This window comes from Callithrix jacchus, chromosome 2, assembly GCF_049354715.1.
Source record: "Callithrix jacchus isolate 240 chromosome 2, calJac240_pri, whole genome shotgun sequence".
Lineage (NCBI taxonomy): Eukaryota > Metazoa > Chordata > Mammalia > Primates > Cebidae > Callithrix > Callithrix jacchus.
In genome coordinates, this window is record NC_133503.1 from 62,444,865 (window position 1) to 62,561,634 (window position 116,770).

Genomic DNA, 116,770 nt, shown 5'->3' on the forward strand with positions numbered 1-116,770 from the left:
AAATGGTCTCCACTGACGGTTTCCCAGTTCTCCTTTACTCTGAACTCTGAATACAGAGACAGGTGACTTGGAATTAGCCTTGTTCCTACTTCTCCATCTCCTTGTTCTGGCCATAGTCCCCGAGTCTGCCCTTGCAGTCAGGTGCTGTGGCAGTGAAAAACTCCAACCTGGGAGTCAGGAGCACTGCGTAAGTAACAGTTCTGGCTTTGTGGCCAGCCACCTGTCACCTGGGCAGGTCAGATCACCTCTCTAGACCTCCATCTGCTCTTCAGTAAAAAGAAGGAGTTAAATTAGATGGCTAAGTTATGGATGTCTTGACATTCTTAAATTCCTCTTTAGTAAATATTAAACTATTGCCTCTTATTACTGGCCACAAAGAACTCAAGTATCTCTGAATTATCTTTACAGACTGTGCTAGTCCAGGGCCTATTACAGTGAAAAGGACCTGGTATTCTGGCCCCAACTTGGCCATTTCCTAACTGAGGAAATGTGTGAAGGCATCCGCCGCTGAGCCCATTTCTCCATCTTGAAATGTGGCCCAATGTCCCTATCATAGAGCTTTTGAGAATGACAATATTTGTAAAGCATCTAACACACAGTAGGTGCCCAGGGATCTTCTGTTGAATAGGCCCAAGTAGAGGTAGTTGTAACTAAACTACTGGCTTCCAAAATGAAATGCTGTTCCTGCTCCGCCAATGACTTGGGACATATTTATCCCCATTAAAACTCCAGTTCCCAGCAAAGGACATGCTTCGTCGCACCAGCCAGCACACCTGGAAATAAGGAGTTCTATTAGTTTCCCTAATGGGCTTGTAAATAGCTACAGATTTAAGCCTATGGATGCAAAACACTGGCTTGATCTGAAAACTGGGGGCTGACTGCCTTCACCCACGAAGAGAACTTTCAGAGCAGCCAGTTGTTCTAAAAAAAGATCACCCCAATTTTTCTAATTCCAGACAGGCCCCTTCTCTGTTGCTCCACAACCTAGAATCCCCAAGAGGGTCCAGGATGGAAGGCAGCTTAGAGAGCTCTAGTTCAACCCCTCACCTGACAGGGACAGAAACTGAAGGTCCAGGAGAGAATGAGCCATGTCCCTGGTAACACAGGCAGTTAATCCAGGTGGGGGTGAAATTAAGTGATCAAATAGACCATCAGTGTACCACACTGTATTTCCTACTCTGCACAGCACCTTCACACACATGTGCCCCCTTAATGATCCTGTGAAGTAGATATTGGTGTGTACATTTGACAAAGAAGGAAATAAAAGTTCACAATGCTGAAGGGACTTCCCCATGATCAACTCCACATCACCTGGACTCCCCCACATCATGTGGCTGATCCAGAACTTCTTTCTGTGGCTGTTGGAAGCATCAGAATGTCTCTGAAGGGAGGCAGATGTGCTGGGGCTTGCTGGGCCCAGAGGTTTAACTTGTAGGACTTGGAGGGAAGGGCTGCTGTGTGTGTCATAGTGACTGTTGAGTGTGGGGACAAAGTCATTCCCATACTCCGGGTCAGAGAAGGTGGACCATGTCACCCCCAAAGGTCAGCTATATGTCAGACTCATAACAAATGTCAGAGTATCAAGAAATGTGGCCCCTGCCCTCACGAGGCTGATGGCTTACCTGCAGAGACAGAGGTAACCCCCGTGAGCCACTCAGAAAATAGTATCATTCAGCAATAAATAAGAGCAGACTACTGATGCACACAGCGCAGATGACGCTCAAAACTCCATGTCGAGTGATAGAAGCCAGGCACAAAAGAATGCCTACTTTATGATTCCATTCATACAGCGCTGCAGAAAAGACATCTCCAGGGACAGAAAGCAGATCCATGGTTGCTTGAGGGTGGGGACAACTGAAAAGAGGCACTGTGAAGCCTCTTCAGGTGATAGAAATGTTCAGTATTTGATTGTGGTAGTGGCAGTTACACCAATATATACATTTTTAATAAAGTTCTAAAAATTCATTGATAAGTACACTTAACATGGGTGTGTTTATTATACATAAATTTGACCACAATCAAGCTGATTATTTTTTCGAGACAGAGTCTTGCTGTGTTACTCAGGCTGGAGTGCAGTGGGGCAATCTCAGCTCACTGAAACCCCCACCTCCTGGGTTCAAGCAATTCTCCTGTCTCAGCCTCCCAAATAGCTGGAACCTGCCACCTGCTACCACACCTGGCTAATTTTTGTATTTTTAGTTTAGATGGGGTTTTATCTAGTTGGTCAGGCTGGTCTTCAACTCCTGACCTCAGGTCATCCACCCACCTCAGCCTCCCAAAGTGCTAGGATTACAGGCATGAGTCACCACTGCACCCAGCCTAAAGCTGGTTTTTAGAAAGCACACAGTCCTGGCTCTCATGGACTCTCAGTCCGGTGGAGAATAGAGACATTAATACAGTCATTGTGTAAAGAAGTACAAACTAATTTTAACTGGGATGAGAGCTATGAAGAACATCTTGTGGAGTTTGAGAGTGTATAATAAGGACTTGGTCAGTTCAGACTGATTGGTAACACTCTCCCAAGGGGTAGCTTTAATCTGAAGTAGGCATGAACCAGGAAAGATGACTTGGGCCTCGGGAGCAGCATTTGCTAAGGGCCTGTGGCTGAAGGGGATCCTATCAGGACCATTGGAAGAAGGGGCAATGAGGATGGAGCAGAAGGAGGGGAGGAGGGTGGAAGGCAATGCCTCTCCAGAGGTGAGCAGGGGTATCCCATATGGAGATTTCTTAGGCCCAGATGAGAGTTTGCATTTTTCTTGAGAGATGAAAGTCCACTGAAGTGTTTGAAGGGGTGGTGGAAAGGGAAGTGACTAGCAAAGTTGTTGGGATAACACTGTGGAGTTAGTACTCACCTCTCCCTCCTTCTGGCTGTAAGGTTCCAGAGATTAAAATCAAGCCTTGCTAATCTATGTAGCCCCCAAAGAAATTTCAGCAGCACTGCATATGAAGTGATTGCACAAGAACTGTTCTGAATGAGCAAATGAATGGATGAATTCTCTTAGGTTCCAAATATGTGCTTATCCAAAGTCTTCTGGTAAATGATAAATTTAGACTAATTTAATTATCTCCAAACTGAAGATGTGATAACATGTTGGGCAATATGGAGGTATGGGCCTGTTATCCTCTGTTATCCATGAGCTGCTGAGCACAAAGGGCACCCACTGCCAGGGAGCCAATCAGAGTCCATCTCTTCCCCTGGCCCTTACCCTTATAGCATGTCCCTCAGCTTGTCAGCCAAGACCCTCTGGGGACCATCCTACCTGCACAGTGGCCTTATTGTCCCAAGTCTCCTCTACACGCAGTTGGGATCCAGATGTCGCAACCCACCAAGCTCACTGAAAACACAGTGTGCATTCTCAGGGCTCACTGCAGGCTCTTTCCTCTCCCTAAAGGTCACCTTTGTTTCTCAGATCCACTGGGAAACCACTCACCATAGCCTTGAAGACCCAACGCAAGTACCTGCTTCTTTGGAAGCCTTTTCTGCCCACTTCACTCTGTTAGCTACACCGCATACCTGTCTCAGGTACTGTACTTGTGACCCGATCCATTTACCTGTGTTCCTTCTAATTCAAACACACCCTTCCAGCACTCTTATCTGTACTGTTTTCCTATCTGCACTCCTATTTTCTAGTTTGAGGCAGGATGAGATGGGATGTGATGGGTTATAGTTGAGTTTAGGTAGATCCCTTAAAAAGACGACCAGAGGGATTGGGGGAAACACTTTTGCACTGCCGGTGGGAATGTAAATTAGCACAGCCACTATGGGAAACAGTGCGGAGATTTCTTAAAGAACTAAAAGTCAAATTACCATTTGATCCAGCAGTCCCGCTACCAGGTATTCACTCAGAGGAAAATATATCATTATACAAAAACGATACTTGTACACATATATTTATAGCAACACAATTCACAATTGCTAAAGTATGGAACCAGGCCATATGCCCATCAATCAGCGAGTGGATAAAGAAATTGCTATACACACACACACACACACACACACACACACACACACACACACCATGGAATACAACTCTGCCATAAAAAGGAATATAATAATGGCATTCTCAGCAACCTGGATGGCATTGGAGACCATTCTTCTAAGTGGGAGGCAGGTGAAAGGTAAAAGACTACTACAGTGTACACTGCTCGGCTGATGAGTGCACTAGAATCTCAGAAATCACCGCTAAAGAACTTATTCATGTAACCAAGCACCACCTGTTCCCCAAACACCTACTGAAATTTTTATGAAAGAAAAAACATACTAACTCTTTTCAAGGAGGTACATTTCTGAATGATATGGAAGCCTATAAACAGAATTTTCCCTGTGCTTTTGGGCCTTCATTGGTTTTGAACCAGTTTCCCCAGACTTGTAGCCCAAATAATGTGCAAGTTGGTGCACACCTCTTGGTTTTCATACTGAGATCCTTGGGGCTCTTCCCCAAACGCTGCCCCTTCTCTGCACTTTGTTTTCTGTTCATGACTTTCTACCCTCCAGCCAGGACACACCAGCACCCTTTGGTTAAGGAGGCAAATCCTCTCACATTCACAGTGCAGAAATCTTCTGCAGCAAAAGGTATGTGTTGGCTTGACTTCTCATTCCAGCCTGAGGAAGCCTAATTGTAAAGGTGTTTGTTCAGTTGTTTTAAATTGAACGTTGAATGTGGAAACTATAGGATTTTTACTTTTACACGCTGTAGAAGTATGGACAAAGTTGCAAAATCCTTCATGAAGGGATATTTCCTTCTTCCTCTTATGTCCTTAAAAACAGATTCATTTCTCCTTTGATCTTTTAATGAAAAATTAGCTTTTCTTTCTGGCAAGATCTTAGGGTGAGGTTTAGAACAAATTTCAATTAGGCATAGAAAGTAAATGCAGTGTCTGGTTGGGGTAGAATCATTGGTTTTGGAATTAGATCAATGCGGGTTCAAATCCCAGCTCTGCCATATTTGTGAAAGCATGACTTGCAGATAGGTGACCACAAACACCACAGCCATAATCAGCCATAATGATGGTAATGTCTCTCATGCTGAGGTAGGACTATTTCCAAAGCACCTAGCTCAGCCCCTTTATGCTCAAGCTTCATTTAATCTTCACGAAAGGTACCCCAAGAGGCAGTTTACATTGATAGAAGAGGTAACTGAGGCTCGGGCCCCATATGGTTAAGAAATTGAGATGAGTTTAAGAATGAAGATGAAGTGGTTTGAAGCTGGAACTCCTAGACACTCTGACATATTGTTGGGTAATTATTGCTATTACTCTTGACAGACTAACCTCTTGGATAAGACCTTGTAATTTATATAATGCAGAATCTTATCTTCCTAACTGGACTGTGATTTCTTTGATTAAAGTGTTTGCAATCTCCTTCATCTCTGTATTTCTCACCCCCCCAGTGGAAAGTGATTTGCACATTAGAGGTTCATGAACTATCAATTGAACTGACATAAGGGTGCTTTGGAAAACCTGCAGCTTTGGTTTTGCAACAGCAGACCCCTCTTTCCCTGTCTACTTGTCTTTTAGACAAATCATCTTAAATATGATGGATGCTTTATAAAGGTAAACATATCAAATGCAGAAAATTCAGAAACTTAAAGAAGAAGAAAATGATTTATAATTCTACTACCCAAAGGTATGGTTTTGTCTGATTTCCTTCCAGTCTGCCTATGCAGAGATTTATGTTATTGCTCTTTACAAATGTGTATATTTGCACATCAGGAGTGGAAAAAAACCTGAAAAATAATATAAGTTACTCAGAAATTACTCAGAACATCACAACCAACAGTTAGCTGTTGTTAATGTTCTGACACACGTTGACTTGACTTCACGTTTCAACCTGAGGAAGCCTAATTGTGAAGGTGTTTGTTCAGTTATTTTAAAATCTGACGTTGAATATGGGAAGTGTAGGACTTTTGATTTATTCTTAATGGCTGCATGATATTCCACTGTGTGGCCGAATCAAAAATCATTTAACCAGTTCCAAGCTGCTGGGCATGCAGGTTGTTTTCAGTCAGTTACTTTATACATACCAGTGAAATAAACATCCCTGCTGCCCCTGCTAAAGGATACTCTGGTCACTGACCAGGGGTAGAGGTAACTGGGGCAGCCCCACGTGGCTCTCAGACTTCAAAATCTGGGTTTCTTCGGTCTTCCACTATTGTTCTTTTCGGTAGAGGTCTGTACCCCCTGTGCCTCTGAGCCCATCCAATGCACTGGATTCATCTGGAGGAGCAGGTTTCTGGCATGGAGTTAACTTTGTGGGTTCCCCTAGGAATCTCCTGCAACTTTTCTAGTGTGTTGGCTTCTTATTTCTCTTGTAGGTGGACACACAAGAATAGAGTGCAAAAAATAGAAAAAAGAGATTTTTTAAAACTAATTTATGCACATAAAAAACATCCCAACAGTTTAGAGAGAGCAAAAAAGAAAAAAGTCATCTCTCTCTCTCTCTCTCTCTCTCTCTCTCTCTCTCTCTCTCTCTCTCTCTCTCTCTTCCCCAGATGCCTTATTTCCTTCCTAGAGGCAGCTGTTGTCCACAGTTTCTCCTGTTTTCTTCCAGAATTGTCTGCAGTCACCTCTCTATCTATCCACACAATCATCTCTATCCACCAATTCATTTGCTCAGCTCTTTTTTTCTTTTTATGTATATAACTAGCTATTGATCCACCCAGCCATCTATCTGTAGAAAAATCAGGAATGTTTAAATGAATGGTTATCACGAATACAGCAGTTCAGAGGAGGTTTTAGGAGTCAGGAACCTGGTCCCCAGCCCAGTCACCAACCCACTTTGTAATTTTGGCCAAGAGGCTCTGCTGCTCTCAGCCTGGTTCCCTCTGTGTACAATGAGGCTGACCACACTCCCAGGGGGCGGCGAATGTGCCCTGGAAAGTGAAGACATGGAGCTGATGGAAAGTCCCATGCAAGGTCTGCTCTCCACTCAGGCCTGCAGTGAGGGAAGACCCACCGTAGTTTTCTACCAAAATGAGGGGAACAGAAGAGGGCAAAGAGAAGCAAAGAAGGTAAGGGAGTATACTCCGGCACCCCCACTACCTGGTGGAAGGGATAGGGTGATCTTTCATAAACATTAGCTCATATGTTTTCAGGGAGATAAGGTGTTTAGTAAACGTTGTTGGAGGAGGACCTGGCCAGGAGAGCCACCCGCATGACCACCACCAGGACACACGGCTGCCTGCTCGGACTGGCTTCGGGGGCCTCTAGCTCGGCTTGCCCAAAATACAGGAACCAGCAAGTGGAGCTGACTCTATTTAGTGTAAATAGAGGCAAATGCTCTTGTGCTGAAGGACAAAGAGGTTGTGCAGGGAGAGGGACGGCAGCCTCCTCAGGTCAGGAGTCAGGGTCTGTGAGTACTGGGGCCCAGTATTTCCATGTGGGGTTCAGCTCTCTGGAGCTGGGCTTGCCTCAGGGGCTCTGTGTAGCACAACTCCACAGGGAGACATTGACATAAAATACCATGAAATGGTGCCCCCCGGAGTTGTGTGGCAGGGTACCTGGTGCAGGCACAAGGAAGTGGTCACCACTTGCTTACAGAGCTGACCCTCTGGGATCCTAGGAAACTTGAGTTGGCCACCAGGTCCCCTACCCTCCACCATTTACCCTCCCTTCAGCCACAGGAGGGCCCTGGGTGGCATCAGGTTGGCACTGGGCAGTAATCGTGTACTCTTCCTTATCATAGCAAGACTTCCCTTCATTCCCACACAGCCAGGTCAAGGGTGGCAGTGGCACCATATGCCTTCCCTGAGCCAGCCCTCTCTGGACCCTTGCCAGGGAGCAGAAATGTCACAAACGTACAAATCTGGGCTCAACGAGGAATGTCTTTGCTAACTCTCAGGGGCTTTAGGCATGGACAATGGACCAGATCTCATCCCATTTTCTTTTCCAATTAATGTTCTTGACTTGTTAACCAATGAGGAAATTCTACCATGGATTTGAAAAAATCATGATTGAAATTGAAATTGAAATTTTTGCATTTAACAAATTAACACAACACATACTCACCCAAACACTGACTTGGCAATGGTATTGAGTCTGAACTGGAAGGCCTTCATGAATGTTAGTTCCAGGATAAATTTCTCTCTGGCACTATTCTGTCAAAGAAAGTGAGAAGTTAGTGGTGATGTACTCCTCACTGGAGGCATATAAGCAGAATGGATACCACTGAGGGGAATCACTGCATAGGCCTCAGGCCGTCTGGGAAATGTGAACTGCAGGACATCTCTAGCACCAAGGCATATTTGGTTCTAAATCTAGTTGTAGAGAGGTTCTGGCTGGGTGCGATGGCTCACGCCTATAATCCCAGCTCTTTGGGAGGCAGAGACGGGTGGATCACCTGAGGTCAGGAGTTCAAGACCAGCTTGGCCAACATGGCGAAACCCTGTCCCTACTAAAAATACAGAAAATTAGCTGAGCATGGCAGTGCACACCTGTAATTCCAGCTGCTCAGGAGGCTGAGACAAGAGAATTGCTTAAACCCAGGAGGCAGCATTTGCAGTGAGCCGAGATCACACCACTGCACTCCAGCAGCCTGGACGATGAGAGCAAGACTCTATCTCAAAAACAAACAAACAAAAAAAGAAAGGTCCTTTTTGCTGACTTAGGTGTGAGCAGAGGCAGAGTCTGGGAGGTACCCCAGTCTGAGCAGCTTTTCTGGAACTGCATGGTGTTTGATGACATGGATTGAAAATCCAATTTCCAGCCCAGTGCCAATTTGAGGTTAAAGGATATATTTTACATTTGTCAATGAGTTTTGCTTTTCTGAGCCTCGGTTTCCTCATCTGTAAAATGGGAGAAACATTTCCTGATTTGTGAGGCTGTGGTAAAAACTAAATAAGATAGTGTATGTCCAGGCAAACTCAGATTCAGGCACACAGGTAGCACTCATATGTGTGGCTGAGAGGTGTGAACTGAACTAAAACACTACATCAAAACAGATACAGAGCTGGGCACGGTGGTGCATGCCTGCAATTGCAGCTACTCAGGAGAATGAGGCGAGAGGATCCCTTGAGCCCAGGAGCTTGAGTTCAGCCTGGCCAACATAGAGAGACTCCATCTTTAAAATAAAATAATTAATTAAAGAAAAACAGATGTGGGGAGAAGCTCTCTCTGGCTTTCCCTCTGGGCTCCAATTCCACACTAGAATCCATACCTGGCAGCCCTTTTTGCTCTGAACTCAAATGCCTCGCCTTACTCTGGCAGTATTAGAACCCAGGCTTGGGTTCTGGGAGATGACGACAGGTAAGTGACCTCCCCTGGGGCTTTGCTGTAGCTTCCAAACACATACAGATAGACAGACAGTATCCTCATAATAATAACTACAATTTGTATGGCTCTTATTATTTGCTACTTACTTTCTGTGTGCCCATAGGCAAGATACTTAACCTCTCTGAGCCTCAGATTCCTTATCTAGAAACCAGAGAAAATAATAATGCTTATTCAGAAAGTGATTGTGAAAATAAAATTAGCTCATACATATAAAACAGAACAGTGCTTGATGCGCAGTAAATTCAAAATGTAAATATAATCAACACCATAAATACATGGAAACAGTATAAAATTAGTTGTTATTTGCCAGGCACTGTGCTATAAGCATATGCATGATTCTCAGAACAACCTTCAAGGTATCTACTATGATTATAATTCTCATACAACAGTTGAATAAACTGAAAAGTGAAGTAAATGTTGCCCTCGACCACTTGGCCAATAATTGGCACATCCGAAATTCGAAATCGATTGTCTTATTCCAAAACCAAGCTCTTAACTTTTATGTGCTCATCAGTGTGGAAGCAAGAGATTAGCAAATATTACTTATACCCCCTCCTTCATTAGTTAAAAAATAAACAACCACCACTGCAATGATGCCAGCAACTACTGATCTCAACTCCATAGGAACCCTCTCAAGCTACAAGCAGATGGCATCGATCCTGACTTTGCTGCTCTGAAATCCCTCAAGAGAGCCCCACATCAGGGGTCCTGAGTTTGCAGACAGTCATTAGAGACATCCTCGTTTGGGAAACAGCTGCCCGCCACCCTGATTTCACAGCTGGGGAAACAGGGCCTGGAGAGGAGATTCATTCATCTGGTCCCTCCGTTTTATGCCACTCCTTCCTCCTGCCCGTAACACCGCACCACGGAGCTTTGTCTCTCGGGGTCTGTTCATCTCAAATCCTTTTTCTGATTAGCTTGCTGTGCTGACTGCCACCGAGGTTCTCATCAGAGCCCTCACAGGGCCTTGGTTGTTTAAAAATTCTGTTAATTCAAGAAGTCCCTGCCACTGCTCCTGCCAGCACCAGGCTCACCCCTCTTTGGCTTTTGCATTCTTTGCTTCCTAATCCCATTTCTGGGGCTTAATTATGATTACACAGCTTTATTATGTAGAATTGATTTTAAGTAATGGCCCTAATTAAGAGTGAATTTTAATTAAGCTTAATTCAGAGCCTGCCTCCGATTGCCAAAGATTTGCAGCCTGAGAAGAGGAAAGGCTCTGCCAGTACACAAAACTCACACGCAACTTTGATCTTCACGCTGCTGGGCTGCAGAAACCAGATGGGTTTATACTATTTTCTGGCCTCAGGGTGCATTTCTTCACCAGGATGCAGTGCGTATGAGTTCTAGTCCACCTTCTCCTTCCACCCAGAGGCAAACTTGGAGCCCTGGCAATAAAAAAACAGAAGTAGGGAGCCTGCACCTTTGGGGTGAATATCATCCACACCACTCACCCTATTTTAGAAAATGAAGCTAGTCTACTTTCCTCCAACTGCTCATGAACCCATTCCACAGATGAGAAAACCAAAGAAGGCCAAGATACACACATGCAGTGAGGGCAGTGGAAAGACTGGAAATCAGCTCTGTTCCCCATGCCTCCACCCACTCTGTTCCAACACAGCCTTCCAGTAAGTGGCAATCATCTCTGATTTTGGCAGAAATCAACCTCCTTGAATTTCCTGCCTGACTACCTAAGCTACTGCTTCCCCGACTTCAGTGGCTCATATGCTGTGAAGGTGGGTCATCTGCATAAAAATGAAAAACATCTCCAACCAACTTGTTTTCAAATGAAAATTTTATCTTACCTTTAAAACTGCTATAAAGCAAAAGTTATCATAAAAATGTTAAAAAGGAAAAAAACAATGTTATTAAATCCAAATCAGAAACTATTGCCTTCTAAAGCCCTAAGAGTAAGGCTTGATCTGTCTTTAAAAAACAGAGATGAGGAGATAGTTCGACACAACAGCACCAAACTGAGACTTTGTCCCTAAGATAATTGGAAAGACTGAAAAAGAGTTGGAAAGACAATCATTGTGTCACTATGTGATACAGTGTTATTTGAAGTCGTGTCCAGGTGCCACCTAAAATCGACTCTCCTTTGTTCAACACTTTCAGGGACATGAATCTAAACCAGTTTAGCACAGGGTTCCAGGTCTTTTTGCCTCTGAGTAATAACAGCCCTCAACTGCCCCACAGATGACAAGATTCTGGGCAGAAATTCAGCTCTCCTAACCCCAGCCCTGGCCCAAGGACAAGGTATGGGCATTCCATCAGTGTTTCAAATAAAAACACAGTGAAATCAACATGTTCTCCAAGACTGCTGGTGGAGGCTATTCATCTGCCGAGAAGGTTCGTGGCCGTCCAGGTCCTGAATGCCATTGCCACACTAGAATGTCTTATGATTCTGAAGTTCCTACCCTAGAAAATCACCCACTAAGAAGCCAAGCTCTGAAAACGTTTTGACTTTTCTAGAGGGAAATGGAAAGTGAAAACTGGAATTCAATTACCTTGAAAATAAAAGAGGCAATTTCACTCACAAATGTTATACTTAAAAGCTCGATATGAAACAGGCATTCAAATAAGTCTCAGGCTAAGTTAAAAGAAAAAGGGGAAAAAGAGAAAATCATGTATTAATCCTCTTCCCTCTACCCCTTCTGACTGAGTGAGTCTTCCTTAGACTCAAAAAAGATAAATGGACTTGAAACACGATTAAATAAGCATTTTGTGACTTTAATAATCCAAGCCACAGAAGTTATCTATTAAAAGTTGGGTATTTAGAAGACCCATTTGGTTAACCTAACCAGTCTAGTGACACAGAAACCAGCGCGCGTGTGGTGTTCTTCTGAGCAGAGCTGAAGCAGGGACTCCCTATTTTTCTCCCAAGGATTTTGGGGTAAAGTTATCACCAGACCCTTCAGTTAGCCAAAAACTCTGAGACACCCAATATACTCCCACTTTCTACATATAGGAAACGTCACTAAAAGAGAGGAAAAGATGATAGCCTTGACTGAAATAGAAAGGCGTTACAGACACTGACCCCAAACAACTCATCAGACATCATCATCCCATTGTAACCACAACACACTCATTCTTTCTTTAAATGTTCATTCCTGCTACGTCAAGGCAAGCCGTAGAAGTGGTTTTGTGACCACCATGATGGTTTCCCAAGGCAAATTTAGACAGCCTATTTTCTTCTCCCACAAAAAACGACACCCAGACTCTCCAGTGGTTGAATTCCTATTCCACAAGTTACCAGCTGTGAAACTTGTGCCCCAGTTTCCCCATCTGTAAAATGGAGATAACAGTAGCACCTACCTCACAGGACTGTTGTGAATATTAAATGAGATGGTGCTTAGCACAATGCATGGCACATAGCAAGCACTTGGTGGCCAATCAATGGTAAACATTAACCCTGGCTCGAGCTTACTGCTACGGTTTATCTTAGCAGCTCCTGACTTGTCTTTTAAGAAAAAATGTTCCTATGCTCAGAAGTATTCAGAAAACCTACAGCAAGGTGGTGAGAGACTTGACTCTTCAAGCCTCCGAGGTGTTTTTCTGTCCTCCTTCTAGTTTTCTGCCCATCACATTGGCCAAAGAGCTCTAGCCAGAGCTGAAGCAAGTGCTGATCACTTTCCTGAAAACCTGGCTGGCGGAGATGAGACCATCTCCACCAGCACAGGGAAGAGGTGTGTATTCACACAGCTTCCTCTTGGAAATCCATTTTGACTGTAGATCCAAAGAAAATCCTCGAGGCTCCTTGTGCACATGCCAAAATCTGCACACATGTATGCATTTCCTCCTCTCTATGCATCTCTCCTGCACATCTGGCCAAAATCAATCCCTGGAGGTAGCATCTTGCACATGTAGCTGTCCGGCCCTATGATAAAATGTGTTGTTTCTCTCTGAGTGAAGCTTAATACACCTCGGCCTGGGGATTTATACTAAGCAATAAAATCCACAGAATAGAGAAATGCAAATAGATTGTAGAATATAATATTATCATTGTCAACATAAAAGACTTGTTTACTGCCCCCCAAAAGAAAATACACCATAGTGTCATTTGTTTCATGGAATGCAAAAAGGGTTTCAACAACTAACAGGGCATGTTTCTGAGCAAAATATGCCCCGTATATGATGTTGGAATACATATTGTCAGTGGCCACTCATGTGTCTGTGTTCTTGCAAACAAACCTGTGGAACTGAGTCACGGAAGGTCACTTCCAGCCACCTCTCTGAGCCACATGGCACCTACTGAGCCCTGTTAACAAACAAACCAGACAATATAGGCTTAATAGAAGGGGAGGCCCTCTGAGGCAGATCATACTCCATCAGCACATCTTGGGATGAGGTGTTCGAGCAGTTGCTGACTTGGCTTCTTGAGAAACTAAAGAGAGTTGTGGTGGAGGCTGAATAAATGGATGGTCCATGTTGCTTTGGGCAAAGGGAAAACTTAAATAGAAGATGCAGCAGAGCATGTGGAAGGTGACAACTCCATCTTTTCTCTTGGAGATATCCCTCAACTCCCCCAAATGCTCAATATATCCTGTTGTTTTGTGTAGGGATTTGGGTATGAATCAGACCCAGTCACAGCAATTGTTTCATTTCTGTCTAGGAGGGCAAAATCTAAGTTTATAAAGCTTTAAACAGCCATAATTACCTGAATGACATTTTATGTGAAAAATATATTCTAACTAGTTCTCCCAATAGCCCTAGGAAATATACCCTGGGTATTATTATAGCCCATTTACAAGTGAGAAAACCGAGGCTTGAGAGGGGTGAAGTGCATTATCCATGGTCGCCTAGCCACCTGGAGGGTGGTTCCAGAGGCCTCGGTCCTGAGCCCCATCCTGTCCTGCTTAAGCTTACATCAGGGAAGCCCTTATGTGACCCATGCTGGGTGCTCTGTCATGGGGACATCTTGACAGTTTGATAGGTTTTATCACTTCTACTTTACAGATGAGGAAACTGATCCTTAAAAGAGGAAAAGCATCTGCCCAAGTCACACAGATGTATATGGCTTGACTGGATTCGAACACCTGACTCCCGGGGTACAAAGGAGAGCTTGAGGGTATCATGGTTATCCCCTTTACAGACAACCACACTGCCTATCACTGGGTGAGTTTTATAGATTTCAGCAACTACATTAGTAATCTCATTTTGCATCCACAAATTTCTATTTTTTTTTCCCTGCAGCTCGATTGGATAGGGAATGTCCTGTATGTTTGAAAAGATAGTTCAGAAAGGAGCCTTTGGCAATCCCCAGGGTTTCTGTACCCAGGATGGATTGGATCATGACAACCAGCTGCAATCAAAGAAGGAAAAAGGAAACCCTATCTTAGAGTGGAAGCTGTTTTCTTGCTTCAGGGATCAAATGTCATGACCCCTGTAACTCAGTCCTAACGCATCCTTCCCAGACACTCTTGAGCTCTCACAATGCATGCTCCAAGTCATGATAGGGCTCAAGGCCTTCACTGGGCTTCATTATCACAGGGTGAAGAGGACGCATTTATTGAAGCAACGGATATTGGTGACCAATGAAATTGATGATCACCATGACCTAGGCTGTGGGTTCAGTGGAGAGTAACACAGGCATCTTCCCTAATCTAACTGAGGCTTACAGATAGTGAAGGAAACAGAAAAGAATCAGATAAACAGATAGGCCAGGCCAGAGAGTGCTAAGAAGACATTAAAACAGAGAGGTCGACATTAGATGCAGAGCCCAGGGAAGGCTTCCTTGGAGAGGTGACACTGAGCAGAGGCCTGCCTGGCCCTGGAAAGACCTTGGGACACATTCCAGGCAGGAGGGTGCTGAGCCCTGGAGAGCTCTGTTTTGGGTAGTCACTCTCATCAGAGTTTCCATGATGACACAAAGGTCACGTGGATGCCAGAGTCTAATTTCAATCAACAATGAATCACGGCCATGCTAGGCACACCAACACCCAACTCCCCAAACCTCCACCGCACCCACCACACCTACAAGGGCAGTTTGTTTGACCAACAGAGAAAAGATTATTCCAAAATGCACTTGGTAAAAACATCTACAGGGAGGGCGAAGTTCCCAGTTTTCTCTTTAAAGAGCTATCATCTTTGGATGGGCAGAACTTCTCAAAGGATAGCACCTCTTGTAAGGATTTTGCTCCTGGAGTTAATGTCCACAAAGTGCATATTTCCCTTTTGAAGATTCTATATGAAAGGGACACTGATAAGGGAAATGGAGGCCTTATTGCTGAGAAGCTAGTCAGTATTTGCAAGAGGAAATGAAACGAGCATTGACTGCACAATTCCATGCGCCAGCATTGAGCTGGATGCCTTACCTAGGTTACCTCCTTCAACCCCAGGAAGAAGGTATTAAAAGCCCACTTACACAACTGAGGACATTGGGTCTCTGAGAGGCAAAGCAACTTTCACAAGGTTATACAGCAAGTAAGTGACAGAACCAGAACGAATTACATTTGTTACATGAATCAAATGTGGTGATTACTTACTAGGTTCCAGGCACCTTGTTTGGTGCCTTTGGACTCTGAGAAGTCATTGACTTCTCACTGCATTTCGTTATATTCCTATTCCCATCTAGCAGATGGGAAGACTGAGGTTCAGGGAGGTGAAGTAGCTTGCCTGTGGTTGTTCAGCTCTGAGGTCATAAAGCCAGGATTGAAACCACATATGTCTGATGCCCTCTTTTTTCAGAGAGGCTGATGTCAAGAGTGGGAATGATGGAAATGTTCCATACTAGAGGAGATTAATGAGACATGACTACTAAATGCAAAGCCTGATCACAGACTGGAAACTGTACAAAAGGAGAAAATGCTGTAAAGCATGTTTCGCAGTCAACTGACAAAATTGGAATGTAAATCGTAGATCAGATAAAAGGAGTTGCATCAATTTTGAATTTAGGCTGTTGATAACCCTACTGTGATTATGTGAGAGAATATCTTTATCCCCAGGAAACTCATAGTATTTGGGGATGAAAGACTACGATGTATGCGACTTCTTTATATGTCTCAGAGAAATAAGTTGTGTGTGTGCACGTGTGTGTGCCAAGAGAGAAAGAACAGACGGGATAAAATGTTAACAATAGATTAAGCATATGCTTACTTTTCTGTAAGTTTGAAATTATTTGCAAATAAAAATGTTTAAAAGAGAAGGAGAAAGAGAGAGAGAATTGCCAGCTGTTGAATAATGAGCTTGTGAGTACTTCCTGAGTACTACTTCAAGGTTGGTTCACCTCTGCGTCCCAATTCTTCCCCTCTGTCTGAAATTTCACCATCACAAATCCACTCTTTCAGATTCGCCTGTCTTTAAATGCATATGCCATTATTTGTCATGCACATCTTAATAGATGGAGCTTGAAGTGTTTTTATTAATTGCTAACTGAGATGCTATTCCCGAGTAAATCTGCTTAATGAGGAGAGAAGAGTATTTGTGGTATGAAGTGATGCCAAGTGCAGGGCATCCCTGAGAGAGCTGCGCTCAGCAGCCATGGCACAGCATGGAAAGTCACTGGGTACTAAAAGATGCCAATACTAGAGCTGTGGAGAGGAGGAAGGGGGAAACAGAAAAAAGAGCAGACTATTATGGACAACCTTCACCTGTCAAGCCACGAAGGGCTCATCCAAACATCCCTGTCACGGGCAGGAGTTCACATCTTTTTTTTGTTTGTTTGTTTGTTTAATCTCCTCTGACAAGATATCATTTCTCTGAAATATGAACATATAGCCTTAAAAAATGAATAGCAAATGTTGCTTCAATGGTTACTAAGCCCATTATCACCCTGTATTTGTCTATTGGGTTAATCTTGCCAGTTATAGAAAAAAAAATAAACATAGATAAGAAATAACAGTATACCTATATAGTAGCAAAAATTAAAAATAAGGATAATATTTAATATTGATGAAGATGTTTTTACTTGTTAAGAAGCAGACTGAAAAGTTTTGATTTTACTCATTGTGGAGGAAATGGAATAAAATGAGTGATGATTGGGCCCGATGGCTCACGCCTGTAATCCCAGCACTTTGGGAGGCTGAGGCAGGCAGATCACCTGATATCAGGAGTTTGAGATCAGCCTGGCCAACATGGTGAAACCCCATCTCTACTAAAAATACAAAAATTAGCTGGGCATGATGACAGGTGCCTGTAATCCCAGCTACTCGGCAGTCTGAGGCAGAAGAATCACTTGAGCCTGGGAGGCAGAGGTTGCAGTGAGCTGAGATCATGCCACTGCACTCCAGCCTGGGCAACAGAGCGAGACTCCATCTCAATAAACAAATAAATAAATAAAATGAGTAATAATTTTCGGTAAATGAACTAACAAAAAGTAAAGGTAATGATAACCTGTGGCATTATGGAGGTGCATTCTTTCAATGCCATGCAGGTGAATAAATAAGAGCTTCTGGGACGGCAAGTGATGATATGTCTTAGGAACTGTAAAAATGTTCACATTAGTCAGCATGATAGAATTAGCCAAAGTCATTGAAATGAAAAAAGCAAACAGTTAAATACATGAAAATGTGCATTCTAGCATTATGTTCTTTAAAAATCTGGAAAATAACCTAAATGTCCAAAAATAGGACAAAAGTAAATTATGACAGACAGTTGATGGGGTATTAAAATAACAACTACAGTGAATATGCTTGTTATAGAGTGATTTATGTACCCCAAAATTCACATGTGGAAGTCTTAACTCTCATTGTGACTATATTTGGAGTAGGGAAGTAATTAAGCTTACATGAGTCCATGGAGTGGAGCCTTGATTCCATAAGATTCGTGATCTTATAAGAAGAGACACTGGACAGCTTGTACTCTCTTTTTCTCTCTCCATGTAAGGACACAGCAGACAGGCAGCCATCTGAAAGCCAGGAAGAGCTTTCACATGGCCTGCCTCACCAGAAATTGGATTTTGGTCTTTCCAGTCTCCAGAACTGTGAAAAAATACATCTCTGTTTTTTAAGCCACCCAGCCTGTGATACATTGCTATGGCAGCAGATTAATAGAATGTTCTTATACTGAAATGTTAAGTGAAAAATAAAAAATCTTAACACAAAATGGTATCTGTGATATGCTTACAACAATAGAAGGAAATGGAAATTCAGGTTTCCTGAATTGCTCTTTCCATGATATGAATATCAGGTATAGTAACTGCCTAAAGAGTAATGGAAGTTCTCAGGCTCACCATCACTGACTAAGTGTCAAGTGCCAGGCATCGTGGTAAGTATTTTATGCACATTCTCTCACTTAATGAACCCAAACACCCTAAGGGACAGGTATGTCCCCATTTTAGACCCTCTGAACCCTGGACACAGAGAGGGTTGTCACTGGCCCTGAGTTCCTCAGTAAATAGATAATGAAGCCCAGGTTGGAATTAGGACTTGTCTGAGTCCAAAGCCCAAAATCTTCAATTCTATAAAAGCACAATATTTCCAACAAGTAAACAGTTTGTCTTCACAGCAGAAAAATAAGCCTGATAGAAATGGCTATTACAGTTTGCATTTTTCCCAAGATACCCACCCAATTTCCTCATCTTTACTCAATGTCCCAGGCACTGTTCTTATGTGGGAGGGCAGTAACCTTATTTTCTGGTGAAGTGTCTTTAGAAAGGCATTGCTGATAGTTCTCTGCCTTGGGACATCAGCTGCCTTTTGAGCAACCTAAGGAAATTTAGAAGTCATTTTCAATATAGCAGGTACTATCACTACCATCATCAAGCATTCTGACTTTCTCAGGGTGACCTCCTTAACAAATGGCCTGTCCCACCATCAGACCATAGCTTCTCATAAGCGGGTTGGAAAAGGCTGACATCTGTAGCTGATAGCTCTCAAGAGCTTCCCCCACCCACCAGAAATCCAGTGTTGTATAAACTCTCCCATTGCATATAAAGCCCCAGAATAATCTAGTCTTTAATTCTCTAGCTTCAGCTGTGGCTGCTCCTACCCCATCTCAAATCCAGATTGGACTACATTTCTTATATTTCCCTGTGTTTCATAGTAATCTCATTTTGGGGGTAAGTAATTTTCCTGTTCCCAGAATGTCCCTTGTCCTAACTCCAGTTTTTCCCACTAAGCTCTGGTGTGTCCCTTTTTGTCCCAACCTAAATGCCACATCCTCCAGGAAGCCTTCCCTGAATTTTAAGCCACTTCCTCCAGGAAGCCCTCCCTGAATTTTAAGCCACTTCCTCCAGGAAGCTTTCACCGAATCCTAAGCTAAGCTAGAGAGCCAGTGGGCTCTCCAGTCAGTCACCAATGTGTTAGCTTTGTCTGGGTTTTTCTTAATCTCCTTATAACGGCACATTTCTCTCCCTTGATAAGCTCTTTGTACTCCACAAGCAGGAACAATATCTTCTTCCCCCACTTTTTTCATGAGTGAATAAAGGAAAGAGCACCAAGGAATCATCTTAAGCTGAATTTCTGTCCTGGCTTCTGCAACCACATACACTGAAATTAAACTGAATTTCCACGTGAAAGCCCAACGAATGAGAATTTTGAGTCTGTAATGTGACAGGCAGTTTAGAAAACTAATTCAGATCTGAGTCAAACAGACCTAGTTTCAAACCCAAGAACTGCAACTCTCCGTGACTTTAAGCAAGTGACTTGGCTTCTCTATGCTTCAGTTTCCACTTCTGCAAAATACAGCTAAGCTTTATTTATTTATTACACTAAGCTGTCTCATAGTGCTATTTTGAGGATAAAGCAACATTAGACCCATGGAAATCTTAGCACTGTCACTGACCCTAGTAAACACTGGATAAATGTTTACCATAATGATTAGGATTTGCTATGCTATTATAATTATTAAAGCCATATTTTAAAAAGCTAAAGAATCAAGCACAGATGTTCAGAGGGCTGCTGCCATAGAAACCTGGCTGAACACATGAAGAGTAATTGACTCTTCAGCCAGATGTTGCATGTAACACAGCATCTGAGGGTCCTCATAAAGAATTTACCTCTACAAATAAAATTTTCGTTTCCTTTGTCAAGATCAAACTTGGTGAGGGAAAAAGTAAAGAATATCATTTCAAATTCCTGGTTCCCTAGCATTCAAAATATGACAGGTATGTTTTGCTAAATCTGGTCGGAAACATTGAATGAGGCAAGTTTATTCTTGGGTTTTGAAATTACCTTTTGAAAAAAAAAATCTGTGTGCCTGCCCACTATGCCACATTACCTCTGCATCCCTGGAAGAGGCCCAGGGATGAAGAAGTAAGGTGGCATAGTGGGCAGGCACACAGATTTCAGACCCCAGAGCCACAACTAGCTAGCCGCACCACCTTGGCAAATTACTTTACCTCTATTTGCCTCAGTTTCATCATCTGTAAAATGGGACTAATAAGAGCATCTACCTGAGAGGTTTTATAAGATAATTAAATGAGTTAGCATTTGTAAAATGAGCAGAAGAGAAAAGCATGTTAAGTGTTTGTGAAATAAAGTAAATAATGGAAGTGTGAGGCCAAGTCAAGCAAGAGAGAAAATTGTAGATCGCCACTTCAGAGCCTTGGGGATCATCCATGCATGTATTTATTTCTGTATTTTTGTTTCAAAAGTGTATGTTCAGAAGGGCAAGAAGGAAGCAGAAAGAAAATCCTTTTTATTCTGCTTGTGTCATCGGCAATTCCTGCGGGGAAGAAATCAATGAGAATTTGATAAACAGTTTGCAACCCTCTCTGACAAATCTCAAAAATTGATTCCACTAAGATTCCTTGACTTTCAAGTCCTCTATAAAAAAGACAAAAATAAATCTGGGTTTTTCTCTAAGGTAGAAGGTGAAATTGTATTATTTCTAGCAACAATGATACTTTTTAAAAAGGTAGAGCGGTTACATTTGTGCCAAAGCTACTTGATTTTATGAGAAGTTGTTCAAATGTAGACTATGGTAGCAGTACTCAAAATAATAAACAGCAGCAAGTACCGCACATTTACATGATGCTTTAAAGATTTCAAAACCTATGTGTATTTCCTAGTTGCCTCCCACATATGTGTCATCCCCCTGTTTTGTAGAATAAAAAGAAAGTGGCCTAGAGTTAGGTAACTTACATCATTCTATTCATAAGCAAGTGATTTCATGTTTCTGTGCCTCAGTTTCCCTGCCTATAGAATAGACAAGGTAGGAGTAATATTCCCCTAGTTCTGGTGTATTGTAAGTATTCAGTGAGCTAACCATGTAAAGCCCCTCGCATGGTGAGTGGCACATATTTTTAGTATTATTGCTTCACATAATAGATTCTAAAGATTAGATTATGAGACTAGAGTGTGAAAACCAAGTTACATGAAAGTGCTTTGAAATATCACATTGAAGAAATTTACTTTAAACGGGATACATATATTAAGGAATGTTTGTTCAATTTTTACATAGGATGATGATACTAAGGTTCTCTTTTTAAAACAGGCCCTTTCAGATTGCAGCCTTTAAATGCCATTAACCACTAAAATGAACCAGACAGCAAAGGAACCACCAAGGCCACCAGGTCTGTGACAAAAGGACTCAGAAGACAGCCTGGAGAGACTCCTATTGTCCAAAAATAGGACAACATGAGCCTCCGTAAAGATGGTAACTACAAAGAATTGAAAAATAACAACTGGGCTCAGATCCATGAGTTTACAAATGATGCTAAAAGATGAATCTTTTGGAAGATTCTAGAGACCCAGCTCATTATTTTCAAATCTATTATCCTTTTAAAGAGGGAAGAAGCAAGCATTTATTCTGCTCTTTCCATGTAAACTGTCCCTCTGCATAATCAAACAGTTAAATAGGAGATGCTGCTTTGTATGGGAGGATCCCAGCTAATAAAAGCAGAGGGAATGGTAGAATATCACCATTTTGTACACAGCTAATGAATGAATGGATCTAGTCAATGATCATCCATGTCTGTTCATGTCATCGTAGAGAGACAGTTGGTGCTTAGGAAGTAGAATTTCTCTTCAAAAGAACAAAATGCAGACTCTTGTCAAGCTTCCATATCTAATTGTCAAATTACAGAAAATGCAAGAAATAAAGGATTATGTCAAACAACACCACACAGATACAGGGAAAAAAATTAAAAGACTCTATGGTCAGGCATGGTGGCACATACCTGTAGACCCAGTTACTCAGGAAGCTGAGGCAGGAGGATGGTTTGAACCCAGGAATTTGAGGCTGCAATGACCATGATTGAGCCACTGCAGTCCAGCTTGGGCAGCAGAGTGAGACCCTGTCTCAAAAAAAAAAAATAATAATCTAAAAGACATTTGTCCAATGCAAGACATTTGACTCAGTTTCTTCTATTTAAAAAAATTGGAAAAGAAAAAGCAAGGAAGATATTTTTGTAGGTTAAGAGAGACAAATGTATACACACACACACACACACACACACACACACACACACATCAACCATTCAGAATATATGCATCTTATTTGGATACCAGTTAAAGCAATCTGGTTTTTTGTTTTCTTTTTTTAAGAAAAAAGGCAGGGAAATTTGAATACTCACTGGATATTTAATATAAAAGAAGTTACTCTTAATTTTTTAGATGTGAAAATTGTATTGGCTTTTTAAATTTTAATTGAGGTGAAATTCACAAAACATAAACTTAGCCATTTAAAAATAAACAATTCTGTGGCATATAGTACATTCAGAATGATATGCAACCACCACCTCTATCTAGTTTTAAAACATTTTCATCACCTTAAAAGGAAGCCTTAAGGTGCAATGTACACTATTTGAGTAACAGGTGCACTAAAATCTCAGAATTTACCACTATATAATTCATCCATGTAGCAACAACAACAACAACAACAACAACAACAAAAACACTTGTATCCTCAAAGCTATTGAAATCTTTTTATAAGACAGTCCCATATCCCTTAAGCAGTTGATCCCTATTCCCCTCCCTACTTCTGCTGCCAAGCACCAATCTGCATTCTGTCTCTATTTTGAATATTTCATCTGAGTGGATCATATAACATACAACCTTTATTCCTGGATCCTTTCAATTAGCACATTTTTGAGATTTATCTGTGTTGTAGCATGTCTCAGTACTTCACTTTTCTTCATGACTGAATACTCCACTGTATGTGCATGCCACAATTCGCTTATTCATTCATTCGTTTATGAACATATGGGTTGCTCCCATCTTTTAGCTATTGTGAATAATACTATTGTGAATATGAATATGTGTGTATATGTACTTGAGTACCTGTTTTCCATTGTTTTGGATATAAGCCTGGATGTAGAGTTGCTCCATAATTCTACATTTAACTTTCTAAGGAATCACCAAACTGCTTTCCTCAGCAGCTGTTCCATTTCCATTCCCATTAGCAGTGTACAAATATTTCCATTTTTCTTATTGTAACCATCCTAGTGTGTAAGAAGTGGTATCTCAGTGTGGTTTTGATTTCCATTTCTCTAATGACTAATAACATTGAGCATCTTTTCATGTGTTTGTTGGCCATTTAACATTGAGCATCTTTTCATGTGTTTGTTGGCCATTCTTGTATCTTTGGATAAATGTTGATTTAAGTTCTTTGCCCATTCTTAAAATTGGGTTGTTTGTCTTTTTATTATTGAGTTTAAGCGTTCTTTATATATTCTATGTGCAAGACTCTTATTATATATAGAATTTGCAAATATTATCTCCCATTCTGTAAGTTGTCTTTTCACTTTCTTGACGATATCTGATGCACAAACATTTTTAATTCATCAATGTATCTACTTTTTTTCTTTTTGGCTCATACTTTTGATGTCATATCTATAAGTCATTGCCAAAGCCAAGGTCATGGAGATTTACCCCTATGTTTTCTTCCATTTAATAGTATTAGCTTTTACTTTTATGTCGTTAATCCATTTTGAGTTAATTTTTGTATGTGGTGTGAGGTAGGGGTTCAATTTTATTATTTTACATGTGAATTATTTAATTTTCAGGGTCCTTATCTTCTGGGAGACATAAAGATATTTACAGATGAAGTGTCTAGAATTTATTTCAAAATAATCTATAAAAGAGAAGAATGTAACATAGGTAAAATAAAATTTCCTATAAAGTGATGATTGTTTAAGTCAGATAATAAGTAGATGGAGGTTCATTTCAGTAGTCTATATACTTTGGTATAAAATTTAAAATTTTCCTGCAACAAAATAAGAACTTCATATTTTAGAGAGATGTATTGAAATATTTACAGATAAAAATATATGATATCTGAAATTTGTTTCAAAATAATTTTGATGAGGGAGTTGGGGAAGATATAAATGAAACAAGATTGGTCATGAGTTGATAATTATTGAAGCTGTGGATTCATCATACTGATCTTTCTAATTTTTAGTATATGAAAGTTTTTCATAATAAAACTTTTTAAATGTAATACATAATTCACTGCCTAAGATTTTACTTGGTAAGAGGAAGAATCTTTCTTACTCTTATGAAATAAAGAGGAGACAGGCTGCAGAACAGTATTGGCAACTGGCATTTATTATTCTCAAGAACCAGCCAACATCATCACTGGATAAAAGGAATATGGGAGGTGAGCATTTGAATAATTCTTCTGGAAGAGAAAGGCAGGCAATATTTGAATGGGCCTTGAAGGATGAGCATACATTTTTGTCAAGATAGTAGAGGAATAGTGGTCTAGTTACAGGTTCTGGAGAGGTGAAAAGCTTAGAATGCTTGAGAAGAATGAGAAGCTGGGTGTAACAGGAGTCCAGGGAATTAGGCAATGAACAATTAGAGATAATCTTTGATTCTCATGCTAAGGATGGATTTTCAAGTAAGCCAGAGTTACAAGAAAATTGGTGGTCCATGGGCTAATGTAGTAGCCTTTGGCCTATTAGTGTGTGTGTTTTAATTGACCCAACACTAAAATTAAAAAAAAATTTCAGGAGACTTTAATATCTGAATGTCTAAATTTTTCGAAAAATTGGAAAATACAGCAACATAGAGCCTGAATCTCCCATGCAAACACTGACCCAAGCTGAAGGGTGGTGGCCATCTTTAGATGGACTGGGCCTCCTTTAGTTCATCCAGCTCTCCCAGCCTCTATCCCATGCCCCACAGCATGCCCAGTTATGGGTCTATTAATCACCATTGTTTAGCTGGAGGGTTTTTTTTTTTCAGAATAAAGGAACGTTTACCTGTAACTCTATCAATAGTAAGAAAATGAAATGTAGACACAGAAGTCTGAGTGTCTCAATAAAATATTTGAGAGAACACATTTCTCTGTGGCAGTAAAGACAGTTCTATTTCCATCTGTTTAATATACAGAGTGTAACAGTGTGAGACAAATACAACTTACTGAAGATGCCAGAGTAACAACAAAAACAGCAACAATAATAATAACACCAACACTAACACCTACTGAGCAGCCTCAGCACTCCTCCTCCTCTCCCACCTCCCACCCCCCACTGTAGTCTGGTGAGAGAAGTGGAATTCAAATTCAGTCGAAGGGTCCCTTGAGGTATTAGGGTTCTATTTCTCTACTTCTCACCTTTATCCATAAACATGAACGACTTCCCTTTATGCCAGTAATGCAAGAGAGGACAACTGACTAGCCCACACTCCAAAAGCCAGCCAAAGACAAAAAGAATACTCAGGGTTTCAAACTTTGGAGTATTAGTCAATAGATTTCTGTTCGTACTTGCACAATTCCTGCCACAAGAAACTTACTGCCCTTCAAACTTCCAAGTGAACTGAGCTCTCAAATGCAAGTAGGCTGTCTCCTTATTAAGGAAACAGCGTCCCCTGCTGTCACTCCTGACTACAGAGTGACATCCAGCAAATCCAGACAATCCAGATTTGTTTTATGTATTATCTGAGCTGTATCAATATTGGATTTACACCCCTTCGCTACACCTCTGGAAAGAAGTCCACCTGGGTCACTGTTCATTGATTTTGTTCATTCAATTTATTTCAAATGAACGTGGTGTTGAGAATTTGGGGATACCATCTGCTGTATTATTATTACTAATAATAACAACAATTAGCAATTAGAAAACCAGGTATTGTGCCAAGCACTTATATGCATTGTTTTATTTAAATATCTCAACAATAAAATTATTATATCTATTTTATGGATTAAGAAACTAGAAACATTGATCCCTTGACACAATTACTTTTATTGAATAATGTGATATTTATTCACACAACACACTTGTATTGCGCCCCTGCTGCATATCAGGTTTAGAGGCACAAGGATGAATGAGGCATTGCCTTTGCCTTCGTAAAGTTATAACCGAGGAAGGAGGGAGAACAAGAGGAGAAAAAACTAACTTTGATTGAACATCTGGTCTGTGCCACTATGCCTGGTGTTTATAATTGGGCAATTTCATCTCATTCTCTGACAATCCTCAGAGGTAGGTTTTTATGTATTCATTTTACAGATGAGAAAAACTGAGGCTCAGAGGGTTCAAATGACTTGCCTAAGGTTACACAGCTGTTGGTAGAGCAACTGGAATTTAAATTCATCGATTTTTGATAGCAAAGCCACATTTTTTAAGAGAATATATTGGAAGAAATTCTATTTTTTTAAAAAAAGAGGTTTATTGAGGCCCCAGAGGGAGTCAAGAAAATGAAATAAGCAACTCTACATAGGGGCAGTCAGGTAATTCACTAAAAAATTTGCTGTTTTTGAGTTTTGTCATTCACTCATTTTCTCAGTCATCAAAGAAGCCTAAAACCTGTTTATTGAGCACCTACTATAAGTTAGATACGGAAACCAGGGAGACGGAAATGACCAAGCTGGTATAGTGACACCTGTCTTCATGAAGCTTATAATCAGGAGGAAAAGGGGGTCCAGCATTCAACGACGGAACTCCCAGCAACCTCTCAGATTGGGCTTAAGTGCTGAAAAGAAAGGTATAGCAGGGTACTGCAGGAGTGCAAGGAATGCCTTAAAATCAGACGAGGGCGTGTTTGGAGGACCTGGCCAAGCAAGTTGCATTCGATCCCCCAGTCCAAAAACCAGCCTAAGACAAAACGAGTATTCAAGATTCCAAACTTTGGAGTGAAACAGTCAATAGATTTCTGTTCAGTACTTACCCAGTTCCTACCACAAGAAACTAGAAGACTGGAGAGCACTTTCTCTCTAAACAGGGAAAGGATGCAGAGGTGCCCAGCAGAAGGAGTAGCAGGCATGAAGTTTCTAGTCAGGGAGCCATCGGGAGCAGGGATGCTGTGCAAAGGAGAGACAGGGAGGAAAGTGAAGCTGGGCAGTGGTCATCAAGCAGAGCTAAGAATTTGAAGAATTTGGAACTATAGTCTTGGAGCAGTATTTCCTAAACCAGCTGTGGGGAAGCACAAACTCTGCTTTTTAAAAATGGATGCATAATATTTGTACATATTGACACAGGACATGTGATATTTTGTTACATGCATAGAACGTGCAGTGATCAAGCTAAAGTATTTAGGATATCTGTCACCACAAGAATTTATCATTTCTATGTGTTGGGAACAATCCAAGTCCTCTTATCCAGATACTTTGAAGTGTGCGATACATTACTGTTAACGACAGTCACCCTACTCTACTCAAATATTGTAACTTACCCCATCTATCTAACTGTATGTTTCTACCCAGTACTAACCTCTGTTCATCCCCCCACTTATGCCCAAATCTTTCTCAGGACAGCTCTCTGGTAACTGTTTTTTTATTCTGTACCTCTGAGATCAACTTTTTTTTTTTTTTTTTTCTGAGACAGAGTCTCTGGCATGATCTCGGCTCACTACAACCTCCGCCTCCCGGGTTCCAGCAATTCTCCTGTCTCAGCCTCCCAAGTAGCTGGGACTACAGGCCCGTGCCACCATGCCCAGCTAATTTTTTTGTATTTTTAGTAGAGAAGCGGTTTCACCATGTTGGCCAGGATGGTCTTGATCTCCTGACCTCATGATCCTCCTGCCTCAGCCTCCCAAAGTGCTGGGATTACAGGCGTGAGCCACCTCGTCCGACCAGAGATCAACTTTTTAAGCTATTATATACAAGTAAGAACATGCAATATTTGTCTTTTTGTGCCTGGCTTATTTCACTTAACATAATGACCTCCAGTCCCATCCATATTGCTGCAAATTACATGATTTCATTCTTTTTTATGGCCAAATAGTATTCCATTAGAAAAATATACCACATTTTCTTTATCCAGTCATCTGTTGATTAATATGTGATTTCATGTCTTTGAATAAGTACTACAATAAGCAGGGGGGTGCAGTATCCCTTTGATATACTGATTTTTGTATAACTATAACATACCAAATTTTTAATTTTGTTTCTCTGTCCCCACACATACCAGCTGTTTTGTAAAATAAATGAAATGTGAATTCGTATAAAAATAAAATGAATAAAACAGAACATAGAAAATAATAGCCCAAACTTATGATTACTAGATTCCACAGTCATAAAACTCACTATCAAATTGCTATTACTTTACTTCTTTCATTGTGGAGAGAGTTTGCAAACTGGCACCTGCTAAGGACCACACTTTGAGAGTCAAGTGCTTGAGACCCTCAGTGAGCCACTGACTGTATCTGTGTCTGGAAGAATAAGTGACATTCAGCCAGGAGACAAGGGGAAAAGAGCAGGCAAGGAGGGCATTGAAGGGCAAAGCAGAGCCACGTGAGGCACGCTGATGTGTTTGGGGACCAGCAGATGGTGGGCTGGGTAGGCTGGAGAGGTGCGAGAGAGAGGCTGGCAAACAGGCTGTCATGGAGGGCTTTTTCAGCCATGATGAAGAGCTGAGCAATAAGAACTGTACCAGGCAGGCCCTAAATGTCAAAAGCACCTGCCAGGATCATTGTTCTCTTGTGAGTGTTATAAGAGCAGCCAGGCGCTGTTCCACCTGCAAAAATTGCTCTATTTTGCCCAACTGATTGTCAACCTCAGCACACCTATTCCAAACAAGAAAAGAAAAAAAAAAAAAAAAAAAAAAAACAAGAAAGAGGGAGAGAGAGAAAAAAAAGAAGGAAAGGGAAGAGGAGAAAAGGGAGGGAGATGGTAGAGAAGGGTGAACAAAATAAATGGAGCCCATAGCTCCTCATGAATAGCCTTTAACAAATTATTTGGATGAACCCATGGGTGGGTTTTTGTTGCTTTTATCAGGCAAATGGAAATTTCACTCAATTCCTCAAAAAGTGCCCAGGCAGGTAGAAAGCATCCATCTGAGATGGGTTCCCCTTCCTGAAAGGCCACAGCACCATCCAGCCCACACACTAGGTGGATGCAAGTTCTTGACTGAAATGAATGTGAGCTCAGCAAGATGATCACTGTGGTCCTGACCATCAACCTGTTGCAGTGGAAATTATCCAGGAAAACCCCAGAAAAAGAAAAAGCATCCAGGGCCCAAGGAAGCAGAGCTAAAATACAACCTTTGCTCTCACCCGGAAAAGCAACTTGGAAGGAACTGTTCCGGTTAGGCAGCCACCAGCCTTCCATTCAGATGTAATGAGTCATTTCACAGGCTTTGCAGCAAATTGTCACAGCTGAGCTGTGAATGTGGCCATGAGGACTCTCGAGGAAGATGTTTAATAGTCAACCCGTGAGCTTCCAGATCCTCTTCATGCTCACATTCTGGAGAACAGAAAGGCAATAAAAAGCAAATATATAATAAATTGTACACTTCCTGATTGTGGTAGGTATTGGGAAGAAAATAAATGGGGTGACGAATCAGGGAATACTGGAGGAGTGACTTGGTCAGAGTCCCAGCAGGAAAGAGAGCGCACACTCATGTTGGGTAATTCATTAAAGAGACAATTTACAATGGTGTGGGCAAGACTGGATAAAGGAGAAAGTTATGAGGAAGTCCCACAACCCCAAGGCTAAAAACAGTAGGGCACCATTGCTGTCCCTAGGCCTGAAATGGGAACAGGGAGGAAGCAATTCCCAGAAGCTGTAACAAGAGGACACTGGAGCCACAGCCATCAGCAGGGAGGTAGCAGGAGTAATAAATGGAAACCAAACAATAGAGATGTGGTTCTTCCCCCCAGGCTATCCACCAGATGCTATACTTCCAGTGTGGATTTCTCTACATACACAGCTTGACAAAACCAGGTTAGGGAGATGAGATGGCCGGGTTCACAGCAGAAGTGGCTGAAGATTCCACTGTCATCTCACATTAAACAGACACTCTTCAAGTGCAGTTGCTTTTGCAGACACCCCTGGGACTTGGCTGAATGAAAAGGAGCCATTTGCGTACCAGAACCACTTAGCACAAATGAACTCTCTTCCATCTTCCTTGTCAGGCTGCAGGGAGGCATGCTCTAGCCCTTGACAGATGACCTTGGGCAAGCCATTTAATATTTTCAGGCCTCAGTTTCCTCATGTCAGAGGCCTAATTTCAGGCCTCATTTTCTCGTTAAGTAATACATTTGTAAAAAGAGAGCATTAGGCTTAGTGATTTCCAGGTACCAAACTATGCTGTGTAGAGGAAGAAGCACTTAGAAGCAGGGGAGGTGAGCTCAAATCCTTTATGACACAGCTGGCTGGCCAACCTGGGGCACACCACATCGCTGGGTCTCAGCTCCCCTACCTGCCAAGGTAGGTTGATAACGTCTATCCAGACCCATCACAGCATTCAGACAATGCGTGTTAAATCCCTTGTATTTTGTGCAAAGAATCAGAGCTCCACACACATCTATGCATTTCCTGCAAGGCAATGTAACATAAAGGTCAAGAGAACAGACTGAGTGAAGTACACGGCACAGGCTTGAAACAAACTGGCTCTACCACTTTCTGTCAGCGACCTTGGGCAAATCACTTAATCTCTCTAAGCCCCCACTTCTTCATCTATAAAACCAAGGGAAAATGCTGCCTGAACCCATAAGGTTGTTGGCAGAATCAAATTAAATAATACGTATTGAGCACTTAGAGAACATCTTCCTTCAGCTCCCGTTTTCTGCAGCTGTCATATAACATTACAAAGAGCTTTCCCAGAATGTTCTCTGATTTTTTTAATGCTTTTAATTCAACAAAGTTACATGGGGTTGGTTAAATATGGTGTTGCCAGAATTTTCACTATAATGGCATTGCACCCAGAAGCCCCTAGCCTAATCTTGCTTTGCCCTGGGTGGCCGGCATGCAAGATGGCAGACTGTGAGAGCTGCAGAGAAAGGGCACCAGAAGGAAAGATCTGTCCAACCGAAGGCGTGCTGACCCCAACTCTCCGCATCCCAATTTATTGCCCTAACTACTTTTTTAGCCCCTTAGTGTGACTGGGTGTGAAGCACAAGCAATTCAAGTGATTAAGAAAGGAGTTGCTAATTTAAATGAATAGCTTTGGCAAAATGAGCTCCCCTGAAGAGCTCTGAGGGAGATAATGGTGCCTTGTATTTGGAGGCTAGAGTCAGGATGGTTGTTTATGGCGCTCTAGGGCCAAGCATTGCTATAGCAATAAATGACTTAGCAACCGTATTGAACAGACAGTTTCTTTGAAAGAGTTTACATAATAGGGATTACTAGAGTTCTTCCTGGGAAGGATAACTTAAGGACGTTTTTCTCCCCTTTTCTTAAACCTAAGAACATTTGGAGAAAAAAAAAATCCTTTTTCAAAAGCTGTACAGAAAAAGGGGAAAAATGACTGAAGGTCTTGAACTAAAATGTTAGCAGTTACATTCCTTGAGTGGAGAGATTACAGGTGATGTTTTTGTTTTGCTTTTTGAGTGCTTTTCTGAGTCTTCCATGATGGTTTTGGGTTTGTCACTAGGAGAAATTTCCATTAAAAGTAACAAATTGACCAGTCTGGGTAACATGGGAAGATCTCATGTCTATAAAAATTTAAAAACTAAAAAAATTAGCTGGGCATGGTGGTGGGCACCTGTGGTCCCAGTTACTTGGGAGGCTGGGGCAGGAGGATCACTTGAACCCAGGAGGTTGAGACTGCAGTGGGCCATGATGGCACCACTCCACTCCAGCCTGGGTGACAGAGTGAAACCTTATCTCTAAAATATATAATAATAATACTAAATTGACTACGATAAAATATAAACCTGGAAATGTGAAGAGGGTGCTTGTGACCCAACAAGGATTGGGCCTGGCCTTGGTGGAAGAAATCCCATGGGGGATTTGCAACATTGTGGCAGGAATCCCCATGGGGGAATTTGCAACATTGTGGCAGGCTCCCTGCATTTACCTAGCCTTGGTGGAAGAAATCCCATGGGGGATTTGCAGCATTGCAGGCTCCAGGCATTTACTGGCTTTGTGCTGGCTTTGACTACAGGAAAGCACCCCAAGGTTAATGAGTGGCATGGCCAGTTGGCACCTGGCTGATGGGAGAATTTGCATCCTACTGCCCTTGGGATGGAGGAAGGGAGGGAGTAATACCACTGCCCAGTCTTCCATTTCACCACCACTTGGCCCTGCAGCACCTATGGGGCAACTAGGGAAATCATCCTATTAGCTTGTGACAAGTGGGCCAAGGATAATGGAAAAGAACAGGCAGCAGTTAATGCATGATGTCAGAGTTTGGTCAGGGAGCTCATGACTTGGAAGAAAATAAGATTTGGGTCAGGCACAATGGCTCACACCTATAATCCCAGCACTTTGGGAGGCCGAGGTGGGCGGATCACCTGAGGTCAGGAGGTTGAGACCAGCCTGACCAACATAGAGAAACCCCATCTCTACTTAAAAAAAAAAAAAAAAATCAAAAATTAGTTGGGCGTGGTGGTGCATGCCTGTAATCCCAGCTGCTTGGGAGGCTGAGGCAGGAAAATGGCTTGAACCCAGGAGGCGGAGGTTGCAGTCACCCAAGACTGTGCCACTGCACTCTTGCCTGGGCAACGAGAGTGAAACTCAATCTAAATAAATAAATAAATAAATAAATAAAAGATTGGAGAGATAGCCAGGATTTTTTTTTTTTTTTTTTTTTTTTGAGACAGAGTCTCACTCCATCACCAGGTGCCCGGCTGGAGTGCAGTGGCTCGACCTCGGCTCACTGCAACCTCTGCCTCCCAGGTTCAAGCAATTCTCCTGCCTCAGCCTCCCCAGTAGCTGGGACTACAGGCATGTACCACCATGCCCAGATAGCTACGATATTTATCTTTACATTGTGAATTTGGTGATTCATGAAGATCTTAAGATGTATTTCTCTAATATGCTTTTCCCAGTGATCAATATAATTGTTTTGTGGGTGGGAATTAAGGGAGCAAGGGAATAGCAGTGGGAAAATAATCTAAGCAAAACTTTCAGCATGTATTTCTTGAGTTCCTTCTGAATAGAATGCATTCATTTCAAGGAATTAATTCACAGTTGTGCAATCATAATATGACAAACGATGTTCATAAACAATATAATCCATATAATGGTTAAAAACCACAGGCTTAGGATCAGACTTGCATCTGAATCCAGTTCTGCAAATAACCAGCTGTATGAGCTTCACTACTTGCTCAAGTTTATAGAAATAGGCAGTGCAGCTGGGATTTGAACCCATGCATATATTATTCCAGAGGCCTGGATACATAAATCAAACAGTTTTGGAATGGAAGGATTTGTGGCTTTCTGGGGTGTCCTCAGACTCCTCTGCTCCATCTACATGATCTGTCCTGAACCAGCTGCAGTTCTGGCCGTGGAGTGTTCTGCCTGCAGCCTCGTGCACCTGAGAATCTAGGCTTAGGGACACTGTGTGTTTAGGCTTTCCCACCTGCCTTCATTTCTAATTTTGTCAGAGCCAAGAATTAAGCTGGAAACAGATCCAATTTATTAGTTCCATTCCTGCTCCATGATTGTGCCCAGAGGCTTGTAGACACACACTGTAAATCACAAAGAATAATAATAATAATAATAAAGAGCTCTCTGTTGAAAGCTGCCTAAGGGGACATCTGTCAGCTTGTTGAGGATCCCCCCAGAGAGCCAACTTCCTCTTCCCTCATTCCAGAATAAACCACAAGAAGAGAAGTCAGTAAGTGAGGGGAATTTTAAGGCCAAGTGGAGACAAATTCCCAGCCCTGTCCACTTTCTTGGCTAGCCATAAACATTCTTATCCTTCTTTTCTGCAAAAACAGGGAATTTATATATTAATGTGCCCTTTGCACAGCTCAAATGCAATCTTCCCAACAGCCCTATTAGGTAAATACAGCTACTCAAATTATCCTCATTTTATGCATGAGGACACTGAAGAGTTACAGAAAATAAGTAACTCTAGGATGCACAGCTCATTAATTGAGGAGCTAGGATTTAAATCCAAAGCCTCATGATTTTAAAGCCTGAGCTCTTTCTTAGCCAGGCTAGGCTTCTAGAAATTTCCAGTTCCTTCTTAAAAGTCCTTTTTGAGCATTCCAACCAAAATCAAACTGTGGTCAAGAGAGAATTAGACTAGTGAGGAAAATTTAAACACACCTTGCCCTCTAACTGTCTGTCTTCTGTAGGGACTTGTGAAAATTTCTCAAGCACTCAGCAAATGATCTCTGGCTCACTGTGAGCCAGGCACCGAACTAAGCATTTGCAGAACAGAGGCAAACAATACCTAACTACAGACCTCAACAAGCTCAATTAGTGGGAGAGACGGATTGGAAAACAAATATGGTGAACCTTTAGGGGTGTTCTCAAGAATGGAGGGGATGGATGAAAAGATGTAGGGAGAAGAGTTTCTAAACAAATGTCCTAATGCAACCACAGGAACAATATGGAGGAGAAGAAGGCTGTGAAAGGAAAATAAGATCTCGGGACCCCAAATTCACTGTGCCAAAGGGAAAGAGATCCTGGAAGCTGTGTCATGAACAACAACGATAAAAAGAACTCTGCCGCCTTTGCTTTTGTTCCTAAACTGATAGCTACAGATAAAAGGTTGCGTATCTCCACAGGAGGCCTTCCTCACCCTGACAATATTAATTAATGGCTTATCTTCATGAGTTTGGGTCAAGAAAAGAATAGAAATTGTCCCCACTTCCCCCCAAGACAAATGTGCATTTGACTGCTTCCTCTACTCCATGTTTACTTTATCTTATGTAAAGTGAAGATTTACTGAGCATGAGACAACCATATAATTGACTATTCCCTCTACCCCCTCATTTTCACTGCAACATGTGGATCCACAAGAATGTGACTATAGCCTCCCTCTATTTTTTCTTTCCTCTTTCTCATCCTACCCACTTTCCCCTTTAAATATCAAAGCCCTCAAAATTCTCTTTGGAAAAAATAGCGCCACAGATCCAACTGTGGCTTGTGTCTCTTTTTCCCAGTTGCATCCTCAACCTTGGCAAAATAAACCTCTGAACTGATTGAGATCTGTCTCAGATACTTTTTGTTTTATAAGGCATAATAAGGCCCAGCCATTTCCCAGCTGGATAATCTGGAGTCCAACCCGAGCCTCTCTGAGTGTCAATTTCCTCAGGCTTACAATGGCAATAAGAATTGTTTCCAAGGCCCTAACAATTAAATGAGATCATATAGGCCATGCTTAGCATCCCATTCTTCCATTCTTCCATCACCAGGTTTCAATTCTCATAGAGTCCATGCTGATTCTACTTCTAAACATTCCTCTAATGTCATTTCTATCTCTTTTGTCAACATGGTAAACAAGGCCCAATTATCTTCCCCATGGACGACTTCAGTACACTCCCAACTGGACTTCTTGTGTATATTCTTCTCCCCTTCCAATCTGTTCTCCATTGTGAAACAAGGGTCACCTTTTTAAACCCTAAATATGAGCATATCACCCAATACCATTCCCATTTGTCACCTGCTTTAACATACTTTGGTGGCTTCCTGCGGGTGACAGGAGAGAGAATATAATCCTCTACACATCCCCTGGGGTTGTGCTGCTGCTCCCTCTCCAGCCTCATCTCGCCCTGGGTTCCCTCTTGCTCCCTGCATCCCAGACTTGCTGACATTCTTGCAAGCTCTCCCATCTGCCAGGATGCCTCCTGACACAAGGGCCTGAAACATGCTCTTCCCTCAGCCTGGCAAGCTCTTCTCTCCTTCTCATCTCAGCCTGAATGTCCCCTTTCCAGGGACGCTCTCCCTGAAAGCTGCCTCAGCCGTGTCACCTTCCCCACTGGGACGTCCTTCCTTCCTTGATAATGTCTACTTGAATTGTCACTTAATATGCATTTATGTGATGTGTGGATTCCAGTCTGTCCCCTTCACCAGACCATGAGCCCCGTGGCTCACCGCTGTATGCCTCAAACTTAGCATAGTGTCTAATAAACAAGAGCTGCTCAAGAAAGGTTTGTTGTATGAATAGTAAACACATGGCACTAGGGAAATTTATAAAATTGAAATTTCCTTTTCCCTTGTCTGGAGCTTCTTATACATGAAAGTTCAAAAAATATGTTTTTGTTTGGTGGTTGTTTTAATGAAACAGATGATTTGTCAAAGTCTCCAACAGTCCAGACCCCTAAGATTTCCCTTTCTGCAGAAGATGGTCGGCAGAGGGCCCCACAGGAGCAGTTATTGAAGTCAGGTCAGCAAAAACAGCAGCTGCTGAAAGATAACGGATCCTGTGCCCAAATCTCTGTCAGTCTTTGAGCCACTTAGAGAGAACATCACTACCATGGAACCCTGGTCCACTATGCCCAAAAACCATTTGATCTGGCCTCAAGAAACAGGATTTCATAAGGCAGGAGATTACAGCCCTGCGTAGATTATTTGAATGTAAATCCCTGCTTGCTCCTTGCGTTGTCAGTTTCATGCTTAAGAATTTGTAGTCAAGAGTTCGCACAGTTGGGCAGAATCATGCATGAGTGTTAGGGGAGATTTGCTTTCTTTGGGGGCCACTTTTCGTTTTCCAGTCAGTAGTTTTATTTCCATTTTAATTTTCCGAGCATCTGCCCCCCAGCAACAGCCTGTGGTTTGGAATTCATGGCTCTGTTGTGTGTTTATGCACTACGCTTGCTTGTAATTGACAAATTTAAATTCTGGTCATATTTCATTTATTATCCAGACCCAGGGAAAAATCCTAGGCGAAAACCTAATTACAGCAAAAGTGCCACAAGGTAATTGCTGTGAAAGAACTCCTGCAGCAGCAGGGCTGAATATTTCATCCACCCATAAAATGATTATGCTGACAAGATTCTGAAAAATAATAAAATCTGTTTAATAAAAAAGAAGCAAAATATCAGTGTTTTTACACACAAAGTATTAAAACATCCTTCATTTTGGACAGATCCTAAGTCATTTGATTTTTATTTAAATGATGATCCACAGCTAAGATAGTTCTTTCATCAGAGACTAGGGTTTGGTAATCCCTCCCACATGAGGCTGTGTGGAAGCTTCCTGGCCTGCAGTGGCCTTCTGAGTCAGCTTGCCTCTGCTTTACTGGATCTCTGGTCTGTGCCCCAGAATCAGAAAGCACACAAGATGAAAGGAGAATGCCCTTAGTTTAGACTGCTATGACTCCCCCACATTCTCCCTGGCCACCACGGGGGCTGTCTGTCCTTCTCTCAGAGGACCTAGAGGGCATGCAGACGTGACTTCTGCCCTCGGAGCTTTGTTGAGTCCATCAGGGCATCTGGGGGTAATTTGCATCTGGGTGTCTCCAACTGTCCAGGATACCACTATGGCAGGGAACACTCCAATCATTCAGCTACTGAACAAAGATGTATGGAGCACTTACCATGTGCCAGGAATTGTGTTAGGTACATGGTTGATAACAGTGAACTACACCCTTGGCTCCTGCCCTTGACAGATGTATATTATAGTGAAAGAGACAGGCCAAAACCAAACACAAAAAAGTAAACAGAAACATACATAAAGCACAACGAATTAATATTTTTAAAAAATTTATTTATTATAAAGTTCTGGGGTACATGTGCAGATCATGCAGGCTTGTTACACAGGTATGCACGTGCCATGGTGGTTTGCTGCATCCATCGCCCCATCATCTACATTAGGTATTTCTCTTAATGCTACCTCTCCCCAATCCCCCAAACCCCTGCTATCCCTCCCCTAGCCCCCACCCCCCAGGCCCCAGTGTGTGATGTTCCCCCTCTGTGTCTGTGTGTTCTCATTGTTCAGCACCCATTTACGAGTGAGAACATGTGGTGTTTGGTTTTCTGTTCTTGTGTCGGTTTACTGAGAATGATGGTTTCGTTTCATCCATGTCCCTGCAAAGGACATGAACTCATCCGTTTTTATGGCTGCATAGTATTCCATGGTGTGTATGTGCCACATTTTCTTTATCCAGTCTATCATTGATAGGCATTTGGGTTGGTTCCAAGTCTTTGCTAAGCACAATTTATATCAAGTATTGCATGAAAACACAGAAGGGGCTGGGAGAGAGGATGGGGCTGGGAGAGAGGATGGGGCGATATTAGAGTAAGGCCTCTCTGAACCATAAAGCAAAACAAGGAGCCGATGTGGCAGGCTCAGAAGGCAACAGGTGCCAAACAACTGTTGGCCTGTGCCAGGCCTGAGAGGAGAGTGAAGGGAAGGGAGTCTGGAGCTGTGGGGCCTTATGGATCAGGGTCAGCAGTTTGGTATCATTCTATTATGGGAAACCCCTGCGAGGTTTTCAAGCAGGGGAAAGACACAATTCCATTTGCATTTTAAAAAGCTCATCCCGTTAGAGGCTGGAGCATGTAGAGTGGCTCTTAGAGACAAGGGTGGTGGGTGGTGGCAGACAGGAAGAAGGTTATTGCAACACAGGGCAGCACCAGGGCAGTGGGAGTAGAGGCAGGAATAGAGAGAGTTTTTGATATGGACATTTACACACAAAAACATAATTATTTTACAAATCATCTAACATCTCAGATCTTAACACTAGACTTTCCGTTATGATGGCAAGTAAAACTAGACTCCAAAAACTAAAATAAAATACAGCATAATCCTAGCACTTTGAGAGACCGAGACAGGTGAATCACCTGAGGTCAGGAGTTTGAGACCAGCCTGGCCAACATGGTGAAACCCTGTCTCTACTAAAAATACAAAGAGTGGTGGCATGCACCTGTAATCCCAGCTACTGAGGAGGCTGAGGCAGGAGAACTGCTTGGACCCAGGAGGCCGAAATTGATTGCAGTGAGCCGAGATTGTGCCACTGCACTCCAGCCTGAGTAACAGAGTGAGACTCCTTCTTAAATAAATAAATATAAAATAAAACACTAGGAAATAAAAGAAATAAAGACCTAAATTAGAACTTGAAGCTGGGATGCCCATCTCCTTTTTCTCCCTTCAGAGAATGTAGACTTTGAGTCTTTGTATCCTGCTGGGCTGGGAGATGTCTCCCATCCCAATTGTTTTTCCTAATTAAGTGGTTCTTATTTACGACTGAAAATTATATAAATACCTATGAAAAAAAACCCCACTTGGATTCTGACATCAGTTACCAAAATAAGTTTCAATCACGCTCCCATTGTTTGAGACTTGTATAAGATGCCCAGTGAATCTGCCAGCCAGTGTTTCTCAAAAGTGTTCCAAAGACCTCCTAGGTTAAAATAGGAGTCAGGAGGGCAGGGGATTAAAAATGCAGATTTAGGGAGCCCCCTTAAATTCACTAAAGCCGTCTTTGAGGTGGGCCCCAGAATCTGCATTTTCACAAGCTCCTTAGTTGTGCACCGTAGAGTCTGAGAAGCTCTGCCTTGAAGTGATTTGTACCATGCTGAGAAATGACCTGTTAGGCTAAAATATAGAGAAGGAGGTGGAGTTAAAATTATGACTAGGTTAAATAAATAAACGCAAAAAAATAAAATCAGCCTCAAATTTCATTATCACTAATGTTAATAATCATTGTAAACAGTTTGGTAGATAGTTTTCCAAACCTGCTTTTATGCACATATGCATTCTTTTTTTTTAAATAATAATAAAAGGTGAGTACACCCTTATATTCTGTTGGAATTGACTTCATGAACACAATATGTCTTTTGATAAAGACACTCATTCTTCATTGCCTGGATGCTGATGAGGGCACAGTGAGGGGGGATGGGGCAATGCCCAGAGGGAAATGACATCTACCAGGATCTATGTCTTTAATAATCAGAGGAGGTATTGTAGGGAAATGGATGGCTGACATGAGAGAATTAGAAACATATTTTATTTTGGAACAGACAGGTATTCTCTGATTGGTGGATCTCTGGAAATTAACACAAATTGTGTCATGAATATGCCTTGCTGGATGAAGGCGTCTTCTAAAAAGCCAAACACAAAGAGTTTTCAGACAAACAGGCATAGCAAGCAATTGTCAAAACACAGTGCCATGTTGAATACTGTCAGCTTCCGTCCATCTGCTGTCTCAAAAAAACCTAGCTTCTCTCTTGCATTCCAGGGATGCTGACAGAAGAGGAGAGCCAGATTCCAGCACAGTAAGTTTATCTGTTTTATTATTTTGCACATCACGGTGGAAAACTTCAACATTCTCTCGGCTTTTGCATCTACTGAATCTACAAGGTTTTGCTTTTCTTTTTTCAGGTTTGAAGTGTTTTGGGTAGTGAGTTGCCAGATTTAGCAGATAAAAATAGAGGCTTTCCCATTAAATTTAAATCTCAGATCAACAACAAATATATTTCGAGCATCAGTGGGGGGCATACAACATTCAGGACATACTTATATTAAAGTATCTGTTGTTTCTCAGGAACTCGAATTTAACTGGGTGACCTATGTTACATCTCACTACCCTATTCAGAGGGAAATATTGATACAGACTGAAATTTCTTAATTAGAAGTGAAAACCCTTCAGTTAACCTAGGAGCAATGTGGATGTTCATTAACAACATCCTTCTGTGTTTCAGAAGTGTTGCTCCTAAAGAAAAAATGAAAATGACTCTGGATAATGTAACATCAGCTACCTGAAGAAGACAGTGGGCAGGGACTCCAGCTTTTAGTTTGCATCAGAGTAGCAGAAGTCAGCTTGCTTCTTGCTTCCTTTAAGTGATTGGCTGTGGGGAAAGCAATCCTTGTTCAGATACACAGGAATCTACTTAATCTTTCAAATGCTGGTCATGCTCCCCAGATAATGATCCAACACATGCTTATGTTGCTGCTGCTCAAATAAGTGCACGCAGGGGTTGTACAAAGCCAGGTTCAGAAGGGAGTTGATGCTCCAGCAGAAAGCCAGTCCCTAGACACAGAGGCTAGCACTTTTAATTGATAATGAGCAGACAGAAGAGTACAATGGGAACCCTGAGATCTAGTGGAAGAAGTGAGATAATTTACTCAATTTCTTTTCCTGGAAAGGAAGACTTTATATCAACAATCTGTAATAAAATTAGCCAAGGCCCACACACTCGACTCCATAAAATGCCTAATCACCTTGCTGGTCTGCAGCATTTATCAGTTTTTAATCTCCTTTGTTTGATTAACATTAGAATCAACAACTGCAACCTGCGTTAGTTTCCAGGAAAGTGTTGTATTTGCAAACTTATTAAGGAAGATAGATTTTTTTTTTTTAGGGCCTTGGCTATAACAGTCTCAAGCCCTAAGTAGCAAACAATGCTTTTAAACTTTTATTTTATTAGGAAAAAAACACACAAAGAGACAGAATCTGTAGTTATTTAAGGAGGGAAGACGCTGCAATTAGTCATCACTGCTCCAACACAGTTTTATAGAGGGAAAGACATTATTAAATCTATATTTTTCTGAGTTTCTAATCTTTTTTCCTCTTAGAACATTTATTTAAAAGGAACACAATGTTGATTCTTCTTTGTGAATAACTAATGGTTTAATGATGATCTAGTCCAGACAGCAATAGTTTGAATCTATTCATAAGTAGTCAGACTTTTGGATGGATCCAAGGCCTTTAGATTCTGCCAAAAATCCTGTGGATTCTAATTCCCAGGTAATAGAGCCGTGGCAGCTCCTGCAAACACTTGATACACCCCAAAGTGAATTCGGTGTGATTGGGATGATAGGACACTCCATCCTACCCAAACCCAGTCCCCATCATCACTTGATTTTCAGGATTCTCAGTCTCAATGTTATCTCCATCCACCTACTTTAAAAATCTACTTCTCCTAAACACCTTTGTTTCTCCTGCAGTTATCTACAGGGAGTTTCTAAAGGTGAAGCAGTTTTTACTTCTTCATCATCAAAATAAGTGAGGGGGAGAAAGGATACATTCTGTAAGCGCTATTATCATTTCTAAAAATGTTTTAAATGATAATAGCTAACAGTTATGGGGCACTTGTCATCTGCCAAGCACCTCTGATGCATTATCTCACTTAACCCTCAAAGTAACCCCGGAAGGCAATTATTGTTCCGTAGGATAGGTGAGGACATCTGCACTCTGAATGGTTAATCGTTTATCTGCATCTATACAACTAAGCAAGTGACAGAATAGGAAGCTGCCTTAGTCCAAAGTCTACCCTTAACGCTACCGCTATCCTGTGCAACTTAAATGCAGATAAGGGTTGCAAAGGCCTGGTACAAAGGGGGACAGAAAATATCAGCGGTTTATCTCGCCACGTGGCAGCGCAAGTCAGTTGTAACCCGCATCCAGAACCTTCTCCGTAGGGGGCCCTGCCTGGGACTACAACTCCCAGGATGCTGCAGGCAGAGAAAGCTGGCCAATCAGGGGGCACGGCTTTGCTTTCCCATGGGCACCCTGCGCCTAAGTCTCAGAACCTCGGTGACGGTTGGTAGGGTGGGTGCTGAGGGCTACTAGGTCTTAAATGAGCTTAATCTGGTTTGGGAAGGTGACAACCGCTAAAATTTCCAGGCCTCCCAAGGCTCCATTCCCACCACCCAGCAGTGGGCAGTGGGCTGGGCTGGCCTCCGGGCCTCACACCCCGCAGGGCCAGGGCCTCTCCCTGGAGTTGGTTGGGCTAAGGAGGCGGTTGGCTGGGTAGGTGGGCGGCTGGTGGCTGTCCGCAGGCCGGGGTCACTGAGGGCATTTTACATTGCTCTAATCCTGTCCTCTTGGCAAGAAACCACCAAGAAACTTACTAAGCCCCCAGGGTTCATTCCAAATCCTGTCTGGGAGGGCAAGGACTGTGGAAACTTTCAGCTGCCTCAGACTCCATCTTTAGCCATCGATTAGGTGGTTCGGCCGCTGACGGAACACCTGGGGTTCTTCATGGGCCGCTGGGTCACTGAGGGCCCCAAAGATTTGGGGCTCCTCCCAGGTGTCGGTTGGGCCAAGGAGGAGGCTGGGCTTTCAGAATAGAACCTGCGGTGCTAACGATGGCCCCGCAGGGCTGAGGGCCTGGGCGGCATCCTGTGGCCCAGAGATGGCGCTTTAGTAATATGAGGCCTTGAGTTTGCGCCTCTGGGCCCCCATTCCCTCGTCACCTGCAGCCTGGTCTCTGCTTCCCCACTCCTGGTGAATTGCGGTTGGAGCAGCCTCTCCTTTCTCGATAGTGACCCGACCGAGCTCCCTGGGAAAGGCTTGACCCGGCCCTGTCCTGCCTCCCGTCTGGTGCCAGCCACACGCCATTGTGCCCTCTCCCCACACACCCGCTGGGAGCTCGTGGGCCCTGGAGAACCGGACCCCAGAGCAGAGAGAGGCCACTGTCTTGGACTCTAAAACCACTTAGTTTCTGCTTTACGTTTTTTTTTTTTTTTAACATTTTTTTTTGCTTCATTGTTGAAGTTCTTTAATTCCACCACTACCCCATGTTTAAAATACCGTCTTTCTTTTTCCCTCTAACTTTTTTATTTGGCATACCCAAGGGAAATAATTTACTTCCCAGAGTATAGGGGATAGGGGGCAGTTGCAGAGTGCATTTTATTCATTAATATCTGGGAAAGTTCTTTTACAGCGGCTCTGAAGTGAGACAAATTGGAGAAATTCTCCCTGCTCAGGAAAAGGTAGAGGCAAAGATTTACTTAAAGGTTGGTTTCTTTTCATTATTTTGGACAAGCACCTTGACACATAACTGCCCACCTCTCACACTGCTGGAGTTGTGTATGGCAACTGAGGTTGAGTTTTTCAAGTCATTTTGAGAGAGTGAACAGCTTGAGACTAGCTTCTAGTGAACCACTTCTCTGTATATTTTTATGTGAAACAATTGGTTAAATACAGGTACTATAAAACATAGTAATGTATTAACGTATACATTTCAGTTAACCAAAATTAAAATGTCTGTTATCCACTCCCAAAACTAAACTAGCCATTTGCTGTCCTCTTAGTGAATTATAATTGAATTATCCTCTTAATGAATTATAATCAAATTCTTTTTTGAGTTTCACTGTGTACTTAAATCATATGTGGGCCCTGTTATTAAGTTAGAAAACGACATGGACTTAAAGAAAATTAGAGAAGATCTTAACACAAATGCTAAATTGTAAGGTAGTTTATAAGTGCTGAGGCTTTCTGAAAAGGGGCATCTTCATTTCCATTGTAAGCCCTATCTTGTGGATATGGTTAGATTAAGGAAAGATCCTCATCCTATGAATTCCAGTTGAAGTTTTCAGTTGGAAAAATACTACATAACACATTGATGCCTTTTGATGTTAGAATTCTAACCATATAAAAGATTTGTTTCATAGTTATTTCTGAAATAACAGATTTATAGATATACTGAAAATGCAAGTATTTAAAAAAACACATAAATACTGATTTGTACATTGTTTCTGTTTTTCTTTTAAAATCAGATGAGTAATAATAGTGTTACTGATCATAAGCTGCATGTGGAAAAAATAATTAAAAATATTAATACAATTTCTCTGGAGTTGAAGAAGATAAAAGGTAAGAATTGAATCACTAAAATGTTTGCATATCATTGTTATAAAATAAATAGTAGAGCCAATTTGTGTTTCTGCTGGGGCATAAATGAATTTTACCCACTCATTAGGATTTCTCTGTTTCTTAAGAAATATTTGCAATGTAAGTGAACTAGATCTCTAAAGACAGATTATGTTTGACTTTGGAGTTAGCGACCTGAATTCCCATCCCTGACACTAACGAGCTTATCACGTTGTCTAAGCTCTGTAAATTTTACTTCCCTTTTTTCCTTTCATCACACCATTACAACGCTATATCACATTCTGCAACATTCATTGTCTTCATGAACTCTTACTGAGCCCCATAAGGTTCATTCCAAATTAAAAAGTATAAATTAGATTCTATGACTTGAAGCTTCTTCATTTTCAACAGATTCATATGGTAGGATTAGACCTTATAGGTCATCATGTTTAGTCACTCACCTCACAGACATATTCTGTTATTTTATTCCAAGCACATAAAATCACAATTGTGTGACTGAGTATTTCTAGGGATAATCTATTCCTGACCAAACATTTCTAATATTGGGAAACTTCCTGTCTCACTAGTCAGACCATTCCATTTTAAACAATTCCTCCTTATGGGCTAGCTGAGATCTTCCCCTATTGCTTTCACCTAAGAGTCCTATTTCTAACCATGAAAACTACACTGAATATGTAGTTTAAGGCCTACAACTATTGGTAACAAAAAGACCAACTTAACTTTTACAATAAGGAAAAACAAGAAGATCCAAGGTAGCTCAGCCCTAAAGTTAATTCAGAGGTTTAAAGATTTTGTCGGGGACCAGGTTCTTTCCATCTTTCTGCTCTGTCATGTTCACTCTCTTTATCACTTCTCATGGTCATTACCTTCAGAGGTGGGCATGTATAGACAGTCTCTTTTTATAAGTCTTTTCCCAGATCCCTCCAGCACATTTCCCTTTCATTGGCCAGATGTGCATGACATGCTGATGCTTAAAGCAGCCACAGCCAAGGGGACTGGGACTGCCAAGACTGGTTTGGACCAGTCAGAACTTACTACTGGAGCTGGGGAAAGGAGCACCTCAAATGAAGCCAAGCTGTGACACCAAGAAGAAGAGGGCATGGCCGTTAGTTTGGCACCAGATAGTGAGTGCCTATTACACTTTTTCCATGTGTTCTCCCTAGCACAGCATTTCCTAGACTTTGATCTGTGAACCCTGCTGTAGGTGGTGTACAGTAAAACAGAGTTGATGCTTTTATGGTCAAATAAGTTTGGGAAGTGCTTTATGCTATGTATTTCACAAATTTACAGTGCATATTAACAAAGGCTCTGAAGAGTATGATGTTAAAGAAATCTGACTACCATTAATTCATCATTTCTCAAAACCAGTCTGAACACCACAGTAAAGATTCTCTTTCTAAAATGCAAATCTGCAGAAAACCCTCAATGGCTCACCATTGTCCTCAGAATGGACTATATGACCTGTCGAGATCAGGCCCCTCCTTTCCTCTCTAGTCCCTTACTCTGTTGTTCCTGCATGTTCTGCGCTCTAATCATACTGAACTACTTGCATATCCACAAGTGCTCTTCTGTATCTGCTTCAACACATACTTGTCCTTCTGAAATCCTACTGTTATACCCCACCTCCACCACACCAGGTTAACTCTAGTAGTCAAGGTCATGTACATTGGAAAACTTTTTTTGAGCCGGCATGTTATCCCTTCTGCCCTTTCCTATCCAACTGTTATGCTGTTTTATAATTGCGTATTTCCTTATGTTTCTTATCCCTGTTCAACTGTAAGCTCCTTAGGGGTAGTTCTAGCACTTAACACTGTGCCTTGATTGCTTCAATTCTTGAAAAATGTTTATTAAATGAATAAATGGTTTTGGATGCTTGAACTCATTTACAACAATTAAGAAGCTTTAGATTCCCCCCACACTTGATTATATAATTTTTCTAGTTTGGAGATTATTCTTTCCTGAAATAAAATGTAATAACTGACAGCTGTTTTCTTGAGGCATTGTATAGGTAGGTCAGGCAGTTAGGCTCTGAGGGACCTGTAGAGCTACACTCAGAAGGTGGACTTCTGGTAAATTCAGAGGATTAAATGAACACTCTGTGCACTGTCACTTCCTTCCCTAAATAATAGTGTCATCAGCTAACCCTTACAGCATTTACCATAATCCAGGGACTCATCTAAGAGCTCTACATAAATGAACTCTCTTTATAATAATCCCATGAGGAAGGAACTATTGCCATTGGCATTTACAGATGCGTAGCTAGACAGAGATTTAACTTTCTCAAGGTTAAGCAAGTAGTCAGCGATAGACCTGAGATTTAAATTTAAGTGATTTTTAAAGAGACAAAAGTCCACAAGAGATTCTAAGAAGAGATAACAAAACAAAAACAAATGGAGAAGCAAATAGACAAATCTGAACCCCAAAGTCCAAAAATCTGAACCCCAAGCTGACTGAGTAAAGCCAAAAATAGCCCTTACAACTCAATTCATGGTGGCACCAGAAACTTCTGGAAGTAGGGGTGAAATCTGGATAACAACAGGAGGACTAGTTGAATATTTAAGAATTGTAGATCCCTAAGGTCTCTTCGGCCCTCTGCATAGCTGGGCAGCTGTCCCTTCACTGTGACAGACTTGAGGTTAAAACAAGTCTTAGGATTTCTGCCCTGGAGCCACTAGTCATAAGTTGAGGGAGAGTACTATACTGTAAAGAAGGATGTTGAAACAAAGTTTACATATCAAATTACAAGAACTCCGGTTTTTTTTTTGTTTTGTTTTTTCCCTTCAGGTGCTATCAAAATACTGGCAACCAGACTTATACCCTCTAAGTAGATTTTCCTTTCGGGAATCTGACCAGCGTAAGATAAAAGATCTAAAGATACTAATAGCAGAAATTATCATAAAATAACCCAGCCAGATCACCCCACATTATTGACTACCACGGGTGCAGAACTTCCAATTGTCTTTTTGGCGACACAGTCTTAAATATGAGCAAACAGCTAAGGCACAACAGATATTTGAGGAATGCATCTAATATAAAAAGCAGAGAAAACCAGATTCAGTGAGGAAGAAACAGAAATAATGAGGGGAGATGAAAACTTCAAGAAATTATCATTAATATCTGTATCTATGAAAGATATTGTATCCATGAAAAAGGAATTAGATACTATAAAAATATTCAGAGAACAAAAAGTAGCTCTTGGAAATGAAAAGTGTGACAGTAGAAATGAAAAGCTCCATAGAAGGGTTGAAAGGTAAAATGAAGAAATTCCCGTAGAGTGTAAACAAAATAACAGAAATGGAAAGTGTTGGTGATGGGTAGGAGAAACAAGTATTAGATAAGTGAAAGAAGTCCAACATCCAACAAATGCCCATGTTAGAACATAGACAGTGATGAAGGGCAATTCATTGAAGAAATAAAGAAAATTTTCCAGAGCTGAAGGGCATGAGTTTCTACAATGAAAGAGTCCACCACAGTGGATGAAAATAGACCCATACCAAGGCTGAAGGTTGTGAAATTTCAGTCTACTGAGAGGACTAAAAGATCTGTAAAGCTTCTGAAAAGAAAACATGAAAATTCTCATATGACTCCAGCTTCCCTGGAGCCTAGAAGACAATCCAGCTGTGCCTTTGGAAATCTGAAGAAATATGATTTCCAACTTAGATTTCTATAGCCAGATAACCTGCTAATTAAGCATTAGTGTACAGAAAGAAATTTTCAGACATATGATTTTATTCCCTCTGGAAGTTACTGAGCCTATGTGCCACCAAACAAGGGAGCAGAACAAAAGAGAAACACAGGAATTTGGGGAAAAGAGCACAGAAGGGTGGGATAAAGGGAGTCTCTAGGACAATGGTAAAGGGAGTTCCCAACATACTAGCTGCACAGGAGTGCTAATAAGCAATTAGTTCATACTGGAGCAAATCAGAAGGCTCCAGGAGAGGAGAGACGTTTAACAATAGAATAGCTAAAGCGTTGAATAAACCAAGAGGAAATTTACTCAACTGGAGGACATTTGGGATAAATTTCTGATAATGAAGCAATGAAAAAGCCCAATTATTAACTCTGGTGGGTTGTGTGCAGGAAGGAAAATGTCATACAGCAAGAGTCGGCTGTGAAGAATATTTGTACAATTAATATTTAAACATTAAATAATTGAGCTAAGCAAAAAATTTTCCCTAAGTATATTGTGAGAGAAGAGGGTGAGTGAAAGAGCTATATCTTAATCTTCTGTGTCAGAGGCAGGTAACACTGAAAATTGAAAAAAAAAAAAAATCAAATAAGCATGTCATTTAGAGATATGGAGGTAAACACCACTGCACCCCTTACACCAGTAAAAATTCTCAAAACAGACACACTGAAACTACCAAAGCAACAAAAACAAAGTGAGCTAAAAAATAATAATAAAATAAATTAAAAGTGGTTGCCTCTGGGAGATTGGAACTGCAATTTTTTGTAACATGCCTTAAACTTATCTGATTCTTGGGAATATATGCATGTATAACTTAGATAAAAATAAGTTAAAACCATGTAAGTCGAATTTGTATAAATCAAGTTACAGTTTAGTAATATTGCTGAGAAGTTGGGCTAAAGAGCCCCTTTTAGTAAACTTTTATGCCATGCTTATTTTGTAATACATAAATCTTATTTTAAATTAGAATGGGGCACACTTAAGCTGTGGTTTGATCACTAATCACTTGAAAAACTAAATTAGGAATTAGGAAGAAATAGCTACTTTAAGCAATAATAGTTTTTTTATGACATATGTGCTACAATATAACTTCTGTTTTGTTTTATACAGAGCTCTCCCAGTTATTGCTTTGTGACCTTACCCTACATTTTAATCATCCCATGAAGACTGAGAACTTAACAGAAGCAGAAAGAAACAACCTCCTCTTTGAAGAGGCTAAAATATCAGATGTATCCCTTGTTTCTAACAGTTTTTCTATCTGATTTCTTATTTGTTTGTTGTGAGTTTATTTTTGAATTAACAAATATTTGGGAGAATTGAGTTCACTAATGTGTATATATATAATTTAAAACAAAATAAAAATAATGTTGTAAACAAGCAGTTCATGTTCTTGAAGGCTGTTGTTTAATATTTCTAAGAATGGCTTAACTTACCTCACTGATTAAGAGCGTATGACATAGGAAATTGGCCATTGGTCACTGCTTATCCTTTCGCTTATGCTTGAATTTGGCTCAGGTTGAAAGAGAGCTGCTAAATTATAACCAATGGTATGAGTTTATATTAATCAGAACTCTCCTGTTAGTGAGTGCCAAGCACAACTCAACCAGCTGAAGCATTTACTGAGTCATGTGACTTGGAAGTCCATGTTTGGTACATTTCAGGGACCCCAATAATTCATCTATCCTTTTACTGTGTTTTTATGTGTTGGCCTCATTCTCTTCTATAGCAGACTGGTTCTTAACAGTTAATTGGTAAATGGGAGTAGTTGCAGGGCAGCAGACAGATCCAGGTGTATAGCATTGCCTTTTGGGGACCCCAGATAAAAGATCTTGTCTCAGGCTTCATGTGTAACATTCCAGAGAGTGACTCTGACTGACCCAGCTTTAGTAAGATATTTATCACTAAGCGGTGTTCTGAGCAACTCCCATTGATATATCTGGGGTCACTTACAAGAAAAGAGGCAAGGCCCAGCCAAAAGGAGTTGCCAGTGCTTGAAAGAGAATGCTAGTCATGAAAACATCAGCTTCCCAACGTGGACTTCAGTCATAGCCGTGGAATAGAACATCTTAATCCTAATTGCCCTTTCCACCAGGAGACTTAAAACGAGTGTTTGCTTTATAAACATGATTCACTACCAAATAGTTGCTTTGAAATCTATCAGGTCCTTCATTTTACATATTTTTGAACCCTAAGAATAGAATACAGTGAAGCAAGATAAGTGAGCTTACTCCATGCTAGAACCTATGGTGTATGCTATCCTGACTACCTTGCACCTAGCTCACTTGTTTAACACAGAAAAGCCACTAAGTAAATACTTGCTGAATAGCCTGTTCTATAGACATGTAAGTGAATGCAGGGTTTTCAACCTTAGAACTCCCAAGTTTTGGACCTAAACTGAGAACTTCTGGTTAAGGATGAGATTTTGGGAAACACAATTTTTATTATTACTTAAAAGTCTCTACATTCCATATACTCCTTATCTTAGCCTATCATCAGTTTTAAACTGGTGACTTCTTAGATTCCTTCTAATATTCTTTTTATTGGTTCATGAAGATGAAGATGCAAGATATTCTTTTCCATTCTGAAAACTTGTAGATTAAGCAGAAATGCCAAAAATTGTTGCTAATAAAAGTTGTTCAATAATAACCAAGGTCCCAAAGGGAAAAATTTGAAAAAACTGATTGTCACTGTTTGGCTGAATACTAGTTTTTAATCTGGCTGAATGCCTATACGTTTTGTTAAGTGAGATTTGTAAACTAAAGGAAAGAGCTGAATTACTTCAAAGCACTTATACAGCCTGTTTGGAAAGGATGAGGAGAAAGGGCTTTATGGCAGAGCTGTCAGGGGGATGATAAGAGATTGAACAGCCATACCGAATAGGAAAGTCTGAACAAATTTAAAGTTGCTCCCTTGTCTTCCCAGGAAGTCTTTGGTAAAATCTATATCCCTGGACAATGTTTTTGGGGTTGGGAGAAGGTGGGGGTGTGTGTGATGTTGGTGTGGGTGTGGGGATGTGAAGAAATGCCAACTTAACCCCAGATGTGTTAATTAAACCTAGAACCACAATCCACCAAAGTCTCATCCCTAAATTAAAAATGTTTTCTTTTGCTATTTGTAGTTTACATTTTTTAAGACAAAAATATAACAGTATGGACTAAAAGTCAATAAAGTTGTTTTAGGAAACCAAAAAGTTAAAGCAAAAGACTATTTTAATCTCAGAAGTTATCTCAACGTGCATTTATCTTTTCATAAAAAATTACATAAAAATTCCCCCAGGAAAAAATACCAAATAAGGAAGAATAAAATTGTATTTTTGAAGGCTCTTAAATTATTGCTGCTGAGAAAATGAGGTTTAGTCATTTTCAAATTACATGTATAGAACTAATGAATGCCTCTGACTGACAGAGGTTTGGCAACAAATCAGTTTTATGTGATGCCAATAACTATTACTGTTTCAGTGTTTTAAAACTTGCCCCAAATTGTTTCTGTAGCTGTGTAAACTACTGTATTTTGAAATGGATATTAAAAAAATTAACAACTTTTAAAAAGTGAATTATTACAGTGCATTACTAGACATGAAGTGTGAACATGACTCATGCACTTTACAAACATTGAAGAAGAATAAATAAATTATGGGAATTTGACAGTCTTCATTTCAAACACTGTTTTTAAAGGAAAGGATAATACCCCTGTGTTCATGGGGAAGGGTTAAACTCAGTCCTAAGTGTTTATCAGTTGACCAAAGCTGATTGATCTCATGTTGGCAACAGAGGCAGGAGGACGGTTCATTTGCTCAACTATAACTTGCTATGGGTATCCTGCAGCATGAGTTAATGTGCACTGGTATCTGGAACCTCGGTTTTTCCCATCAATGAGCAGAAGTGGCATTTTCCTGAAGTAGTCAATAATATCTGACACAGACAGAAAGTCCTGAAAGAGTCAAGATAGGGAGATGAGTCAGCATTGGAATGAAAAGCATGAACTTCACCCTGTTTTTTCATCTGCATAATATATCCTGCCTCTTCAAGTTATGAGGATTGTGGGAAAAATATGTAAAATGTGGCAAGTAGTTCAATGATTTCTGCTATAGAGCTTTCAAAAAAATTCCTCAAAACATCCAACAAACCATGGATAAAAGATAAAATAAGGGCTGGGCATGGTGACTCATGCCTGTAATACCAGCACTTTGGTAGGCCAAGGTGGATGGATCACCTGAGGTCAGGAGTTTGAGACTAGACTGACCAACACGGTAAAACCCTGTCTCTACTAAAAAATAAAAAAAAATCAGCTGAGTGTGGTGGCATGCACCTGTAATCCCAGCTGCTTGGGAGGCTGAGGCAGGAGAATTGCTTGAACCCAGGAGGTGGAGGTTGCTGTAAGCCAAGATGGCACCATTGTACTCCAGTCTGGGCGAGAAGAGGGAAACTCCATCTTGAAAAAAAAGATCAAATGTATATGTGTGTGTGTGTGTGTTACGTAATTTGAAATGCATATATTTTTAACTTTATATGGAGGGGTCATTTAAATAGTCATGATTACAGTATCCTTGCCGCAGGGTTGCTCTGTTTTTGGTCTTGGTTTTGGTTTCGGTTTCCGTATCTCTATTTCACCCCCAGTCATTAATATTGTTAAGAGGTATAAGGACTCAGGAGGTCAGACACAGTACACGGTGTCCAGAGGTAGGATCTGCAGCATAGCACAGGAGTTCCTTTGTGAATTCTCTGTTGTGTCCTCACTGCCACCTCCACACTCATAAGGGCTCAGCAGCCAAGTCTTTGCATCTATAGCCTGTATCACCCCAGCCTTGATTGCCAGACAGGGAAAAGCCTAATTCAACTTTCTGGATATGGGTCACAACTCACATAGGAACCCTAATGGGATAATGCACTTCCTTTAAGACTAATCTGCTAGGTGCCTCCCTCCATGACAGCTGCAATGAGTCCTCTGCACACCTGTGTGCTTCCACACTGGACCAAGATAAAGCTTGAAGGCAAATACCTCTGCTTCTACAGGGTCTGTGCAGCTCTATCCACTGCCAACCAGTGATTCAAACACTTGACCATAAGCATGCATTATTTTCTAGTCATTAACACTATCATAACAAAAGTATGTGAATCAGAAGTTATGGGTAAGCTGTTTCTCATTCTGGACATGTTTCATTCAGTTGGTCCTCCTCTTGGAACTTTGAACTTGGAGTTTCTTTGGGGCATTACCTTCAGTTGCAAAAAACTAGCCCCGAGGGTTTCTTTCTACCAGTTCTGATTACCACTCAAAAAGTGATTAGCATGAGAATCTAAACCTCAGCCTGAGAAGAATTTCTTTGGCAACCTGGTCATCTTCATGGGGCTAACCCTCCATTTTGTTAAGAAATGAGCCAAATTAATCACCACAGCAAGTATTCTGATTTTTCTCCTTTTCAAGTGGTGTCAACTTAAAATGCAGCCTACATTAAAATTATGTCACAGAGGTGAATAATAGCAGGAAATTGTCTTTGACATCTCTAAATAGATTTTTTAAAGTTAATATACGTTTTCCTGATTTTAAAAGTTATACATGTGATTATTTGGAATAAAAGACATACAGGAAGGAATCCTATGGCAGAAGTAACTATTGTAAACATTTTGGTTTATTTCTCTTCCAATAAATGAAGGACTTCACTAATGTTATTTAACTCTAAATTCGCCATACAGCCTGGAATCCCAAAGATTGCTCCATGAAAAGATGCAGAGAGGCATAAATGAAGATTTAGCAGAAATGTTGAAATTTGAAATCCTTACCTCTTTCCCTCGGAGTCCAGTTCCCAACAAGTAAACTTGACTTTCCTGTTGATAACGGATCTGGATGTTGTAAACTTTATCTTTGTACAACACCATGAGGACATATGGATTGGTTATTGTTTTTTTAGAGCTGTCTCTAACCAGAAAAGTGCCATCCTGAAAGGATAAATTCCTGTTATTATGGGAGCAGTGAAAGTCAATATTTTTGTTGCTTCTAAGAGTAGTAGACAAGCCTCTAGGGATCTGACAAACCTGTCAGTTGCAGTTTGCAGCTTCTTGACTGCAAAACCTGTCATTCAACGAACATTCGGTTCTCCAAACAGCTACAGATTCCATGTGTCACGAGTTTTTTTTTTTTGTTATCAAGAAAGGCAACAGAGATTGTAGCAGAGAAATTTCCAAGTCAATCTCGTTAAAGTCTCTTGATAAAAAAAGGAATCTTTTGTTCAATAATAAATAATGGGTGCTTGAGTGAATAAAAGGCCAGGAGAAATAACAAACTTTATTGGGTAACTCAAGATATATTTTCCTACTATTCCTAACCTTTCTTTTCCACATCCAAAGTCAGAAAACACCCAAATGCCATGAAATTCACCGTTTTTACAATCTTGTGGTCTCTAGGTAGTCTTTGCTTCAACAGACCCTTGACCAAAATTGAATGCAAATGTTCCTCTTTTCTTTTTTCTGATATTTGCTAAACTACTGTTTTGACTGTTCTGTACTTTAAATTTCCATTCAATAAATTATTACTACATAATATTAATACTATAAAAATCTAATATTAAAATAAAATTAATTAGTAAGGACTCCTTTAAACTACTCCCTTCTCATACCAAATCAGAATAGCTTTAAATAGCCACGAGTTGGCAATAACGGCTTTCCTCTGTTCCTTTTATTCCAAGTTAATTGAGCCTGTCAGAACATTTCTGCTAAACAAACACTTCTGGACCAGTGATTCAGTCTTGTCTTCAAATCAGAATGACCTGGGAAGTTTTGAAGACTCCCAGAGCTGACACAGAACTCCAGAATCATTAGAATCTCCAGGTGAGACCCAGGAATCAGGATTTTTCAAGAGCGCTCCAGGTGATTTAAATGTGCAACTACTACTGAGAACTGCTGTAGAGTTTAAATGTGAAAGATGAAGGATCTTTGCTTTCCCATTTCTGATCAATAAATTTAAGGTAAAGTTTCGGGACTGGCTAGGAGAAATATGCTTAACACCTTATGCTATTAAAAGGCTACCTAGAAATGTCTAAGACAAAGAGCAAAAAGTTGTTGCTGTTTCTTTAATATCGGTCCTGTCACATCAATGTGGATGGCACATCTGTGTTAGGAGGAAGCTAGAGCTGGTATAATGTTGAAGCTTTGGGGGAAAGAGAGTCTCCTTCTGACACCATTTAAGTCCCATGACAAGACAGACGCTTTTGTTAATAAAATCTCCTAAGATTCTGCCAACCAAATGACTGCCTTAACTTAGATTCTTCTGCCAGCTGAATGGTTCCTGAGCCCAGGAATTCCTGCTATGGTTGCTGTAGTTGTGAAGCTGGCAGTAATGGGTCTCCTAGGTATTACAGTCAGCAAAGCACCTAGAAGAATTCCCAGCCCGTAACTGTTACTCAGGACAAGTCAGTTCCCTTCTTCTGCCATGAATATGTATAACTATGTTAAAATAAACTATAGCACAATACCTGGTTTATCTTTCTAAGAGCAGCTTCTGCCTCTGGTCGGGTAATATAAGAAACGTACCACTCTTCATTTAATGAATTCTGAAAACGTAAATTTTTAGAAACGGAATAAATTTTACAGTTACATATGTAAGTGAAAAGAAAAGCCTCTGGGTAATCATTTCCATAAATCACCACCTCCATTCCAGGAGTTTGAAACATTTGTTTTCTTAATTTGCATAGAGAGTCATTTAGTTGGGGCTAAATAGAAGATGTTTTGTGTGAACTGCTTTTCATCATGACACTGGTTACAAAATACCTGTGAATAAGTGTTCCTTACAGTATGGAACCTCTAATCAGAAAAGATACAGATACAGTAATTTCTTCAGTTTAGCATAATAACCTGCTTGATTAAAAAAAAGAACTGGGTTAACGAGCAGTTAAGTGACTAATCAAGGTCATAAACTAGGAAACATAAAAAACAGGATTATTTTTCTCTCTGTTTATGCAAAACACACGTTTGTCATTGAAAGAGTCTGAACAAACACCAAGGAAAATGAATGTATTGTTCATCTGGATCTTCTCCTTTAAATTTTTTTCCAAAGAAATAAAATAAAAGTAAAGAAGAAGCTAAAAGTACAGAAGAACATTCAATGGGAGTTTCTAGTGATTCTTTTACCAGGGAAAAAGCAAACAAACAAAAGTAAAAACGTATGCTCTCTTACCTCTTCTTCCGCAGGGGAGGGGGGCCGAGGTTTATTTGGAAGTGGCAAGGGGAAGTTTCTGCCTTCGGCTCTGAGAGGTGGTCTGTTGCTAGGGCCTTGAAAAGTACAGAATTCTGAAGGTTAGTTTACTGTAACCTAACTTCAGTTTTACTGCTGTCAAAACACATTTTCCCTCAAAAAATATCCTTGGAATTGTTTCAATACTTAGCATTTTAAGAAACCAGGGCTTCAAAAATAATTTTCATCTGTTTGCAACCATGAAGGCTGCTCAGGCATTATTCTGTAATCATGCCGGTAAAACTTTGAGAAGAGAACCTCAATTTTGAGTGATTTTCTAAATGTGCATGTTACATAATATAGAGTGACTAGATCCTGTTATAAAATATTCACAATTGTTTTAATGAATGTGAACATCAAAATGAATCTTCAAAAGATAAATCCTTCATAGATTCCTATAATATCAGCATAGGCAGAATGGATTCTCAATAGCTGATGTAGAGACAAGGCAGTAATGAAGATAATTATGTTCTTAATGTTTCCTCAAAAAGAAATGTAAGGGATGCAAGAGAAGATGAAATTACCTTGAGAATATTGTTAGCTTTTAGGATCAAAGTTTGCTCCCTGCTGTTCTAGCTCAATAGGTAGAACTGTTCAACTCATGTAGAAGGCACTGGGCAGGTGGGATGGCTCATGCCTGTAATCTCAGCCCTTTGGGAGGCCAAGGCCGGGAGATCAGCTGAGGTTGGGAATTGGGATCACCTGACCAGCATGGTGAAATCCTGTCTCTACCAAAAATTCAAAATTAACTGGGCATGGTGGCAAATGCCTGTAATCCCAGCTACTCAGGAGGCTGAGGCAGGAGAATCGCTGGTACCCGAAAGGTGGAGGTTGCAATGAGTTGAGATTGTGCCACTGCACTCCAGCCTGGGCAACAGAGTGAGACTTCATCTCAAAAAAAAAAAATAATAATAATGATAAAAAAACGTCACTACAGATCAGGACGTTTTTGTTGGGCACTTATAAACTACCCAGCACTTGTGCCTCATCTTCTATAAAACCCTTTTTTTTCATGTACAGTTCCTTGAAACTTTAGGAGAATGTTTCTTAATCTCAGGTAAGGTTTAGTTGTGTTTATTGCAGTTGCCCATGCTGTTTTCTATGTGCCAGGCTGTAGTTAAAAACAAAAATTCTGTGAGTTGAATGTTCTCTTAATGATTCATCCATCATTCATTCATACCTTCACCAAATATTTATTCAGCACAACTCTGTCCAGATCTTGAGTAAGGTATTGTGTGTACTATTTTTTTTTCAAATCCTCACAGCAACACTACAAGGTAGGTATTGTCTTCATTTTGCATATGGGGAAATATAGGCTCAGAGGCTAAGCAAATCATATGCTATCAGTGGCAAACCCAAGACTTAAACCTGTGGTTACCAAATGTGACTGTGCATGAGTCAGAATCGCTGAGGGACTTTTGAGCACCTAGGGCCCAGAAATCTGCAGGTTAGCAAGTACCTCCAGTTATTCTACACCAGGGATTGTTACTATGTCTACCTTGTTATACCACTGAGGAAAGGAGAGTCACCTGGAAGGGCTAGAGTCTCCTGAGCCACATCACCCGGATTATTTGAGATGGTCCTTTCCTGTTTCTAAGTAGGTCTCCTGAGCTACATACCAGGATCATTTAAGATGATCCTTCCTTGTTTCTAAACAAGCTGGCCCTGAGATGCCAGTGCCTTCCTTACCCAAATTCCCAATGCCTAGGTGGGCCTTCCGCACCCCCATTTTTTTGCAGTCCAACACTTGCACTTTTACAATGCTTGTTGAATGAATGAAACCTAAAAATACAGGAGAGTAACAGAACCAAGGCCCATATCGCATGGCTGTTCTACAGTTGAGGAATGATTCTCTTTCTGCTTCTGCACCTGCAGGCCAGCATCATAGAGTCATAATTCACAACAGAGCAGCACATGCATGTTTTTATTGTGGTCACCTACCATCCTTAATATGGTAAATTTGATTCTCAGGGAAGTTGTGATAGAGTTTTGAACAATGCTCAACACAACCATTACCCTTCTGATGTTGGAGCAACCAACCAGTGGAGAAGACTGAGGACCAGGTGTCCTGGCAGTCTTAGGGGAAAAGAGGTCAATTTGAATTAAGCTAGTGTTCCAAAAATCATGAACGATTTGCATTAATAAGCCCTATCATGGACTCATAAAGCAGGAGATCTGTGGAACTTGATTTGAAAATCTTGCTGTGATGTGTCTGGAACTCAGATGGCTACAGAGGCAAGGAGGTAACACAAATGTGTGTTTGCAAAACACAGTGAGTTTGGGGGATTGTGAAAAATTAGAAGTTGGGTGGGAAACTGTGAAAACTGTGTGGTAAATGTGGACACCATAACCTCAAATGCTTAGAAGATGTTGAAAACTTAGTGGGTGCCCCTGGTGTCAGCAGTTGGATCTCACCCATCTACGGAATGATGTATTCAACTGAACACCTTAGATGTGCTATTTGAAAAAATGTTTATTCTCATACTACAATTCAAATGTATTAATATAGTTTTCTACTTAACACATTGGCATTTCTGCACACGAAACATGACTGTAAGAAAAGTGTTTTTTTGTTGTTCTTCACAGCATTTTAAAAAAATTTAAGTCAATGTTTAAAAATGGAATAATTCACTTTTCTTGAGAAAAAAAATTGGAAAATCTGGCAATGCTAAGCCAGTTTCCTGGAATGGTAAAGATCTACTTACCAGAGTTGGGTAACTTTCCACAGTCATTTGATGCTCAGTCACTCAACAAGGTTTTTATATATTTATTTATTTTGAGATGGAATCTCACTTTGTCACCCAGGCTAGAGTGCAGTGGTGCAATCTTGGCTCACTGCAATCTCCACCTCCCCGCTTCAAGCAATTCTCCTGCCTCAGCCTGCTGAGTAGCTGGGATTAAAGGCGTGTGCCACCACACCCAGCTAAGTTTTTTTGTGTTTTTAGTAGAGTCGGGATTTCACCATGTTGGTCAGCTGGTCTCAGACTCCTGACCTCCTGATCTGACTGCCTCAGCCTCCCAAAGTGCTGGGATTACAGGCGTGAGCCACCATGTCCAGCCTCAACAAGCATTTTAAAGTGCCTACCAAATGCCTGTCACTTGCAAGTCTTTAAGGATAAAACACACAAATCGGTCCTGACCTGAGGCCTTTCAAAGTGGTCCATGAACCAGGATTAACAGCACCATATGGAACGTGTTAGAAACTCAGGAACTAGGTCTCACCCGAGACCTCCTGAATTAGAATCTACATGTTAACACATTTGCCAGGTGATCTGTACGCTCGTTCAAGTCGCAGAACACTCTAAGCACACACTTATCATGGACACAGTATTATTAAAAATATGGACCCCTGCCGGGCGCGGTGGCTCACGCCTGTAATCCCAGCACTTTGAGAGGCCGAGGCGGGTGGATCACAAGGTCAAGAGATTGAGACATCCAGGTCAACATGGTGAAACCCCGTCTCTACTAAAAATACAAAAAAATAGCTGGGCATGGTGGCGTGTGCCTGTAATCCCAGCTACTCAGGAGGCTGAGGCAGGAGAATTGCCTGAGCCCAGGAGGCGGAGGTTGGTGAACCGAGATTGCCCATTGCACTCCAGCCTGGGTAACAAGAGCGAAACTCCGTCTAAAAAAAAAAAAAAATATGGGCCCCTGACTTCACTCCAGATGTACTGAATCAAAATCTTTGATTCTCTAAGAGATTCAGTTCTTAGTCTGTATTTTACACATGCTTCCCAACTCACAACAATGAACAGATTGATTATGGAAATATACAACTGCAGAGAAAGCCAAGCACGATTCTGAGATCTATAAGGAAACAGCAGCAGGAGGAATAGTTCTGCCTGGGAAGATTGGGGATGAGGGCTGGCTTCCTGGTGAAGTGTGTGTAGGTGTGTCCATGTGTGTATGTGTGTATGCATATGCATGTGTGCATGTACTACTGTGTATGTGTGTGCATGTGTATATGTGTGTAGTGTATATATGTGTATGTATGCATGTATGTGTACGTATATGTATATGCGTGTTTGGGCGTGTGTGTGTGTGTGTGTGTGTGTGTGTGTGTTGTGTTTTAGGTACTATCCTATCATTCCGACAGCACTTTGCACACTGCAGACACTGAATTAAATGTTGAATGAGGAAATCAGATGCTTTTAGGAAACAACAAAATCCTTATCAAAATCTTTTGAGACAGGTTAGGGATCCAGTCATAATGGCATGATGGCTGAAGCGGGTCACAAAAGCCCACAGAGTACAAACCTTGAGGGAAGTATGGCGGCAGGGACGCACTCTGTGGAAAACTGCTGATACTGAGGAGACAGAAAAAGATCGAGATTTAAGTTGGATTGGGGTGATGGGGCCAGAGAGGGGAACTGGGTTAGGGAAGCCAGACTGCAAATGCTTCTTGATTTGGTATCACTTCCCCTGCTGCCCCCTGAACCATGGGGGCTGGTCACAGGGTTGGAACTTCCCTATATCCCACTGTGGACCGTGCCAAAGTCTAAAAAGCTTTATAAAGCAGAAAAACAGCAGCATTCAACTGTGTACAGGGCACTTAAAAGTTACTTTAAAATTTGGCTGCTTGAGCTTTTTAAAATTTAAAAATTTTAAACTTGCATTCTTTGAGTTTGGAGAATACAGAAGTCCTCTGAGAAGGGGAAAGTATATTAATGGGTATGTCTTTTTGTGAGCAGTGAATCCCCAGGGCTTAGGGTCCCCAAGGAGACAGCAGGCCAGGTGAGAAAGGAGGAAGGGCTAGGTGGGCTCTGCAGCCGAAGGTAAAGCATTTGCAGGGCTGGGGTGGGGAGGCGGGCCCGGGCAGGGGGTGAGGGGCCCTGAAATGCTTTCTGTTCCCTCCACCCTGAGCAGCAATTCCCACACCCATTAGCCCAAACCTCCGGGGAAAGTCTGCTCTGCCCAGCAACCTTATGCTAGTGGGATTGTGTGAGAATGAAGGTTGGGGTTAGGGCTTAGCGTGGTGGAAAGTGACAGGAGAGTCAGCAGACAGGGCAGCAGAAGCCAGCAGGAAGAGTGAAAAGAGCAGCAGAAACTCAGGGCCAGAGGGTGCCAGGGCAAAGGAAACATTGTGAGCATCCTGCTAGGAGTTGGGGGGGCGTGGATGAGTCTTGTGGGTGGTTGAGTTTTCTACAATATTATGAGAGGGTCTTGGGCTCCTCTGCTTGAATGTTAAGGGACAAGGTGAGCCTACATGGCTGGAGGACTTGGGGGACACCACAGGCTGCCCGTGGACTTGCTTGGGGACAATGACTGGCCTTTCTCCTATTCATGCCTCTGACCCTGGACAGCCTCATACCAGCCCTGAGAAACACAGCTGCTACTGAGAAAACAGAAGTGCTTGGACAGAGACTGCAATGAATTCTTAGCATCTGCCAAGCATGAGGTGCATTTTCTCAGTCTTCCCAACCAAGATGCAGATGAACTTCAAGTATTTAAACTAACCTGGGTTTCTTAAATATGGTTGCTTGTTTGAACTCATAAAGTGAAAATATTTTTCATTTTCTACCAAAGGCCCATTCTATCTAGAGGGATCAAGGAGGAAGTCAATTTCTCACCCCTCTCACCTCAAGCAGAGACTCAGTGGACAGTGGTGGATTAACACATTGTTCTAAATGCTCAGCTTGGTTTTATGTCTTAAGACCCAAAATGTTCAGACCCTATTCATTTCCTTCTTCCTCAACACACCTGGCATTACTTTAGTACTGGATACACCTAGACATTATATTAAGCTAGAATTTAATGATAGAGCCACAAACCTTTCTGAGAATGCTCCAGACATGTGAGAGGATGGGAGAGAGTGTTTGGGGCTTGGCTTAGCAGATCTCGAAGGGAAAGTGTTGGAGCTCATAGGAAGTAGTGCTGGCTGGGGCAAAGGCCTCTGATGCACTGTGCAGAAGTAGAAAACAATGAATGAAATTGTCAGGCTCCAGTTGTCACTAAGGAACATTCCATAACTGTCCCCCCCCCCACGCCCAGTTGGAAACAGCTATCATAAAGAAGACACAAAAATCCAACAGGTCGGATGGAATTAGGAAGTGGTAAAGTGGAATCTTGTTCCCAAGGTGTTTCTACATGACTTAACCACCATAGAATCCACTTACAAAATGGTACAAATCTAGATAATACCCCAAAATACATTTATTTTGTTTTTCATTTTTTGAAATGTTAACTTGGCAGAAAATTGTCAGCTGGAAACCTTACAAATTTCAGAAATTATTTGCAAGTTTTGCTTTATGAAAGTCAAACTTTTATGCTATCTCATTCATTGGCAGTTACTGATTCTTTACCCATGTGTGTTGGAAGACTTAAATGTGAGAAATGTTTCTATCAAACCATGCATGCAATTTTACCATTTGTGATCTGATTAAGTAATCTGCATTGTTACACATGAATTTAGTGTTCTTTGGTAATCCAACCAAGTAATTCCATTTTATTATAGTTATGCAGCATGCCAATTGATGTAAGTGTCCTTAATACTAACTGAAGAGTTATGATTGATTCTATGGGGTTCCTGTACTAAACAATTCCATTGGAATCCCTGAGCAGGGAAATGAAAGAATGAGTTACAAGCTGTAAAAATGTGTTTCTGAACATACCATCATCTTCGTCCTGGGAAGGGGAAGAAAAAAGAAGATATTAAGCTATCACCAAAATACAATTCTTAAAAGAAAAACTGCATTTCCCAGTCAAATAAGGGTCTGTTTCTTTCTTGGCAGTTACGCATCCTCATAATCAATATACTGTGGAGAATAAGAGAACTCCTAGTGGTTTATGATTTCTTAATGCAAACAATCATCTAAGGGCATTCCAATCTGAGACTCTCCTCATATACTTAGCATGAAATAGATTCTGAGGTGTCTAAAAGGGCTCAAAGATATAATAATATTGACAATATCTACAATGTGTCCAAAAGATTCATACATAAGATTTTATTCAGTTCCCTTAGTGACCCTTCAAGAACATAACATCCTCATTTTACAGAAGCATGATGCTGAGGAAAGATTCTTAGCTTGCCAGGAGTTGCAGAGATGGATTCAACCCCAGATACATCTGACCAAAGCTCAGCCTTCTTTTTGGCTCTCTTTTGCACTTCTTAAGAGCAATAAGACCTTATTTATATGGTGGCTTACAAGGTTCACCTACAACCCTCACCATTTTTATCTTCAGAGCAACCTTGTTAGACAAGGGAAGGGCTATTTTCTCTTCTACTCGGATAAGAAATGAGCTTCAAAGAGACAAGATGATTTTTCCACCAACTGGTAAGGGCCAACTTGAACTTGCTTAGTTGGGCCAGATCTGCAGTGATGAAATAGCATCTTCCTCAGTGTTGTTATGAGGATTAAATTAGATACTACTTGTGCCTTGCTTATATTAGGTGCTCTTTAATAAAAGTTTGCCATCATTAATCCTACCACACGCTGAGATAAGGCAAAAAAGACCACAGTCAAAATCATTCATCCCATTGGCCAACTGGGAGTCCCAGCAAAGAGCTGCATAAATAAACACACATGGGCTCACAAACCCCCAGCCACAAAATCATTCTTCAACATTATTGCAACCATGTAACCTCTGGTTCCAGAAAATACAACTCCCTGAATCTCACGAGCACAGGTCAATCCTTCCAGAGACTGGGAACCTGGAATGTGACGTTATTCTGACTGTCCAGCCTTACCTCCACCTTGTCCCTATCTCTGCAGCCAAGTTGCTCATCTCACTGTCCAGTAGCCTCCATGGGCACTGGCATCTCTGTGCTCAGAATACTTCTGAGGGGAATGCCCCGGGCTTTCTTTAAGAATGACTCTATCCTGTGTCTTCCCTATCATTCAATGACCAGCATAAATCTCACCTCCTCTAGGAAGTCAACACTGGCTCCTTGGCCCACATGGGACCCTTACTTCCCTCAGCCCCACAGAGCATCCCATGATTGCATGCTGTCTAGCACATGGGGTTGTGGGTACACCTGCCTCCATAAGATCTCAGCACTTTATTGGATCAAGCACAGCATCTAGCACAGAGTTCAGAAATAGCAGGGGCTTGTTGGCTGAGCCCCTGAATGACAGCAGGGGTCTGATGGCCGTCGGAGGGCTTCTGGTATAGAGAAACTCAGACAGATCTGGGTTCAGATCTTGGCTATTTATAAGCATGCAATTTGCAAAGAGTATCTTATTCCTTCTAAGCCTCAATTTCCTCTTCATAAAAGAGAAAAGATGATTCCTTATAGGCTCATTATATTCATATTAAAGTAATATCCAACTCTCCTGGTTTTCCTGGGTTGGAGGGAGTTCTTGGGACACCAGACTTTCCATTGCTAAAACTGGGAGCATCCTGCACAAACAGGGACAGTTGGTGATATTTAAGTAGCACAGCAATGTGCACATGGTAAGCATTCAAGAAATGCTCTTTCTCCTTTTTTTTTCAGGTTGTGGAAGTATTGAAAAGGAAAACAGTAGCCTAGGAAATGTAGGCATGGCCCAAACTTCTGGGCATCCTTTACTTTATCCTCTTCCTCTCCCTGCACCCTCTGCTAATTACCAGCCCCCTGGTAATGGGGCTGCAATTAACCCAGTCACCCTGGGAGCTCTTATAGGGACACAAGCTAAACAACACAGCATGATGGGCTCCAGGCAGTGACCAACACCCAAAGACAGAGGGACCGGCCCTCCAGAGTCCCCTGGGTGCAGGCCCTGCTCCAGATGCTGGACCAAGGCCAAGGTGGGTGGAGTCCCAACCTCCTCAGAGCCTATGCTGCATTTCCCTTTATCAGGCACTTACAAAATGACATTTTATACTTACATTCTCTCTTCTGTCTGGTCCCCATCCATGCCTGAAATGAATTAGGGCAAAGAAAAAGAACTGAGCATAACGAGTTTCAAAGAGCCAGCCTCCGATGCAGTTTGCTTCATTGAATAATGAGAAATCGAACCCACTGAGCCCAGGGAAGATGGGAAGCAGCAAACCCCCGCACAGCAGGGAGAAAGGGTGGAAGGGAGATTTAGTTACTCAATGTTCTGTTATCATTGCACGCTGAGCTAGGCAAATCTTTATTCTGTGTAGCTAATGCAGCAAATAATTATAAATATATATACATGGTTTAGTCAGCAAACTAACTCTTTAGTAGTTATTACATTTTACTGAGCTGTTGTTTCTCCCAAGAAATAAAAACATTTTAGGTAATATTCTCCCTTGCTCTTGTTTTAAAACAGCCCTTTTAGAGCCCACCTTGGTATAAAGAGGAGACAATTAGAAAACATCGCTGGTTTGGGACTGTTCCAAAGGGGGCTTGGTACGCTTTGACCAGGTGAATGAGCTTGTCAAACAGATCTGGGGACAGTTGCCCTAGGGCTGCGTCAGGTAGCTGCACTGCCTGGGCTGGATCATGTTCATTTTGGGGAGGGGGGAAGAGCAGGACAATGTGTTGAGCACCTCCTCTGTGTCTGATGCTTCACACATCATCATCTAATCCTGTGTTCATTTAAAATTTTGGAGTTTAGTTCCTTATGAGTTTGTTCCACTAATTTTGACTTTAAAAAATATTATACTAAAACGTTATCAAACTCCATTACTGAGGTTTTTTGGCACACTTTAGTTCTGGCCCTAATTTAATCCTCAAAACAGCCAAGCAAGGGTGATAGTTATGACCCCTGACTTATAAATGAGATGGAAGCCTTGGTTATATCCTTTGTAAGTAGCAGGGTTGGCCTTGACCCCAGGTACATGTGCGCCATTTGGTAAATAGGCTGAAAACTACTTTATAGCAAAGTTAAAAATACTAAGGCAGAGCTCAGTATTCTGCAATTATAAAATGTGGTTAAGCAGTAAGAAAGACACTTGCTGTGACCTAAAAATCTTCCCCAATCATTTCCTCTTTGCTACCTGCATTCAGAAATAAAATGGTAAGTACAGTTCCTATGAACTGTGAAGGCTTTGCTATAATGAGGTAGGAAAACTCAATAAAATATTTGACTGTCATCTCTATAAACAGCAGTCATCCCATATCCTTGATTAGATGTTGCCCTACTCATTTCTCAGTAGAGTCAATTTCCTTCAAAGAGACCCTGATCCTTGACAGCCAACCTTGAAGCCTGAACATCCCTCAAGCCACAGCAAGAAAAGGCCCGCCCTGTCCAGGAGCTCCGAGGAGCCTCGGTTCCCGCTGCAGAGTCTGCACTGGACAGCCTGTCTGTTGGCCACTCTGAATGACAAGCTCAAGCAATAGCAGACAGTTACTTTGGCACAGGTGGCTTCTTCCCTGGCAAAGGGCTGCTTCTTTCATGTCTTTCCGTGGTTGGTGGTAAAGGAGGCTTTTGCATCTTGGGTAAATGCTCCCCGAGAGACCTGTGGAGTTCAGGAAAAGAGTGTGTGAGAAACAAACTTTGAGGAGGCAGAGTTCTACAGAGTGTCCCGGTACCCTCATGTGGATGCCACAGTCTTACCTTCCCGCCGGAATCGAGGGCTGCAACACAGGAGGGAAGATAGATGAGTGTCCAAGCATTTTTCAAAGAATGAGGACAAGATGTGAAATAAATGAACGAAACCAAAAAATAAGGGAATAGCTTACCTTGTCAGAAAACAGTGGTTTCTTTCCTGTAAATGACAGACAGCAGACGGACTGTGAATTCAGAACTTCATAAGCATGAAGTTTAAAAACACAGTTTGATGAAACCATGAGTCTGAACCCTTTTGGCAGTTGATGGAGTTTAAGCATTAAAGCATTAAAAACTTCAGACGAGGAAGGGTCCCTTACAGAGCACCAAATTTTATAAGATCAGAGAAATTAAACGGCTTGCCCATTTAATTTTAAGGTCACACAGCTTTGTGTACATACAGGTAGTATAGTGGATTTTGTGCTGTTTTTTTTTTTAATTAAAAAAAGACCTAAAAAGAAAAACCAACATTTTCTTTTCTATAACTGATGATCAAAAGGATTAATATTTTCTTGGGATTTTATACCTCTTTAATTGGCCAAAATATTTCTTCTGCAGCCTAAGTTTTATTTTCGTATCTGAAACAAGCCCACTTGCCACGGAGAGGTTAATTTTTCTCCAATTCTGTGTAACACTTGATATTAAATGAAGCACTCCACTTAGTTTCTGAAGAAACGTTTAACTTGGGGAGAGCATTTCAGGAGATTCTTCTGGCTCCTGAAGAAATGCCAGGTGTACTTGATAATTCTGCATCACGAAGCTATTCAAAGCAATTTAATTTGTATTCTATCTAAAGTCCCCTAGAATAAATAGGCCCTTTGTTTTCAATGTGATAAAAGTATTACTAACAGAATTCAACCAGGTCTAGAAGCAAACCCTACATGACCATGAACAAGTTATTTAAGGTTTTTGAGTCCCAATGTTATCATCTCTCTAAAACAAAGAGTATAGATGAAAACCCTATGGGTGTGCCTCAAGAACCAGGCAACGATTTGTATGCAGGGTCAGGCACATGATTGTGAAAGCTGATCATACAAATTGGGATTTTTATCACATCCGAGGAAAACAGAGTTGAGAAGCCAGAGGGAAAAGCACTCAGGACACATAACAGGGCTCCAGAAAAGTGATTCTATGTGAGTTTGGCTGCTGAAACTGCCTGCTGTGACCTAAAACCAGTTTTATCTCGTGGTTGCTATAATAATCTACTGCAACTCGAAGATTAAGTTTGCCCTCTGCCACCACTCACCAATAGAAATTCGCCAGCCCTCCAAAACCAATAAACTTTCCCAAAGAGTGATATGTAACATTTCTCTTTAAAAAAAAAAAAAAAAAGAAAGAGAGAAAGAAAGAAAGAAAAAGGAACGAAGGGGAGGAAGAAAGAGGAAGAGGAAGAGGGAGAGGGAATGGGAGTGTTGCTTTATTCTAAAAATAGGTATTGAAAACCTCTTTTATGCCAATAATTGTGCTTAATAATGGCCAACCAATATTTCATATAAACCTGTGAGTAGGTGTGATGTGGTACAGATAAGATAAGAGTGCATATCTTGTGTGTTTAAAGTGAAGAGTTCTATAAATGTTTATTAAGTTTACTTGTTCTGAATCTGAGTTCAAGTCCTGGATATCCTTGTTAATTTTCTGTCTCGTTGATCTATCTAATATTGATGTTGAAATCTCCCACTACTACTGTGTGGGAGTCTAAGTCTCTTTATAGTTCTTATGTATCTGGGTGTTCCTGTATTGGGTTTTTTTCTCTCCTGTATTGGGTCATTTCTCTTTTTTATAAAACCTCCAACCTCCTTTTTGTTCTTCAGACTTACTGAGGACCCTGAAGACCAATTGCCCCAAATTGGAATTCTTTCTTCCTAAATAAAAGAAACTTAGAGATATGCTTCTACGTTTTTATTTTGACATTGATATGGTCCATGTGGGCTGACAATTGTTAGTTAACTCACCCTTCTTTCCCTTTCTTCCAGACCCAGGCACAGTTAATGCCCTATGGTGAATAGTGATATTATCTACCTGGAATTGTATTTTCACAACATGATTTCCTCTTTAAGGACCAAGTACATTAGTCCCATGAGAATAATATTGTTTCACTGTGAAGAGCTTACTGGCACTGAGTGCAGTGACTCATGCTTGTAGGGAGGTCGAGCCAGGAGAATCACTTGAGGCCAGGAGTTCAAGATCAGCCTGGTGAACACAGGGTAACCCTGGTCTTTACAGAATATTTAAAAATTAGCCAGGCATGGTGGCATGCAGCTGCAATCCCAGCCACTTGGGAGGCTGGAGAAGGAGGATGCCCTGACTCCAGGAGTTTGAGGCTGTAATGAGCTATGATGGTGCCACTGCATTCCAGCCTGGGTCACAGAGTAAGACCCTGACTCAAAAAGAAAAAAGAAAAGGAGCTTGCCGGTAGTGGGGAGCGTTTTGATGGTATAAAAGATGTTTGTAGAACTTTGATTTGGGGGTAGAACCTCTACTTTAGAGGGGCACCCAGGAAACTTAGATTTATATTCTTTGACCTGAATAAGTATTTTAAAGTTTGCCAATATTTGCATATTCTCTGAGCGTGTTAAAAGTCTCATGTGGAGTGTAAATATTTTAAGAAGACATTAATCCTTCCAAAACATTGCAGAAAAGGGAGTAATTCAAGGATAAAACAGAAATTTTTGGAAAACTGTGTCTTTTAAAAATGTTTTTAGATATAGAAAAAAAGAATCATTTAAAAGAATAACTTCTGTGTCAGGAGGTGATTGTGAAGGATTTGATGTCAGTCTTCCACTTTTCTGATGTCTTGGCTCATGGGAATCAGCAGGGTTGGAATCTGAAGTCAAATCTATCTTCATTTCCACGTAATTATATCTCTCTGTAGCAGACGATTCCAAACCAAAACAGCCAGCACAGTTTTGCATGACTCAGCAGAGCTGTGATGCAGTTCGGGGAAAGAGCAGCAAGCAGCAGCCTCAAATCCAAGAACTGAAAGTCATTTTGCTGACAGACAAAAAGGGATTGAGGCCATAGAAGGCTAAATGCCTTGCTCGGAGCATAGCCAAGAAAGGGATGGGGTGCAGCTGGGATGGGCTTCTTATCCATTCAGTTGCTGAGTTCCTTCCTCAGATTCATCTAATTCACAGCAGGTTGAAACCCAGGGTCCTCAAATGCAGCATGATATGGTGGAAAAGAGCCCCCACTTAGAAGTCAGAAAGACGAGTATTCAAAGTCTGCACCTACTTACTCAAATCTAGGCAAAGTATTCAACTTCTCTGAGCCTTAATTTTATTATCTGAGAAGTGAGGATAAAAATGCCCCTCCTTTGTTGAGTTGGTGTGAGAATTAGAGATACTGTAGTTATATTTGTGGTAGGTAGAGCACTTGCCCAATAGTAGTGGTTCAATAAATGGTAGAAAGTTTTAAAATTGAACTGAAAATAGCTCCATGTGAAGTGAAGATAACTACAATCCAAGAATATTCTGTGTAAACTGTGGAGGAAAAGGACTGTGGTATACCTAATGTTTGGTCAATTGCATACCCCAAACAGAACAACCCCTACATTTGAATAGTACCTTAGGGATTTATAAAGTATTTTCTACGTACAGAACACCCACCTTACAAATTAGGAGATTGAGCCCTGAAAAAGTAACATCGCTGTGGTCCATGAGCTACTAAGTAGCAGGCAAGGCAGCAGATACCTGCTCCCCTAGCCCCATGTTGTAATTCATGTCCTCTCTCTGTACCCCAAAGCTTCTTGGCTGAAGGACAATGGGATTTGTGTACACAGGTCACACACATCACATAGAGAAGCAGCACAGCCCCCAGGAGCTGCAAGCAGGAGCTTTTTAATGAGGGGTGATCCGGGTTTAGGTCTCTACTCCCATCACTTGTTAGGTGTATGATCGTGGGAAGTTATTGCTTTGTGTCTCAGTTTCCTCATCTGTGAAATGAGGATGATTCTAATAGTCTCCACTTCCCAGTACTGTGGCCATAGTTAAATGAGATTGTCCATGTGACATGCATGCAGAAAGCACTTTATAAAGGCTTATCCTTATTACTATGCATTAAAGGCGAATCATACCCACCTAGTGTGAAGGGTTCTCTGTCAAATGGAGCTAAAGAACGATCTAGGGGAGGTTTCGTGCTTCTGTCTATTGAAGGAGCAGGGACTGGAAGGGGAAAAAGGCTGATATCAATAAAAGAAGAAAGCAGAGTACAATAAAAAAAAAAAAAGAAAAGAAAAGAAGAAAACAGTTGGCTGGGGATGGGATGGGGCTAGGGGAGTGCCTGGTGGGAACAGGGCAAGAGAGAGCAGCCCTCGTACTTACGCTTTGCTGTTTTGTGGTTTCTGTTTCTGGGCTCTTCATGGTTAGTCTGGGATGGGGGCAGTGGCTGCATAAAGATCCAGACGTTAAGAAGCATCGCCAATACATCAGCAAGACCCAGCACTCTCAAAACCGATCCGGATCTGCTCATGTTGCCTCATCTTCCTGTTCTGCCTACAGACATCCACATTCATTTCTTACCTGAACTACTGCAGTAGCCTCCCATCTGAGCCCCCTGTTCTACACTCTGCCATGGAGGCTCTTTTCTGCATGGCAGTGGAGTGAGCATGTCACTTTACTGTTAAGACTTCCAGTGGCTCCTATAGCATTAGGAACAAAATTAAAACTCACTAATGTCCTGCATGGCCCTGCCTGAGCTGGCCCATGTTTCCCCTCTCAACTCTTTCCTATCATCCCCTCTCAGTACTCATGGGGTCCTCACCATAGTGTCATCTTGCAGTTCTTGGAAAATCTTAAGGTCATGCCCTCTTTGGTGTCTCTATACTTGTTTACTTCTGCCTAGAATGTTCTTCTCCCAGCTTTTGCCACAACCTGCTCATTCTGTCCCAGCTCCTTGTCACCTCCCCATCCACCATCATGTTACCTGGTCTTCTGTCTCCCCAACCACACATAACTACTCAAATGATCTCTTTCAGACATCTGCCTACCGTCTGATGACCTGTCTCCCCCTAACCCTAGCTGAGCTTTATGAAAGCAGGGACCTTATTTATCTTGTTCACACTTATTAGCAGTGTCTAGAACTCTGCTTGGCACACTCTAGCTGCTCAGTCAATATTTGCTGATTGAATGAGTGAATCCTGCATCTCAACAGTGGAGATGAAGGTCTTCAAATTTCAAAAGCAACGTGCACTTGTAGATAGATTCGTAAAGAGAACACATTTCATAGCTATCAATTCCTTAGTCTGAGCTTCTCAGGGTCACTCTGGGAACTTATCAGATTCACAAGAGCTGGGCTGTATGCTTGAAGAAAGAGAAAACGGGGTTTGCCACCTCTGCCTCCTCGGGTCCGAAGGCACCTGTCCCTGGAATTGCAGGTGTCGGCCAGAAGGTGGCGCAAGTCTTTTTGCAGGAGAGAGGAAGGTGCGGTACCCACGCAACACCAATGGGTGCCATGGTCTTTATTCGGTTCTCTTAGGGTTTATTTTAGTTTTCACTTCTCTCAAATAGCGGGAAGTAAATAAAAACCACCAGTATTTTACCCCAAAAAAGAAACACTTGTGAGTGCCTGGGTATGCATTTTCCCAGCTGAGGGAAAAGATTATAATCTTTTCTTACAAGATTAGAATGAGGTGAAGATGTTATTAGTTCCATTTTTCTCTCTGGCGGAAGAAAGAACTGCAGTGGACACCAAGTACTATAAAAGAACGGGAGGAGGCCTACCGAGTGATTCCGGCCTGTTGGCGGGGGCGGGAGGGCGGCCATCGGTCTCTGAGGGGGCACAGGAGGCTGCTGGGGGGCTTTCCCAGAGAGGGGCCGGTCTGTGGAAACACAAGGTTATTAAGGTGAAAGGCGAGTGTTGGTCAAGCTCAGGCGTCTGCAGGAACAGATGTAGCTCAGGGCACGGGGGGGAGGTGCATGATCCTCGAACCCCAGTACCATCAGTGCCAGCAGGAACCCTAGCCACGGCAAGACCCAGCCTGGATCTCACCTACCCCTCCCGGCCCGTTTTTCTGTCCCAGTTCGTGTTACTCTTCTTCTACACAGGCTCAGCTTCCTTTGCACTTCACAGGAATAGGTATTAATCAGTGATTTTACCAATCAAGAAAGTCCTCTTTGTAAATAGCTCAGCCTGAACTGGAAGGGAGCATTTTCAGATAGTTTTGTAAAGAAGTAAACATACACATATACCTCTGTATGCAGACACACAAATATACACATGTGCACACATGCACGTGCACACACACATGCATATGTATTCACACACCTGCACACACAGAGACACGTGTGCACACAGACACACACACATGCAAAAAATCCCACAGGCACACCCAGCTTCCTATGTAGGGTAAAGTCAGCTCTCTCTACCCATACGGATCCTGTTCTGGCTGCCCTTCCTTGCCCTCTCCAATGCCCTGGGCCGTCTCCTCACTGACATATCCTCCTTTTGCTCATCTCTTCCCATAAAGGGAGGAGCTGGTCACCTACTTCTGTTACCAGACCACAGACTCTTAAGTGGTAGCTAGATTTGCCTTGAACAGAAACACACATTATCTGAACAGAAACTCATATTATCCAGATTGTCAAGGAAGTGTCCCTAGGCCAGATTGACAGGCTGGCAATTTCCTACCCCTTTGATGGGGAAAGGCCAGGACAAGACCATCAGGCAAGAGGGGTGAGTGGGAACAGATGTAGCGTAAGGACCTCCTTACGCTTTGTGCCCTGGGTGCCTCTCTTGCCTCACGCTAGTCCCAGGCTTGGAGAGGCGTGGCTCTTCCACAGAGATGAGGGTAGGACAAGGCCCAGCCTGACCTAATCTCACCCCACTCCACCCACAATGACTATCTCTCAGCTTCTCTAATAGGCCATGCTCGTTTAAGCCTCAGGCCCTTTGCACGGCCATTTCTACTGCTTCAAACTTCTTCCCTTACCACATCCATTTCCACTTGGCCAACTTGCATTCATCCTTTAATCTCAGTTTAATATCACAAGTTAAAGATCACACCCTCAGGCAAACGCCCCAGCCTCATCTCCTGCACTTGTCTTCCTGCCTCTATGTCACGGTTTCACTAAGTAATCTCATGGCTCATTTGTTAGAGGCTGCCTCACCTACTGGACTGTCAGTCCCTTGGCAAAGACTGTCTTGCTCACTCTGTTTCTTAATGACAGGCACACACAAGGCACTCAACAACTGGCTTATTCATTGCTTCTCTATATATGAAACAGGCTTGATCACGGTTGTCCTTATTACACGGGCGTTAAAAAACCACCATGACATATTGAGACAGCATTTTGTGAAAGGGCTTTAAAATGGAAATGAGTTATACCGCATAAAAGATTAAATATATTCATTTTCTGTGGCACTGATCTTCAATTTTCGGCTTACTCCCTGAAAGTATATGATACAAGTATATATTTGTTTATTTTCTGTCAAGGTCACTATTAGAATGTAAACCCCAGGAGGCAGGGGCTGTGTCATCTTTCCTGATTGTTTCTCAGCACTTAGAATGGGGCCTGGGCTTCCAGCAGATCAACGGTGTTTGCTGAATGAGTGAATGGAGAGGTGAGGGGGCTAAAAGGACAGAGAGACAATAAAAATCATAAATATCGTCTCATTTTTTAAAGTTAGAATCAAACCCTACTCAATATCTTCATGTTTATTCTAACATACTAATACCATGTGACTATGATTTGATCAAAAGATGGGAAAGAACAGGAAAGCACTCTTGGAGTACCTGAGTAAACCACAGAATGAGCTGAAATTGCCAAATAGCCTTAGGTGGGGTAGTTCAATGCTGATACCAGCCACCACAGGCAGGAGTTGTCTGCACTATTAGCAGTTCTCACAGCAAGCCTACGTGATCTGTATGTTATTTTCCTATTTCACAGATGAGGAAATTGAGGCCCAGAGAGGTAGAGTTACTTGTACAGAGCCACATAGCTGTTAAGAAGCCGAGCGGGTATCGGCACCCAGAGCTTTCTCCTACATGGGCAAGCTGGGCCATCGGCCTTCTGTGCAGCAGTGGGGAGCTTGGCTTTAGGCTGCTGGGGCCAGAGAATCCGGAAGCGGGCCCTTACCTATGTACATGGAGTTGGAGTTGGGAAAAGGCTTGGCAGGCAGGATGGAGCTCTGCAGAGCTTCCTCATCGTTGGAGGGTGGCGGCTCATAATCCGCATCATCTTCCACGGGTGCCTCTTCCTCCTCATTGGGGGACTCATAGTCACCGTCATCCTCTCCATCCTGGTCGTCATTGGGACTTTCATAGTCATCTTCTTCCTGCCAACACAGTGGCAGAGACCGTGTAGTTTGTAGAGGCTCTGTGGCCCGCGATGTGCCTTTGCCTACTCTCTCCCTGCCAAGCCTCACAGCAGCATAACCCGGGACCAGGCAGCCTGAAGATGGTTACTCTCATCTTACAGATGAGGAAACTGAGGTCAGGGAGCATCATATCACAGGGGCAGCAAGTCATGGACTTGAGACCTTGTTGAAGGTCTTCAGACCACCTTTTTACACAACGTCTTTTTGCACAACAGAGAAAAAGAGAAGAAATGAGGAGGATGTTGGAACAGAGGGCACAGGAATAGGCTCTGTTTTGAGTAAAAACATTTTTTACTCCCAGCACATTACACATTTTTTACTTTCTTTTTACCAAGAGAAAGACTAAGGGCCTGGAGCATTTGTGATGATACTAATTAATTACCATTTCTTAGTGTGCATGTGCTCAAAAAATTTCCTCTCATTATAACCTAGTGCAGTGTTGAAAACCTAGCTAATGGGGAAAACAGATCAACAAAGCCTGTTAAGTGGAAGGCAGATTAGGTTGTGTCTAGAAGGGGATGGTCAGAGGCTGCTCTATTCTTTTTGCTGAGCGTTGAGTCTATCAACACATCCATTATTCATGAAATCTGACACTGAGTTTGAAGCTGCTCTCTTGAAAAAGACTCTCTAAATTTTAAATTTTTAACTGTACTTTATTTTTGCTTCTTCCCGAGTCTCAAGGAAAGTAAGCTCTAAGTGCTGGGTGCTTGCCTTTGAGGCAGTGAAAGTGCAGGAGCATCGGAATGACTTCCCAGCAGAGGTGGCAGCAGCAGTAGCAGTGATGAGCGCTCACCGTGGTCATGCCAACGTCCAGGCGTGAGTCAGTGAGCCCAGAGCTCAACACTCAAGGGCAGTGTGGGAAAAAGCAATGGGAAGTGGCCACTTTTTTGAGGAAAGGTATGTTCCAATGTCCCAGAAATCCTGACAGCTTTGGGTGGACTCAGACAGACTGTCTTTAAGTTGCTCAGTTGAAAGATTCCTGTTTGTTTTTGACGTGAGGAATATTAAAAACATCAACAATAGAGGAGCATAGTGAGCATTGGGTGGCTTCCCAACTGCAAAAAAGACTTTGTCCTGCCCTGTCAGTGTTCTTTTTGTTTTGGAGATGGAGTCTCGCACTGTTGCCCAGCCTGTAGTGCAGTGGCGTGATCTCGACTCACTGCAATCTCTGCCTCCTGGGTTCAAGCAATTCTCCTGCCTTAGCCTGTTGGCCAGGATGGTCTCCATCTTCTGACTTCATGATCTACCTGCCTTGGCCTCCCAAAGTGGTAGGATTACATGCATGAGTCATGGTGCCCGGCCCCAGTTAGTGTTCTTATAACTTAGGAGCAGGTGGGCGGAGCCTTAGAGAAATGCTGCTTCAGATCAAGAGCCTCAGCATGGAGGTCCCCAGGCACGTGGCCTCCCTCCAGCCCCTGCTGACCCTTCCCTTGCCCTGTCCACCCCAGGCCAGTCATTCCCGACTTTACACCAGCCCTTTACCCCATCAACCTTTCTCCAATGACAGACTTTTCCTCTCTGCTTCTAGAACAATTATTTTCTCCCAATCATTTGGCTCCTAAATTTGTATGCATGGTGTTGTTGCTAATTATACTCTGCCATATGTGTGTTAAATTAAAATGGAGACCAGGCCTGAAGAATCCCTGAGCAGGCAAAACCAGTTGGGTCTCCTCAGTGACCTAAACCTTACTTGATTGGCAAGCATAAGCAAAAGTTAACTTGGGCTATTTCTCGTAAATGGCCATATTAAAGAAAAACAGAACTTAAGCTCAACCAATCAGAAGTAGCCAACAAACTTATAATTATATAACTAGGAGCTTTCCAGCAAGATAGACTAAATGAGATTGGTTAAAATTGTAACACATCAAATGTTTTTTGGAATGTGGATTAAGCATTACATCCACATTCACTTTATAAACGCTTAGCCCTCATGCTTCTTCGTCGAAGCCTCCTTCTGGTTTGGTGCTGCCTCATTCATGAATGTTTGTTTGCTCAAATAAATGCCGTTAAAAAAAAAAAAATTGCATAATGCCTCAGTTTACCTTTTTAAAATGGGGTATCCATACTGTAAAATGTTCATGATTGGTTTCTTTATCTCCTCCCATTTCCCTGTTTGCCCTTGCAAAGAGCTGGGCACATAACGTAGCTGCCAAGTTCTATAGCCACTAGTGAATGGAAGCTCTCAGTTCACAGAGAGGCTGGAAGACTAGCCTCAGGCACAGCACAAGAGGCTGCATGGCAAGGATTTGGCCTCTGTGAGTAAGCAGAAACATTTCAGTGGAAACTCTGGGCTATTTTCCCTTTGTACCAAAGAAATTTGTCAAATTTCTTCATTTTCAGGTAGAAAGAATAAACTTAGCTAAAACTTTTTTTTTTTTTTTTTTCAAATTAAATGCTTTCGTTTACCAGAATCCCAATAGGACAAGGGACATTTTGTTTTTTCTTTGTTTTTGTTTTTTTTTTTTTGAGACTGGATTTCACCATGTTGGCCAGGATGGTCTTCTTGATCTCCTGACCTCATGATCTGCCCGCCTCGGCCTTCCAAATTGCTGGGATTACAGGCATGAGCCACCTAGCCTGGCCTTTTATTTTTGTTTTCTAAAAGCACTAGAGGCAGCCTTTTACCAGAAGTACCATGTGACAGAGGGTCTGGTTACCTGGGTCCTAGGTCTGCCTCTAACTAGCTTTGTGGTCTACACAAGCCACATTCTGCTCTCCAGTGGGCTCAGTTGCCTCATCTGTAAAATGAATAGATTAGGCTAAAGTTCATAATAGAGTTCTCTGCCTGTGACTGCTTTGTTGCAGGGGGTGCGGGGCTGTGCATATAGATTTCTGGGGAGGGGTTTTACAATCCACCAGACTCTCAGAAGGGGCACTGTGACCTTTCAATGTAAAATCCAACTGGATAGCACCCTCCTTGAGGTCTTTTCAGGGCTAACAGTCGGTTTTGAAGTTATTTTCCCTCCATGCCACCAATGGGGACTTAAGTTCATGAGAAAAGCTGCTTGAGAATAGATTTCTAGGAGTGGCCATTTTGGGAGATGGGGGTTGTGGATGGGGGCTGGTAACAGTAGGTAAAGTGCAGTAAGCAAAGTACAGCCCAGGGCCACATGCCGCCCACCCTCTGTGTTTGTAAATGAAGATTTATGGGCACAAAGCCAAGCCCATTTGTTTGCTCATTGTCTGTGGCTGCTTTCATGCTCCAGTAGCAGTGCTGAGCAGCTGAGACAGAGGCTGCATGGCTCCCCAAATCGAAGCCATTTCCTGTCTGGCCCTATGCAGAACACCTTTTCTGAGCCCCAGGTGGGTGTGCTGGCATCATGTTAGAGCCCGCTCCACTTGGCTCCACGCTGGGTCCTTATTACAAAGCCACCCTGGACACTGCTGTAAAGGTGTGAGAACAGCCCACACCATACTCACAAAGGATGACCAGCCCCCATCGTCTTCTTCGTGGCTTTCTGTGGAAGGAAATAACATCACCATCAGCACTGAAGAAAGCCGCCACTTGAAGGAAAGTCAAAGCCGCTTCCCCATCTGATGCCTTTCCCCATCCCAGGCCTCCACCTACCTTCCACACCCCTGGGGGTTTAGCCACACTTATTGTCAGCTCCAGAGACCCTGCCCAAGGAGTTCATTCTACTGAAGAACCAGCGGGGTGGCAGTGGTTCTCGACCTTTCACATGCATAATAGTGACTTAGGAGTGCTTTAAGATGTGTAGATACCTGGGGGCCTATCCCCACAGCTTTGGATTCAACAGGAAGGGCCAGGGCCCAGGATTCTGCATTGCAAACACTATGTGCAATTGAACAGTTGAAAAGCTGCTTTAAAGACTCAGATGCAGGGCACTAGCCCAGCTTGGGTGCTCAGAGGTGGGGCCCTCTGCTTTCCTCTAAGAGCTCTCAGAGCTCTTCAATGTGTCCCTGAAGATGGTCCCAGCAGAACAGGGGCCATAAGCCAGATACCCTCAGAGCGACATCTCCTCCCCTCCATCTAGACCCAAACCCTTTTCTGGGTAAGAACTGGCTGACACACAAGTCAGTAAGGTCACCTGAATGAACCCAAAGAGCCCCCAAACCCAGAAAGACAAGAGAACTGAGATACCTATCACCTCCTAAAGCAATCACTTCTCAGCCCTGACAGCTTTACCTGTCTCTTCAGGAAAGCGCTGGACTTGGGGTCTGCAAAGGCAAATAGCATTGCATTAGTGGTCCTATTGATTTAAAGGGATCTCCCTCTTTCCTCAACCTGGTCCAGGGAGAGTGAGCCCCAGTGGAGGCCATGCCTCAATGCCCAAAAGGGGCTGGTGTCCTTGTTGCTCGGCAGCTGGGGCTAGGATACCCTGAAAATTCTGGAAATCACCAAGCCACATCAGTGGCATGACAGGAAGCTCATGTCTGCCTGATGCTCTAGAGGAAGTTCCCTCGATGTCCCAGACCAAGGGACAGGATGCAGGGCAGGGGAGGGAACGCTTTCCCCTCCTTGGACACCATCTTCCAGACCCCTGGGACTCAGGGGACCAATACAGGTCAAAAAAGTAGGGCAAAAACATTTCTGTGCCTCCCTTTTAAGGTTCAACCTGTGATTGAAAAATCTTGCGTTTCCTTACACCAGCCCCACTCACTTGCGCGTGAAGATGCTCCTTCTCTCTTCATTCTTGTTGATTTCTTGACTTAACTTACTGAGAATCCTGTGTGATAAAGAGAAAGATGAAGAGACAAAACCATCTTCTCTCAGCCTCAACCTTCCCCCTGACCCTTGATGCCCTGTGGTCTGTAGAACTTTGGGGCACCAGGGCCAACTTTGGCCAGCCTCCTCTTTGTCACCTCTGCAGGGACTCCCTGCTCCTCACTTCCTCCAGAATTTGCCACCTTATTACCCAGGCCAGACATTCCTCCTGCCCAGGAAGCCCACTCTTCTCCTTGCTGATCTGTGTCTGGCTGAGCCTTCCAAGTCCAGCTCAGAGCTTCTCCGTAAAGACTTGTCAGTTCATATTTGGCTTCCCCTCCAAACATCGGGACCCTTAGAATCTGGATACAATAGCTGTGTATTTTCTTGTCTTACACTTCCTGGGGCTGAGGTTCCCTGGCTCTTGCATGACTTGGCAGTGCTGTCTTGTTCCCAAGAATATTCAGACCATCTTCTAGACCCAGAGGAATCAGCTGCTCCTTGGAGATTTCTTAGCATAACCTCTACTGGGCTGTTCTTTAGCCTGTCATCTCCCTCCATCTTCCCCTCCTGGACTCCCACTCTGAGTGGATGTGTAAGATGTGGATTCTTACAAAAGCTTGGGGAGGGATTCTCTATAAAGGCAGGGCCTGCAGAATGAGAGACTCCTTGAATCACTCATGCCCCTGAAGCCAGCTTTCTCCAAGACACTTGAAGATACTCTTAGTCCCCAGGTATTTTCATGTCAGAACTAGCAAATCTCCACACCTCAGGATGGAGGTGAGGGAGCTGGGGCAGGAGCGCTTTGCCATCAGAACTGCATCTCCAACATGCCTGAGCAACAAGCATCCGTTCTAGTCTCTCAAACATCCAGAACTCACGACTCCAGCCTCACTTAGTACCCACTGATGAGACCAAGGAGATCCTCAGTAGTCGACAGCCTTAGTGTTTCCTATAGATTGGGGACAACTGGAAGGGACTTCAGATTATCTAGTCTAATTTCATTTTACAGAGGAGGTAGCAGAGGCCCGGACAAAGAAGGGACTAGCTTGAAACCATTTAGTAGTTAGTAGTAAAGGCCACCTCTCTTCCCACAACTCACACCAGCACCACAAGCCAGCCTTTCTAATTTCCAAGCCAGCACCCTTGCAAAGCACATGCCCCTGTGTCAGTTCCTTTCTGCTGCAAGCTCTCTGGAGGCAGACACTGCTGAGTCCCTGGCCTGCCTATGAGAATGACGCATGATCTCTGTTCCTTCTGCTTAATGACCATCCCATGGTAACAAGTTTAGCCTAAAACAAACTTGCTAAGTTAGCAAAGGAAGTCCTTAGCAGCCACCACGTCTCGATTCCTCTATCACCTCCCCTGCCCCTCAACTCCCTGATTTCTCCCAAGAAATGGGCTCCAGGCAGAGGGCAGTGGCTCATGCCTGTAATCCCGGAACCTTGGGAGGCCGACGCAGGCAGATCACTGAGGTCAGCAGTTTGAGACCAGCCTGGCCAACATGGTGAAACCCTGTCTCTACTAAAAATACAAAAATTAGCCGGGAGTGGTGCTTGCCTGTAATCCCAGTTACTCAGGAGGCTGAGGCAGGAGAATGGATTGAACCCAGGAGTCAGAGGTTGTAGTGAGCCAAGATCACTCCACTGCACTTCAGTCTGGGCAACAAGAGTGAAACTCTGTCTCAAAAAGAAAAAAAAAAAAGAAGAACGAGAGAAAGAAAGAAAGAAAGGAAGGAAAAGAAAAGAAAAGAAAAGAAAAGAAAAGAAAAGAAAAGAAAAGAAAAGAAAAGAAAAGAAAAGAAAAGAAAAGAAAAGAAAAGAAATGGGATCAAAACCCTCCTACCACATTAGAACAATAGGATAGACAAATTTTGATAAACAGGCTGGGTACTGAAGAGGAAAGAGGAGAAAGGGAAAGGTTTACTCTCTGTAATTGTGTTGCAGGCAACTCCAGGCTTCTATGACTGCACAGAGGAAGAGAGGCTTTAGGAGCAGCAGGGGGGCTTCCTAGTTGCCTCCTGACCATGCTGTCGGAATGCTGGTGACATGGTTCTTTTTGGTTCCTTTAAGGGGTTGTTTCCAGAAGGCGGTGGGCATGTGGGATGAAAGGACTCCTACAGAGAAGGCTGGGGAGCCTTGTTGGTGTCCTGTGTCCTGGTCATGTCAGGCGGTGCTGGCTGCAGCAGCCACTCCCATTCTGTCACCTATGTATTCAACAATGTACATCAAGGGCCTTCTACGTGCCAGGAACTTAGAAGTGCTCAAGGTGCATCAATGAACAAAACAGACAAAGACCTTTACTAGTCGAGAGCTTTAAGGAGGTGAAATGTGATGCCTATGCACCATGCACATGCAGGGTGGGGGACTGGGGAGGGGGATGGGAGTGCAGGGGTCGGGTGTGGTTGACATTTAAAATGAACCGGCCTCACTGAAGAGGTGACATTTTAGTAATGACTTGAGCTAGGTGGGACTGAGGCTCACCTCAGCGCCCTCCTCCTACAGACCTTGATGGGGCTCTGACCAGCTCACAAGGCTGCTTTGGATCTTGAAAGGACCTCCTGCTCTCTGCAGTGCTGCCTCTCACAGTATCTCTAACAGCCAGGTTGGAGGCTGCTGGGGCTCGATCTGGGTGAGGAAGGAAATGCCAAACCGCAGGCCCCAGCGGAGGAGCAACGAAGAGCTGAGGGAGGGCAGAATAGGGCCTGGCAGTTGGTGTGCAGCAAAGTGTGGGCTCCCAGAGCCCTTCTGCTTTGATGGGCTACAGAAAGCACCTCCCAAGCCTGTGGGAGCCCTGCCAAGGGCCGGTGGGCGGGGCAACAGTGATGGTGTGCGGGCAGGGAAGTGGTTGCTATGGCTATCGCTATGTGCAAACCTTCAAATGACACCCCACCCCTGGAGGACCAAGTGACAGTGAGTGGAGAGAGGTGACTCATTCTCCCTTCACCCCATAAACCCCAGGCCTCGCTCAGGACCAGAGCAAGAAGTGATGGGGCTGGGCAGACAGTTAAAATGCAGTCCTCTCCCCTTGCCTTTGTTTGAGGAACTAACTGGCCCTGGAAATGGACTGAACCTCCCCCGAGGAAGCCTGCCTGTTGTAGGAAGGCGGCATTCTACAGTGACCTGGGTTTCAGTACAGCTGCATCCCTAACTTGCAGCATGGTGGAGGCCAGTTGTCAGTCTAAGATCTCTCCCAGTGAAGTACAAGATACAAGGCCTGCAGGCACAGGCAAGCTGGCTACAATGTCCGGTCCCAAGGGCAGCGCCCACTGTGTAAGCTCAGACAAGGGATCCGCTCTGCCTGGCCCCAGATTCCTTATCAGCACAGTACAGGGGTTGAATCTGATTAGGGAATCCCTGATGGGCCTGTTCATCATCATTACCTAGCTGTACCTGTTACAAACACCGATCACCAGGCCCAGCCTAGACCTACCTGAACAGACTCTCCAAGGAGAAACCTGAGGCTCAGTGACGTCAACCATCCCCAGGTGGTCTTTACTATGATCGAAAAAGCTTGTAAAATAAATCCTGTTATTCTTAAACACTGAAGAAATTGTTTGTTTGTTTGTTTGTTTGCTTGCTTGCTTATTTTGAAGAGGAGGAGAAGGAAAGGCAGGAGAAGGAACTTTGTCATTATGAAGGGCGTGAAGTAGAAGAGTTGGGGTATGCGGGGCCTGAGCTGGCCTTTGAAGTAGCCCATCAATTCTCCCCTGTGCTTGAACAACTGTGAAGGAAGCCCCACTAGTGGGTCTAGAAATCAACCTTGCTATTCACTCAAGAAAAAAGAAACTATACAAGAAATGCAGCCTGGCAGGCAGGCAGAAAAGAAGGGAGACAGGGAAGGTAAAAGGGAAGGGAAGGGAAGAGGTGGGGAGGGGAGGGGAGGGGAGGGGAAGGGAGGGGAGGGGAGAGAAGGGAAACAGAATAGAAAATATCAGGGCACAAAGCATGAGTAAGAATAGGCATTGTCCCATGAAAGTTTCATCTTCCTTTGCTCTACTGTGGCACGTGTAGCTGTGTACTGGCTTATGATGTAGAGTGCACTCTTTCCACAGCTCATATAGTAAGAGCTTTGGCCAACTTCCCACCTACTCCTCTTATGGGACCCCCCATGGTGGGAGCCTTGTTTCCTGGGCTCAGATTTCAGACTGTTTGCTGGTCCCTCCCAGGACAAGGCTCCCAGGCCCTGGGCAGGGCAGAGGTCTGCCTCTCCCCCAGAGCTGTTCTCTCAGTGGGATACTGGAGCTCACCTTCTCCTCCTCACCCCTCCGTGCACACATTCCCACTCTCAACCCTGCTCTCTTTCTGCATTCTAATATTTCTTCCAAAGAACAAAGTGTTCTTTCTGTCTTTAAAGATCAGCCTCCTCGAACCAAGAGCCAAACCTTCTAAATTCTATCCTTGTCATCTGAGATGCTGAGGGCAGCCAGATATTTTAAGACTCAGGAAGGAGTCTTTCACCATCACCTGAGGCCTCGGTTGAGAGTGTATGAGTAGGACATAATAATTTGAGGAGACAGGGTGGTCTCTCTACTTCTCACGCATGTCTCCCACCCCTGTAGTTCTACATGTAGTGTTTTCCTGGTGCCTCACAATCATTTTCCTGGTAGACAAGTATAATTATTCTCATTTTTACAAATAAAAAAGTAGGCCTGGCTGAGCATAGTGGCTCATGCCTGTAATCCCAGCACTTTGGGAGCCGAGACAGGTGGATCACCTGAGGTCGGGAGTTTGAGACCAGCCTGGCCAACATGGCAAAACCCTATCTCTACTAAAAATACAAAAATTAGCTGGATGTGGTGGCAGGCACCTGTAATCCCAGCCACTCGGGACGCTGAGGCAGGAGAATCACTTGAACCCAGGAGGCGCAGGTTGCAGTGAGCTGAGATCATGGCACTGCACTTTAGCCTGGGCGACAAGAATGAAACTCTGTCTCAAAAAAAAAAAAAAAAAAAAAAGGCAGGGCTCTGAGGGAGGCATCTGTCAAAAGCCAAGAGAAGGAGCAACAGGAGGGAAGCACCTTTCCTGTGGGAGGATCCCTGAGGACTGATGAGGGCTGGGTCCTTGGACAGGGATTAGGCACTGAATGGTACAGGAGAGGACCATGCTGGAGATAAGCCTTGTCGTTCTGGTTTTGCTGAGGGCTGGCCACATGAACAGGCACGAGAATGTTCATTTCGCCTCTGCGTCCCTTCCTCCATACCTTTCCTGTCTTCTCTGTCTCAGGTAGAGAAATAGGTACAAAGGAGATGCCTCAGGAGGTTGTTTCTGCCATTAGGAGACTCACAGCCTTACAGGAAGACAGACACATATTTCTGCATTACTTCTCAGCTTGAACCTTATGTTTTCCCAGCCTAATTGCACTATTGATAATGGCTATAGGGAGAATCCACAGAAGGAGCATCATCCAATACCTATCTGCTGCCTACACTGCCCACCCTGCCACTCTCCTCTCCTTATTTCTAAAGTTATACTGTGGATTTAAATATAAAACTTATAACATCCCCTCCTTTAACGAACTCCAAATGGGCACCAGAAGATTTGAACGTGTATTCATGTATCGATTGATTCAACCAGACCATTTTTATCTCTACCATGAGGGTCAACCTAGGCCCTATACAAAGGGAGCTTTCATATTTTTCTTTAAACATCCTGCACTTTTACAATGTTGGAGGTGTCCTGGGATCAGCCATGTCTTGAGAGAGTGACTGTATTTTCAGGCTGAGAGAGCCTTCCTCACCACAACTTGCCTTCTTTTTTTTTTTGAGATGGAGTTTTGCTCGTTACCCAGGCGACGGTGCGATCTCAGCTCACCGCAACCTTCGCCTCCTGGGTTCAGGCAATTCTCTTGCCTCAGCCTCCCGAGTAGCTGGGATTACAGGCACACGCCACCGTGCCCAGCTAATTTTTCGTATTTTTAGTAGAGATAGGGTTTCACCATGTTGACCAGGATGGTCTCTATCTCTTGACCTCATGATCCACCCACCTCGGCCTCCCAAAGTGCTGGGATACAACTTGCCTTCTTAAAAATCTATTTAATACTTACATTTTAAGCATCAGGGAAGGAAATAGAGACATTCAGGGGAATGTAACATGGTTTTGGTTTTCTGTACATGAACACAATTTCTTTTTCAAAGGCCTTTGGGGTAATGATCAAGACAAATAAACCTATGTGTAAGGGAGGGAATGAATGAAGTACTGAATACCTGTGAGTATCAATGTCAGCACCAAGCAGTTTATGTGTGCTGCCTCCTTTAATGTCCCCCACTCTCTGAAAGTTAGCTCTTTTCCCTTCTACAGACAAGGAAACTGAGGCAACTTGGCAAAACCCCATCTCTACTAAAAATACAAAAATTAGCCAGGCATGGTGGTGGGCACCATGGTCCCAGCTACTCGAAAGGCTGAGGCAGGAGAATCACTTGAACCTGGGAGGCAGAGGTTCCAGTGAGCCAAGATCATACTACTGCACTCCTGCCTCAGTGACAGAGCAAGACTCCATCTGAAAAAAAACCAAAAACCAGCGTCAAGGAACTTTGGGACAATTTCAAGGAGCCAAATATATGTCCGAAGTCCCCAAAGGAGAGGAAAGAATGTGCATGTGAGAGGGGAAGGAGAGACAAGTAAAACACATGAAGACATGGGGGCTAAAAGGTTTTTCAAACTGGATGAAAATTATAAACCCACAGATCCAAGAGGCTCAACAAACCCCAAATCTAAGAAATATGAAGACAACTAGCTCCCAAGGTACATCATAACTAAATTGCTCAAACCCAACAGTAAAAAGAAAATCCTAAAAGCAGCCAGAAAAAAAGGATATATTACATACAGAGAAGCAAATACACGGATCACAGCAGGTTTCTCAAAAGAAAAATAGTAAAAGAAAAATATTGTCAATCTAGACTTTGATACTAGACAAAGGTATCTTTCAAAAATGAAGATGAAATGAAGACTTTTTCAGACACACAGAATCTGAAATGTACTACCACAGATGCCTTTTAAAAGTCCTTCAAGCAGAAAGGAAATGATACCAGATGTTAACCTGGATGTGTGCATAGGAATGAAGAGTGCCAGAAATGGTAACTACGTAGGTCTATGTATGTATATGGCCCTTGAAGGCATTTGCATCTTATGGTCTCTATACAAAACTCATAGTTCAATAATATTTAGTCATTGAGTGAACTGGTACTAAGTCTTGCTTTTAAGGTTTTCTAGGCAGGACCAGAAGAATTTTTAGATTCGGGCTAATTATTCCAAACCACTAAGGCATGATCCTTCCAGGCACTCTACCCAAAGACTGTGAATCTCCAGGTTTTCCAGCCAGGCTGGTAGAGACAGTCACCATTTCCAGCCCTGTGAGTGGCTACTGTTTCCTCCAATACTGTAGGGTAGTTCTTTTGCCAGCTAACACGTGGTCTCTCCTTTCATGCATAGACTGTTCTGTGCCCGCTCTGCTGAAGAGCCCTCTGAAGCTCTCCAGAAAGCTGTCTCTATGCAGCTCCCTTCTCTCTGACACCTGTTGAATAAACTCTAGGCTCCTGGACTCTCTGCTGCCTCCTCAACTGAAGTCGTCCACCAGACCCAGCACTGTGTTTCCTGCTCCCTGTGCCACGGCCTGGAGATTCTCAAGGCAGCAAGCAACCATAGGCTTCACCGCCCTTGTTTCCCATCCCTCGTTGTCTGATGCCCAATGTCTTGAAAATTTTTGCTTCATATATTTTGCTGGGTTATTTGGTTATTTCAGATGGGAAAGTAAGTCTAATCCCTCTGACTTCATCATGTTCAGAAAGACAAAATTCCCATAATATGATATAAATGCTTGACCTACCTTAGGATGATCCCTCGGGGAATGGTGGGGCCATGGTAAACTGGGGAGCACAAATCTCAACTAAATAGGGCAGCAGACATCAGATCCAGCTGACTATTTCTACAGTGGAGTATAAGCCCTCAATTGCCACATCTTTCACTTGTTTCTAAAGAGGCTAGATTTTGTGAAAGTTTTCCTGATTTCAAAGCACAGTGGGTACCAAACTTAATATACCTGCAGCCTGAGACTGGCCCACCAGCCACCAGTTCTGACCCCTGTGTGTAAAGGTCCCTCTTTTGCAAAGAACTATGGTTTACCTCTACAGCATTACATTTCTGCAATCATGGAAATGTTCTGTATCTGCAATCTCCAGCATAGTAGTCACCAGCTATATGAAGCTATTAAAATGTGACTAGTGCCTCACGAGAATCAATTTTAAATTTAATTTAAATTGAAGTAGCCACATGTGGTTAGAGGATATCCTTAGAAAGATCAAGCCATCTTCAACAACATGTGCCCCTGGAGATAGACAGCACCAAAGGCAAATTGCTATTCCTCTCCTTTCCTTCCCCCTTCAACACAAGGGAATAGTCATTCTCTTTAATTGAGCTGCCAGCATTCCTACCTATTCATGAGACTGTCCCATTTTCCTTGAAATGACACCTTTGCCCATGGGTTAAGAGAGACCCTGACTGCACCAATCCATCCTTTCTGGGAACTTTGCTTTACTCTTTCAAAATGACATGGAAACAAGACTTCCAGGGTCTCATGGGTGTAGGTCCTAATTTAAACTCAGAGTGAGGAGAGTAAGCTTAGTCGTGTCTTCCTATAAGACGTTGTCAGTAAGGGAACTTGACCATGAGACTTCAGGCCAGTTGGATGAAACCAGAGAGATCAGAGGCTCCAACTTGCCCCCAGGGAACACCAATCCATTCCTTATATTACATCACTGCTACCAACCTCGTCTTGAATTCCTGCAGTGATGGTGTGCTCGCCACCAACCACAGTCATCTGTCCTTTTCTAGGTAGCTCTCAAGTCTTATGCTGAAAGCAATCTGTGCTCCTATTGGTTCAAATTTTGGTTCCAGGTGCAGTATAAGACATGTTCATTCACTGTCCACCTAAATCATTCATTCATTTGCCTATTCATTCACTTGACAAGCAGTTTCCCAAGCTACCTTTACATACTGGAGAGCATTATAGGTGGTGGGGATAGGGAAATGGTTAAGATGTGATTTTTGCCTTCTAGAAGCTTGAGTTATAGCAGAAAGTATGTTCAGAAATGGTTCCAACTACCTCATTTGCAGATGAGGAAAAGCATGCAGAGCTGTGATGTCCCACTTTCTGCTACTTTAATCTACTTCCTTTTTATTATGATGAGCTCTGAGACCCTTAGAGTACGAGAAGGGTCCTCATAGAATGTCCAGAATAGAGAACTAAAACTGGTAACAAACAGGCTCTATGTAGCCCTTAGGTGTGTTTACTGTGGCATTCACAACATTTGAAACATTTCAGCCAATGTTTAAAAATTGAGATATATTATATGAAACCCATATTTCTAGTTACTCTTGATAAGTTTGAACACTGGACATTGTTGGATCCACATTGGCTGGAGCTGAGAGCTGCTGCACTCTTTGAATGGAGCATATGATATCTGATTTGCCATAATCCCCACCATTCCCTATTGTTTCACCAAAAATGAGACTTTGTGGTGGTTAATTTTTTCATCATATGATAACTGTGGTATTATATTTCTTATAATGGAGAACAATTGCTTTATACAGAATATTTACAATGATTTGTCCAATATGATAAAACAAAACATAAAACAACAGAGCTTTGTGTTTTCAACCTGGCCAATTTTACACGTTTATAGCACCTGCCTGGCTCCTGTAGGTATTTGAGTATGTGAGACCTTTACTAGAAGGATGAAAAATACATGGCATGACATGTATACTGCAACTTCCCATTTCAGCACCCATGGCAGACATGAATAATCAATCACAGCTCCCTTTCCTCAGGATTCTTCTCAACATTACAGCCCTGGCAGCCATTCCCAAGCACTCAGCATCAACACATAATCATGTCCATTGCCATCATCTGGTTCAACTCTCATTTTACTGTGTAAGAAATTTTACTGGGCCTGGGAAAATTGCACCAGAGTCAAGGTTTCATCATGGCATCACCATTGACTCTGTGATGGCTTGAAAGTTTGCTTTCAAACTTTCATCACCTTGACTCTGGTGCAATTTTCCCAGGCCCAAGCACCCCATGAGAAGAGAGGAAATGAAAACACAAACCAGAGTTGGGTTTGTCTTTGACAAGAGGATCCAGGTCACCAGCTGGGCTGGATCTGTGACTTCTGTTTTCCAACTCTTCATGTAACTTCTGTTCCCCACATCCTGCCCTTGCCCTCATCCTTTCTACTTGGTTTCTTATTTCAAGTCAATGGTGATATAGAACTGAACCAGCCCCCACTCACACTACTCCCTATTCCCACCTCGGTTACCCAAATCACCCATAGTATTGGAGGAGTACTTACGGCACCCGGAGCTTGGGGAACTTCTGGATGTCATTTTCTGTCAGGTTCTGAAATGAAGACACATAAGGCAGGCAGGTTAAAACCCACAGAAAGGGCTCTGAGTGGGGGGGAAGAGTGATATGTGAAATAATATAGGGAGTGGTGGGGACTGTGGCAAATGGAAGAGAAATGCCCTGCCCACCCATCCTCCCAAAGTGGGCAGCCTCTAGGGGTTTTGCTTGAAAGCCTGTGGGCCTGGTGTTGCTGAATCTGCTTTTTCAAAGGGAGTCCTGAAATCTGGATTTTATGTGAAATGCTCTGCATTCCAAATGTTGCCAAATAATTTTGACTTAAACACTGTGAGAGCTCGATCCGTGAAGTCAAATGACTTGTTTTGTGGGTTGCATTTGGCCATGTTGTGACTTCTTCCCTACACCCCAGACCTCAGGTCCTCCTCAGTCTCCACAATGTCAGCTGCCAAAAAGCCAGCCTGGAGGAGTCTGTAGCTCTTTTACCAACATCACACACCGGAGAACTTCTTTCACCAGGATTATTGGTAGAATTCTCAAGATATTGGGGATACCATAAAAGGCTTTCCTGAGGGAATTGGAAAGGAGAGGAGAAAGAAATTCATATTTGCCAAGAACTAACTCTGGGCCTCCACTTCTTAACACCTTAGTGAGTCCTCACATCAACTCTGTGATGCAGGAGTTACCAGCATTCCCATTTTGCAGTAAGAAAGCTGAGGCTTGGGATGTCAAGGGGATTTCTGCTTGTGGGGGATGAGCTGGGGCTGGTCTCCATGGTCTCCACAGTCTATTTTCTTCCTGCAAACCTCCATCCTGCCACGTCTGATCCTTTTGAGGGCACCCGTGGTCTATGTTAGAGGGGAGGATGGAGGGAAGGGTGAAAGGAGACATCTGGAAGGCAGGAGGAGAGGTGCGCATGTCAGAATTGGGAATAGAAAAGAGACTGGGCATGCTTTCCATAGAACCAATGATGAGCCAATGAAGGGCTCCACCACCATTCTAATTAAGGCCAGGAGGCTGGGTGGTTAGGGTGGGAGCTCTGAAATCAGATGGGCTGGGTTTGAATCTTGGTTCATTCACTTAGCAGCTGTCTCATTTAGGACACACACTTTGCCTCTCTGAGCCTCAATTTCCTTATCTGTAAAATGGGGACCACAATAATGATAATGACACCTACCTATCAGGGTTGTGAGGACTGAGTAGGATGATGTATGTGATGTGCTTTGGCACAGTGTCTGACACAGTGAGTGACTAAGAAATGAAGGAGTAAGATGAAGAATTACTACTCCTGGCAGGGGGAAGCAGCAGGGGTCTGGGTGAGTCTTAGAGTTTAGTGTTTTTGCTTCTTTTCCTTGTCTGTACTGGCAGCTGCTTGTACAGCTGACCATTGGAAAGATCTGGGCACTGAGCTGGCACAGAGGCTGGGCCTGGGCACCTTTGCAAAGTGTTCACTGGATCCCTCTGATTCAGCTCATAGGCACGGTTTCTGATCCAGATGCTGATCAGACCACCCGCAGTAGGGCTGGTGAAGGCGGTCAGCCAGGAGTTCTGAAGACACCAGGCTTTTGGTCAAGCTTCTTAACTCCTCCTTTCTCTCTATCTTTCTTCTTTCTTTCTTTTTCTTTCTTCTTTTTTCCCTCCCTTCCTTCCTTCCTTCCTTCCTTCCTTCCTTCCTTCCTTCCTTCCTTCCTTCCTTCCTTTCTTTCTTTCTTTCTTTCTTTCTTTCTTTCTTTCTTTCTTTCTTTCTTTCTTCTTTCTTTCTTTCTTTCTTTTTTTCATCACTGTGCAGCAGCATCTCCCTGTTCCTCAACTACTCCCACTCAGGGAGGTACCAAGACTCATGTTTTGAGTGTGACATAAGGAGTTGAAGGCTTCCTAAGGGGTGCCAGAGGGGCGACAGCTGAGCACCGAGCAGCTGGCCACCGCCACCAGCTTCTGCTCTGCTGAGAAGAGGGCGTAAGCTGAGGGAATTTCAGGAAGACTGTGGAGGAGGAGGTGGACATGAGCATGGCTGGAGACACAGAGGAGCAGGGTGTTAGGAAAGAGGAAGACATTCAAAACAGGGACAATACCTGTGAGGAAAGATAAGAGATGTTGAAACAGAATTTTTGGAGAGTTTTGCTATGTGATGTAACCCTAGGTAATCCTATCCTCCACCTCTTCCAAAAGCCTTCAGCAAACTCTGGGTTACTTGGATGATAATTTTGGAGTTACAATTTGTGGCTTTGTGGGAGTATGATTATATGCTGTGGGTGTTGAGAAGAGGGGTACAGAAAGAGGAAAGCCACAGACTGGGCCCTGGTGGGAAAGGCAATGTGCCAGACACAGCTGCTTGCCTATCCAATACCCACTCTCCCTTTTTTCCCCACTGACAGGTCCTGGATTTCATTCAGGGCAGTAAATGTGCTTGTTCAAAATATTTAACTCCCCAGACTCCCTTGCAGATGGTGGAGGTCACATGACTCTACTGTGGACAGTAAGATATAACTGAAGTCTGCTGGATGGAACTTCTGGAAAAGTTACTACTTTTCTGAAAATAAAAAAGGAGCATACATTTACCATTCACCCATACACCTTTTCCTCTTTGCCTTTCTCCCCTTCTCCCTGCGTGCTGTGGAGATAATGATGCCTAGAGGTGAAGTGGCCAACTCACAACCATTAGGACAGAAGCCACAGGCTTTTTTCCATAAGTTAGATGAAGACTGGGTTCTTGATAACTTCCTTCACCGTCCCCAAGCACTCACCCATACATTTCCTATTACTTGAAACACACCGACCCTTATTTGGGTAAGCCACTCTGGTCAGGTTTCTGTGACATGGGATAGCATGCCTTCCCCACTGACACAGGTCTCCAACTTCTTTTCTCTTCTTTTTATGCCTTCTAGAAGCATAGCACCCCCATTTTCCACCAGATAAGTTTCTATCCTTTTCAATGGAAAACAAAAATGGCAGCCAAAGCAAGCAAGCAAACAAGCAAGAAAGAAACAAAGAAAGAAAGAGAGGGAGAGAAGGAAGGAAATTAGAGAAGGAAAGAAAGAGAGGGAAAGAAAGAAAAAGAGAAGGAAGAGAAAGAAGGAAAGAGAGAAAAAGAAAGAGAGAGGAGGGAGGGAGAGAAAAAAGGAGGAAAAGAAGGAGGGAGGGAGAAGAAAGGGAAGGGAAAGGAAGGGAAAGGAGGTAAGGGAAGAGGGCAGGGCAAGGGAGGGGAGGAAGGAAGGAAGGAAGGAAAGAAGGAAGGAAGGAAGGAAGGAAAGAAGGAAGGAAGGAAGGAAGGAAGGAAGGAAGGAAGGAAGGAAGGAAGGAAGGAAAACTGGAGCCTTTCACTTTTGCCTTCAATAGCAGAATGGCCCTGGATATTACAGAGCTGGGAGTGATAGATGAGCTTAGCTAAAGAGTCCCAAACTGTACCCAGAGCACCTGGGGTTTCAGCAGAAGCTGCCTTTACATTCCCCAGTTGCTGGGGCAGGCACTGGATTCTGCTTCCTTTCTTCTGGTTCCTATCACCTTACTTTCCACTTACTCCTCTTCACATGATGAACAGAATGTGTCATATTTTCTGAAGAACTGATAGAGGACTGATTGGAGCAGAGGAAGCATAGCTGCCTAGATACTATCTCTCAGACAACCCTGTTCTACCAGACCTGACACTCACACCCGGAATGTTGTGGGGAATCACAGAGCCAGGAGGGGATGCCATCCACTATGACTCAGTCCAACGAGCTCAGTTAACAGCAGGCTCAGAGAGGGCAAGTGCTTATTAACCTGCTCAGTTAACCTGCTCAGTTAACAGCAGGTAGGAAGGCAGGCTCAGAGAGGGCAAGTGCTTGCTCAAGGTGACCCAGGCAATAAGACCTTGCAGGTACCATCCTCAAAGATGTCTTCCTCTCTTTCCATTCAACTGTGGTTAGTCTCTGTTCTCAGTGCTAATAGCACCAGAGTGAACTATTTGGGTTTAGCAGTTAATTTGCAAGAATGACACTAAAACTCCAGGAATTCTACTGACTCAGATCTCAACATGAATCAAAAATATTGTTAAAACCTCAAATGATATTAGACTAAATTAAGTGTATGCTTTAGTTCAATTACTAGGTCTGTGACACAGAACAAATCACATCACAGCTCTGCATGCTTTTCCTCATCTGCAAATGAGGTAGTTGGAACCATTTCTGAACATACCTTTCTTCTATAACTCAAGCTTCTAGAAGGCAAAAATCACATCTTAACCATTTCCCTATCCCCACCACCTATAATGCTCTCCAGTATGTAAAGGTAGCTAGGGAAACTGCTTGTCAAATGAATGAATAGGCAAATGAATGAATGATTTAGGTGGACAGTGAATGAACATGTCTTATACTGCACCTGGAACCAAAATTTGAACCAATAGGAGCACAGGTTGCTTTCAGCATAAGACTTGAGAGCTACCTAGAAAGGGGCAGATGACTGTGGTTGGTGGCGAGCACACCATCACTGCAGGAATTCAAGACGAGGTTGGTAGCAGCGATGTAATATAAGGAATGGATTGGTGTTCCCTGGGGGCAAGTTGGAGCCTCTGATCTCTCTGGTTTCATCCAACTGGCCTGAAGTCTCATGGTCAAGTTCCCTTACTGACAACGTCTTATAGGAAGACAAGACTAAGCTTACTCTCCTCACTCTGAGTTTAAATTAGGACCTACACCCATGAGACCCTGGAAGTCTTGTTTCCATGTCATTTTGAAAGAGTAAAGCAAAGTTCCCAGAAAGGATGGATTGGTGCAGTCAGGGTCTCTCTTAACCCATGGGCAAAGGTGTCATTTCAAGGAAAATGCTCAAACCACCTCCCTGACCACAACCTAGCACCTCTGTCTCCACCATTAGAGCTGCATCCTTTTCTCTTTAAAGGCTTGATCTTTAATACACACCTGCATCTTGGTCTCAGACTTCAAGCTTTTTGAAGTCTAATACGGTGAAGATAGCCATATCACACGTGTGTTCGATACAGAATCAGCTTTATGAATTTATGAATGTAATAGTGAGGAAGAAGGAAGTGACTGAAGCAATGAGGGTGATGCCACCCTTTATTCCACTCATGAGTATGTGCTCCAGAGTGGGAAATGGGAAGCGAGAAGCTTCTGTTCTCCCATGTGGTCCTTCTCCCCCTCAGGCTTCTCAAAGGATGGAATGGCATTTAAATAGATTTTCCAGATTATTGTTTAACTGTACTTTGATTCCTCCTTAAAGTGTATGTGAAAGATCAGAGAGGGGTTCTGGATGGTAGGATCCTGAGGGGTGAGGAGAGAGGGGCCTTACCAAATTTCTGGAGAAGGCAAAGGGCTATGTGGGGATCCTAAAGACAGGCGTTGACCATGGGTGTCCGCAGGGACAGGGTAGAGCAGCTGGCCCTGCAGCCATGGGGGAAATTGTGGAACAGCCTTCGTTTCAGTGTGTTGGACTAGCCAGAGCTTACCAAGAAGCGAGCCCCATCGATGTGGTACTTCTTCACCGCCTTCTCACAGTCCTTATAGTTCAGCTGCAAATAGAAGGGGAAGGCATTGTTAGTGACAGGCAGGCTTATACCATTGGTTCCTCTCCCTCCCTTGTCTGCCCCAGAAACTTAGCACTTTGCGGTAGTTGTGGCTAGCCAGGCTCCCCGCTACACTCCCTCGGCTAACAGAGGGCCCAGTCTCCACCTCAGCCTCGCTTTCACTACTCCCTTGGGACTGCCTGAAAAGGAGAAATTGCCTTGCTCTAAGGCTTCGGGGCCAACCCTTTCAGAAAAACTGCCTTCAGGGCATGCGGAGCTCTGCCCTGATGCTCCTCAGGAAGGTAGAGCGGAGCTGAAAGCAGAAAAGAAAGACCATCCATTGTCTCCATGCCCAGAGACAACCTCGGTGTTTCTTTCTTTAGAAACCTCCCTAGCAGGTTTCTAAATGTAATTGAGTTTATAATTTATATTCAATCTCATTATCCTGCCTCTTTTCTCTTAAGCTACCTAAAAGGATAATATAAACACTGCCTAGTGCTATGAAAACTCAATTTAAACATTATTTTCATGACCACAGCATTATTTAATCATTCATTATTGCTGAACATTTAGATTGTTTACCAAACGGCTGTTTCAAAAATGATAATAAAGTCGGCTAACAATTGCTGAAAGCTCTCTGTATGGCAGGCATTGTTCCCAGTAGTTAAACCAGTCTCCAGTCATTTAACCCTCACATTTTGCAGATGGGAATGAGAGGCACAAAGAGTCAAGTAACTTGCATGAGGTTCCATGGATTTTTAGGTGACAGTCAGGTTTCAGAACAGGCTTTAATGTCTCTGTCAGAAATGCTCCCATTTTAGTAATAGTATAACTTACCTACAGTAAGTAAAGTGAGCAAATGAAAATGCAGCTTCATTTGTTTTCAGTACGTAATCCCGATCAAAATAAAGACCATCATGGATACTATTCTGCAAAACTTTTTTCTCCCTCTTTGAGACAAATTGTTTACATCAGAGTCTCAGAAGTTAAGTCATATAGAATCGGTAGGAACGAGCATTTTTAAGATCTTGGTTATTTTCCTGAACCAATCAGCAATCATGTGAAGTGCTGGTTTCAACTTGTCCTCAGCTGCATAAATGTTCACATTTGATGTATCTCTCAGCTTGCTGCTTTGGGCTGGAGCATTTAAGGTTAAATGCTTCTCCTTGAGGATCCTAGGTTCTGCTCATGAGGGTGGGCCTCATGATTTGTAGCAGCCTTCTTTTGGAGCAAATTTTAAACCATATTTTTATCTTATAGCTGACAAATCCAAAGAATAAATACAATTGTTGTGACATCTTGGCTTGGAGGAGTGGAATTGATATCACACTCAGAAAGCTAACAAGCTGATACTGAAAGCACGCCCCATCTATGGAGCCCTGGTACCCCCTTTATCTACAGGCAGTCTGGGGTAAGTGGTTCTGGGAAGAGTCAACTGCCTTTAATTCATCATTCTCACTGTCATCATTATCAGATAAATGAGATGATTTTGCAGATGCTAACTTGGTGTCTAGATCAACAGAGAGCCCTGCAGACTGGGACCTAGACATCTGATTCTGCTCCAGTGAGACCTGGGCTTGTGAACCTCAAATCTGTATTTTTAAGAAGCACCCTAGATAATTAGCCTATGGCATCCAGCTTTGGCAGACACTTGTTCAGAAAAGTCACCTGAATTTGTAGTTAGGAAGGCAGAGGCCTGTAGAGGGAAAGAGACTGGTCTAAGTTCACACAGAGAGCTGGGATACCAGCTGGGATCCCATTTGGGTTTAGGACACACAGCTCTGAGTCAGCGCCTCTCCACTGCATGACTCAAGAATGCTCTCCTACAAGTCAAAAGGAATTGGAGAGATTGAACAAATATACAACATAGTCTCAGTCCTCAGGAGCTTATATTCCAGACACAGGATGTGTTACACATGTCAGAGACAAGAAGACACAAAGTCCCACCAGTCTGCGTGGGTGTCCCCAGCTAGGAGCCAGAATGGAGAAGGAAAAAGGGCAGATGGAACATGCATTAGTACCAATCTGTCTTCTGAGTGCCCTGCACACACCATTTCCTTTAATCCTGACAACCGTCCCATTGTGTTGTTACTGTTCATGTCTCTATCTCACTGATGAGGAAGTTGAGGCACAGAGAGGCAAAGAACTACAAGAAAGTCACCAAGCTAGCAGGTTGCAGAGCCAGGCCAAGGTGTGTCCGACTCCAGAGCTGAGTCGGGAGGTGTCTCCAAGGGAGGCCTGACCCCACTACTTGGGTAGAATTTGCATCTGCAGATCAATCCTTTACATGTCATGTTTGATGTCTAAGATCCATTCCCGTATGACTCTGCGGTCCATTAATTTGGCATTTTCTTTCAGGGGGTTGAGGTTCTTAGAATCTGAAAGGGCTCTATCTAAGTCTGTGGAGGGACTAGGCCTTCCAGGATCACAGATTTGCCTCAGTCTCATAGTTTCTTCCCTCAGTTCATTTATGCCAGAAGAAGGAAACTGCCTGGGTGCTGTAGATTTGTCCTGGGGTCTGAGATCTCCAGGAAGAAAACTCTCGCTTCCCCCAGAGAGATCTTCCTGTACCATTCCTGACCAATGGACCATCTCCCTGTACTGACGGGAATTTAGGCATCAATTCTCCGTTGTTCAGCTGGATTGTATAATTCTCCTGGTCACACTTGAAAGTTTGGCCTGTCTGTGCCTTTCAGCCTGCCCCAAGTCCTTCTCTTCATAATTCTCAATTCCTTTCTTTCTCCTTTACTGAGGTAGCATGCCACTTTATTCCCTCTTAACAAATTATACCTTGTTGCCTTGTCTTATTTGGTCTATATTTGAGAAAGGTATTTAGAAACATCCTTCAAAAACCAGTTTTGCAACGATGTTTGCTGAAACCTAAGTTTATTATGACCTTGCAGAATGAAAATAACAGAAACAAAAAGCACAAAATATGGCCAAAAACAGGATCTGTGAGCTGTGCCACTACCATGCTGCACCTAGTTCAACATGCGCACATTTTCTTCTTTAGGGTGGAGGAGAACAGCTGCGACTATAAATACCATGGAACTGTGCAGAGCCCAGGTTTGGCTATATGTGCCCTTGAATCTCAATTTCCCCAGGAAAAACAGGAAGTTGAATTAGATGACTTCTACACCCTTAGTTTTATAATCTCATCTTTGTGACAGTCTGGAATATCAACAGAATCTGATGCCGGCCTGTAAGGATGGGGGTGTTAGAAGCTCAAATGTCTCTCACAGGGCATCTTGCCCCATGGTCAGGGTAGATGGACCCTAAGTAAGTCATGTGGCCTCAGATCTGCCTAAGCAGATGTGTGGTCCCCACCTGCCAATGACCAAGCACAGGGATCCTTCAACCTTTCCTCCAAGTCCAGAAGATAAGACAGCAACACTCTGCTCCCAGCACTGCCACAAGCCTCTTCCCCTCTAGGGGCCTCAGTTTTCATAGCTGTAAATTGGGGCTCATATCAGTTTTCTGGCCTGCTTCATAAGGTTCTCAAAAAGCTCCAAGGAGACTCTGCCCCAGACGAGAGCCTGAGGACCCCCCCCAGGGTCGTGAGTAGTGAAAGCCCAAATGCCATGTCTGGCACTGCTCATCATAGTCCTCTCTCCAGCCCTTGCACCCAGCTTGTTCTTTCTCCTGCCTCCAGGACACCACGTCTCTTCTTTCTAGTAAGTAGCCTTGATCTCATTAGCAGTTACAACAGTCCTCTGTGTCTCAGAGAATGGACTTTAAAACCAGAAAGGTATGACTTGGATCTTGCCTCTATAACCTGTAGTCCCTAGGGCTTTGGACCATTTCACTTCCCTGAGCTGATTTTGCAGCTGAACCAAGAGGATAACAACACTGACCTCACAAGATAGTAAGGAGTGTTAAATGGGACAGTGCCTGTGAAGCACTGAATTCAAACCCTAGCATATAATAGGCACATACTCATTTGAGGGCTCCTGTGCCCACCTTTCTCTCCAGAACGCATTGCCAGAAAAACTCAGCGGTCTGTATGGCACTCACTCACCCAGTAAGGTTGCCATACGGTTAGTGCCATTGCTATCTTATACACCTCCCACATTCTGCTCCAAATCCATCTTCTAGCCTCAGTTCAGCCCACCAATGGCACTACCAGCATGACCACTCACACAAGAGCAAGGCTCACCTTCTTGAAATAGTCAGCAAGGCTGTTAGGGTCCCAGCTTAGGACCTCTGAGCGAAAGGGCACATTCCTCAGTGCCATGGCTGCTCTCCCGGGAGGAAGCTCACAAGCTGAGCATGTGCGCTGCACCCATGCACAGAGAAGCTCAAATCCAGTGCTCAGAGGCGTTCTTGGCTCTTCCAACTCTCAGCTACCCTGTGGAACACCCCTGTTGGAGCTGATGTCTTTTCTGCTGTAGCCAGATCCCAGAAAGCAACGGCTTCCTCTGCGAACAAATATGGTCTCTTCTCAGAAAACGACTCAGCTAGTTTCCTTTACCACTTCCTCTGCTGGGCTCTAAATAAGTAAACAAGGAAGCTCAGCTCTGGAGGCTTGAGATGCAGAGAGAGCCACTGGCTCCATTCACCCCAACCGAGCTGGAGAGGCAGTGAAGGGGTTTTAAACTCCAATGTGAGTCCGAGTATTTTTCCTTTAATGCTCCAGGCACTCATGTCTACACTGCATTCTTGCTCAGCTGGGCCTTTGCAGTCCAAAATCTATCCTGACAGTTGACCTGAAATCCAGACAATTTCCCACATCAGTGAACTGCTGGAGCATGGCCTTCTCATGCTTTCTAAACACCTTCCCCTCCCACCATCAAAGATTGGGATTCTTTCAGCTGCCTGTTTACAGTCGTCATGAGAGGGTCCTCAAGGAGTGAGTGAGTCAGGTACCCAGAGCTGAGCAAAGTGCTGCACCGTGCAGACAAGGCTCAGTTTCTGATGTGACTATTTCTGTGCTATGCAACCTTAGACAAGGACTTAAAAACTAGGGATCTCAGTTTCCATATCTGTAGAATAGGAAAACAGAGTGATTCTTCATACACACGTAAAACTTAGATGCATTTAACTAGACAAACGTAAAAAGAAAAAAAGAAAAAAACTCAACAATTGCTATTGATAGTGTCGTATATTCCATTCACAATTATTTCCACAATGTATTTTATTCACTATTGATTCTGCCATATATTCTAGCCAAAGAGCACATTCCCTGGAGATAGGAGGTGAGAATCTGCTGTTTTCTTAGTTTCAGACATTGTTCATTTCTCATAACTGAACAACTCATTGGCAGAGGGTGAGTCCAGTGTATAAAAGCAACTATATTTGTGCAATATGTCAGCCTCTAAACACAAATTACTTCTCCATCTAATGCTACACACACACACACACACACACACACACACACACACAAAGTGATGCTATGTTGGTCCTTGAGGTGGTGCCTTCCTGAGAGTCTTCAAGCATAGCTTTGGCCGTGCACATTTTCCATCTTATACACACTCCCAGGAGCCCTGTCATCACTGTGATGCATCTGCCTCATAAGCTGGGTGACAGCTTAAATGAAATACACATTTTGCTTCAAACCCAGCACCTAGAAAGGGGCTTATCAACATAAACTAGTGTTGGCCTCACCTTAGAAGGCACTGAGGCCATCTGTCAAGGTGGCCCAGGCCATGTGCTCCTTGCAGGGCTTCACAGCTAAGAGCCTGCAGTAGCTGATCACGGTGTATAAAGCATAGCCCCGCTGTACAAAAGGTCCATCACTCGTGAGAGAGCTCACCTGGTCTTTCAAATCACTAGCATAGCAGTGAACAATAAAAAGCCATGTGGAGAGAGAGAGAGAGAGAGAGAGAGAGAGAGAGAGAGAGAAATCACTTTGAAGTAGAGTAAGCACAGAGATGTCATGGAATTAACTGAGATTTAAGTAGGGACGTGGAGGATGGAGTAAAAGGGAGGGTATTCCTAACCTGGATCAATCCATCTCTCTGTCTCTCAGAACACATACCACCTGTGGAAAGGAACATTCCAGATCAACCTTAAAAGTAGAAGTAATTTTACTTGATTTTATTTGTATTTTCTTTTAGTTTTTGTTTAGAGATGGAGTCTCTCTCTGTTGCCCAGCCTGGAATGCAGTGGTGTGATTATAGCTTACAGTAACCTTGACCTCCCTGAATCAAGTGATCCTCTCACCTCAGCCTCCCAAGTAGCTTGGACTACAGGCACACACCACCACCATACTTGGCTGATTATTTTAGTTTGACACTTTTGTGGAGATGGAGTCTTGCTTTCCTTTCCAGGCTGGTCTTGAACTCTCGGTCTCAAGCAATCCTCCCATCTTGGCATTACAAAGTGCTGGGATTATAGGTGTAAGCCAACAACACTGGCCTAATTCTTTTTAATGATGTTCACCCCATTCAGGATAAGAAAAATCTACAGAAAAGCAGTTGTAATGAAGGTATCACTAAATATTAAGCTCCTTTAGAAAGAATTATCTAATGAACATGGCCAAGATGGATGATCCATGGAGCTCATTCAGAAGACAGACAGAGCAGTTAAGAAACCTGGATGACAGTAATGATGACGTTGAGAGCCATGAGAGATACAATGCCTTGAGCTCTTCCTATGTGCCAGGCAGCACAAGCTAAGAACTTCTTACCGACTGTCTTAATTGTTGGCACTATTATTGCCCCCACTCTACAGAAGAGAAAATTGAGGCTCTGAGAGGTAAACTACTTGCCCCCTGAATCCAGAAAGCAGGGGGTGCATCCAGAACTCTTCCAAACTTGATCTGAGTCCAGAGCCCCCATCCTTGGCCATTTGCCCCCTTAAGGCTCTGAGATGTTACAGAAGTTGCCCACAGTAAAGTTGGGATTCAAAGCCAGTCTGTCTCCAGAACCTGTGCAGTTTCTTCTCTGTGGCCTCTGGTGAGGAGAAAGCGAGATTGTCAATCTGAACAAGCTCTGTAAAGGCTGCAGCCTCTTGGTGACCCCTCCCCACAGAACCACAGGCCCATTCCTCAGAAAGAGCAGCTATCTGGCTCAAGGGGAAGTGAATTGCTTCAGGCCTGAAGCCTTTCCTCTTCCCCAGGCCTTACTGATTTCCCAACACTTACAGTTTCACATCTCTTGTCTCTGGCTGCGGGGTTCCTGAAGCTCCGGAGGCTGGGCTAGTTAGCCCCCAAGAGAGGTTCAGGAGACCAGAAGGACCAGTGTGACCCTGTTCAGGCTCAGCTGCAGGCCCCTCACCTGCAAAATGGGTCGGCCATGACAGCAGGCTCTGGGTACAGCCCCCGACAGGAGGCTGCAGCGATCATAGAGGCCGGGGCTGGCAGCTGGTTGTACAGCATCTGTCTGTTGGTTTCAAGCACGAAACAGAGCAGAGGGTGGGGATCCAGTAAGGCACAGGATTCAAAGCAGCGAGTGACTTGCGGTAAGGATACCCTCACCAACGTCTCTCTCCCTCCCCCAGACAGGTGGAGAACTTAGCACTTATGAAGGAATGAATGAAAAGGTTAGGGAGGCCTTCTTAGGCTTTTCGATGCACAGCTCAAGATTTGGGAAAAGATAATCTCTGAGCAGAATAAAAACAACATTTCAGAGGGCTGGGCATGGTGGCTCATGCCTGTAATCCCAGGACTTTGGGAGACCAAGGCAAGTGGATTATCTGAGGTCAGGAGTTTGAGACCAGCCTGACCTATAGGGTGAAACCCTGTATCTACTAAAAAAAAAAATTAGCCAGGAGTGGTGGCATGCACCTGTAATCCCAGCTACTCAGGAGGCTGAGGCAGGAGAATTGCTGAACCCAAGAGGTAGAGGTTGTAGTGAGCTGAGATCACACCATTGCACTCCAGCCTGGGTGACAGAGCAAGACTCCATCTCAAAAAAAGAAAAAATACAAAAATCAGTAGAGTGTGGTGGTGTGCACCTGTAGTCCCAGCTACTCGGTAGGCTGAGGCAGGAGCATTGCTTGAACCCAGAAAGTGGAGATGTAGTTGCAGTGAACTGAGATCACACCACTGCACTCTAGCCGGGGCAACAGGGCATGACTCTCCCAAACAAACAAACACCATTCGCTCCTACACAGGAAAAGGGTTCCTGGGATAGAAATCTTTTTTTTTTTTTTTTTTTTTTTTTGGAAGATGGAATCTTGCTCTGTCACCCAGGCTGGAGTGCAGTGGCATTATCTTGGCTCACTGCAACCTCTGCCTGCTGGGTTCAAGCCATTCTTTCCCGCCTCAGCCTCCTGAGCAGCTGGGACTTCAGGCACATGCCGCAATGCCCAACTAATTGCTTTTGTTTTTAGTAGATACAGGGTTTCTCTGGGTTACCCAGTCTGGTCTCAAACTCCTGAGCTCGGGCAATCTGCCCGCCTCAGCCTCCCAAAATGCTAGAATTACAGGCGTGAGGCACCGCACCTGGCCAAGGGACAGGAATCTTTACCACACAACCAGTGGAGGCTGTGGACAAGAAAGCGGTACCTGCCAGGAGGGCTGTGTCAGACTATGAGAGCTTAGGAAGGAACGGTGGATGTGGTAGCAGCACACTGCAGCCCAGAGCATCGCCCCACTCTCCTCCCCTCCCCATCCACCACATCCAGACTCCCAGCTCCCTCCCTTTCCCTCTGACCCACAGCAGAGTTAGGTGGGGAGATAACTGCCTTCCTTCACAGCTAATTTAGAGGTGAGAGAAATGCACAGTTCATTAGAAGAGACTTGGGAGTTGCAGCTTCTGTGTGTTCAGTTGGCGGAAGGGTCTGGGGAGTTGATGCTTAGGGACAGGGAGAATGGAAAGCAGGGACTTTACAGACGAGAATGTGTTGGCCTTCTTAGGAGAAGAACAAAAGAAGTTAGAAGGTGGGTGGCAGGAAGTGCTTATTTGAATTTGACTTGTACAGAGGGTCTTGACAATGGGAGAGAGAATAAGGTGGTGGCACGTGTTTTCCTAGAGAGGATGCTGACGTGGGACACCACAGGCAATCAGAGGATGCCCTCGCCCATGTCCACCCAGACTCACTCCCACCAACTTTTTAACAACTTGAATTTATCACCAGAGGCTGAAGTGCCTTGCTGTTGGAACTTTCTAGAGGGCCTGCATGGGAGCAAAGGCTGCAGCTGTCATCCTCACAGGAAGAGGGGACAGTTTTCCCCTCCATCCTTAAGACAGGCCATGGGAGCACCCTCCATGACTGGGATCCTTATGGATGGCAAAGGGCTTTACCACGTGGGAGAGCCCAGTGGAGCAAGCTGAGTCAGAAAGGGGTCTCAACTGCTCTGCTGGACAGAGGGACCCACACACTCCATACAAGGAGGGATAGAACTCATCAAGCCAGCCTCAGAAGGAGTGTTCAGGCAGGGGGTGACCAGTCTCCCATGCAACGCATCCTCCATGTGGAGCGCCAGTGCTCACAGCACTCTGGCAGACTGTGGGTGGGAGGAGGTGGGGAGGGGACCCCCACAGCAACCCCATGGGAGGTCTCCTGCAGACCACAATCTGCTCTTCTGGACAGTCACTGAACTCCCCATCCCCAAGCCTGGACACAGCTCTCACCTCCCCCGTCCTGGGAGATGGCATGGGGAAAACTTGAGCCCGCCACACTGTGCGAGGCAACGAGGAGCAATATTTTCCACTTCCTCCCAGTTGATCATTTCATTCTTTGAGAAAAAACTCTTTCATCCCCTTTCTCTGTGTCCCTTGCTCTGCTGCTTTAGCTGAGGTGCCTCAGAAGTTTGAAGGTGGGTAGGAGGAAGTGCTTATTTGGACTTCCTGTCAAACCTCCCCTCCCTGGCTGCCCTATTTTTGACTGTGGCAGCCTGAACCCAGATGGCTCTTGTGTGAAGGGAAACTCCCCAGCAAGAAGGGGTGGAGTGGAGGCAGCGGGCAGGAGAGTGGGCAGCAGGCTTCTAAACTTAATAGAAAAAACCTTGTCTTTCTTCTTGGCAAGCTGGAGAAGGCAAAGTTTCCCAGGGGTGGGAAGGGGTACCAGAAAATAAAGCAAATGAAATTTATCCCCAGCCAGCAAAGGCACCTGTGACTGACTTCAGCTGCTTCTCCACAGGGAAGAGCTGTGGGTCCGGAAAGTGCGTGCGCGTCTTTAAGGTGAAGTGAACACTTGCAGCACATAAGAACAGCAGAGATGAGAGGTTCAGAGTAGGTCTGAGAAGAAGTGGGCGCATCCTGGAAGCATGGCAATTGTCTACCAACCCTTCCATGAGGCTTCAAAGACTTGGCGAAAAGAAAGGCCAGGTCCTTGTGTGTATTACGTGACATAACCCTCATGACTATTCTTTGTGAAAGGGGGACAGAGTCATACATACCCACTTTACAGATTGAAAAGAAAGGCTTGGGGAGACCAAAATGCTTTTCCAAGGCCTCACAGTTAATCAGAGGGAAAATGTGGGATTTGAAATTAGATCTGTCCGACGTTAAGACTTTCCGCCAAAAGATGCAGTTTCCAAGGATAGAAATGTTACAAATGAATTATCAACATTCACCTAGAGCAGGTCATTTCAACCATAATTATTCAGAAACACAGGATATTTTGTCTTTGAGTTCTTCTGAAATGATGATCCTTGGTTTGCATACATGTTTCTCTAATTAAAAAGAATTAAGCTTAGCAATCTAATGCTATATGAGTTTTGCAGGCTCACTGAGTCCCTCAGTTATACCCTGCAAGTAGAGAGACACCTGCTGAGGGCTGCAGAGCTTGGCTGGGTTAGGCTGAGCTGCAGATAGGAGGTGGGGCAGTGGAGGAAAAAAATAAAAAAAGGGAGGAAAATGACCACAAGCTTCCATTCATTCCAGCCTGGGGCCTGGAGGAAGCCTGACTTCTCCTGCTATGGAGACCCTGGACCTGCCTGCCTGCTTCATGTTCCGAGCCTGCTCTTAAAATTCTCCTTTTGAGTATGGGAACGCCCCTGTATCTTCCAATAAGCAACTTTGTTGCTCAGGTTTAACAGAGTTAAGTTCTGATGCTTGCAAGCAAAACCCCTTACTCTTCCACTTACATAGACTGTTTCATTTGTCCAAACAGTCTCAAGAGGGAAAAGGAGGTAGGCGAGAGTAAGGAAGCACCATGGTCTGGGAAATAGGAGGTTCTGGGACATGGTTCCAGGGCTTGGATTCTACTCAAGCAGTGCCATTAGCTGGGTGTCCAACCTTGAGCCCCTTTTAAAGTTTCCTCATCTTTAAAACGGACTGATAAAACTTAACATCCCACTTCACATGCTTTTGCTGACCCACGAAGTTACACGTGTTACATGTCTGTCCTGTGACCTATCTGACATGGAGATGCTACAAGTTCATTTCCACCCCCCAGACAATTTCTAGAGCTTCCTTTTAGCAATAACAGTCTATTATTTGCTAAATGCAAATAAAGTCACCATTTGCCACAATAAGTAAGGAGTAAGAAATTCTGCTTTAGTAGAGCTGATGAAACTGCAGAGGGAAAACAGACAAAGGTATCAGTATAGTAATGGGATATTATTATACTGGGTTATATCCCCGTCTTGAGAGTCTCGTGTTCCCTGATGGCCAGTCCGTGATTTAGGAAGTCTGTCCTAAACAACTCAAGGCCAGAATTTCACAAAACTGTGGCGTTCCCTCACAGAAGCCCTTTGTTCCTGTTCTGGAGGCTCCCTGTGTGAACCTGGCTTCTCAGAGGGACTCAGGTCCATTCCAGAGATCTGGCAGAACGCTCCTCCTGGTCTAGCTTTTATTCCCAAGTTCAACCCCTCAAAAGTTTAAAACTGCAGATAATTTTTTCTTTCTAGAGACAGAACCAATAGGAGTCAAGAATCAGACTTTGGAGACAAAATAACATATTTGAATCTCAACTCTGTTGTGCTCCAGCTGTACAGAGCCACAACCAAGGAAGGTGAGTGGCCTCTAGAAGGCGGAAAAGTGAGGAAAGGGATTCTTTCCTGGAAACTTCAGAAAGGAACACAACTTTTGATTATAGCCCAGTGAGAACTGTTGCAGATTTTAACTTTTGTGCTGTGTGACCTTATGCAACTAACTTAACTTCTCTGTGCCACAGTTGCCATGGAGGTATGGGAAAAGCTAAACAATAGCACATATCTCATTGAACAGTTGTGAGGATTCAGTGAAATAGAATTAGAAGCATGGAGCACAGCCCCTGGCACACTGTAGATGGTGTCCTTACTGGCAATTTTCACTAATATGAACACATCTAACTCGTTCATCCCTCCCCAAGGGCCAACCTTGAGAGACAGTTGGTTCTCCACTGCTGTGCATCCCCACGCTGGAGATAACCCTGAGCTCCCCTCTCCTGTATCACATGTGGCGGGGGGCGGGGCATCAGTGGCATGTGGTACTCTGTAATATTTCTAACGTAAACAGATAGCAAAAGTGGTAGAGTTGGGCTTTCCTAATAATTACAAGGAGGTGCTGCAGGGTTAAAGGCTATAAGGACAGGGGGAAATGCAAAAGAATGAAGCATGTCTGATGGGACAACTGACCACCTGGGCATTGTGTGAGGGTGCAGTAAGGCAGGGTAGGGCCTAGGGCAAACAGGGAACAGCTCAACCCAAGCGCATTGCTGCCGTACTGTAATGGGGCACCTTAGTGCAAGAATGTGGGTCCTGTGTTGCCAGATTTTTGTTTAAGAAAAGGTAGAAAGCTAGACATTATGTTAAAAATATCAGAAGGAAAAATGTGGGCAGCTGTGGTAGGCAGAATAATGATCCCTAAACCACATCTTCTTTCTGGAATCTGTGAATATGTTTTTTTTTTTTTTCCTGGAACAGTCTTGCTCTGTCCCCTAGGCTGGAGTGCGGTGGCATGATCTCAGCTCACTGCAACCTCCCCCTTCCAGGTTCAAGCACTTCCCCTGCCTCAGCCTCCTGAGTAGCTAGGATTACAGGCACGTGCTACACGGCCAGCTAATTTTTGTATTTTTAGTAGAGACAGGGTTTCACCACATTGGCCAGGTTGGTCTTGAACTCCTGACTTTGTGATCGGCCTGCCTTGGCCTCCCAAAGTGCTGGGATTACAGGCATGGGCCACTGCACCTAGCCATCTGTGAATATGTTAAGTTACATGGAAAAGGGGAATTTGGATGGATTTGAGGTTAACTGGCTGGTCTTAAAATAGGGAGACAAGCCTGGAATACCTGGGTGGGTGCAGTGTAATCACAAGGGCTCTTAAAAGTGGAAGAGGGGAGGTGGGAGAAGGAAGAATCAAAGGGAGATGTGACTATGGAAGTCAGGCACAGAGATGCAACATTGCTGTCGTTGAAGATGAGGGCACAGAGCCACAAGCCAAGGAATGTGAGTGGCCTCTAGAAGCGCGGAAAGTGAGGAAAGGGATTCTCTCCTGGAAACTTCAGAAAGGAACACAGCTTTTTATTTTAGCCCAGTGAGAACTGTTGCAGATTTTCGACTTCTGGAGCTGTAAAGTAATAAATTAGTGTTGTTTTAAAGTCACTAAATTTGTGGTAATTTGTTACAGCAGCAATAGAAAATGAATACATCAACTAACTTTAAAAAATAAAAAGGACAAACTAACCACATTGGTTGGCCATAGAGCCACTGAGAGCCTCTTGTGACTGAGAATCACTGAATGACAGGTACTGTTTTTAAGGTGGAAGGACTTGAAAATCAGAACCCTGGACTCTATGTCCTAATCAGCGTCAGGGAGGGCCAAGATCACACAGCTGTGACTCACACTGGACAGCCTGAGTCCTGCAACAGCACTCACATGGCTCTCCAGGCATCAAGGGAAGGCAATGGAGGTGAAGTAATGTTGGTAAATTCCTGCCAGTACAGAGTTCACGTCATATGCACGGGAAACTTACAGAAACATAACTGCATGTGGCTGGAGGGAGAAGGAAATAGCAACTTAAGTAATGTGGGTTGTTTTGCCTGCTGTTCTATTCAAGAAACAAAGGAATGCCCCAGGGTAAGCTCAAGACGGCCAGCAGTGGGTGCTGCCTGTTGACCTAAACCCTGTCCAAGCATAGCTCCCTTCCAGACACCGGCGTGCATGGTGACAAGCGCCTTATCTGCCATTGCTCTCAACTCCATGGCCTGCTTCCCAGACGGATGTTCCTGTTTCCCAAGCCAGCTGCATTTATTTTTGCTTTTGAGAAGGGAGGTGGGGGGCACATGTAATTTCTGAAGCATTGCTCAGTTTCCCCTGGAAGCTCTGCACTGAGTGAGGACAGGAACGGGTATGCCTTCATGGAACACTACCTATGTCACTGGTGTTCTGGGCCTTGGCTCCTGGATTGCTTTACACACAAAGGATGCTCATCAAGATTGCGGCATGTCTAGAGTTGAATCTCTGGGATATGGAACCAGATACTGATCATTATGGAGTGACAATGGCATTTAAGGGACTTAGCTCCAAAGTGGCAGTCCCGGGCTGTCTTTTAGCTAGGGGCGTTCTATGTGGACCACAGTGCTCCTTGCTGATCCCACTCCCCAAAAATCACTTTGAAAGCATTTAGCTGGGACATCTCTTCTGTTCACTACACCCTCAGTCCTCCCCATGATCTTGTATTACCCGCCTTCACTTACTACAGATCCTGCCTAGCCTTGAGAGTCTATCATTACCCAAGTGCCACATCTAACTCAGTTCATGCATTCATTCATTCATTCAAAATATCTTTACTGAATACCTACTATGTGGTGAAGAGTGTAACGGGGATTCAGGGGTGAACAAACATAAAGTGATCGGTCTCATGGAGCCTAATAATGATGAATAAGCATTGAGTATTTACTTTGTGCCAGGGGTGTTTCCTTTACTGTAAGACGAGGAAACTAATGCACAGGACAGTTCATCATGTGACAGACAGAAATTAACACAGGAGCCAATAAGAGGTGCTAGGGCTTTATGTACAATTTGATAGCCACTAACCTGGTTATATAAATCTAAAGACACTAAAATGCAATAAAATTCAAAATTCGGTTCCTTTGTCACACACATCTCAAGTGCTCAACAGGCACAGGCAGCCAGTGGCTGTCACTCCGGGCAGTGCAGACACAGAACATTTTCGTCATTGCAGAGTTCTACTGGGCAGCCCTGGTCTAGAGTGTTGTGGCTCATAACAGAAGCTCCAAGGTTTGAAGACACTCACCAGATGGGAGACCTTGAGCAAATTTCTTAATCTCGCTCTATCTTGGGTTATCGATCTATAAAATGTGGTCAGTAACAGTACCATTCTCAAAAAGTTTTGGAGAAGATGAATTAATTCTTGGATGTTTAGAACAGTGTTCATCACATAATAAACATCTGATCCATGGATTATATCTACTATTATCAATATATAAAATGATGTAAGGCCTTGATAAATGCTGTGAGGAACAATAAAGCCAGGTGAGGAGTTAGAGGTGACAGGATCCTGCTTAGACAAGACAGTCAAGGGTGTCCTTTTGAGATGATGGCGTCTGAATGAAGTTCAGGAAGCCAGACTTGTGGATAACCTGGGGAAGAACACCCAGGCAGAGGCTGTGAGCAAAGGCCCCGAGGCTGGTGCTTGCTTGGCATGTCCCAGGTACAGCAGAGGCCAGTGTAGCCAGAAAGGAGTGAATAAGGGAGAGCAAGGAGGCAGATAGGCTTGGAGAGAATGCTAGAGGACCATGATGAGGACTTGCACTGCATTGAATGTGGTGGGAGCACCTGGTGAGTTTTGAGCAGGGGGGTGATGGGCTTTGAATTATATTTTAGAGTCACCCTGGCTGGCCACATGTGGGGATAGAAGACCCCAGAGGTGGGAGTGGAGGCTGGGAGATCTGATATGGGGCTGCTGCAGCCAGCAGGCCAGTGGAGACACCAAAAGAATGGGCAGTGGGCAGGCTCTGCATTCGGGGCAGCTCTCACACTGGCTGTTCCCTCTGCCTGGAGCAGGCTTTGCCCAGATGTCCTCCAGGCTTACTCCCTCACTTCCTTATGTCGTGACTCAGAGGTCACCCTTTCAGATGAGGTTGTCTGACGCCTTCTCTGCTTTCTGTTTTCTCCTTATTGCAAATGAACCTGCAACATTTTTCACTGCCTGTGTTTGCTGTGGGCATGAGGGCTCACATAAGGGTATACTTTTTGTCCACTTTGTTAATTGCCGAATCGCCAGCACTGACAACAGTACCTGGCACACACTGGGTGCTTGATATTCTTGACTCAAGGAATTAATAAATGTCTGTTATAGAGAAAGAGGGAGAACATATAATTGAGAAAACTGAAGCCCAGAGATGGGAAGCCAGTGGCTCAATGTCACACAGAAGCTAATGCAGAACTGGTCCTGGAAGCTCAGCCTCCCATCCCTGGCCTGTCCTCTCCTGTGCTTCTGACCACTTTATGTAAGGGTTTTCTTTATTCGTGGAGCTCTCAGCAAGCATTTTTCTCTCTCTGCTCAGTTGGCATCTTTCCGTTGAACCAGCTGTGTCTTCACTCTCTTCCCCATTTTCTCCAGAATATGTTTTTCTGTTCAACCGAATGTTCTCTTTTTCTGCAGGCCTGACCCAACTGCGATATCCAGAGTCATCTGCATCATATGAAGAAAAAGGAGCAGGAAGCCAAGATGCCCAACCTGGCTTCTACATCAGGGTGGTCTGCATGGTGAGATACTGACACATGGCCAGGGTAATGAGGGCAGTGGGGTGAGGGAGCCAAGCCAAGCTAAGCCTTCTCCCTACTAATCATAGGTGCTACTGAGCAATGATGGGGGCCGTGCAGTTTGCTCTGGTACTTGCCCAGGGGATGCTCTGAGAAACCTCACTAAATGTGTCCTCTAGAGTAGAGCAACCTAGGAGCTCAGGCTTCCCTGTCCTCTGTGTGGTGGCTCAACAATCCTTAGAGCCAGCCATGTCATCCTGCTCCTTCTCTCCTCCCCTTCCTGACCAATGAAGATGGTGTGCTTCTCCAGGCTGCCTGCTACCTACTCCATCCAGCCTTTGGTATGACAGCACAATTCTCCTCATTCTTTACAATAATTATAAAAAATAAAATAACTACCTTTTGGAAAACTTATTTGATATAAGGCACTTTGCAAACCCACAATTTTGCATATCCCATTTGACAAATCAGGATGCAGGGCTTACAGGTTGCCCCATGGGTGGAGTTGGGCTCAATCCCAGGGTTGTCTGCATCTGATTCTGCAGCTTGTTTTCTTTTTCCCCCTATACAATCATTCATTCATTTATTCATTCATTCATTTTAAAATTGAGACATACTATGTACCAGCAACTGTTCTAAGAATTGGATTATGATGACAAATGAGGCAGACAGGTTCCTTCCCACAGATAACTAACTCTATTCAAACCTTGGGGGAAAAAGCAATGAACAGGAAATAAATGCACAAATCAAGTAATGTTGGATGGGATAACTGCTGTGGTCCAATTGAGACAAGCCCAGAGTGAGCCCAGTGAGGGGGCTTCTCCATTGGCTGGTTGGGAATTGAGTGACAATCAGTTGCTGCATGCTGATGGGTGCCAAATATAGCCAGAAGGAAACACTCCCCTGGGAGGTGGGATCCAAGTCAGGAAAGAGCCTTGGATTGAGGCAGCGTCAGGAGTTGGGGAGGTACATGGCTGACCCTGGAGAAAATCCCTGAGTGGTGCAGATGATGCCTTGAATCACAGGGTTATCTCAGAGTCTTCCTGGAAATGCAGAAATCCCCATGCCACTTAGGGGCATCTTCATTCATCTCCAGCTCTCCTTTATTAAGTCATGTATACCATCTCTTCTCTTACATTTCATATGAAGCCACTCTTCAATCCTTGTCCCTTGTTTCCTCTGTGCCTGCTTGTGGCTTACTCCTGCTGACACCAAAGCCTGAGGAGGATGAAAGAACAATACCAGCAGACATAGCAGTAGCAGCAACTACCTCTAGCTTCTCCTGGGGACTTTGCCAAGCCACACCTCTCTCTCACCCTCCACTGTCCCTCTGTAGCTGGTTCTTCCTCTCCCTACACCCTCTCCACCTCTACACACAGCCTCACACCCAGATTCTCCCTCTGCCCAGCCACCTTCAGATTGGAGGCTTGATCAGACCTGATGTCTGGCTTTGAGTTTGCTTACCCTCCCTCCCCTGGGTTCCTGAATTCTTCCTGGCTCTTCTCAGCTTCTATCTGGTCACCTGACCAGGGTTTTGGGGCCCCACAATCAGATTCAGGGCCCTCAGACCCTATTGATCTGGTAAGTGTCTACAGAATCACCCTTATTCATGAGCCACAAATGGTAGACTGGGAACAGACATCTTCTAGCATTATCTTGTGCCTTCTATGAGATGGTGCAAACAACCCCTCCCCCTAATTCTCTTCTCTATCAATGCTGAGCATTATGTCCTTTGGAAAACTCAGAACCTCCAAATATGGATGAAGTTTCCCTCCTAAGTGCTTCCAGGATGTACTGCACTTACCCCTCATATATCACCATCCACACGTGGCCATCTGGCTGCTCAGCCCTCCCACTAGAATATGGTCTGCTTGAAGGCAGGTCAACATGGTATCTCCATGATTGCCAGGTTGCCTGGCACAAATAAATGAATGAGGCTGTTGCAGCCCTCCTGCCAGGAACCCTGGAAAAGCACAACGTGTTCATTTCCTTTTCTGACTATCTAGGATGTGGGAATCCTTCTAGATTTGGTGACTTTCAACTTCCTCTTGGGGATCTGTAGGTGCAGCAAGGGTTGGAGAATCAGAAGCTCATATGTTGAGAGCACCCTAGGATTGCTCAGTGACAAGCAGGGAAACCAGACTCCTTATGACATCATCACTTTGGGGCATGCATGGCCTGGGGATTTCTGCATTTCCAGGAAGACTCTGAGTCAGCCCTGTTTAGCATGTGGTGAATCCCTGGCACTGTCTGGGGCTCTGAATTGCAGCAGAAGGCAGAGGTCTGTGAGACAGCCAGAATAGGTGGGCAGGGGGAAGAGGGTTTCATATAGATGTACCACCCAAATCCTTTCAAGTTGCCTGTGACCATAATTTCTTACTTTGAACAAACTTACGGATTTTTTTCTACCTGTAAAAGTAAAACAGAGTCATTATAGAAACATAAATAAAATACAGGAAAGAAAAAGAATAATGAAAATTAAACACTTAAAATGTTGGTATTTCATTTTTTAAAATAAAATATTTCTCGCTGTCAAAATGAGAGTACCATCTTCATAGAATTCTCTATAACCTCTGTTAAAGGAAAACTTTAAATTTCCAAATTATATTTAACAGAGTTTATTTGAGCAAAGAATGATTCATGAATCCACAGCACTCAGAACCAGAAGAGGTTCCGGGAGTCCAGTGGCATGAGCACTGAGCTTTTATCGGCTGAACAATAGAAGCAAAGCAGGGAAATCACCTGATTGGCTACAGCTAGCAGTCTGCCTTATTTGGGCCTGGTGTGATGAATTGACTGTCTGTGATTGGCTGAAGCTCAGCTGTTTATGATTGGCTGAAACAAGCTACTTGTTACAAAAAGTATTCTAAATTTCACTTTGTTAATGTACTAAGTTACGATGTAGTTTGTTATGGAGGAACTCAAAGTACAAAGGCTTCCTGATTGTTTAATTTAATACCTCTTTGTGGTTTTTAAATTCCATTTTCATATATGCAACGTATTATAAAAAGCTTTCCATGTGGCTGAAAGTCATCCCAAAGCAGCTTTGGAAATGGCTGCAGAGTGCTTTATCATACGCAAGTACTAGAATTATTTCAGTAATTCCCTATGGTTTAGGTTGGTTCCAAATTTCATTATTATAACCCAGAAATCAGCATTCTTTTAGCTGACCCACTGCACACAGCCATGATTACTTCTTTAGGATAAATTGCCAGATGTCAGTTTGCTACCTCAAGGATATGAACTTCTGTAATTTTGCTACATCTCACTCTGCTGTTCTCTACACAGTTTTCATTTTGGCTCCTGCTAGTTGGCCATGAGGGTATTGTTGTCATTTTGTGACATTTCCTCATGTCCAGCTGCCTTGATGTCCTCTTACCCTGTTTTCTGTGAAATGATGGATGGCAGGCCATGCAATTGGCTCCATTACCCACCTGAGAAAAGCCCCAGAGAAACCTCAATAAATCTTGCTCATACCACACCAGGGATGGCCAGTGTGAGTATCGGTAGGACAGAACAATAAATGATTGAAGAAATCCCATGCTGATCCTGTTAAACACAGCCCAGAGATTAATAGACTCTGGGATCACACAGACCTTGGTTTGAATAGTGACTTTGACTTGGACAAGATCTTGCTGAACCTCAGTTTTCTCAGCTGTGAAATGGAATCATACTGTCCCATCCTGATGAGGTTTATTGGAAGTTAATTTGAATCAGGTGTCAAAATCCATCGCCTAGAGCAGGTACCCAGTGGGTTACATTAGCCAGAATTGTTACTAAATAGGCACAATCATTTGAGCCAATATAACAAAACTTTTGTTTAGTTGGGGCCCTTAAGAGACCTGTTAAACTGCTAAGAATGATTTCTAGCCAGTGTAACAACTATGCTCAGGGGAAGAGATACCCATATGAGTTAACTTCCTTAAATGTTTACTACATTCTATGTTTCATAATTCAGTGTTTCTTAACATTCCCTATGAAATTGTACTCAGTTTAGCAGGGCCTATTTTCATAGAGCTTCTCCCACTAAGCCTTCTCCATAGCAAGGGAAAGGCAAACCCAGGCTTAGCCACCAGGGCAGAGGCTCCCTGGCAGGTGAGCTTAGGAAAACACAAATCCTTGGCCTTCACTGAGTCCCCCTGGCTCAGATTACTACCCTGGGGATACCAGGTGTCTGTACCATGAACAGACTCCCCAGGTAATTCTTAAGCCAGCCTAAAACTGCAAACTGGCATTGGGTATGCCAGAAGGTAACCATAAATGGGATATTAATGGGATAT

General features: G+C 43.3%; 2 protein-coding genes and 1 long non-coding RNA gene across 13 annotated transcripts; 1 reads left to right on the plus strand and 2 right to left on the minus strand.

Moving 5' to 3' along the window:
• Positions 1-6,991: 6,991 nt before the first annotated feature.
• Positions 6,992-49,838, plus strand: C2H5orf58 (chromosome 2 C5orf58 homolog). 11 transcript variants are annotated; one of them, XR_013531978.1, is made up of 5 exons: positions 6,992-7,010; positions 40,394-40,430; positions 43,813-43,896; positions 44,659-44,752; positions 45,721-45,858. XR_013531978.1 is itself a non-coding variant. In XM_008991125.5 (4 exons), the coding sequence occupies exons 3-4, from the start codon at positions 44,659-44,661 to the stop codon at positions 49,718-49,720; spliced, it is 246 nt and encodes an 81-aa protein (XP_008989373.3). In that variant the 5' UTR covers positions 42,670-42,697; positions 43,813-43,896; the 3' UTR covers positions 49,721-49,838. The 11 variants fall into 11 exon arrangements, 2 of the variants coding, with proteins under 2 accessions (XP_008989373.3, XP_078220665.1); XR_013531977.1 differs by lacking the exon at positions 6,992-7,010 and having other exon boundaries at positions 40,385-40,430; XR_013531982.1 differs by lacking the exon at positions 6,992-7,010 and having other exon boundaries at positions 40,385-40,430; positions 43,824-43,896.
• Positions 8,019-10,598, minus strand: LOC103790990 (uncharacterized). The gene is made up of 3 exons (XR_617354.5): positions 10,511-10,598; positions 9,357-9,411; positions 8,019-8,096 (listed from the first exon to the last, which is right to left on the minus strand). It is a non-coding gene; the product is annotated as an uncharacterized LOC103790990 (long non-coding RNA).
• Positions 49,839-51,649: 1,811 nt separating the features above from the next.
• On the minus strand, positions 51,650-100,356 carry LCP2 (lymphocyte cytosolic protein 2). Its single transcript, XM_002744580.6, has 21 exons — positions 100,106-100,356; positions 95,893-95,955; positions 90,445-90,491; positions 80,056-80,121; positions 79,581-79,612; positions 78,854-78,891; positions 75,193-75,391; positions 72,838-72,935; positions 71,440-71,503; positions 71,197-71,280; positions 67,255-67,280; positions 67,130-67,149; positions 66,924-67,031; positions 65,490-65,520; positions 63,293-63,305; positions 62,453-62,582; positions 60,939-60,988; positions 56,625-56,719; positions 55,924-56,001; positions 54,236-54,391; positions 51,650-52,388 (listed from the first exon to the last, which is right to left on the minus strand). The coding sequence occupies exons 1-21, from the start codon at positions 100,181-100,183 to the stop codon at positions 52,266-52,268; spliced, it is 1,599 nt and encodes a 532-aa protein (XP_002744626.1). The 5' UTR covers positions 100,184-100,356; the 3' UTR covers positions 51,650-52,265.
• Between the last annotated feature and the right edge of the window lie 16,414 nt (positions 100,357-116,770).

Excerpts from the sequence above, each read along its gene's own strand:
- C2H5orf58 (XM_078364539.1), top strand. The coding sequence starts at position 42,735 with ATGAGCTTAATCTGGTTTGGGAAGGTGACAACCGCTAAAATTTCCAGG. Across the intron at positions 42,908-43,823 it reads CTAAGGAGGCGGTTGGCTGG|CGGCTCTGAAGTGAGACAAA; the intron begins GTAGGTGGGCGG and ends GTTCTTTTACAG. Across the intron at positions 44,753-49,568 it reads GGAGTTGAAGAAGATAAAAG|AGCTCTCCCAGTTATTGCTT; the intron begins GTAAGAATTGAA and ends TGTTTTATACAG.
- LCP2 (XM_002744580.6), bottom strand. The coding sequence starts at position 100,183 with ATGGCACTGAGGAATGTGCCCTTTCGCTCAGAGGTCCTAAGCTGGGAC. Across the intron at positions 95,956-100,105 it reads TTGCTGACTATTTCAAGAAG|CTGAACTATAAGGACTGTGA; the intron begins GTGAGCCTTGCT and ends TTCTATTTGCAG. Across the intron at positions 75,392-78,853 it reads ATGGGGGCTGGTCATCCTTT|GAAGAAGATGACTATGAAAG; the intron begins GTGAGTATGGTG and ends CTGTGTTGGCAG.